This window comes from Phacochoerus africanus, chromosome 3, assembly GCF_016906955.1.
Source record: "Phacochoerus africanus isolate WHEZ1 chromosome 3, ROS_Pafr_v1, whole genome shotgun sequence".
Lineage (NCBI taxonomy): Eukaryota > Metazoa > Chordata > Mammalia > Artiodactyla > Suidae > Phacochoerus > Phacochoerus africanus.
Window position 1 is genome coordinate 166,041,461 of NC_062546.1, and position 139,122 is coordinate 166,180,582.

Genomic DNA, 139,122 nt, shown 5'->3' on the forward strand with positions numbered 1-139,122 from the left:
AATTAAAGAATCAATAGGTTTGCATTTTGGAGAGAATGCAGATATCAACTGCACAGTGAGAAGGTATTAACTCTTGGAGCAAGATGTGAAAGAGGAAAGTAGCCTTTTCTCTAAACTCAGCTCAAAACCTAGCACCCATAACTAAGGCACGTGCCTCAGAGATATTTCATCTTTGAAGAGAGAGCTGGTGGGGGGATGGAACATGGTTCTTTGAGCTTCAGTCTTGGCTCAACACATTTCTAAGATCTTTGAAGCAATGACAGAAATAGTAGAAGTCTGAGGATAGGCAAAATGTCATCTCAGAGCTGCAATCAGTCTTTCAGTATTGGAAGATGTTGAGAATTAAATGAATCTTTGATACAAGTTATTTAATTTGAAAAAGCCATTCAAAAAGAACATGTAAATATACAAAAGAAAACTGGAGCCCATATAAACCAGTGTAGAAATTGGAGTTCTATGATTTTTAATTTGTGTTTTCCCAATATTTGAAACTGAATCAGACCTTGGGTGCAGGTTGTTTATTTAGTAGGTGATCACAAGAAGCTTCAATAAAAGGATAGAGAAAATGAAACAGAGAAAGTAGAAGTACCAAAAAAGAGTGCTTCATCGATCTGTGGACAACTGGGGTTTGACTCCCCTGGGATCCCTTTGGAGAACCATGTAGAATGTCATTCAGAATCATCTCACTAAAGATCTGGAAGTGGGCTAGTTATTCTCCAACCTTTCTCCACTATCAATTGATAGTTGCTCCCAGGGCTGTTAACAGCCATCTCCCCCAACATTCCACCTGAGCCTGTTTGGTCTGAGTGGGCTTCTGTGGCTTCAGAGAAAGCCCTGAGCTATAAAGGCGGAAAGATGCCACTGCTCACATGGAGACTGGACACTGGCACTGTACTGGATGCCACTGGAATTACATGAGCTAACAGGAAATGATATGGAGCACCCAGATGTCTGCTCTGTGTTCTAAGAAGCTCAACTCCATTTGTGACTGTGAATTTGTCTCTTTGCTCTAGCCAGAACTGAATCTGTGCAGTCTGTCTTCTTTGGAGAAATGTTAACTGAGAGGATTTAAACTGCACTATGCCTATACAATTTTGCTGGGTTTTGTTGAGAGGGTTGGGTTCTCCCTTGAGTGGTTATCACAGATAAGGTCCTGTAATCCTAAGAATTGCAGGAAGCATGTACATACATTTTCAATTCATGCTGGAGAAAAGGTCATAAAAAAGAACTAGACTGGGTTTGACAAAGCTCATCCTGGACTGAATTGCTGCTGTCCAACATATAGTACTTAAAATATAACAACACAGGGTTGAGAAAAGTTTTTAAAAACCTGTCCCTTTGTTAATTGGAAGTGGAGAATTTAAGGCTGCAATCCTGCTGCTCTGGGGAGTTCATCTCCTGTACTGATATCAGATACAATGCATTGAAGCGTCATGTCAAAGAGGGTATTCAAGCTGTTTTGAAGTGTGTGATTATTTTCACTGCCAATCATCTTAAGAATTTAAAGACCTTGGAGTTCCCATCGTGGCACAGTGGTTAATGAATCCGACTAGGAACCATGAGGTTGCGGGTTGGGTCCCTGGCCTTGCTCAGTGGGTTAACGATCCGGCGTTGCCGTAAGCTATGGTGTAGGTTGCAGACGCGGCTCGGACCCCGAGTTGCTGTGGCTCTGGCGTAGGCCGGTGGCTACAGCTCCGATTCAACCCCTAGCCTGGGAACCTCCATATGCTGCTGGAGTGGCCCAAGAAATAGGAAAAAAAAAAAAAGGAATTTAAAGACCTTAAATAGGATGAGAAGGGAATTTTCTCCCCTCTCCAGGCCTGAGTTCCAAGTATGTGAAGCTACTCATAAGAGGTGAGGGAAACCAGCCTCTACCACAGAGGCAGTGTGGTAGCTATGCAGAAGAGCAGCTGTACGGATGAACCAGTGTTAGAAAAAGCCACACCAGGTAGCCAATAATCTGCTTGGAGTTTCCCTTCCATCTCTTCTGAGACGTCAGTCAATTTTTTTTTACAGCATACAGCCTGGCTTCAAGTTCAGCTTTGAAGATTTAAGTTTGTCTGTGCTTGATTTGGAGTGTTTTATTCTAAAATTCAAGTGAAGAGAATGTGTCCCTAAGGACAAGAATGATCAATGGAGTCATATGCTGCAGAGAGGTCAGGAGAAATGAAGGCAAATAAAAGCCACTGGGATTCTGCAAGATGGTCAACAGAGCCATTTGAAATGGCCATTAGAGGGAAGAATTGAAGCTCATCACTCAGTTACAAAACCTAAAGACAAGGATTGAACCTGCATCCTCATGGATACTAGTCAGGTTCTTAACCTGCTAAGCCACAACAGGAAATTCCATATACTGCAGGTACAACCCTAAAAAGATTAAAACAGAACAAACAAACCCTAACGACAGATAAGAGAAATGGAAATCTGTTTAGAACATTCTTTCTATTACAAACTAAGTGAAGTAATGGGGTTATTTTGGTTAAAAACTATTTTAGCTGTCATACCCTCAAATTTTAAACTGAATTCAGATTATGATTTCCCAAAGTTGCAAATCTAGAAAAAGTTTCTCCCTCAGATTCAATTATTATCCCCACTGGTTTTCAAGAAATAAGCCTGTAGCTTGAGAATCAGGCTCTGTGACTATATTCTAATCAACTGGATTTGTTTAATTTCCAGGGAATATCTTTAGGAAGGAGATGTTCTTTTCTTTTCTTTTCTGTCTTTTTGCCTTTTCTAGGGCCGCTCCCGCAGCATATGGAGATTCCCAGGCTAGGGGTCTTATCCGAGCTGTAGCCGCCGGCCTACACCACAGCCACAGCAATGCGGGGTCCGAGCCTTGTCTGCAACCTGCACCACAGCTCATGGCAACGCCAGATCCTTTAACCCACTGAGCAAGGCCAGGGACCGAACCCGAAACCTCATGGTTCCTAGTGGGATTCGTTAACCACTGCGCCACAATGGGAACTCCAAGAGATGTTCTTTTCTTTATTGCTTCTTTTCAGCCTTCCGAAATACAGGCATGATGGCTAGAGCCTGAGGAGCCATCTTGAGCCATAAGGTAGAAGTCCCTTGTAAGAATGGTGGGTGGCAAGAGAGGAAATGTCTAGGACTCTGGCATCAAGGAGCACCTGCTAGCACTGAAATGTCTATCTCCACATTTCATTTACATGAGAGATACAACCCCCACCCTTCCCCCAACACACACACACACACACACACACACACACCCACCCCATCTTATTTAAACCATCATCACTTAGAGCAAAATCTAACATTAACTGAGCATCAGGTAAAGCAGGGAAGTGAGTGCAGAGACACTGATCAACAAGGAGAATGGATTGCAGTCTTAGCTGCTAATCTTAATGGAAATTCAGGTTTATGTATTGACATTACCACTGCGGCTGTGCTGGGTCTAACTAGTAAAATAACTGTTGAGGACATTTGTTCATTTTGTCTGAACAGGACCTCTTCCTCCTCTCTAGAATTCGTTACTTACCCCGTGTGCTTCAGGTGAGACTGCCATCTCATTACCCTCCACATAGTTAAGGGGGGTCTGCAAGTGACTCTGGCAGTTCTGGCTCATCATTATTCCCTCTTCCACTTATTGGGATAGCTGGTTCAATAGTTGGGCCAAGCCAGTTAAAGTATTCCTCTAAGATTGTTCTATATGGCTCTAAGGGGTGAAGTCTTTGGAGAACAACAAGGCTAGAAAGAGGTGAAATTGGTAATACTTACAGCCTGTTCTTTACCATGTGGGAAAAGCCTGTGTCTGCAAGAGAAATGAGGTCAAGTAGAGATAAACAGAAGCAAGAGTGAGTGGGTGGAAGCAGAGAGTTGGCAGTGCGGGTTGGGGGAGGAGTTGGGTCCTAGTCTTAATGATATAATTTGAGTCAATAGATCCATTTTGAGCTAACTGTATTAGGTTTCTATTGCTGCTATAACATATTGCCACAAATTTAATGGCGTAAAACAATATAATTTATTGCCTTATAGTTCTGGAGGTCAGAAATCCAAAACCAGTCTCACTGGACTAAAGTCAAGGTATTGACGTGGATTATTCCTTTGGAGATTCTAGGGAAGAATCTGGTTCCTTGATTTTTCCAGATTCTAGAGGCTGCCTGAATTCTCTGGTTTATGGCCATTTCCTCCATTTTCAAAGAGTGCTCTCTCTCTTTCTCTTTGACCTCTGCTTTCCTTATATCATCTTCTATGATTCTGACATTCTTGCCTTCCTCCTTCCCTTATAAAGCCTCCTGTGATTACATCAGACCATAAAATCCAGGAGAATCTCTCCCTGACAAAATCTTCACCATCTGTAAAGTCCCTTTGTCAAGTAAGGTAACATATCCACAGGTTCTGGGAATTAGGATGTGGATATCTTTGGGGAGAACATTGGTCTTTCTATCCCACTAACTCTACCTCTGGACTTGTAAGCAATTATTTTCTTCTCTTCCTCTTGTCACTTGCAAATAAAGTCTTGACCTCACTGACTGACTATGCAACTCCTTATATTAAATATTATAGAATAAATAGTTTGAATCCACGTGGATTTGTCATAGTCTGTAAACCTCTTCACCCAGGTCAATAAGGATTCATAATAGGAATTCATTCACCCATTATAATCTAGTAAAAATTCTCAGGATTCATGAGGATTGATGGTCTTGGATAAATCAAACGTGATATTGCCTTTTGCATATTCTGAATCCCAAGAAGTTCAAAATTTTAGAGCAAAGTTATTACCAAATAGTTGTATATGGATTATTAAGGTATTGCTTAGGATGTGTTTAAGCTCTGGAAATCTCAACCCCTTAATTCCATGCAGCAGCTAAAACCGTATGAAAACCATGGACAACATATGAAAAGCAACTACCTGGGGACTTTGGGATAAAAAATAACAGATGGATCATGGAGAGGACTCCAAACTTGGAGAATGGCCTGTACAAGAGTTAATTTCCTTTTTTTTTTCTTTTCTCTTTTATCTGCTGGTGTTGATCTAAAGAAAACTCTAGTTGTGTGTAACTGTGTGGCAGCATGGGCAACCATAAAACTCTGAGAGAAATGTCATATTTCTAGCCAGAAGACTGGGAAAAGGGGCCCTCAGAGGAGAGTGCTCAAGGAGATGCTTTGATTCTGTGTACAAACCAACATAAGTCACAGGCTCACCCCCAGGCTGTGCACACATAGAATAGATGTAAAGTAACAGAGCAAAGCCTTGGGAAGCTGAAATAACATTGGAACCACCTATCACAGAAATTGAGACAGAGCTTAAAGTCTGAATCTAACTAGTTGTTTTCTGAAACAAAAAGTAATCATCATTCTCTATAGGACTTTAGCAGGTCCCAGGGTCTCACTATATAATATTCAAAATGTCCAGGATAAAATCCAAAATTACTCAACATACAAAAAATTGGGGAAAATATGACCAATTTTTAAGGGAAAAGACAATCAACAGATGCAAAGCCTGAGATAATTTTTACAAACTTTTCTTTGTCAACAATCAAATGCAAGGAATACTTTAGGTTATATAGGCCATATGGTCTCTGTCACAATGACTCAACTCTGTCACTGCAGCCACAGACAATATGTAGATAAATAAGCATGTCTGTGTTATAATAGATTTGTATTTATGGAAAGTGAAATTTTAATTTCATGTAATTTTCACATCACAAAATATTAGCCTTCTTTTGATTTTTTTTCCCAACTGTTTAAAAGTTTGGTTTTGGGAGTTCCCACCTTGGTGAAACAGGATTAACAATGTTTCTACAGCACTGGGAGCTCGGAATAGTGGGTTAAGGATCCAGTGTTGCCACGGCTGGTGCATAGGTCGTGACTGAAGCTCAGATATGATCCCTGACCTGGGAAGTCCATATGTCATGCAGCAGCCAAAAAAATAAAAATGAAGGTTTAGTTTTGGTTAAAATCTTAATGTGAAAACAGTTTTTTGCTCATGAGCCAAACAAAACTAGGCAGCAAGTTGGATTTGGTTTACAGGCTTTAACTTGCTGGCTCTTGAAATAGATGTTACAGATATTAGACAAAGATTTAAAGTAGCTATTATAACAATACTTCTTGGAGTTCCCATCGTGGCTCAGCGGTTAGCAAACCTCAACTGAGAAATAGAAACCACAATAATAATAAAAAGAACCAAATGGAAATTTTAAAATAGAAAAATTACATATCTGAAATAAACTTCAAGAAACTCAGAAAATCATCAAATATTCTTAGGAATTCTATGCTCCACAGAGAGCCCCAACAGGATTAAAATGTACCACATAATTCTAACAGTGATTGTGCACAATGAAACCAATCATTTCTAAAGCAGAATGAAGTTTTGTAGGGCCAGGATCTAAGACCTAAAACTTCTAGCTATTAGATTTATTTTATTCTCCTGTATACTGGGGAAAAGGAATGGAAAATGAGTCAATTTAAAAATACCCAGAAGATAAAAACAGTTTTGCCATTTTCTTTTAGTATTTTTTGTTTTATCTTTATAGGGTTTTTTTAAATTACAATTACATGTTTATAAAAAGGTTTTTTCAACAATAAAAGTACATAAGTTATAAAGTTAAGGAAGTTGTCACTCATCTGCCGATTCCACTCCTGAAGATAAATATTAACTATTTGTGTATCTAGTCAAGCTCTGTACTGTCCATGTAAAAATGAATAATGCATTCAATGGTTTTTCTTTCAAATAAAAAATAAGATCATATGTATATCTTACAACTTTGTCTTTTCATTAATATATTGTATATATATTCCATTTTAGTGATTATCTTTTTTTTCCTTTCCTTTTTGGCTACACCCACAGCATAAGGAAGCTCCCAAGCCAGGGATCCAATCCACACCATGCAGTGACCTGCAATGCCAGATATCTTTTCCATTTTAGAATATTCAAATATACTCATTCTTTTTGAAGGCTGCTTAGTATAAATATACTGTATTCAGTTAACTACTTTCCTCCTAATGGTAATGGTAGAATAAATTGTGGATTCCTATTCTTCACTCTCCTATAGTACATCTAATACCTTTACCATGGCTTCATGGTGGTCTTGGTGTAGTTTCCTGTGTCTTGACTTTGGGCTTGGCTATGTTACTTGCTTGGACCATTGGGATATGATTAGATAAGATGCAAGCAGAAGTTTGAAATGTGCTTCTGCAATTGGGCCTGTCCTTTTGTTTTTCTATCATTCCAAAGAAGAGCATACTCCAGGTAGTCACTGCTCCCTTTTAACTAGGTCCCAGAAGGGGACGCATGGAGCAGAGCCTTTCCAGCCAACTTGGAGACATCATGAGTATGAAAATAAATGCTTGGCTTCATGATGCTGAGTTTTGTTTGATTGTATTACTGTGGTAATAGCACACTTGTAGAATTGTCATTTAGGTTTATTCCATTTTTTTTTTTTTTTGGCTGCATCTGCAGCATGCATTAAGTTTCCACGCCAGGGATCAAACATATCACAGCAGTGACCCAACCCACAGCAGTGACAACACAGGATCCTTAACTGCCAGGTCACCAGGGAACTCCCCCAATTTTTATTATAAAAAATTGTAATTATTATCTAGTGCTTTATCCATATCTCACAACTTTCAGCCAGACAAATTCCTAGAAGTATAGTTGCTAGGTCAATCTTAGTATTTTTGAAGCTAAAGAATGCTGATGGTGATAAATATTAACATTTGTCGAACATTTTCTACATTCTAGACTTAAGGACTTTCACATGTCAAGAGATTTTACCCTACTTTCAAGCTAACAAGTTATCCTGCCACAGTTTCATGGATGCTGACAGAAACACAAGATTCCTAGGTGAGAGACAAAGGACTTTGTTACTCAGAACACAGCAAGTAGCATAAGGATCAGCATGTTTGCATTAGTTCCTCTTTCCTCAAGTACCAGAAGGGCCTCATTGCACATGAAGCAGATTGTGTTACAGGAGGGGATCCTGGGTGTAGGGAATCCAAATCTTTTATAATGGTTGGTAAGCAAGCCTGCCCTTTGTTCCAGAAAGAGACACTATCCCTATTTTCCCTATAACAATATTCTTGAAAAGATGGTCCAGAGAAAGGGCAGTCAATGCCTTTCCTTACAAGCCACAGAGAAGTGTAAGAGACCTATAAACAATTGTCTCCTTATGGTATTACTGACTTAATCCGCTCTACTTTACAAATATGGAAACAAAAGCACAGAGAGCTTATTAACTTTCCCAAGATCATACAGCTAAAGATTCTGGCATAATGGTTAATATTCCTAAGACAAAGATTTCTGTTAAAAAATTTTAATACTGTAATTGTAGAATAACAATACATGAACGCAACTTCTTCATTATTGTATTAAATAGTAGTCATTTTGACTTCATTAAGCTGTTGCATTTATGTAAGAAAAGAAGTTATATCTTCATAGCACTGTAGCTATAGAGGATGTTTTCCATGAACAGTTATTTTAAGAAAACAGGATGCTTTCCAGGAAGAGTATATACAGGGGTAGAAAATGAAACCAGCCAAGCTGTCAAAGGTTTTCAAGTGACAGAATGCACTTCAGAGCTAATGTGGAAGCTTGATTTCACTGTCAATATGTTTGACTGAATTTACTACCTTAGTGGGGCTTCTGTACTGACTGTTACGGGGAAACATAAAGAAAGCAATGTGAATATGGATTTTTCTATTTGTTGAGCACCAGAGGAAAAACAATTCTACTTTGTAACATAATCTTATTAAATAATGTTTTATGAAGATTTAGTCTTTTACCATTGGATCTTTGCTTCATCAAGATATCCAAGTGATACCTGGATCTTAATTTGAATGTTCTTAGTGGAATATATATATATATATACATACACACGTATATATAGTTCTTCTATCATTCCCAAGAAGAGCATACCCCAGGTAATCACTGACATAGGGGTAGTCACACATATGTGTGTATATATATGTGTGTGCGTGTGTGTGTGTGTGTGTGTGTGTATTCTGAAAGGGGTTACCACTAGTATAAAAAGGTACCATCTGTGTCCAAATATAATTATGAGAGCTCTATAAAGGAATAATAGAATAGATTCTGAGAAATAAGATCTATGAATTGGTTGTTTAGAATTAGATGTCTGGATTAAATATTTTGATTTCCACTTTCTTCATCTACTTGAAATTTCCTATTTTTTTGTTGTGGTTTTGGTTTTGGTGGGGGTTTTTTTAGGGCCACATCTGCGGCACATGGAAGTTCCCGGGCTAGGGGTCAAACCAAAGCTGCAGCTGCCAGCCTAAGCCACAGCCACAGCCACACCAGATCTGAGCTGTGTCCACGACGTACACTGCAGCTCACAACAGCACCAGATCCTCAACCAACTGGGTGGGGCCAGGGATCAAACCCACATCCTCATTAATACTTAGGTTTGTTACTGCTAAGCTGCAATGGGAACTCCCTCCTATGTTTTAAATGAGACACACTCCTGATGTAATATTGATCTGTAGCTTAATCCCATAGCCTTGTGTTCTGAAGGGCTGAGTTAATTTTTGATTACTAAAGGCAGGAATATTCTCTCTCTCTTTTTTTTTTGTCTTTTTGCTATTTCTTGGGCCGCTCCAGTGGCATATGGAGGTTCCCAGGCTAGGGGTCGAATCGGAGCTGGAGCCACCGGCCTATGCCACAGCCACGGCAACTCAGGATCCGAGCCGCATCTGTGACCTACACCACAGCTCACGGCAACACCGGATCGTTAACCCACTGAGCAAGGGCAGGGACCCAACCCGCAACCTCATGGTTCCTAGTAGGATTCGTTAACCACTGCGCCACAACGGGAACTCCCAGGAATATTCTTATTATTTTCAGGAACATTTATCTGAATTCATTATTTACATTTACCTTAAATCATTTCTTTAAGAATCTTTTTTCTTTCTCTAAATAAAAATTTTATTCTATTCAGCTGATTTATTTATTCATGGAATTCAAAGATGTACTGAATATACAATAATGCAGCTAAGTTTTAGAAACAACTGAACTAAGGTCCTGACTGTAGTTATAACATTTAACCCACTGAATTTTAAACAACCACTTTATAAATTTTATTTCCCATTAGTTTTCTCATTACTGTGTGTGTAATGACCAAAAACTATGTGGAAAAGACTTGGGCCATGCTGCAGACATGCATACAGAACCATGTATGACAAAGAAATCCACACAGTAATCATGGAGATGAGGCACAGGTTTTGAGGGAAAGGAACAGGGCTCAGGAGACCCTCAATGATTCTCTCAGTGATGTCCCTTTCTTTTCTCCTGATTTTCTACAGAGGGTTGCAGTTTATTCTTTCTTCACATATAAGATGCTTCAAATAAATTTTAAAAAAGAGGTAAAGAACGATATGTATAATAAAAATAATGCAACCAAGTCTGAGATGATAATATTCACGTCACTAAAACTTCAGGTTAAGAATGCAGAGCAAAGCAATCATTTAATTCTGATATATATGTTGTAGACTTTCAGAATGGGATGTATAATGATTACCACATTTTCTCCAGTGAAATTCAGGTAATCACCAATGCTAATGAATTGACTAATCCATTTGCTTATTCAGCAGCATACATTGAGCTCTTACTATGCCAGGAATTATGCCAAATATTAAAAGAAGTACATTTAGTTTCTAATAGGTTATGCATTCAAATGATTTAAAATGAAAATACTACTAAAAGGTATACACTGTAAAATTTTATTCTGACAGAGTTTCCCATCTACCATTTTTTCCATCCCACATGTCCAATAGGTAAGGTGGCCATACACCCTGGTTTTCCTGGCACATTTCCAGTTTGTGCTTTTTGTCTTAGTGTAATTATTAATAGTATCCCCTTTTACCCTTGAAAGTATTATGGTTTAAATAATAACCATGAGAGAAAAAAACTGATAAATCTGAAAACAGAAAAAGAGTGGAGAATATCAATGAAACCAAAAGCTAGTTCTTTGGGGAAAAAAGTCAATAAAATTGATAAACCTCTAGTTAGCTTGACCAAGAAAACAGAGAAGACAAAAACTGCCAATATTAGTAATGAAAGAGGAATTATAAAAATAGATTCCATAAATATTAAAAGGATAATAAGGGAAGATTACAAACAACTCTATGCCCATAAGTCAACAATTTAGATAGAACAAACATTAAGATATAAATCATTTAGATACAAAAACTACTTAAACTTACTAAAAAACACTCCAATACCAAAAAAAGTAACAGCAACAGAAATTTTAGTTAAAATCCTTTGTTGACAAAGAAAACTCCAGGCCCAGATGTTCCACTAGCAAATTCTAAAAAATATTTAAGAAAGAAATAATATCTATTGTAACAATTTCTTTCAGGAAATATAAGAGGAGGAAACAATTCTCATACATTTTATACAGTTAGGATTATCCTAATAACACCAGCAAACACGTCATAATAAAATAAAAATAAAGACCAATATCCTCCCACAAACAGACCTCAATAAACTATTAACAAATCAAATATAGAAATATATAACAAGGATAATACAGAATGACCAAATCAAGTTTATCCTAGGAATGCAAGGTTGGCTCAACTTTTGAAAAATCAATGTAATTCACCAGATTACCAGACTAAAGAAGAAAAAAATATGATTATCTCAATAGCATTTGACAAAATTCAACATCTCTTCACAATAAAAACTATCAACTAGGAATGTAAGGAAAATTCCTTAACCTTAAGGACAACTATAAATAACTTACTACTAATATCAGACTTAATGGGAACAAAGCAAAGATAATCTTTCAGTAAGCATCACAGCAAAAGTTCTAGCCAGTCATTTCCGATTGTAAGGGGAGAAAATACTCTATTTTCAGATGACAGAATTTTTTACATAAAAAATCCCAAAGAATACATCAAAAAAAGTTCCAAAAACTCATAACCGAATTTAGCAAAGTCACAGGATAAGAGACCAAAATATGAAAATCAATTCCATTTCTATAAACTAACTTGGATTAAAAATTTTTAAAACAATATTATCTGTAATAACACCAAAAGAGAAAATATAGATGTAAATGTAATAAAGTATATATATGATCTATATGCTAAAAAGTACAAAACACTAATTAATAAGTCAAAGACCTAAATAAGTGGAACGATACATCATGTTCATGGACTGATTGACTCAATAATGTTAATACTAAATTCTCCCCAATTTGATATATAGATTCAGCATATTCTCTGTCAAAATCTTAGCAGAATTTTTTTGTAGATATCAACAAGTTGATTTTTAAATTTGTAGGGAAAGACAAAGGAACTAGAATAGCCAAAATAAATCTGAAAAAAAGGAACAAAGTTGGAGGACTATACTTCCTGATTTCAAGAATTATTGTAAACAACACTAACCAAAGCCAGTGTAGGACTAAGAGAAAGAATGGATAATCTTTCCAACAATAGCGCTAGAATAATTGGATATCCATAACCAAAAAACAAACCAAACCAAACCAAAAAAAAAAAAAAGCTACCAAAAAAACTAAAATCCCCACAACCTATACATCATACTCTATTTAAAAAAGAAAAACTCTTGGAGTTCCCATTGTGGCTCAGTGGTTAATGAATCTGACTGGGAGCCATGAGGTGGCGGGTTTGATCCCTGGCCTCACTCAGTGGGTTAAGGATCCGGTGTTGCCATGAGCTGTGGTGTAGGTTGCAGACGAGGCTCGGATCTGGCGTTGCTGTAGCTGTAGTGTAGGCAGGCAGCTTCAGCTCCAATTAGACCCCTAGCCTGGGAACCTCCATATGCCACAGGTGAGGCCCTGGAAAAGACAAAAAGACAAAAAAAGAAAAAAAGAAAAACTCTAAATAGATCATAGTCCTAAAGGTAAAACATGAAACTATACAACTTCTAGAAGAAAACATAAGAAAATATCTGCATGAGCTAGGCTTAGGCAAGGAGTTTTTAGACATGACACTTAAAGCACAATCCATAAAAGAAAAAAACTAGTAAGTTAGATTCTATAAAAATTAAAAATTTTTGTCTGCAAAATATTGTTCAGAGAATGGAACAACAAGACACAGACTAAGAGAAAATGTTGTCAAACCACATTTTGATAAAGGACTTGTACCTCAAAAATTCATCAGGAAGAAAACCACCCTATTTAAAAAATGGGTAAAAGTTATGAATAGACATATTTTAAAAGATACTTTCCTGTCAAATAAGTATATTTCAATCACTAGCCATTAAGGAAATGTTGTGAATTAAGCTACAATACACTGCTACACATTTACTAGAATAGTTAAAGAGAAAAATATACTGATGGTATCAAGTGTGGACAAGGACAAGAAACATCTTGGAATGCCATTCATTGTTGTTGTGTATGCAAGATGGTAGAGCCACTTTGGAAAGCAATCTAGCAGTTTCATAAAATTTAAGTATATATCTACTATGTACTCAAGCAACCCCACTCCTAGGTATTTATCCAAGAGAAATGAAAATTTTATTTTTACACAAAACTTCTATAATTATAATAGCTTTAGTAACAATTCCCCTCAAACTGGAAACAACTAAGATATCCTTCAACCAATGAATGAATAAGCAAACTGTGATATATCCTTGCACATTTTGTTGGCTACAAAAACGAATGATTGATTCTATGCAACGATGTTGATGAATCTTAAATGCATCTGCTAAATGAGAGGTCATAGTCAAAAGGGTATATCTCTATTAATATGACATTTTGGAAAGGCAAAGTATGGGTATGGAAAACATATCAGCGAATTGGACTTAATTAAACTTAAAAGTTTCTGCACAGCAAAGGAAACCCTAAACAAAATGAAAAGACAACCCACAGAATGGGAGAAAATATTTGCAAATGAATCAACTGACAAGGGACTAATTTCCAAAATTTATAAACACCTCCTGCAGCTGCATACCAAAAAAATAAAGAACCCCATCAAAAAATGGGCAGAAGAGCTAAACAGACAATTCTCCAAAGAAGACATACGGATGGCCAAAAAAAAAAAAAAAAACAAAAAACAACAACAACAACAAAAAAAAAACCCCGCATGAAAAGATGTTCAACATCACTAATCATTAGACAAATGCAAATCAAAACTACTATGAGCTACTGCCTTACACTGCCCAAAATGGCCATCATCAAAAAGTCTACAAACAATTAAGTGCTGAAGAGGGTGTGGAGAAAAGGAACCCTATTACCCCGTTGGTGGGAATGTAAATTGGTGCAACCACTGTGGAAAACAGTATGAGATTCCTCAGAAAACTAAAAAGAGAATTACTGTTTGATCCAACAATCTCACTCCGGGGCATCTATCCAGAGAAAACCACGACTCAAAAAGACACATGTTCTCCAATGTTCATTGCAGTACTATATGCAATAGCCAAGACATAGAAACAACCTAAATGTCCATGGCCAGAGGAGTAGATAAAGAAGATGTGGTCCATATGCACACTGGAATATTACTCAGCCATTAAAAGGAAAGAAACAAAGGCATTTGTGGCAACATGGATGGACCTAGAAATTATCATGCTAATAAGTAAAGTCGGTCAGACAATGAGACACCAATATCAAATGCTATCACTTACATGTGGAATCAAAAAAAAAAGGACACAATGAACTTCTTTGCAGAACACATGCTGACTCACAGACTTTGAAAAACTTATGGTTTCCAAATTAGACAGGTTGGGGGGTAGGGGGATGCACTGAGAGTTTGGGATGGAAATGCTATAAAATTTTGTTGTGATGATTGTTGTACAACTATAAATTAATAAAAATCATTGAGTAATTAAAAAAAGAGAAAAACAAAACAAAAAACAAAAAAAAACATATCAGTGGTTGCCAGAGGCTGGGAGGAGGGGGAAGGGACTGACTATAAAGAGGCAGCATGATGAAAGTCTGAGGGTGAGGAAACTTCTGTATACAACTGTGGTGGGAGATAAAAGACTCTAATAATTTGTCGAAACTCACTGAACTGTACACCACAAATAGTGAATGTTACTGTATGTAAATTAAGTAAAATCAACTGGGATTTGGATGGAACACAAGTTGGGACCTGTGAGTCTAACTGTATTACAAATAAATCAAACAGCTACACTGAAGCACCTGAAGAAGAAAGGAATGACCAAGTAACTGGAAAATGGTGTTCAGACTGGGTGCTATAAAGCTAAAGACAAAAAGAACTGCACCCAAACAACATGCTCTAGCTTTAAATGTGTTTCTTATTTGGGAAGGATTAGCAATTTTTTAAACTGCTTTATATGCGTACTAGGGTTAAACAAACAAGTAGATATTTTGTAGATAACGAGAGCCAGGCTTCCTACACTCACAGAAAGTTAAAAGGGCAAAAGTTAGAATAACCTGTGGGGCTGGGTTTGAGTAGGAATATCAGTAAGAACTCATATTTTGTTTATTTATATATCCACACATTTATATTCATGTAAAACATATAAATACAAATAGATACAGAAATATAAATATATGTATGCATATGCAAGGGGTGGTATTTACACAAATATCTCCTATCTTTATCTTCTGAGAGGAACTAGAAGCGGTGATACTCTCACATTCAGATTTGAAATGCCTCTCTTTAATAAAACAGAAACAGGGCTCCTTGGAGAAGTGGTTGAATCTAGCCCGGAGCCAGGAAGACAGAAGATGAGCCTGGAAATCTTGCAATGACAGAAAAGTAGGGAAGTGCTTAAAGAAGAAAAAAAAAAAAAAAAGACGAGGCACAGAAGATCCTTAGTGATCTGTCAGTGGACAACGCTGGAACAATTTGAGCAATAAAAAGGATGACAGCATTGAACTACAATGCAAAGAATAAAATAAATATCCATAAGCTCATACTGATATAAATAACTGAATAAATAAATAGGAGAAAACATACAATTCTCCTCTAAAAAAGAATTCCAATTCATAAATGGGGAAAATAGAAAGTCACCATTAGCATACCTTAACAGCTACTGGCAAAACAAACCAGCTACATTTAGTGGGTGAAATTTTAAAGAAAAAATGGCTATTTGCATAGCCTCAAAGTATCTCTCCCCAAATATCTATTAGTTACAGAATGGAACACATTAGTGGATAAATGTAATAGACATCATCTTAAGCAAGTGATGAATATTAAACAGTGAAGACAGAGGCATCATGTACCTCTGAATATGAGGCACCAAGAAGCATACAATATCACTTCTGCGGTATTTTTCCCAAAGTGCATAAGCTCGATCTAGTTATGAGAAATCATGACAAACCCAAACTGAGGGACATTTTACAAAATAACTGACCAGTAGTCTTTAAACATCCCAAGGTCATGAAAGACAAAGACTGAGGAAGTAGACAGGACAAGTAAATACAGTGTAGGATCCTGGATTGTATCCTGAAAGAGAAAAAAGGCTATAGTGGGCAAAATGATGAAATTCAAGTAAAGTTTGTTGTTTAGTTAATTGTATTGTACCAGTATTGATTTTTTTTTTTCTTTTTAGGGCCGCACTTGTGGCATATGGAAGTCCCAGTCTAGGGGTTGAAACTGAGCTGCAGCTGCCAGTATACACCACAGTCACAGCAACACCAGATCCAAGCAGCTTCTGCGAACTACACCACAGCCTGCCACAACACCAGATCCTTAACCCACTGAGTGAGGCCAGGGATCAAACCCACATCCTCATGGATACTATACCAGGTTCTTAACCTGTTGAGTCACAACAGAAACTCCACAGCATCGATTTCTTAGTTTTTATCACTGTATCATGATTATATAAGATATTAACATTAATGGAAGGTGGGTAAAGGGTATACATGAACTCTACCTGCTGTTTTTGCAACTCTTCTGTGAATCTAAAATTGTATCATAATACAAAGTTTGCAAAAATTAACTTGATTAGGATGAAAAATTATACAGACAACCTTTTATTGGTTTCTTATGTATCTTCCCAGTGCTTACTTTTACAAATATAAAATTAATACCCTGTTTTCCAACAATACCTTGATTTTTTCAGTTAATATATATCCTGGAGGCTTTCCGTATAAGTACCCAGATATTTTATTCTCCATTTTTTAATTATGAAGAAAGTTTAAAACGTTCAGAAAACTGGTAAAATGGCATAAATACTCACATACCGCCACTTGCATTTCCTCATTTTCTTTTATAAACCTATGGTATTCCATTGTATGGAGTTAACGCATGTATTTCTCATCTTATAGTTAGATGCTGAAATTTCTGACTGACCTACTGTTGTCAGAATGGAGTGGAGAATGGGGAGGATGGAATCAAACTGAAAAGCATGGGCTTTGAAGCCAGCCAGCTGGACCCAAATCCAAGTAACCATTCTGTCACTTACTAGCTGTATAGCCCTAAGCAAGTCGGCCTTAATGTCTTCCAATCTCAGTTGCCACATCGGTAAAATGGGAATATAACTACTACATCTTAAAGTTACAGCCAGGATCGTGTGACACAACACACAATTGGCTCTCCATACCCATGGGTTCCACATCCACAGATTTGACCAAACTTAGATGGAAAATATTCAGAAAAAAAAATTCCAGTAATTCCCAAAAAGTAAAACTTGAATTTGCTGCAATGGGTAGCTCTTTACGATAACATTTACATTGTTTTAGGTATTGTAAGTAAGCTAGGAAAGATGTGCATAGCTTATGTGCAAATACTACACAATTTTATATAAAGGACTTGGATTTTGGTATCCTGCGGGGTGGGGAGTCCTGGGAACAATCCCCTGCCGAGGGGAAGGGATGAGTGTATATAAAACATCCAATTTAATAGATGATTCAATAGATAATACTGTTACTATTATTCAACCAAAAGATTTCACAAATATCTGGCAGCTGATCTAAGACAACTTGAAGAACACCCATGTTCCTTCCTTTTGCTGATTATGTGTTATCCTATTAAGACCAAAAGAGTAATCTTAGGAAATGCAAAACAGAGCTGCAGCAACATTGCCATAACCCTGACCTTTTTCTTAAGCTTGATCAACAGAACAATGTGAAAGTCTATTTGACCACAAAATTTAGTTGGTAAAGCTAAGTGATGAGATCTTATAAGCAGTGTTGTTACCCTAGACTGATTCAGCTTACAATTTATCTTTTTAGCTCTGGGCTGATTTTCCAGCTCTTTAAAAAGTCAGAGACTCCTCCAAATTTTAATTGCTATGCCAAGAGCCAAAACTGTCCATATAAGGTGAGGAACCAGTTAGTGAATTTGCCATTCTCATTCCATCACTGTACCAATGATATATGAAAACTCTGATATTTTGTGTGTTTGCATTTCTTTATCTGCAGAATACAATTCCAGCTCCAAGGGGAAGTGGTTGTAGGTTACTTTGCTATCATCTGTGTAATTGCAATGTCAAATCATTGTCAGTTCTGGGAGAAAGCAGATGCCTTTTCCTGGCCTACAAACAGAATATATAAATAGTCAGGAGAGTGAGACATAGCCTTTGTCTGTAGAAGCATTCAAAATTTATCCATTAATTCGCTCACTAGACAAGGATTTACCAAGACTCTACTGTCTGCTAGGCATTGTTTCCGCTGTTGAAATTTTTTTAAATCAAAAGAGAAAAAAGTCCTGTCCTCAAGTAGCTTACAGCCTAATCAAGGGGAATTAAGACAGACTGACAATCATAACGCTGTGCAATCAATACTTTAGGAGGGAACAGAATGGCTTTACAAAAGAAGTTATATTTCCCTTGAGTTCACCAGACTGAAAAGAGGGAGGACATGCCTGGCAGAGGGCTTAGAGCCTGCAAGGAAAAAGACATGCCAGTAGACTTGGTAACCCTTGGGGTACCAGGTGCAGACTAGGCTGGTAGATCAAACTGAAGCCATTAGCAGTTTGAGCCTGGTCAATGGATAAGTATGAGTTCAGTGGGGAACTATTAAATGTTTTTAGCAAGGGACTAAATGATCAGATTTACCTTCTCAAAAGATCATTTTAGTAGCTATATAAAGGATGCTTTGGGAAGGGTGACTGGAAAACCAGTTAGGAGACTATTACAGTATTGTGATGAGAGAGAATGTGGTCCTCTTGGAATCCCTTGTATTTCCATGGCTAAAAATTTCATTCAAAAAACCCTGCTGATTTTTGAATGGGGGTCAACAAGTATGAAAATTATCATTGAAATTTAAGAGGGAAATCAGAAAAAAAATCAATATGTACAGACACTTAGAATAAAAAGACTTTTAATATAATGAATTCTCAGATGTCCAGAAGCTGGTTCTCTAGCAGATGAATTAGTTTATTGATGACTTCAGATTCTTTTCTCCAACTTGGTAATTGCTTGACTTAAGTTCTTATATGGTTTGCCAGATGGTAGATGGAGGAAAATAAATTAAAAACACTAGATTTAATCAAGTTGTCTCCCTGACTGCTGCTTAATATGGAAATTCAAGGAGAAGGTGAAAACTCTCATTACACTAAAGTGCCCAGATTATCTATGGAATTCATATACATATCCCTCATCTCTACTCATAAATCAGAGGTCACTGCAAGAGAAAATGTACGAGTAATTGGTTCTTTACATTGATGCTCTAAAACACTCTCCCACTTTTCATATTAAGAGCTTTATTTGACCCCTTCACCTGAATAATGTATGCGGTGCTCATTTCTCTTTCACCGGATGGGCTAACAGTTTGATGAATATGTCTTACAGCTGTGCTTTGATGGACATTCGATCCATTTCACGTTAAGGTTTAGCTTTCAGAAGAGTAAGAATAGCCAGATCAATTCAGCCAGCCACTTGCTAAGCAAATGAGGCCTCATTTCGGATCTGACTGCACTCATTTGAGGGCTAAAGTTAATTCTCAGCTGCAATCCCAGAGATGAGAAGACTGCATTAGTTGTCCTGGTGCTGGTAAAAGGTGTTCTAACTAGCTACCTTAAGCAGAGCCGTGCTGCCTTTTCACTGGCGGACTTAAGTGCGAATTCTCACTGTTTGAATGAAACAACTCAGAAACGACTGCACTTTTATTTCCAGTGCTCTCTCTCGTTTCTTAGCCACTTACAATCAAATTTAGAAATACCTACTCACTTACCTGTAGACCAGGCCAGAAATTAATTATGCTGAAGAGACAAAAGACAAGAGAGCCGATTCCACGTGTTTTACTCTCGGTCTGGCCATCATGAACGAGGATGAAGAGGGGCTTGGTTTTTTCTTTAACGAGAACGTTAGCGCTTGGTATTTTTACCATTTTTTAATGTTCATTAACAAAATCTTATTTTTCCTATCGTTCACAGGTGACTTGATACTCTCGCCCTTCTAGAACTAAAAACATTTTCTAATCTTGGCCTCGGGCCTGCTGCACGGTATGTGTCTGTCGAAAGACCCAAAGGCCGCACCTTCACCAAGACAAGGACCAACTCTGCAAAGCGGACTCCGTAGGGCCCCCGGGAGGTCAGAGGGAGGAAACTACCTATCCCGGCATGTCCCGCGCCGGAGCACAATGGAGCCCTGTCGTCATCCGGGTCACGGGGCCGCGCGTTCCGTGCGCGCCGCCGGATTCCGGCCTGGGTCCCGCCCCGGGCGGAGGGCCCTCCAGGGCCGGGAAGACTGCGATTCCCGGCATGCCCTACCGGGCGCGCCTGCGTACGGGAGCTACCGAGCCGGGGAGCGGGTTGGTTTAAAGCGCTATCTTAGTTCCTTGGAAACCAGCCCACCTGCTGCCAGACCTAGCTACAGGCAGACACATGGACTGTGCGGTGAGTCTGCTCGGCCCTGGAAGGTGTAGGGTCAGCCGGGGAGAGTCAGCGACTCAGATGAAATCCCCGTCATCTCTGCCTGCCGCCCTCTCCCCTCGCTGGCGAGATTTAATCTCGACCCCTGGCCCTCAGAACCCTTATTTATGGTGCTTCTGCTGTGGAAACCGGTGAAAACCGTTTAGGAGCGAGTTTGCACTGGCGAGGCCGCAGCACAGGCAAGGATAGCCACCAGAGAGGGCCTTCAGATAAGCCCCAGTCTGACTTTTCTTTATTTATATTTTGGGTTGGAAGTTACAGATTCCTGGAAATGCCATTTCGACGTTAATGATTTTTTTATTTTTGCCATCAGTTTTCCTCCCTGGCCTGCCTGTTAGAACGCAGGTGTTAGGAATTTACATTCGTTCATTGCTGTTTCCCCAGCTCCTAGCAATTATACTGGAACAACGCTAAATTTTTGTTGAACTTTCCCCTTGTTTGTTTGCCACCCACAAAGTCTCATACTGTGTGAGCTCTGAAGATAGAAAATGATTAAGAATCTGACCCTACCGAGGTTCGGGTTAGTGTGGCATGAACACTCACACACTCCTCTTGTTTCCTGATTTGTTAATCTTGGAGTACCAGGACTAGGCTCTTGAAACTTCTCTGTTATCCAGTCTCCATAGCTTTAAAAAGCCATATATAGATATATAGATAACTTCAGAAATTATATCTCCAGTCCACCTTTCTCCCATGACTCCACATCTACAAGTTCAGTCATGTGTTGGGCATCTTTCCTTTTTTAAATTTAACATTTCCAAAACCACTCTTGATCTTTCCACCTGAAACTCGTTTTTCCTGACAGGCTTCCAAGTGTCTCAATTAATGGCAACACCATCCTTCCAATGCTTACTTTCTCATCTGATCTATCAGCTGTATCTTTAAAATATGCCTGGAACCTGACTACTTCTTAACTGCTCTTTGATATCACCTTGGTCCTATCCAGCATCATCTCACCTGGATTATTATAGTAGCTTTCCAGCTCGTCTGCCTATTTCTCCTGTTGTCTTTTTACCATCTTGGTCTGGCTACTCTCTAGCCAGAGTGATCCGCGTGAAAACTGAGTTAGATCACAGCATTCCTTGGCTCTCAACCCTCCAATGCCACTGAGAGTCACTGAGGGTGAAGGCAAACCTTTATAACCTGGTCCTATTACTACCCTCCGACCTCGTCTCCACTGTTCTCTCCTTCACTTTTTCCTCTAGAGTCAAGCTGACCCACCAGACATTCTTAGAACTTGCACTCTCTTTTCACACTTTCTGGACCTTCCTTTCTTTCCCCCCCAATACCCACATCTCATTTCCATACTTTCTTCACAGGTCTTTGCCTCAGTATCATCTCTCAGCAAGCCTTCCTTCCTTTCTTCCTTCCTTCCTTTTCGTTCCTTCCTTTCTTTTCCTTCCTTCCTTTCTTTTCCTTCCTTCCTCCCTCCCTCCCTTCTCTTGCCACACTTGCCACATATGGAAGTTCCTGGGCTAGGGGTTGAACCATAGCTGCAGCTGCTGGCCTATGCCACAGCCATGGCAATGCTAGATCCAAGCAGCAACACCGGATCCTCAATGCTGGATCCTTAACCCACTGAGCAAGGCCAGGGATCGAACCTGCATCCTCATGGACACTATGTCAGGTTCTTAACCCACTGAGCCACATTGGGAACTCCTCAGTGAGACTTTATTTGACCACTCAAAAATGGAAGCCTACACCACAGCCCCCGTCCCATGCTTTTTCCGACTTTTTCTTCTCCATTGCACTATCACAAATGAAGCTATTTTATTTAATGTTTATATTCCTCAACTGGAATATAAGCTCTGTGAGGGCAAGGAGTTTTGTCTCTTTTGTTTACTGCTGTATTGCCTGATGCCTGTAACAGTATCTGGCTCGTGGTAGACATTCAAGAAATGTTTGTTGGACATGTGTGTGAATTAAAACACTATTACTGACCAAATTGTTGTTGTTGTTGTTGTTATTATTATTATTATTATTTTGTCTTTTTAGGGCCATACCCACAGCATATGGAGCTTCCCAGGCTAAGGGTCTAATCAGAGCTACAGCCTCCAGCCTTCGTCACAGCCACAGCAACTCCAGATCTGAGCCATGTCTGTGACCTACACCACAGTTCATGGCAATGCTGGATCCTTAACCCACTGGGCAAGGCCAGGGATTGGACCCGCAACCTTATGGTTCCTAGTTGGATTCATTGTCTCTGTGCCAGGAACTCCCCAAATTATTTTCTAGTAATTGTGATAGGCCTGTTATTTTGGAACCACCAGCATATAGTTGTAGCTTTTGCCAGATTTAAGAATGGAACTTGTGTCTACAGAAGCAGGTGTTGCCTTTTCAAAGTCACCTGGCTTTTGTTAGTATATTATGACATTTGTCTTATACATGTCATGCTTTCAGTAATGTAACCTGAACCTTTTGGAAATACTTTCTCTAAACATAGAGACGGAACTGTATTAATTTGATAATGATATATTTATGAAAGTAGTGAATTAACTTTTTTAAAAATAAAATTTTTGTCTTAGTGTTTTTATTATTGTTGCTATCAAGCATCAGGGCTTAGGTTCAAGGCTGCATTCAGTGATATTTACTTCTTTTCAAAAACAGCAAAGCACAGATATGTTTAAGCAATAGTTTCTTTGCTTGAATATTAGCAGTTTGAGCTAGATTCCTTTTCTGTAACTCTTTTACTATGAGCTATAAAAGTTATGGCTTCTATCTCAAAGTTATAGAGTTGAAAGTCTATGAGTCCTTAATAATTTATAGACTTATAAGTCTATTGAGTATGGAAGTCATAGAGTTATGGCCACTGGCCCCCAAGTGGCCTGTGGATTGTGTGTGGGGGCATGGTGTTTCTGTTACCCCTGCTTGGACCTGCCAGATAAGAAGGACAGGCAGGGGTATGATTAACTGCAGTGAAATGAGAATCTCCTCTGACTCTAAACTACAACCCAACAGATTGACTAGATCCCAAGTCCTTATCTAGGCTCCCAGATACTCAGGGACTTCCTGGTAGAAATAAAAGATGTTCTCCTCTTGCTGCTGGGCCACCATTGCTTCCTTCTTTGTTTCTCAGGGCTCTCCTGACCTTGACATTGTCTGTCTTTTTCCCTCCATGTGGAGAGGGAATAGGAAATAAGAATTTTTAGCTAACCTTGAGACCTATTTTGTAATAAAATCCTCAAAGGATAGATTGACTTATTTAGTTTTATGGGTTTTTGTTTGTTTGTTTGTTTAGTTTTGGAATTGACTTTTTTGATGACCTAACCCTCAGTGATTAAGAGGATATTTCAAAGACAACACCATGTATTCCACTTAAAATCTTTATCCCCAGCCCACCATTAGTCCCAGCCACCTCAATCTCTTCTTCCTCAGGGTGAATTGTTTATAAACCTCATTCCCCTCAGAGGGTGCAAGCCAAGTTTATTCTTACTATTTGCAAGTATTTTTATCTCCCCAGAAGCCTGAGAAGCTCCAGGATAGATCAGGTTCAGATAGGTGTGAGTGATGATGCAAATCAATTACCTAACCATATATAGACTTTCTCTTTTTTAAGCAAAAAAAGCAATTTAATTTGAATTGTTTTTCATCTTGTTTCTATTGCCAAATGCACACACATGCCCTTTAAAGTAATGGGAGCATTTTATACATATTATAGGTACCTTAGAGAAATAGCAAAACTATGGCTTTTCAAACAATCACATGAAAAAATTTTAGGTGGTAATCAGCATCCTATTTTTAAAAATGTGGGAAACTTGTACTCCATTTTCTGTATTTTTTTTCCAAAAATGAACATTTATATTTGTGTTAGTACTATGTATCTGAATTCTGACATAAATTAATATAGACAGTCTTTTATATTATAAGCAGCTCCCTGGGCCTGACAAATTACCATGGAAATTGCCCTCCCCTCCCACCTCTGGTACTGCTTGTCATTCCTTTATCTCTTCCTTCTCCTTCCTCTACCAGCTATTACCTGGAACTAGTGTGTATCCCAGGAATGCTTTTGTTGCAGACAATAGGAGTGACTAAACAAAAATTTATGTTTTTCACATAAGCCAAGTTTAGAGGTTACTGGTTTTATTTATTTATTTATTTATTTTTCTAAAAAGTTAACCTGAGCTGCTCTGGCCTTTTCCTTGTTTCTTAGATGCTGGTGATCCCTGGCTCTTTGTTTATATTTAAAAATGAGGCACTGCATAGCTGACTTAAAGAGAACCCTCAGAACTCTGGTTATATAGGTGAAGGACAGGTGCCATTATTTCTGTTCTCTTTAGCAGAAAAAAAAAAGTCTTCCCAGAAGCTTCTTGCAAACTTCTGCCTAAAGACTCATTGGCCAGTATATGTCACATAGATGTGTCAGCTGCAAGGGAGGGTTGGGAACTTTTCAACTTAACTGTCTGTCCCAAATCCCATTAAACATGCCCCCCCCCTTTATTTTTAACTTTTTCTCCTAACCCCAGACCTAGTTTATTTCTGTGTTGGCAGTAGCTAGACAACGGGTAACAAACTGGAAGGGAGGGTAAACCCATGTGGTGTTTCTCCATTATTACCCCACCATTTTCTCCCCATCCCCCACTATTACTGATTTCCTCCACCCTTAGCCCTGGCATCATAGAACCAGCCCTAGGGTTTGTCTTAGAGGCTCTTCTTTTTATTGCCAGAAGAATGCCATCCTAGCCCATGTGGTAACCTGAGCAGGAATCTCCAACCTGGCTTTTTCCAGAAATGTGGATGAATTTTCACATCTTTGTTTATCCATAGACTCCATTAATATCTGCATGTGCCTTTGTCTTTCAAAAATAAATTGAAAACATGAAAAGGAATTAACAGATGAGAGTTCCTCTACCCCATATCCTTAAGCTGATTGTTAACAGAAAATCTGTTAATTTTAGAAGATTGTATGTGTCAAAAATGCATTCTATTTTATAGAGGAGCATGAAGGAGAGAAATCTTAGTCAGAAGCATTAAAAGAAAAAAGAAAATTTGTACCCTTTGACCTATATCATTCCAGTTTCCCCTAGTCCCAGCAACCACCATTCTATTCTTTGTTTCTATTAAATCAAATTTTTTTGTTGTTTGGTTGGTTTTTAGATTCCATATATAAGTGATAACATACGCTATATTTCTTTCTCTGCCCAAGTTATTTCATCTAGCATAATGCCTTCCAGATTCATCCTGAAAATGGTAGGATTTCCTCTTTTGTGGCTGAATAACATTATATATGTGTGTGTGTGTGTGTGTATCTCCATTCATCCACTGAATGACATTTAGATTGTTTCCATATCTTGGCTATTGTGGATATGCTGCAGTGAACATGCAGATGTCTCTTCAAGATCCTGATTTCAGTTCCTTTGGATATATACCCAGGAGTGGGATTGCTGGGATCATATGGTAGTTCAATTTTTAATTTTTTGAACCTCCATACTGTTTTCCATCATGGCTGTACCATTTTACATTCCCACCACTAGTGCATAAAGTTTCCCTTTTCTTCATATTCTTGCCAACATGTATTATTATCTCTTGTCTTTTTGATAATAACCATTCTAACAGGTATGAGCTGATATCGTGTGATTTTTATTTTCATTCCCCTAATGATTAGTGATGTTGAGCATTATTTCATGTACCTGTTGGCATATTAACCCTTTATCAGCTATATGGTTTGCAGATATTATCTCCCACTCTGTAGGTTGCCTTTTTTTTTTTTTGTCTTTTTGCCATTTCTTGGGCTGCTCCCATGGCATATGGAGGTTCCCAGGCTAGGGGTCTAATCAGAGCTGTAGCCGCCAGCCTACGCCAGAGCCACAGCAACGCGGAATCCGAGCCGAGTATGAGACCTACACCACAGCTCACGGCAATGCTGGATCGTTAACCCACTGAGCAAGGGCAGGGATCGAACCCGCAACCTCATGGTTCCTAGTCAGATTCGTTAACCACTGTACCACGACGGGAACTCCTAGGTTGCCTTTTAAAATAAGACATTCTAAGGATCTAATGTCTAATGCGGTGACTGTAGTTACTGATGTGGAATTGTATACTTAAAAGTTGTTGAGAGCAAATCTTTAAACATTCTTATCACACACGCAAAAAAGTTAGCTGTATTAACTATGTGAGCTTGTTAATGATGTGGATATGTTAATTATTTTGATCTTGGTAACCATTCTATAAAGGTATGTATATCAAATCAGTACGTCATTCACTTTAAGCTGATGAAAGTTCCCAGGCTAGAGGTTGAATCTGAGCTGCAGGTGCTGGCCTACACCACAGCCACAGCCACACTGGATCCGAGCCACATATGCAACCAAAGCTTTAGCCTGAAGCAACTCCAGATCCTTAACCCACTGAACGAGGCCGGAGATTGAACCCACATCCTCAGAGAGACAGCGTTGGGTTCTTGACCCGCAGAGCCACAATAGGAACTCCTCAACTATTTCACAATAACTTTTTTAAAAAAAGCAATGGAGAAATAGAAAGGCCATTTTCTGGGACCTGTTGGGGAAAGATAGAAGGTGACTGAAGAGCTGTTTCAGAATCAAGAGATATCCTCAGTGGCTGTAGCAGTTTTAAATTGGCAAGAAGCTCAGCCTTTCCACATCCTGCTACCATGCTTCATGGATCCCTTAAATCCTGCTACCAGTTTGAAGACTTCTTTAATTCGTTTCCCAGTTTCCTAGGTCCTGGGGACCACCTTCAGTGACTTGAACCAAATGTAGTCCCCACTTCCATTGCCTGGGAGGTAAGGGGAAGGGGAGATACCTGGTTACACAGCAAATGGGAGAGAACTGTATGTTATAATATCCCAAATCCTTTGTGAGCATTTTCTCATAGGTACACTATTGCTAGTGATGGTTAAAGTTTACAGTTTGATTAGTATAGAAATATCTGTATAGTATGGAGCTGTAGGAAAATGTCCTTAAGTTTCCACCCACGATCTTATCGATGAACTTTGGACATGTGATTCATTTAAATGTTGGGACTGCTTGTAAGCTAAATCTGCTTCTGCCACTAACACTTGAAAAAGTAGTCTTGCTACTCCCATTTATTGTCATGTGGTCTTGGGGGAGAAGTCTGGAAATTTGATGTCAGTAGCTTTAGAAGTTGCTATGAACTTAAGTTTGCAGGTTATTTTTAAAAGTAACTGTTTGAAAAGGTAGTTGGTAAATCAATTTTTTTTTTTACAACTGCTCAGAGGTCTAAGTACTATAGAATTTTGTTTTTGTTTTTGTTTTGTTTTTTTAGAAAAGTTGATGAAATATGTTAAAATGAAAGTGGCTGGTAATGAAAAAGGTCTTAACTCCCTCAGCCAAGTCAGGTCCTAGTGTATGTCTAATAGTAGCAGGCAGGATAGACTAGATTGTGATGCAGTAACAAACCACCTAACAATCTATGGCTTGTAATGATATAAGTTTCTTGCTCACTCACACTGTATGTCACGGATGGGCCATAGCCCTGCTCATGTCATCTTTAATCTGGGATGTTGCTCATCTCACGGACTGGGGAAAGAAAGAGATGATGAGTGACGAGTTGGCCTTTAAAGCTTCTACTCACATTTAATTGGCCAAAGCAGAGCATGTGGCTATTTCCAAGCTCAACTGGTCAGGGAAGTATAATTCTCCATATAAAGGGGCAGTGACTATTTTGATCAATAATAGAACTGAGTACACTAATATTGTGACTTTAATCTCAGATGCACATGGAAACTGCAGTGTCCAGACCAGTCATCTCTCCAACCCACATCAATGCTACAGCTTCTGAAACATTCACAGTACTTCAGCAAAGGATGAGAATAGTGGAGGAACAGACCAGTTCTCTGAGGGATGACCTGATAATGTTGGACTTTGGTGAAAAAAGGTAACAAGAGAAAAATGAACAAGATCTTTGGAGTTTGAAGAATTTTGGTTCACTGGTTACTAATAAGTCACAGTATGGATGGTTTGGTAGGGCAAAATGATTGAGCAATAAGAATTTCCATTAGAATAATAATTAGAAAATATTTGTGAGATAAAGTGTTGTCTTCTTGCAATAGAGCTACTACCACTGTTTTCCTAAACAGATATTTAAAGTGCGTTAATTAGGTGCATAATATCCACCTTCAATATTTGATTAAAAACAAATGTAATTTTTTACATAATTAGAAAAAAAGTCCCCCTTTTTTTTTTGGTCTTTTTGCCATTTCTTGGGCTGCTCCTGCAGCATATGGAGGTTCCCAGGCTAGGGGTTGAATTGGAGCTGTAGCCACCGGCCTACACCAGAGCCACAGCAATGTGGGATCCCTAACCCACTGAGCAAGGCCAGGCATCGAACTTGCAACCTTATGATTCCTAGTCGGATTTGTTAACACTGAGCCATGACGGGAACTCCAGAAAAAATGTCCTTTAAAAAAAAAAAATCAAAAATAGACAGATATTAGTTAAGGTGAACATCTAAACTTGATTCATGCCAATAATATGGTCTGTATTTTCTTTCTCCATATTTATTATAAATTAAAAGAGGTTGTAAGTCCTAGGAATATATATAAATATATACATATTTTTAGGGTCTCACCTGCAGCATATGGAAGTTTGTGTGCTAGGTGTCAAATTGGAGCTGCAGCTGCCAGTGTATGCCACAGCCACAGCAATACAGGAACTGAGCTGCATCTGCGACCTATGCCACAGCTTGTGACAATGCCAGATCCCAACCCAATGAGTGGGGCCAGGGATCAAACCCTCATCCTCACAGACACTATGTTGGGTTCTTAACCTGCTGGGCCACCATGGGAACTCCAAAAATTTTATGCTTTAGAATGAGGTATTAACTCAAAAAAGAACTGTTTTTCTTTTGTGCTGTTGAAGAAGTTATTGCCATTGAAATTTAGATTATCAAAGACCTAAAGAATTTACATGCTTAAGCAGCCAATACTGAATTTACTGGTGTGATTTTCTTTAAAATTACATATGTGTTTCCTGAATGTCTTTTATGAAGACCTAAAATTAGTATAGTTGGTATTATAGCACCCAAAGAATAAACAGAATAACTATTCAGCTATTAAAGATTAAATTTGTGCCAGTGTTGAGTATGTTAGAACAAAATGGAAATGTTCAATATGACCTTATTTAAAAATTTTCTTGCAAGGATGTGAATATATTGCCTCCATGCTAACTTTAATTCTTAGTTCACCATTATAGAATTAGCATTTAATATGTTTTATTTATCACTTATTTTTACATACAAAATAAGTTTAGAAAAAATTCAGATTAAAATAACCATTAAAAGTCAGTGGGAGTTCCCACTGTGGCACAGTGGATTAAGAATTTGACTGTAGTGGCTCAGGTCACAGCACAGGTGCAGGTTTGATCTCCAGCCCTGTGCAGTGAGTTAAAAGATCTGGGGTTGCTGCAGGTGCAGCATAGGTCACAGCTGCAGCTTGGCCTCAATCTCTGGCCTGGGAACTTCCATATGGTGTGGATGTGGCCATTTAAAAAAACACATGTGGAGTTCCCATCGTGGCGCAGTGGTTAACGAATCCGACTGGGAACCATGAGGTTGCGGGTTCGATCCCTGGCCTTGCTGGGTGGGTTAAGGATCTGGAATTGCCATGAGCTGTGGTGTAGGTTGCAGACTCGGCTTGGATCCTGCACTGCTGTGGCCCTGGTGCAGGCTGGTGGCTCCAGCTCCGATTAGACCCCTAGCCTGGGAATCTCCATATGCCGCAGGAGTGACCCTAGAAATGGTAAAAAGACAAATAAATTTGATATATGTATATATCACTGATCTTTACCCACCCTGCACTGGTCTCATGCTCTTTACCTATTAATGCTGGCTATATTTAAATTTGGATGGAGTTCCCATCATGGCTCAGTGGTTAGTGAACCCATCTGGCATCCATGAGGACACTTGTTTGATCCTTGGCCTCACTCAGTGGGTTAAACATCCGGCGTTGCCATGAGCTGTAGTTTAGGTTGCTGATGAGGCTTGGATCCTGTGTTGCTGTGGCTGTGGTGTAGGCTGGCAGCTACAGCTCCAATTCAACCCCTAGCCTGGGAACCTCCATATGCCACAGGTGTGGCCCCAAAAAGACCAATAAATAAATAAATAAATAAATTTGGAGGGGCTAACAGATGCCTGTTTACTAAAGAATCTAGTTTTTATTCTCAGTAGAAATGTCATATTGACTTGATGGTTTGAGATTACCATATAATATTGTCATGTTGGGATCTTTGTCCAGAGGCCAGTTGGAAACTCCAGAATGTTTAGAACAGCCTGTGAGCCAGAGCATCATTAGTCCTATCCAGAAGGAAATAATTTGTTCAGGAAAAACAGATATTTTATGGAAGAACTGTGAGTTTCTGGTAAATCGCATGTGCCGTCTAGAAAGCCTCATCCAGTCCTTGAAGATGAACATCTTTCGTCTGCAAACTGAAAAGGAACTGAATCCACAAAAAACAGGTATAGAGAGACGAGAATCATCAGAATTTCGGTCCTATGTGGATGCTCGCTGAGTTTATGATTCTTTTCATTTCCTTTTCATTCAATTGCTTGATGACCCTCCTGTGCTGTCTGGTAGCTTTTCTGAAGGATCGACTGAATACTATACAGGAGGAACATTCCAGGGACCTGAAGCTATTGCAACTGGAAGTGATGAATTTGCGCCAGCAATTACGAGATGTAAAGGAGGAAGAAGACAAGGCACAAGATGAGGTACAAAGGTTGACTGTGACTCTGGAGCGTGCCTCCGAGACAAAGATTTGAGACCAGAGTTCTGAAATACAAATTCATTGTTATGTGTTAGCTGGAGGAGGCAACCGACCCATAAAACTTTTAAAAATAAGTGATCTTGATGTGAGGATTCTTGATAATGAAATTTATTTACATCGATAGCCTGTAGCATTGTGTTCTATTACTAATAAAGTATTTATAGATCCCTTACCCTCTACATGTGCCTATGAGGGTCCAAAGTTATGAAGGAGTCTGTGTTCTCCAAGAGCTTATATGTTACAAGGCATCACAGGAAAAACAAAATAGAGAAAAAATAAGAGTATAAGAAATGTTAAAGGACAGTAGGGCAATAAGTGAATATTGCTAGCTAAGAGTTTTGTATTCAGAAGGGTTAAGAAGGTGTACATACATGTCCTGTCTAGATAGATTAGGCTAGGCTTCAAGGAAGAGACAGGACTTGAGCTGAACTTTTAGAAGGCAAAGGAGAGAGGTGAGGACATGTAAAAACACACGAAGAGGCAGCAAAAAATAAAAGACTAAGGAAAGAAACTAATGTGTTTTTTTTTTTGTCTTTTTACTTTTTCTAGGGCTGCTCCCACAGCATATGGAGGTTCCCAGGCCAGGGGTCCAATTGGAGCTGTAGCCACCGGCCCACGCCAGAGCCACAGCAACGCGGAATCCGAGCTGAGTCTGCAACCCACACCACAGCTCACGGCAACGCCGGATCGTCAACCTACTGAGCAAGGTCAGGGATTGAACCCACAACCTCATGGTTCCTAGTCGGATTTGTCAACCACTGCGCCACGACGGGAACTCCAGAAACTAATGCTTTTTTAAAAAAAAATTTATCTTATTGACATATAGTTGATTTATAATGTTCTGTTAATTTCTGCTGTACAGCAAAGTGATTCATTTATGCATATATATATATTTTTTCATATTCTTTTCTGTTATGGTTTATTATAGGATATTGAATATAGTTCCCTGTGCTATATAGTAGGACCTGTTGTTTATCCATTCTATATGTAATAGTTTGCATCTGCTAATCCCAAATTCCCAATCCATCTCTCCCTTGGCCACCACAAGTCTATTCTCTTATTTCTGTTTCTGTATTGTAGATAAATTCACTTTTGTCATATTTTAGATTCCACACATAAGTGATATTATATGGTATTTGTCTTTCTCTTTCTGAGTTACCTCATTTCATATGATAATCTCTAGGTCCATCCATGTTGCTGTAGATGTTATTATTTCATTCTTTTTTGTGGCTGAGTAATATTCCAGTGTATATATGTACCACACCTTCTTTATCCATTTATCTGTCAATGGATATTTAAGTTAAAGAAACTGATAATTTTGATTTCCCTCCATAGACCAAGCAGTATAATATACTGTTTTATAATAGTAAAACATGTTACTTTATTTAATCTATGCAAAACCTCAAGATGGTAGGTCATTACTGTCACTGTTTTAATAATAAGAGTACTAGAGCCCAAAGAGAAGTCACTAATCCAAGATGATACTTCGCTGTCTTCTTCTTGTAACTGAGATTTGAACCTAGGTCTTTCTACTGGGTGCAGTTAGGAGGAATGTATAAACTAGCCTGACAGGAATAAGGATTTGTATAAAATAAGTTGGAAATTAGCTAGGAATAGATAACATCATGGAGGAGCTCAAAATCAAGAATAATCAGTAGTTGGGCTTGATCCTATGGGGAGTGATTAAGATTTTTGATAAGAAAATGCCATAATCAAAACAGGAAAACTAATCAGCAGTAGTGCAGTATATCAATAATAGGAGAAATTAGAGACAGGAAAACGAATTAAGAATTCATTGTATTGTTTGAGGCATAGACCTTATTAGGTCAGAACTACGGTTCTGACATTTTGAAAAGAAAGAAGGGTATTCTCTAAAGAGATATGCTAGAATATGGTACTGGGGCTGAAGTTGGGAAGAAAGCAGAGACTGTTCTGAGGTTTTACATCTCGGATTGTGGTACCATTAATAATACTATAAAAGAGAATGAATAGTGAAAGCTATGCTTTTCATCCTCAGCTCCTAAACGTAGATAATATTTGAAGCTAGAAGAAATAGAGTACTTAAAAAAATACGAATATACCCTGTATGAAAGATGTCTAGCAGTTACCAGTTTTTCCTCTGATTATTGAGTTTTACTTAGGAAGTACATGTGACTAATCATTTTTTAATGATCTAAAAGGGAAAATGATAGAAGTCATGAATCAAAGGAATAAAGTAACTTTAAATATCTCACTGTAATAATTACTTCAGACTCACAATAAGAAGTGAGACTAGCCATAGTCAGAATAGCATTTATGGGTTGCCCCAAAAAAGTCTAGGTTTGAACTGATGTACCTATAAACAGTTTCCTCCTATCCATTTCAGATTATTTAGAACCTTTTTTCCTGTTTTTAGAAGAATGCAGCCATTATTGAAGAGGAACTGAAGATCACAAAACGTAAAATGAACCTTAAAATTCAGGAGGTAAGATAAAAAAGATGCTGGAGGGTGGAGGGAGCATTGGAATTGCAGAAGGGGAAGTCAAGAAAATAGAATGAAAAGAAACCACTGAGGAAGACAATATGTGACTGTTTATTAGGAAGACTTTTTAAATATGGCACATGAAGTATACTTGCCCGTACTGCCATAAAGCCAGAAATAATAAATGCTCTCTAAGCCAGGAGGGAGACATGAAACTCATGCAATTGCCCATATTCTGGAGTTAAATGGACACCTTCATACAAAGGTCTTTTACACTAAAGTTACTTAAAATAAAAGATTTTAATAAGTCTCATCTAATTTTACCTTGAAACTTTCATTTCAGCCTAAATTTAAGTAGAAAACAGATTGGAAATTATGAAGTAGGTGGCTGCTAAAAGTTGTTGGACTAAAAATTTGCATCTGTAAATAGTGGAAGAATCAGAAGAGTTACTAACTAAATATACCCTGACAATGGCCTAAAAAACCTCAATATTCCCTGGCTGTGTAATAATTGACAGTCCAAAGCGAAAAGATCAAATTGTATTTGAAATACTCTGTTATACAAAACAGAGAAATAGATACACTTTTTAGGAAAATTCTTGTGCAAAACTATTTTAAAAATTATAAATTTCAGTTTGCTTAAGGTGGTAAGCTATCTGGAACAGTCTCTTATGTAGGGTACTTATTTGCCAGTAATTACTGATAAAAGCATGATTGCTCATTGTTAGTTGAAATATGTTAAATTTAGCTCTTTAAAAAATACTTTGGACATTTTAATAGATTTTAAGTTTTTAGAAAAATTGCACAGAAACAGAGTTCCCATATACCCTCTCTCACCACCCCCAGAGTTTCCTCTATCATTAACACCTTGTATCAATTTGGAACATTTGTTACATTTGATGAACCGGGGAATACCTGTTGCAGAACCAGACATAGTATCCATGAGGATGTGAGTTCTATCCCTGGCCTTGCTCAGTGGGTTAAGGATCCAGTGTTACCCTGAGCTGTGGTGTAGGTTGCAGACACAGCTTGCAGTGCTGTGAATGTGGCCTGGGCCTGCAGTTGCAACTCCTATTCAACCCCTAGCCCAGGAACTTCCATGTGCTGCAGGTGCGGCCCTGAAAAGAAAAAAAAGATGAAAGAAAACAACATTTGATGAACCAGAATTGATACCTCATACATTATTACTAAATCCATAGTTTAGATTGTTTCACTCTTTAATCTGTATTCAGTATACAGAATAGTTTCACTACCCTGAAAATGCCCTGTGTTCTACATACTCCACCACCACTTCCCCCCAAGCCCCTGGAAACCACTGACTTTTCACTGTCTCTATGGTCTTGTTATATTTGGAATCATACAGTATGTAGCCTTTTTGGAGTGTCTTCTTTCACTTAGCATATGTCTTTTCATGGTTAGATATAGCTCATTTCTTTTTATCACTGAACCACAATCTGCTGTCTGGATGTACCAGAGTTTATCCATGCACCTACTGAAGGACGTCTTGGCTGCTTCCAAGTTTTGGCAATTATGAATAAAGTTGCTGTATACATTCGCATGCAGGTTTTTGTATGGACATAAGTTTCAACTCATTTGGATAAATACCTAGGAGCATGATTGATGGATCATATGGCAAGCTTATGTTTAACTTTTTAAGAAACTGCCAGCCTGTCTTGCAGTGGCTATACCATATTGTGTTCCCACCAGCAGTGAATGAGTTCCTGTTGTTCCACATCCTTACCAGCATTTGGTGGTGTCATTATTTTGAATTTTTGCCACTCTAATAGGTGACTATGTAGTGGTTTTAATTGAAATTCCCTAATGACATGATATTGGGCATCTTTTCATATGTTTTTTTGCCATCTTTACTTGTTGAGATATGTTAGATCATTTGCCCATTTTGTAGCTGCGTTTTTGTTCTTAATGTTGAATTTTAAGAATTCTTTTCGGAGTTCCCGTTGTGGCGCAGTGGTTAACGAATCTGACTAGGAACCATGAGGTTGCAGGTTCGATCCCTGCCCTTGCTCAGTGGGTTAACCATCTGGCGGGAGCGGCTCAAGAAATGGCAAAAAGACAAAAAAAAAAATTCTTTTCATGTTGTAGATACCAGTCCTTTATCCAGTATGTGTTTTATAAATACTTTCTCCCAAACTGTAGCTTAGCTTTTCATTTTCTTAACACTGTCTCTTACCGAGCAGATTTTAATTTTAATGAAGTCCAGCTTACTAATTTTTTTCATGGATTATTCTCTAAAATACCATTCCCAAACTCAAAATCACCTAGCTATTTCTGATATGCTATCCTTTAGAAATTTTATAGATTTACATTTTACATTTAGGTTTTGAATTTTTGTGTGTGTGTGAAAGGTATGAAGTCTCTATCTACATTCTTTTTGTATGTGTATGTCTAGTTGTTTCAACACTATTTGTTGAAAAGACTATCCTTTCTCCACTGGATTGCCACTTACCATTTTTTATCGGGAAAGTCTTAATTCTTGGTGCTGTGGTAAAATCTTGACTTTTTGTTGAACTCGTCAAGGACCTGAAGAAGAACTGTCCTAGTCAAACAGGGACATTTTAATGGTATGTGGAGCAGGAAGGGTGTCTGCTGAGGCTGCTATAACAGTACTGCAGACTGGTGACTTAAACCACAGAAATTTATGTCTCACCATTCTGGAGGTAAAAAAAGTCCGAGGTCAATATATTGACAGCTTTGGCTTTTTCCTGAGTCCTTTCTCTTTGGCTTGTAGATGGCAGCTTCATAATTTACATGACTCTTTAAAGACCCTATCTCCAAAGACAGATTTTGAGATACTGGGGATTAGGGCTTTAACATATGAATTTTGGGGGGATACAATTCAGCCCATAACAGAGGGCTATACAAAGATAAGGTAAATGCAGTATATATCTTTCTAAGAGATAAGAAATTTGGTTCTGATGAACATGAAACAGATTAATTGATTACCCTTAATGATGCTTTAGGAATGAAGCTCAATAGTGTAGTTATCAAATAAAGATTCCCTTTATAAAGCACTTAAATTGTATCTTTTTTTTTTGTCTTTTTGCCTTTTTGAGGACCGCTTCCCGCGGCATATGGAGGTTCCCAGGCTAGGAGTCTAATCAGAGCTGTAGCCACCGGCCATAGCCACAGCAATGCAGAATCCAAGTCGAGTCTGCGACCTACACCACAGCTCACGGCAACACGGAATCCTTAACCCACTGAGCAATGCCAGGGATCAAACCCGCAACCTCATGGTTCCTAGTCGGATTCGTTAACCACTGCGCCACGACGGGAACTCCTTAAATTGTATCTTGAGCAAAGTATACTCCATAATTTGATGCAGAGCTTAGATAAGTAAATTATGCTACTCAAAATTATAAAGTGATTGTAATCTGATACTTAAATAAAACCTGAAAAATAGAGCCAAAAACAAAAACTATGGCTCATTCTTAAATAAGATTATGATATTTAACTTATCATTGAATAAGAAAGGAATTTCTAAGCTTTAAAAGAGGGAACAAGATTATGAAAAGCTCAATAGGTTTGACTATATAAAAATTAAAATCTGGAGTTCCCTTTGTGCTTCAGTGATTAGTGAACCTGACTAGTATCCATGAGGATGCAGGTTTGATCCCTGGCCTTGCTCAGTGGGTTAAGGATCCAGCATTGCTGTGAGCTGTGGTGTAGGTCGCAAACTTGGCTCAACTCATCCCAAGATGCTGTGGCCATGGTGTAGGCTGGCAGCTACAGCTCCTATTCAACCCCTAGCCTGGGAACCTCCATATACTGCAGGTGCGGCCCTAAAAAGACAAAAAAGACCAAAAAAAAAGGTTGTTTTTCATTGATTAGCAAAGATTTAAGAAAGTGATAATCCATAGTGCTGATGAGATTTATTCAAGTACTCCTAAGAAGGTAAAATTGGAAGGAAAATTATAAAATATATCAAAAGTCTAAAAAATATTTATACTTTTTAACCTAGCAATTCCTTTTCTATGATTAATCCCAAGGAAATAATCAGAAATTCAATGACCTATTTATTCACAAGTATATTCAGCAGAACAGTATTTAGCATAGGAAATACTGAAAATATCCAAATGTTCAAAATTAGGTGTATGATTAAGAAAATCACAGAACATTTCCAGAATGGGCTATCTTGTAACAGTTTCATGCCAAAACATTTTTAATGTTTTTTTCACTTCTTGAAAACTTTAAAAAATTATACAATATATCATCCTTCAAGAAAACACATATAAGGAGTTCACTCATGGCTCAGCTGGTTATGGATGTGGCATTGTCACTTCTGTGTACAGATTCAGTCCCTGGCCCAAGAACTTCTGCGTGCCATGGGCACAGCCAAAAAAGAAAAAAAAAGAAAAGAAAACACATATAAGCTAAATATGTACAATGTAGAGAGGCGTTATAAAGTGTACTCTTACTGGGGTTTAAAAATTGAATTTAACATCACTTCATAAAAGGAATAGTATATTTCAATTCCCATTAAATTGGAAAAGAGTTCTTTTTTTAATAATGATTTTTATTTTTTCCATGATAGCTGATTTACAGTGTTCTGTCAATTTTCTAGTGTACAGCAAAGTGACCCAGTCACACATATATGTATACATCCTTTTTTCTCACACCATCATGCTCCATCACAAGTGACCAGACATAGTTCCCAGTGCTATACAGCAGGGGAAAGGATTTCTTTACCTCATGATACAAGACTCAACCTTCTTGGTGTATCTTTATCTGATATATCTTTTTATAGTCTTTTTTATTGATATAAAATCAGTGTACCCCAGTTCTTGAGTGTGGTTTTTGTCTGCTACATAATAGTTACTTCATTATTTGTTTTGATCTTTAAATTCTAATGCATAATTTAAATAGCTTTCAGAAGAATTTTTATGATACTATGGGATAAAAATTATATAGAGAGAAAGATGAAGAAATCAAAATATAGGAAAATAAGAGTAAAAAGTCAGAAAATATAGACATATAAAAAATACATAAACTTAGACATATTAGTGTTTTTCAAACACAAATATACACAAACATTTCATGAAGCAGTACTCACTCTTACTACTTGCTATGTAATTTGATATTTTCTTTCTATTTTTCCCCTTCTTCAAGTGCTGCTTGCAACTTACTAATGAATCTTGCTGCACAATTTGGGAAACAGACTTAAAAAGTAGGAAGATGAAAGTAACAGATTTGACTCTGCATTTCTTAGAAGGTTATCCATTAGGCAGAAAAAAAAGAAGGTTTGAGTAGTCAGTCATAAAGAAGTGAAGAATGGGGATGAGACAAGGGTCTGGCACACTTTTCATCGTGACTTTGATCTTTGTTAAACTGCTCTGAAGTTCTCTTGGTCTCCCCTAACTGCAATGTTATTCTGTAGCTAAGGAGACAGCTGTCTCAGGAGAAGCACCTAAGGGAAACCCTTGAGAAATCTGGATCAGCCATGCTGCTTAAGATACAAGAAATGGCATCAACAGTAGAGATGGAAAGGAAGCAGGTAGAGAGATTTTCTCTCCTTGTTTATCTTGGGGAAGTGAAACCAAAAAGGAAAAGCTGACCTTTTACCTATAAACCTGTAGTTTTGCTAATTTCCTCTACATTTATTAAATTCTTTACTTTTCTTCAGTAATTTTCTGTTAACATTCTTACTACAGTTTTATAATTTTTAGTGCAGGGAATTCCTGCTGTAACAAAGTGAGTTAAGAATACAACTGCAGCATCTGAAGTCACTGTGAAGGCACAGGTTTTATCCCCACCCAACACAGTGGGTTGAAGGATCTGGTGCTGGAGTCCCTGTTGTGGCTCAGTGGGTTATGAACCTAACTAGCATCCATGAGGATGCGGGTTCAATCCTGGGCATTGCTCAGTGGGTTAAGTATCCTCTGTTGCCATGAGCTGTGGTGTATGTCACAGATGTGGCTTGGATCCTGCATTGCTGTGGCTGTGGTGTAGTGTAGGCTGGCAGCTGCAGCTTCAATTCAATCCCTAGCCTGGGGACAACCATATGCTGCAGGCTAAAAAGCAAAAATAATAATAATAATAATAATAATAATAATAATAATTGGTGCAAAATAAGAGAGGACTCTGATGCCATTCAGTCCAACACTAATTTATGGTTGAGGGAGCAATAGGATTGAGAGATTATCTTTCCTCAGGTTTTGCAGAGGTAAACTCTTAGCTCCTAAGAGAGAATTAATTCTTTTCCCTACATTATATAATCTCTGTTACAAGAATTGATTTTGGAAGGCGTTGCCCTGGTCTTGTATTATATGTATGTGACATGGATAGAAAAGAAAGATTAAACTGAGCTAACATTTGAGGCAAAGGTTACCAATAAGTAGAATAATCAATATGTGTTTACATTGCTATTTTCAATGCTCAGTATTTATTTTTAAATATTTTTGCCCTCATTAAAATTGTTGCTGAAGTACCTATATGTAATTTAGAATATTTTAAATTCTGAGAATCTAAGGCAATTAGTCATTTCAAATCCTAATACTTATAATTAGATTACATAATATTTATTATTTTAACCAATGCTGTCCTTCACAGTGGAATTATAAAAAGGATTCTACTTAGCGAATTTGCAAATGATCTTTTATTGCTGTAACTTATACCACGAGTATGGTAGCCACTGGCTATTTAAATTAGTTAAAATTAAATAAAGATTCAGTTCCTCACTCTGGTCACATTTTGAGTGCTCAACAGCTGGGGATGGCTGTGTTGAGTGCATAAAAATTTCTACTGGACAGTACTGCTGTAAGACACTGGGCTCTAGTGAGATCTTTAGCTGTGACATACACACTCTGCTTCTTCCTCCAGTAATATTAAGATTGGAAAATCTGCCTTACACATGTGCTATAAGGTAGTTTATTAGAAACCTTTACCTTACAGAAAAGGAGTTTTTCTTATACAATTTCAGGTGCAAATTTTGCAGCAAAACTGCATTGCCCTACGCAATTCTATTCAGACCACCCAAGAACTCCTGGCACAGGAGCAACAGCAGAAAGGAGAGTTGGAGACTGCTACCTCACAGCTTAAGTCTAATCTAGGTATGAAAATAGATAATGGAAATTACCCTTTTGTTAATTTTTTGAGATTTCATTCAAAAACTCTTAAGATTCCAAATTATTGAAGTAACCAGTGTTGCCGGTATTTCCCACAGACCTTAGTGGGCTTTTTGTTTGTTTGTTTTGTTTTGTTTTTTAGGGCTATATCTGCGGCATTTGGAAGTTCCCAGGCTAGAGACTGAATCCGAGCTGAAACTGCCGGCCTACATCACAGCCACAGCAACACCAGATCCAAGCCACATCTGCGACCTATACCACAGCTCACAGCAACACCGGATCCTTAACCCACTGAGTAAGGGCAGGGATTGAACCTGCATCTTCATGGACACTATTTGGGTTCATAACCCACTTGAGCCACAAAAGGAACTCCCCACAGACCTTAGGGTAAAAAATTGCTGGTTTCCTATCTGTGGTACTGAGGAAAAAAGAGAATGTTTTTAATAGAATTTGACCCTCTTAATTGTAAACTAATTATTTAGATTTTTTTCAGGTTTATTTAAATGTTTATGGACTTGGGAACATTTGGGTTCTCAAAATTTAGAATAGAATGTTAGTAAAGAAATGAGGCCATCCATCCTTGCTAGCGAACCATTTATCATATCAGAGTCTCTATTCTTTAGGTTATTGATCTATTTTTATTAACCTGTATTTATAGAACTCTATTGTTGTAAGGTACCATAGAGACAGCTGGGATTAATTCCTCATTTTACAGATGAGTAAACACCTGTAAAAAAGAGTCCTTAAAAGTGACAGATCTAAGAAAGGGAGGAATCTAGACTTGATCCCAGGTTGCTCAGTGGTACTTCTAACCCAACAGCCCTTATCAGACTATTGTTAATACATAATTGTAAAAGCAATTCCAGATCTCACTATCAAGAAGGCACAGAGTTAGAGTGTAGTACCTCACCCACGAGTAACACTTGATGGTTATGCTTTCACATAAATTATCTCATGTAATGAACAAAACTACCTGTACTTCCCAAAGTTACAAAATGGATAAATGGTGAAGTGAGGCCTGAACCTAGATCAACTAATACCAAACCCAGTATTCCTGCCACTGTGGCTTCTCTGCCCTGTGGCTGTAATGGGGGCAGGGAATACCAAAAGGGAAATGAAAATTAAAAAAAAATAATAGAGCAAAGGATAATCCACTAAATGATTTAAATTACTGCTTTTAGCTTAAAGTACTCTTTTTTTCCTTATAATTGTTGAGTAGTGAATTATTTTATGAAGTTCTCACTGATAATGCTCCAAGATAATTTTTGATCTTCCTATGATTACATGCCTACAAAAATACATGTTACATTTTATGGTACTACCAGAGTATCCATTATCCCATTTGAGCCTTCCAACAAACTTGTGAGGAAAATGAGAAAATATGTCCCATTCTACAGAATAATAAAAAGATCTGTATCAAGGGACCCACATTAAGTAGGATGGCTGGGATTAAAACACAGATCTTTTTATTATGTTGTCCTTCTCATAAGTGATTTTTTTAAAGATTACTTTCTTAATGGATTAATGCTTTACTTTTGAATTTTGTAAGAATATGTGGAGGAACATTTAAAAAATTAAGATTAGAACAACAGTAATTTGAACTAACATGAGGAAGAGGAAGCCTGTGAAAACTATATGCTTCTTATTGAATAATACTCTTTACATGCATACAGTTTTATTAGTTTAAGGTAGAAATAGTTATTCTAATGAGATTAATAAAAGGAATGCCTTTAGATAGTTACCTCAGTGAATTTTAAAGTGCAATTGGGGAGTTCCCATCGTGGCGCAGTGGTTAACGAATCTGACTAGGAACCATGTTGCGGGTTTGATCCCTGCCCTTGCTCAGTGGGTTGCTGTGAGCTGTGGTGTAAGTCACAGACGTGGCTCTCATCCCGCGTTGCTTGGCTCTGGCGTAGGCCGGCGGCTACAGCTCCGATTCAACCCCTAGTCTGAGAACCTCCATATGCCGCAGGGAGCGGCCCAAGAAATAGCAAAAAGACAAAATAAATAAATAAATAAAGTGCAATTGGTTAACAATTATTTATTGTATTTACTGGCAATAAATATGTATATGTCTGTGTATGTATATTAAAGTGATTGTTCTCCTAAGTAAGGTAAACACTCCCCTTTATTTTTTTTCTTTGATTAGTAGAATTGTGGCCCCCTTTACCACGGCATGTGACCATGGACTGGCCTCTTGATAATTCCATGATTTAGTTTCCAGTCTATAAAAATACGATAGAAATATTTGTGTTTTCCTTATTTCTACAATATACGGACTAAAACTTTTTCTTTAAAAAATCAAAAGTTCCCAGGGAAAAAGTACCATATGATTTAACTGTAGTTGTTGTAAGTTATTATCATCATAGTTATGTGAACCTTTTGTTTTTAGTTTCTAGAGATGACCTCATTTCCAAGTTGGTTGAAGAAAATAAGGTAAATTTGGAGCTTTTAGAGTACAAGGCTATTCTTTCCTCTCTTCACTGAGTAATATTTCCTCACTCATGTTGATTTACAGTCATTCTCATTCTCCTACATCTTTATTTTAAAAAGTTTCAATGTAAATGAATTGTATATCTAGGACTGTGGTCATTTTGGTATTAGGGAGTAAATCATTTCATACAGATTATTATAATTTGGAAAAGGTGAATTGGCAAAAATAAAGAGACTTAATTTGCATTTATACCTATTTGGAAAGGAATTGTTTTAAACTTTGTAATGAAATGTTAGAAATATTAACTATTTTTGGTGATGATGGCACAACAACATGAATGTATGTACTTAATACCACTGAGCTTAACACTGCCTATCCGGTTAAAGATCCAGCATTGTCACCACTGTGGCTCAGGTCACTGCTATGGTATTGTTTGATCCCATGCCACAAAAAAACAAAAACGGTTAAAAGGATAAATTTGTTATGTGTATTTTACCACAATAAAAATAGAAATAAGTATTACTACTTCCATATCTTAATACGTTTCATTTTCTTTTTCTTCTTCTTTTTTTTTTTTTTTTGTCTTTTTAGGGCCACAACATATGGAGGTTCCCAGGTTAGGGGTCAAATTGGAGCTGTAGCCAGCAGCCTATGCCACAGCAACACAGTATCCAAGCCGCGTCTGCAACCTATACCACTGGATCCTTAACCCACTGAGTGAGGCTAGGGATTGAACCTGCGTCCTCGTGGATACCAGTCAGATTCGTTTCTGCTGAGCCACGATGGGAACGCCATATCTTAGTACATTTCTAAATCAGTCTCATGGAGTAGATGTAAATGATGTTTACTTTTCTTGATATGGTTCTTCTAGGGGGAAAATGGAAAATTGGTTCTCTCTGAAGGGAGAGGACTAAGATTTTGCACTTCCCCTTACAGACTAAGTAGCTGGTAGGTAAAACCCAGCCCACAACTCACAGTCCTATATCACCTTTCTCTCATTTCAAAGGGAACCCTTTTTTTTTTTTTTTTTTTCCCACAGAGCAAAGGCATTTTCTTCTGCTCACTCCTTAGGGGTTGCTTTATGAAAATATCTTCACCTGCTTATAACTTTAAAAGATCCTTGAATGTGTTTCTTTGAAATCACAGTCTTACTGCTAATTAGAAATGTGTATATAATATAAACTAGCAAATATTTCATCTTAAAGAGTAGAATTTTCTTGACATAAGGATACTAGGTAAATACCTAAGTTATGGCTTTTAGTAAAATTCTTTTTTTTTTGTCTTTTTTTTTTAGGGCTGCACCTGTGGCATATTGAAGTTGCTAGGCTAGGGGTCGAATCAGAGCTGTAGCTGCCACCCTACACCATAGCCACAGCAATACCAGATCCAGATCCGAGCCGCTTCTACGACCTACACCACAGCTTATGGCAATGCCAGATCCTTAAACCACTGAGCGAGGCCAGGGATCAAACCTGTGTCCTCATGGATACTAGTCAGATTTGTTTCCACTGAGCTACAACGAGAATTCCAGCAAATTCTTTCTAATTGGAATCCCAGTATGAGAATATTTTTAATAGTTTTGATAAATAATTTATAAATAGAAGTTTGAGAGTTGAAGAGAGAAGGTTTTTAAAAATTTCTTATAAGATACTTAGCTATGTATATCTTTAGAACTTGAACTGGTACTGGCCATGATACAGAATAAGTATTTTGATAGAGTTACATGTAATACCTCTTATTTGTAGAAAAAGAAATTTTTTCTCCTGTAGAATCTGCAGATGTCTTTCAGTAAAGAACATGAGGAAAATGCATATTTGAGGTCTGAAATAATGTCACTTCATGAAGTATCAGAAAAAGCACAGGTAAATTTTCCCACTTCTCTAGTGATTCAATGTTAACTTTGTTCAGTTAAAGAACCAGGAACCAAGGTTAACCCTGTTATATAAACTCGTACCATTGCCATCATCCAAAATTTTTATTTCCATGAGATTACTTCATTTATGAAACATTAGCAAATTAACCTCATTTCCCATTTCACCCTCTAAATTCTTGTGACACATAGGTATATAAGATATACTGCAAAATCATGCACTATTTTACACTTTGCCTTTATTTGCTTTTTAATTCATTAAATATGTACCTTTTATTTCCATGGACAGTTTATTTTTATGAACGGTTAAACGCCAAGGGCTATGTCTTAGACTTTCTTTGTGTCTTCTATGGCAAAGCACAGTAGGAACCTAATAAATACTTCCTGGATTTTGGAGTTATGTGTAATCATTTTCTGTTGGATGGTAGCTCCCAAATTCAGTTGATGTTTTATGTATATGGATGAATATGGAGAAGAGTCACCAAATATGCGGGCAAAAGAATTATTTCTCCTAGAGCCCAATGAAATTGTATTGCTCTCTTAAAAGAACTTTTCATTAGTATAAGTTGATTACTTCCATGTTAGGGTCATAGTGTTGCCATGCTCTCTTTATGATAAAGAAAATACAAAGTGTGTTCTTGCATAAAATAATGATGATAATAACCACTACTGTTGCTATAAATAATAGTTAATATTTACTGAACCCAAATTAGAGTCGTGGCATAATTCTAAGCACCTTATGTTACTAACAAATTATATCCCTCTCCATAGTACTACTGTAGAAACTTACTCCCATTTTATTTATTTATTTTTTTGTCTTTTTTGTCTTTTTAGGGGCCCCACCCATGGCATATGAATGTTTCCAGGCTAGGGGTCTAATCGGAGCTGTAGCTGCCAGCCTACGCCACAGCTCACAGCAACGCCAGATCCAAGCCATGTCTGTGACCTACACCACAGCTCACAGCAGTGTTGGATCCTAGCCACAGCAACCCACTAAGCAAGGCCAGGGATCGAACCCATAACCTCATGGTTCCTAGTCAGATTCATTTCCGCTGTGCCACAATGGGAACTCCAAACTTACTCCCATTTTAAAGATAAGAAAGTTGAGGTAAATAGAGGTTTAATAACTGCTTGTAAGCAACAAAGTTGGAATTTGAGCCCAGCAATCTAGCTCTAAAGATAATTAGCTAATTCTTTTCAAGACCGTGAGTTCTTCTCTGCCTAGGTATTCCTTGATAGTTTGTACATCTGTTTATAACTTTAAGACACCATTTAATGTACTCCTAATTACTTCACTAGACATAGCACTTATGATGCCGTCCAGATAATCTTTCATTTATCTTTCATTTCTTGTTACTATTTTTTGTATGTTCTTTCTATTAATTCTTCAGAGTTATTTGCCCCATCCTTAAATTGTACACTAAAGTGTAAGATTCTCAGCATTGTCACTGCAGCAGCTTGGGTCACTGCTGTGGTGCAGGTTTGATCCCCTGGCCCAGGAACTTCCTCATGCCACAGGCCTGGCCAAAAACAAACAAATGTGAGATCCTTACCAAGTATACTTTGTAAAAATAACTAAAATAAATATATTTTCCACAGGAATACAAATTTCAAAATACCAAAAGATAAGAGAATTATAAACTAACTACATATATGATAGTTTGGTTGCACAAAAAATTTTTATTTTGGATTTTAATTAATCTTGTGACATGGCATGGTCATCTGTATTTTGCTTTTGTGCACACTGTAATTGGTGATGAAGGAGCTTAGTTTTTTTGTGTTATCAGCTAAACAATTCTGAAAGTTCATCATCCAGTTTTGGAAGTGGAGTTCTATAATATTGGCTGTGCATCTACATTGTAAATTCCATTCTGTAGATGTCTTGCTCTGATTGGCATTCAAAATGGTGAAGAGCAGAAGATTGGTAAACTGCCACATGCTTCAGTTCCTCCATCAAATCAACAAATTTCCCCTTTTAAATCTAAAATTATTTAGGATGGTGGCTCCAAATATTTGAAAGTATTTTGTAATCTAATGAAATATCAATTAGGATTAGGTGAAATAAATTAGGTTAATATCTATGGTTAAACACTATGCAATTATTAAAAATAGTAAAGTATTTATTGAAAGATGTGATTTACTATATATGTTTTCTTAGGCTTTGAATGAGCAACTGACTAGAAACTGTTCAGAGCTGAATAGCATGCTTCAGACTGTTAGAATGGAAAATACTAGAATCATTGCTAACCATCAAGCCATTCTGCAGGTATTCTTTTTTAAAATGTTTTATTATAGTTGATCTACAATGTTGTGTTAATTTCTGCCGCACTGCAGGAATTCTTTTTTTTTTTTTTTCTTCTTTTTAGGTCTACACCTGTGGCATATGGAAGTTCCCAGGCTAGGAGTCGAATCAGAGCTGCAGCTGCCAGCCTACACCACAGCCACAGCAATGCCAGATCTGAGCTGCATCTGAAAACTACACCACAGATCATGGCAACTGGATCCCTTAACCCACTGAGTGAGGCCGTGGTTTGAACCCATATCTTCGTGGATACTAGTCAGATTCTTAACCCGCTGAGCCACCATGGAAACTCCTTCATTCACTAGTTAATTTCTGGTAGAGTCAGCAGGAAGCCTTCTTGACTAAGACATCAGGAAAAATGAATAGCCTACTGGATAAATAAAATATTTTAGCAATTTCAAGAAATTTTCTGAATTATTTTGTTTTTTGGTTAATTGTTGTCTGTATTCATCAGAGGAGTCATTTGGCCTTACACTCAGTGCTTTCTTAATGATTTCTTTTCAAATGTTAATTACTTTATGAAAAGTAATTACCATGAATACTTTATGAAAAGTATTCATGGAGAATACTTATGACTGACCCTAAAGTATTTATCTTTTTGCCATTTTGCTTATGATATTTCCTCTGCCAAGAATGGTCTTTACTTAATTTTCAACTATTTGAAATTCCATTCTTTTTTTTTTGTCTTTCTGTGTCTTCTAGCGCTGTACCCGTGGCATATGGAGGTTGCCAGGCTAGGGCTCAAATCGGAGCTGTAGCTGCCGGCCTGCACCAGAGCCACAGCAACGCAGGATCCGAGCTGCGTCTGCGACCTACACCACAGCTCACGGCAACGCTGGATCCTTAACCCACTGAGCGAGGCCCGGGATTGAACCCACAACCTCATGGTTCCTAGTCAGATTCATTAACCACTGAGCCATGACGGGAACTCCAGAAATTCCGTTCTTTTTTTAAGACTCGTTTTCATAAAGGACCTTGATTACTCCAATCAGAAAGGATCAGTTTTGTCTTTCAAGTTCTACTCCTAGGACACTAAACAGACTATAATAAAGCTCTCTCGCTCTTTTTTTTTTTTTTTTTTGTGAGCATTCATACGTTACTGTATACTAAGCATTCTGCAAAGGATTTTTCATAAACTATCTCCTTTAATCTTAGCAGCTGAAAGGGATATTTTGTCATCCTCATTTTACAGATAATCAAAATAAGGTTAAGAGAAGTTAATCAACTCGTCCAAAATCATATAGCTAGTAAGGAGTGGAGCCGGATTTAAACCTAGTTTCAACCCTAGACCTAGTGTTTTTAAGCATTTATGTTATGCTGCTTCTCTATTCTGCATTCTATAGTAGTGATTTATATGAGTGTCTTATTTCCTGAACTACATTGTGAACTTCCTAAGACATTGTCTTACATACCTTCATTATTACCCATAGTGCTAAGCATGTTTTGTACATAACAGTTATTCAATGAGCATTCTTCATTAAGTCAACAAACATGTAGTGTTTATTCCATACAGGTATGATGCTAAATCTAAAAAGAACTATGAAAGTGAAGAAGACAAATCCCTGTGTTCATGGAACTTAAAATTTAGTAGACTGAATAATGTGACTTACATATGTAACCCTTTTTCACAAACATTTTTAAAACTCTGGGGAGCTCCCACTGTGACACAACGAGGTCAGCGGTGACTTGGGAGCGCTGGGATGCAGGTTCCATCCCCCGCCCAGCACAGTGGGTTAGGGATCAGGTGTTGCCACAGCTGCAGCTTAGTGAGGCTTGGCTCAGATCTGATCCCTGGCCGTGGGGCGGCTAAAAAAAAAAAAAGAAAGACTTTGGAATGTTACACAAGTGAAATCACATTTTGCCAGGTGTGAAGGTTTGCCTTGCAGACAAATATTGTTCAAATAAAAGAGTTTTAAAATATGTTTACAAAAGTAATCATTACTATGTACTGTATTTACAAAAGCTTTATAAATTGTAGGTAGAGGGAATGTGCGTAAAAATGCTGTTTTGATAATCCCAAAATAGTAAGCCAGTGAAAATTAATTGTGTAAAACAATTATAGTACTTCTGTATAATACCTGAGTGCAATTTCTGATCCTGTCAAAAGGATCTAGATTGTTCCTAGAGAATGGAATTATTTGAAAAAGGTAGGAGGAGATATGGATGGAAGGATCTTTTCACTTTATATACATTGATATAGTTTTACTTTTTAAAATATAGTATCATATTGAAATTTTATAGAACTAAAAATATACTTGGAGTTCCTGTTGTGGCTCAGTGGTTAACAAATCTGACTAGCATCCATGAGGATACAGGTTTGATCCCTCGCCTTGCTTGGTGGGTTAAGGATCTGGTATTGCTGTGAGCTGTGGTGTAGGTTGCAGACGCAGCTCGGCTGTGTTGCTGTGGCTGTGGCATTGGACAGCAGCTACAGCTCTGATTCAACCCCTAGCCTGGGAACCTCCATACGCTGCAACTGCAGCCCTAAAAAAATAAAAATTTAAAAAAAGGTAAAAATACATTTAATATAGTTTTATATCTACAAATTTGTTCATGTTAGGAGGTTTATAAATTTTGCAGCAAGCTGGGTAAATAATGTACCTTGATTGTTTGCTGGAAGAGCTATAAAATGATAAAATTGTCATCAAGACAGGGTAAGGACAAAGAAAAAGCTGGACATTAAGAAATTCATTTAAAAAGGGGTTTAATGAAATTTGTTTTTTGTAAGCTTATTTAGTATCTTTAGTTATTTAGTATGATACCCTATCAAATGACTTTGGCATCTCAACTTTTAATATTACTTCCAACACTCAGGAAGAACAGAAAATGATGACAAAGACATTTCAAGAACAAAACTTACTGCTGGATGCAGCCCATGCCAGTATCACAAGTGAGCTACAGACTGTTCAGAATGAGAAAACACAACTCCAAGTGCATTTGTAAGCAAACCTTCTGTTTTTTCATTTGCATTTATATTTCTTTTCTTTCTTTCTTTTTTTTTTTTTTTTGTCTTTTGAGTGCCAAACTTGCAACATACAGAAGTTCCCAGGCTGGGGCTGGAGCTGCAGCTGCCAGCCCATGCCACAGCCACACAACGTGGGATCCAAGCTGAGTTTGCGACCTACACTGCAGCTAGCAGCAACACTGGATTCTTAATCCACTGAGAGGGGCCAGGGATCAAACCTGCATCCTCATGGATACTAGTTGGTTTCATTACTGCTGAGTCACGATAGGAACTCCCTGTATTTCTTATCTTTAATGAAAATGTTGAATTCTGCATTTGCTGGGTTAGCCACAAAAATAAAGACGCTATTCTCAAGGAACTAGTTCTGTTAGACCGTGTCAGTAACTGCTCTCAGGCAGGAGAGATTTTCTATGAGAATATTTGGTCTTTCTGTTAAAGAAGATCTCTCATTTAACTTTCATATCTCCTTGTTCTCTTCCTGCAGGGACCATTTAATCCTTGAACATAACCAGTGTACCCAGAAAGCACAGGATGCTGAGAAGAGGACAGCCATGCAAAAAGAGCTGCTAGAGTCAACTATTGTGAGATTGCGAGATGAACTGGAAGCATCAATGCAAGAGAAGAATTCTCTGCTAGAGGAGAAAGAAAGACTTCAAAGCAAGGTAGGTAGAGGCAGATGTATGTTATCTCCTGGTTGTGGTGGTGATCTCGTTTTAAAATTGTATTTTAAGTGCAAAAGACAAGAAAAGACATACAACTCAGATGCAGTTTATCTGAGTTGTCCATTAAAGAAATCTGGGTTGCTAATCTATATCTTTTAGTATATGAGCAGTCTGTGCCAAATAGTATACCCTCATGCAGCGTTAGTGAATGTTAACTAATCATTCGCACATCCTCATGTTAGTTAAGGGGTCTGATTTTAAAAATTGATTCCCCCTGTGGGAGTGGGACAGTATAGAGGAAACAGTGTAAGGGAAAGCAGCCCAGTCTTCCTAATTAGGAAGGAACCAGCAGAGTCTGACATGCAGACGTGTCTTTCTAATTTCAGGGCTGTTTGTGAAGTCTGCTCTGTCTCAGAGACTCCCCGAGTGGCCCCTTTTCTGAGAGGATGTGCTATCTCTGCAGTGTAGGTATTAATTGACATGCAGGGTGTGTCTGCTGTAATAGAACCTGTTGGCCATTTTTAAATTGACCCATTTCTTTTTTTTTTCCCCCTCTTGGACAGGTTAATAAAGCAGAAAAAGAAGTAGCACAAGAAAAAAGCAATTTGGAAGAGGAATTAGCTAAAAACAAGGTATTCCATATCTTATTTGTTGTTATGTCCTTGCATTTTATTTCCTTCTGTATTGCTGCCTCCTATATCAGCTTAATGAGGAGATGGGTTATTTTGTTTAATACCAAGATGTGAGAGAATAGAGAAGCTGGATGCCCTTGGAATACTCCCGTCACTCCAGAAAAAGGCTGCTTCTGAGTAACATGTGCTTATTGAGCATCTGGTGTTTGCCAGTGAGTCGTCCCTGCTCAGACCCTAGTGTTCACCTAGTAGCTTAGCCAGCAAGTCCCCTGAGAATGAACTAATGGGCCTATGGGAGGTAAAGGGATGATTGCTGATAGTGCTGTTTTAGGAGAAACAAAAGCTAATTTAGTCTCCCTAACTTATTATTAGCACTTGCCACTCTATTTGTGAGAAACCCTTTTCTGGGTTCTATAAAGACAGAATGCCCAGAGAAACAAAAACAATCCTTATTAAAATATAAATCATTTTCTATTTTATATTTTCTTATTAAAATAGAAATCATCATTGCTGATTATGTTTTAAAATTTGAACAAAGATTATATATCATTGTCATCTAGAAAATATATCTGGAGCATCAAGGACTATTAGCCTGCCCCACTCAATAAACCCAACAAGAGGTATTGGATATAGTCATCAAGCCTTGACTGTCTCTTGGCTTCTGGTTCAACTAAACAGCATTTATTTTACCATATATATGAACTTTTAGGTTAAGAATTGGAGAGAAGGAGTTCCTGTTGTGGCTTAGTGGGTGAAGAACCCAACATAGTGTCCTTGAGGATGTGGGTTCAATTCCTGGTCATGGATCCAGTGTTGCTTTAAGCTGTGATATGGGTTGCAGATATGGCTCAGATCTGGTGTTGCTATGGCTGTGGCATAGGCTGGCAGCTGCAGCTCCAATTTGACCCCTAGCCCTCAAACTTTCATATGCCAAGAGTGTGTCATAAAAAAAAAAGAAAAAGAATTGGGGAAAGGAGAAAAGCTAAATTCTGAGCCAAAGCTCAAAGAGAGTTCACCAAGCTGGCAGGTACCTTCGGCCATGGTTTAGTCATTCATGACTAATGATTTGAAAGCAGTCCACCCCAAAATCTTTAAATAAAGCTGAATTTCTGTAGCAAGGTGTCAATGTGGCCTCAAGTATGCTTTTTAAAATCTGGAAGATTGGTAGATAATATTATTAAATTCATTAATGCTCTTTGCTTTAAAATGTTAATGATATTTCATGGTAAAGGCAAATGCTATTTGTGATTAAAATGTGGCATTATTTATTTTGCTTGGCTGCTTTCATTTGTCTTAATGTAGGCTAAGTGTATGTTCATGGGCTGAAAGATACCTGTTAGTTAGAGAGGTTCTATTAGGCCAAATGATAATGCTTGTTACAGAGTCCCAGTTTTTGGTCTAACTTGATATTTTTTACATGTTGTATTCATTATAAAGCTGTTTTCTTAAAGCCAGTCTTATTAAGCTATAATTTACAAAGTGAAATTCACCCTCTTTTTAGAGTATAGTTTTTGGAGCTTTGACAAACACAGTCATGTAACCACTACCACAATCAAAATATAGAACCCCAGAAAGTTCCCTTGTGCTTTTGGTAATCAACCTCTTCCTCCATCCCCATCCCCCAGCAACCACTGATCTGTTTTTTTTTTTTTTTTTAATCACTATAGTTATGTCTTTTCTAGAATATGATATAAATGGAATCATACAATATATAGTATTTTAACTCTGGCTTCTTGTATTTAGCATAAAGCATTTGAGATTTGAGATCCATCCATGCTGTTATATGTATCAGTAGTTTATGTTCCATTATATGGGTATATAGCAGTTTCTTTACCCATTTGCCAACTGAAGAACATTCAGTTTGTTTCCAGATTTTGGCAATTATGATAAAAGTGTGTATAAATATTTGCATATGAACATATATTTTTATTTCTCCTGGATATATATCAAGAGTTGGACTTATTAATCCTATGGTAAATATACGTTCACCTGTTTTCCAGGGGTGTGTGCCATCTTGCATCCTACCAGTAATATATGAGTTCCAGTTTCTCTACTATATCACTAGTACTTGATATTGTCAGTTCTTTTAGTTTCAGCCATTCTAATTGGTGTATAGGGGTATGTCATTGTGATGTAATTTGGTTTTCTCTTATGGCTAGTAATATTGAGTATCTTTTCATCTGCTTATTTGCCATCAACAACTTAAAGTATTTCTTCAAATTTTTAACCGTTTTAATTGTTTATTATTTTTTTAAAATTATAGTTGATTTTACAATGTGCCAATTCTGCTGTACAGCAAAGTGACTCAGTTATATGTATGTTCTTTATTTTATATATATTTTCCATCTTGGTCTGTCCCAGGAGATTGGATATAGTTCCCTGTGATATGCAGTAGAACCTGGTTGTTTGTCCATTCCTAATGTAATAATTTGCATCTACCAACCTCAGATTCCCAGTCCATCTCATTCCCCCCGCCCTTGGCAACCACAAGGCTGCTCTCTATGTCTGTGAGTCCGTTTCTTTTTGTACATAGGTTTATTTGTGCCATATTTTAGATTCTACCTATAAATGATATAATGTGGTATTTGTCTTTCTCTTTCTGATTTCCTTCACTTAGTCTGATAATCTCTAGTTTTATCCATGTTGCTGCAAATGGCATTATTTCGTTCTTTTTTATGGCCGAATAGTATTCCATTGCATATATGAACCACATCTTCTTAATCCATTTGTCTGCTTAGGGACATTTAGTTTGTTTCCATGTCTTTATTGTTGTGAGTAGTACAGCTATGAACATAGGACTGCATGTATCTTTTTGAATTATAGATTTGTCCAGATGTATGTGCAGAAGTGGAATTGTTGGGTCATATGATAATTCTATTTTTAATTTTCTGAGGAAACTCCATACTGGTTTCCATAGTAGTTTTACCAATTTACATTCCTACCAACAGTGTGGGAGGATTCCCTTTTCTCCACACCCCCTCCAGTGTTTATTTGTACACTTATTGATGATAGCCATTCTGACTGGTAGGAGGTGGTACATCATTGTAGTTTTGATTTTCATTTCTCTAATAATTAGCAATGTTGAGCAGTTTTCATGTGCCTACTGGCCATGCATATGTTTTCTTTGGAGAAATTTCTGTTTAGGCCCTCTGCCCATTTTTCAGTTGGTTTTTGTTTTTATTGTTGAGTTGTATGTGTTGTTTGTATATTTTGAAGAATAAGCCCTTGTCAGTTTCATTGTTTGCAACTATTTCTTCCTATCCTAGAGGTTGTCTCTTTGTTTTATTTATGGTTTCCTTTGCTGTGCAAAAGCTTGTAAGTTTGATTAGGTCCCATTTACTTACTTTTGTTTTTGTTTCTATTGCCTTGGGAGACTGACTTAAAAATATTTGTACCATTTATGTCAGAGAATGTTTTGCCTATATTCTCTTCTAGGAGTTTTATGGTGTTATGTGTTAAGTCCTTAAGCAATTTTGAGGTGTTTTTTTGATGCATGGTGTGAGAGGGTATTCTAATTTCAGTGATTTACATGTAGCTGTCCAGTGTCCCAGCACCACTTGCTGAAGAGATTGTCTTTTTCCCACTTTATATTCTTGCCTCCTTTGTTCAAGATTAATTTTCCTAGGTATCTGGGTTTATATCTGGACTCTCTATTCTGACCCATTGATCATATGTATGTTTTTGCACCAATACCACACTATTTTGATGACTATGGCTTTGTAGTATTGTCTGAAGTCTGGGAGAGTTATGCCTCCTGCTTTGTTTTTTACCTTAGGATTGCTTTGGTGATTCTGGGTCTTTATGATTCCATATACATTTTTGGATTATTTGTTCTAGTTCTGTGAAAAATGTCAGGGTAATTTGATATGGCCCATATTACATTTGTAGATTTCTTTGGTTAGTATGTAGATTTTAACAATATTAATTCTTCTAATCCGGGAGTGTGGGATATCTTTCCATTTCTTTGAATCCTCTTTAATTCCCTTTATTAATATTTTATGGTTCTTGGTGTAAGTCTTTTACCTCCTTGGTCATAGGTATTTTATTTTTGGTGTGATTTTAAAAGGTATTTTTTTATTACTGCTTTTCTAATCTTTTATTGTTATTATACAGAAAGGCAACTGATTTGATAAATGTTAATCTTGTCTTCTGCTACTTTGCTGAATTTGTTGATCAGATAGAGTATTTTTTTTGTGTGTGGAATTCTTTAGGGTTTTCTATTTGTAGTATCAGGTCATCTGCATGTAGTGACTATTTTACCTCTTCTCTTCCAATTTGTATCCTTTTTGTTTGTTTGTTTTTGTTTTTAGGGTTTTTTTTTAAGCATTTTTGGTTTGTTTTTTTTTCTTCTTCCAGCTTTTCATCATTGAGTATTATATACACTCAGGGTTTTTATTATGTTGACGTATGTTCCCTCTATACCCACTTTGGTAGGAGTTTTTAACATGAATGGATATTGAATTTTGTCAGTTGATTTTTCTACATCTATCAAGATGATCATGTGGTTATGTGAACCATCCTTGTAAATTTGGAATGAATCCCACTTGGTCATGGTGTATGATCTTTTCGATATGTTGTTCTGCTTTTGGTTGGCTAAAAATTTGTTGAGAATTTTTACATCTATATTCATCAAAGACACTGGCCTGTAATTTTCTTTTTTGGTACTTTCTTTGTCTGGTTTTGGTATTAGAGATGGGCCTTCACTCTTTTGGAAGAGTTTGAGAAGGACTGGTATAAGTTCTTTATATGTTTGGTAGAATTCGCCTGTGAAGCCATCTGTTCCTAAATATTTGTTTGTGGGGAGTTTTTTTTGTTTTCTGTTTTTTTGTTTTAAATTACATATCGGTCTGGTCTCTTCAAACTATCTATTTCTTCTAAGTTCAGTTTTGGTGGGCTGAATGTTTCTAGAAAGTTGTCCGTTTCTTCTAGATTGTCAAATTTGTCGACATGTAATTGTTCATAGTATTGTGTTACAGTTTTTTGTATTTCTGCAGTATCCATTAAGATTTCTTCTTTTTCATTTCTTATTTTGTTTATTTAGGTTCTCTCTCTTATCTTCTTGCTGAGCCTGGCCAGAGTTTTGTTAATTATGTTTACCCTGTCAAAGAATCATCTCTTGGTTCTATTGATTTTTTTAATATTTTTTTAATCTCTGTTTTATTTATTTGCTTTCTGATCTTTATTGTTTCCGCTCTTCTGCTGACTTCAGATTTGTTTGTTGTTTTTCTTCTAATTCTTTTAGGTGGTAGGTTAAGTCATCAGTTTGACATTTTTCTTGTTTCTTGAGGACAGCCTATATCAATATGAACTTCGCTCTGGGAATTGCTTTTGTGGAATCCCACAGATTTTATATGGTTGTGTTTTCATTGTCATTTGTCTCAAGGTATTTTTTTGATTTCCTCATTGACCCATTGGTTTTTTAGTAGCATGTTGTTTACTCTCCATGTAGTCAGTTTTTTCTCACTTCTTTTCCTGTGGTTGATTTCTAGTTTCATAATGTTGTGGTCAGAGAAGATGCTTGAAATAATTTCTATACTTTTAAATTTGTTGAGGTTAGTTTTGTGCCCTAGTACTTGGTCAATCCTAGAGAATGTTCCATGTACACTTGAAAAGAATGTATATTCTGGGGTTTTTGATGTAATGTCCTGAAAATATCAATTAAGTCTAACTGTTCTCTTGCGTCATTTAAGATCTTTGTTGCCTTATTGATTTTTCAGTCTAGAAGATCTATTGTCCATTGATGTGTGTAGGGTGTTCAAGTCCCCTACTATAATTGTATTCCAATCATTTACTCCCTTTATGTCTGTTAGTATTTTATGTATTTGGGTATTCCTACATTAGGTGCATGTATGTAGACAAGTGCAATAACCCTCTTCTTGAATTGACCCTTTTATCATTAAATAGTGTCCTTTATCTTTCTTTATGGCCTTTTTTTTTTTTTGAAATCTATTTTGTCTCATATGAGTATTGCAACTCCTGCTTTCCTGTCTTTCCCATTCACATGAAATAACTTTTTCCATCCCCTCACTTTCAATTTACATGTATCCTTTGCTCTAAGGTGGGTCTCTTGTAGGCAGCATATTGTAGGCTCTTTTTTTTTGTCTTTTTTTTTTTTTTTTTTTTTGCCATTTCTTGGGCCACTCCCGCGGCACATGGAGGTTCCCAGGCTAGGGGTCGAATTGGAGCTGGAGCCACTGGCCTACGCCAGAGCCACAGCAATGCGGGATCCGAGCCGCGTCTGCAACCTACACCACAGCTCACGGCAACGCCGGATTGTTAACCCACTGAGCAAGGGCAGGGACCGAACCCACAACCTCATGGTTCCTAGTTGGATTCGTTAACCACTGCGCCACGACGGGAACTCCTGTAGGCTCTTTTTTTATCCAATCTGTGACTTGGTGTCTTTGATTGGAGCTTTCAGTCCATTGACATTTAAGTTAATTATTGATATATATGTATTTATTGCCAATTTAAACCTTGTTTTCCAGTTGATTTAATGTTTCTCCTTTGTTTCTTTTTTTTTTTCTTTTTTGTGGTTTGATGATTTCCTTTTATTTTATGTATGTATACTCTTCTTTTTGGTTTTTGTAAATCTGTTGTTGGTTTTTGCTTTGTGGTTGCCCTGTTCCTCAAGTATGCTAACCCCTTTTTATATTGGCTTGCTCTAGATTGATAGTCACATAGTCTTAAACACATGCTAAAATAAATAAGTGAATAAAAGAATCTTCTTTCTTACTCTCTTCCCCCACATATTATGATTTTGATGTCCTTTTTTACCTCTTTATGTTTTTATGCTTTTGCTGTTCCTTTTGCATATCATTACTTTCACAAATTTTTTTTTTCTTTTTGATCTGTATCCTGGCTTATATTTACATAATTACTTCCCAATTGTGATTTCCTCCATCCTGTATCTTATTTCTCCTTCTATTTTAAATGATAAACTTCTGGGTAGAATACTCTAGTTTGCAAGTTTTTCCCTTTGAGAACTTTGAGTACATCTTGCCACTCCCTTTTGGCCTGCAATGTTTCTGTAGTGAAAGCAGCCAATAGCCTTATGGGCATTCCCTTGTAATTAACTCTTTGTTTTCCTCTTGCTGCCTTTAGAATCCTCTCCTTATCTTTACCTTTTGACATATTTATTCTAATATGTCTTGATGTAGGTCTATTTGAGTTCATCTTATTGGAAACTTTGTGTTTCCTGTATCTGGATATCTGTTTCCTTCTTTAGATTTGGGAAGTTTTCAGCCATAATTTCTTCAAATACATTTTCAATCCCCATTCTCTTTCCTCTCTTTCTGGAATCCCTATTATGCGTAGATTGAGATGCTTTATATTATCCCATAGGTCTCTTATATTACTTGCATTTTTTTCCATTTTTTGTTTGCTGTCCTGATTGGGTAATTTCCATTGTTCTATCTTCCAAGTCATTTATTCACTTTTCTGCATTATTCATTCTGCTGTTCATTGCCTTTAGCTCAGCTTTTGTCTCAGCTAATGACTTTTCTAATTTTTCTTTGCTCCTTCTTATAATTTCTAGTTCCTTTTTATCATAATCTGCATTTATGTCAATGACTGTTCTTAACTACTTCCATATTTTCGTTACCTCCTTTTTTTTTTCTTTTTTTTTTTTTGCTTTTTATGGCCGTGCTTGCAGCATATGGAAGTTCCCAGACTGGGGGTCAAATTGGAGCTGTAGCCACTGGCCTACGCCATAGCTACAGCAATGCCAGATCTGAGCCATGTGTGGAATGCCACAGCTCATGGCAACACCAGATCCTTAACTCACTGAGTGAGGCCAGGGATTGAACCAGCAACCTCATGGTTACTAGTTGGATTCGTTTCTGCTGAACCACTATGGGAACTCCTTATTACCTCCTTTTGGTGCCTGTTAGACTGCAGAGGTCTGTTTCATTGCTGAGTCCTTCAGGGGAATTCTCTTGTTCTCTTAGCTGGGAATGGTTCCTGTGCTTCTTCATTTTGCTTATATTTTTCTTCCTGTGTAAGTTTAAGGGAAACAATTATCTACTGGATTGAGTCTTAGAGTGCTATTTATATGCAGTAGCTTCCCTGGGTAGCTTGTGTATGTTTACTAATTTTTTGGCATGATGGCTGCTGTTGGTTTGGATGCTTGCTATCTCTTTCTTCAGTGTCTGTAGGCCATTATCTCCTTGATAGAGAATGTGCAGCTGCACAACTCACACATGCTTCTGAGGATAGGGGGACAATGGGCAGTGTCTCCTGGCAACACCATTCCCTGGGCCCTTGGCAGCAGAAACAACCCACAGAGAGGTGGTCTGGAAAGCTACACCTGGTTTCAGGCCCTTTGCAGTGGCAGTGACCCCCCAGGGTGGTGGAAGCAAAGAACAGTGCCTGGTTGCAGGACCCTGGGAATTAGCTCTTAGCAGTGACAGTGGCAGTGTGCATTCCTAGTGAGGTGGGGGCAATGGGCGACACCTATTGCAGGGCCCTCTGCAGTGGCATTAGTCACTGGGTTGGTAGGGGCAGCAAGCAGTGGCGGGTCACACCCACCTCTCAAGACTGCGATGGTTGCAGCATCTTGCCACCCACCCCAATAGCCCATGCAGAAGGTACCCTGCCACTGAGAGCCCATGTACACAGAGAACGAAGTGCCCAGGGCAGTCCCATGCCACCCCTACCCCCCTACATTCCCCCACAATGGCACCTTACATCTCTGGCAAGCCCAAGCCTCCTCTCGAATTCCCTCTGCTGTGGTGATGCATCACTTTCTAGCATCCTCAGGGGGTTTCCATTCAGTCAACCCTAGTCCTCTCCCCAGAACTGACCTCTGAAGCCCAAGCCTCAGCTCCCAGCTCCACCTAAGTGTCTCATGCTGGGGTGCACTGGGCAATGGTACTGATGGTCTTTGTGGCCCTGTCTCTGCTTTACCCTCCTCATACAGGCTACTGTGCTTTTCTCCAAGACTTTGAGGCTTCCCTTCCATCCTGCCTGATCTCCCTGCCAGACAGGGGGCCTCCCATTGTGCAGATTCCTTTCCTCTTTCACAGCTCCCTCCCAGGAGTTCTGGTCCTGTCCTGATTCCTTTTTCTGTCTTCTCTCTCTCTCTTCTTTAGTTTTGTATTTTTCCCCCATATATGTGGAGGTTTTCTTTCCCTTTTTTTGGCAGTCTGAGGTCTCTGCCAGTGTTCAGTAGACGTTCTGTGAGAATTGTTCTACACATAGATTTTTTTTCAATGTATTTGTGAGAGAAGATAAGTTCCTACTCTTCTGCCATCTTAATTGTGCTCCCTCTGCCGTCTATTACTTTATCTTACTGTACTGCACCAGCTAAGGCCTCCTGTATGATACTGGATAGGAATGGTGACAGTAGATATCCTTGCTTTTTTTCTCAGTTTTAGGGGAAAACATTCAGTCTTTCACCAATATTGATATTGGTGGAATATTAGTTGTAGTTTAGTTGTAAATATACTTTTATCAGTTACAGATGTTCTCTTTCATTTTTAGAATACTGTGATTTTATCATATATTAATGTTGGATTTTGTGGAATGCTTTTTCTGTATCAAGATGGTCACATGATTTTTCTTCTATAGTTTATTGATGTGGTGAATTATACTAATTAATTTTCAGTGTTGAACAAACTTTGTATTACTGGGATAAACGTCAGTTAGTCCTGATTTGTTGTATTGCTGTATTCATTTTGCTAATATTTGGTAGAGGATTTTTGCATCTATATTTATGTGCTTGAGTTAATATTTATTATTTATTTATTTCTTGTCTCTTTTTGCCTTTTCTAGGGCCACTCCCACGGCATATGGAGGTTCCCAGGCTAGGGGTCCAACTGGAGCTATAGCCACCGGCCTACACCAGAGTCACAGCAACACCAGATTGAAGCTGCGTCTGTGACCTGCACCACAGCTCATGGCAATGCCGGATCCTTAACCCACTGAGCAAGGCCAGGGATCAAACCCACAACCTCATGGTTCCTAGTTGGATTCGTTAACCACTGAGCCACAATGGGAACTCCCTTGAATTAATATTTAAATAAACATTAAGTACCAGCAGGACTTCCACTTCTAGTCCATGTGCACTATGCAATTTGTAATAACCCTCTTGCTGAAGAAAACTAGAAAAGCAGAGATACGTGTTCGTAAGATACAATCTATTTTATGGTTAAAAATGCCATTTTAAAAACTAGCTAATGTTTTTGGATCGGCCATAGATTTCTTTTCTCCTTTTTGTTTTTCAAAGGTAGACATAAATGCATTAACCCACAACCTTCAGGCTCTAGAGGAGAAGAATAAGCAACTGGCAGATCAAATGGCTTCCCTAGAACTTGAGCAAGCAACTTCAGATTACCATTGGGTGGGTATAAAAAGGTCAGTCTAAAGTAGTCAGTTAATGACTAATGAGTTTAAAAAATCACAAGTCAGGAGATGGGTTTTCTTCATTTGTTTGTATTTTGATAATTATCATGAGTCCTGAATAACTCAGGCTAAATATGTCAGAGCTGTACGGTATTCAACAGAGGATTTAAGAAAACAAAAATTTAAGGCAGGGGTTCCCGTTGTGGCTCAGTGGATTAAGAATCTGACCAATACTGGCCTTGCTCAGTGGGTTAAGGAGCATGTTGTCACAAGCTGCGGTGTAGGTTTCGGATGCTGCTCAGATCCAGCAATGCTGTGGGTTAGGCTGGCAACTGCAGCTCCAATTTGACCCCTAGCCTGGGAACTTCCATACACCTCAGGTGCAGCCTGAAAAAAAAAAAAGAATTTAAGGTAGCTATTAAATATCTGCCTACACAGATGGTCAGTAATGCTGAAAAGCACAAATATTTTTAATATTTTAAAACATTTTCTTTTCCATAAATTGTGAGGAAGAAAATTTTATTTTTTTCCCTTTCTGACATACCCTTCACTAGGAAGGAAATCTGTGGTAAGTTTGATTTGTAAGAGCTATTTGGCAAGATCAGTGCATTATAAATAAATGGTAAAATTCTTAAAACATCTCTGGGTGAAAGGGATTTAAAGAGATGACTGTTCTGTTAAGTAGCTAATACATTTTCTGTGTGCTTTTGAAAACTTGAGAAAGAATTAGTTATTGCTTCTATAAAATTACTCCTTCAAAATTCCATAGAAGACTCTGATTTGAGTCTGTCTTAATCTGAGCTAAATTCTTTTAATCTTTGTCATAAACTGCTCATTACTTCAACTGTGAAAAATTAGAGAGACCAAATCTAAATCCTTTTATATTTTCATGGCTTTAGAGCTAGACTGTCTTTTGATGTTTCAATTTTGGCTGTGACATTGGGGGTGATTCTAATCCTGAGTCTCAGTTTCTTAATCTGTCAAAATGCGGATAATAATACTATTATTAGGTTGTTAAGATTAAATAAATTAATACATGTAAAGCATGTAGCAGATTACTAACATTTATTGAATTCTTAGGATCTCAACTGTCTGAGGGAAAAGCCTGTTAAGTTCTTATCAGAGCGTCAAGGTAAATTAGCCCCAATTCCTGGTGCTATCTCAAACCAGTTCTTGCTCCCTCAGGATTAAAGATTCATCCATGTCCTATGCTTGCTTGTCAGGCCTTAGCTGGACTTATCTACCTATCTGATTTTGGTCTTTCTGGAGGACTTCTCAGTTTTCCTGATTCTAGTCCCCCACTGCTAGTGAGCATTATCCCATTAGTGATTTTGACAGACCTTGCAAGTGATTTGGTCAATATTGGTTCATGCCTACTCACTAAACCTCTTGGTTAAAGTCTCCCAATGATAACCCACACCTCAGTTCCAGCTTGCACTTCTGTGTCTCTGCATAGAATATTCTCTAACCAAGCCTTCCCATAAGTGCTTCAGTTGGCAGTATGAGTCTTGAGGAAAGAGGTCGAGATTTCAGGACTTTTTAAAAACTTTGAGCACTATCATTAAACCTATTGCTATTCAATGTTGGCCATATGTTTTTGTTCTTTGAGAATTAACACTTGAAATGATCAATTTAAAAAGGATCCACTAGGAGTTCCTGCTGTGGTGCAGGGAGTTAAGAATCTGACTGCAGTGGTTCTGGTCATTGTGGAGGCGAGGGTTCAATCCCCAGTGCAGTGGGTTCAGGGATCCAGCATTGCTGCACCTGTGGTGTAGGTCACAGCTGCAGCTAGGATTCAGTCCCTAGCCTGGGAACTTCCATATGCCGCTGCTGTAGCCATTAAAAACAAAAAAACAAAAACAAAAAACAAAAAAACACCTCTAGTATAACTTGTTACTGATTTTGAGAGATACACATATGTGTTTGTGTTGTGTATGCCACACCTCAGATTTAAATTCAGACCTGGTTTCAATCCTTGGCTCTATTACTGTGTGATCCGGCCAGGTTCTTAACCTCTGTGGTCTTCAGTGTCAAGGGGATCTCCCCTAATTGTAGGGTTCCCACAGCCTACTCTGTATACGCACATAAAAATATTTACTGCATAAGTTAGAAATTGGCCTGCTTATGCATTTGCCTTCATTCACCCTCTCCTAATGCAAAAAGAGTAGTTACTCATCTTTATACCCTTTGCCTAGCATAATACCTAATACATGATATGTGTTTAAGAAACATTGATTGGGCAGAACACAAAAGAGGGTCATGTCTGTCTTGCCAGGCTATGAGAATTAAATATCATATTGTGTATAAAGTGACCGTCACAGGGCCAGCATATAGTATCCTTGTATAAATATCTTTTTTTTCTTATACTTTCAAATTTTAGGTTTATTTTTGCCATTTCAGCCCTTAATGATGGTGTAATTTAAGTCCATTACCACAGGCAGTCATGCAGGGAACCACAGTGAGAAAAGATCCAAATGTGGGAAAATTACTATTCCCGGGGTCAAGTTAAATGACTATCCTCCCCACTTTTCATTTGTATTTTAAACACACATTTTCAAATGGTAGCACCAGACAGAAATAGATTTAATTCCATACACAGGTAGGACTTTAATGACTTGAAATTAAACAATGAATTAAATGTAGTATTTCTTAAAACTAGGATGACAGTCAGTGTACACTTGTGTGGGTGTCAGAGTTGCGGAGGCCCATGTCATACTGGTTGTTAAATATTTTGAATAAAATTCCTACCTAACAATCTACTTATAAAATAGCTTAACCAAATGCTACTATCTCTTGGTTTTATGTATTCTTCTAACTTTTGCTAACTTCTACAGCCGTCCCAGATTTTTTACAATGATTTTAGAAATCATTTTGTGCCTTACCATTGATCTTTGAGAACCTACTTTTCATATCTTAAGATAATTCTGTGTTATCTTCCTGCTTTTCCAAGGATTGACATTTTTGTGTTTGAGTTAAAATATATACTCTTAGCATTAGCATTTTTCCTTGTATGCTGTTTCTCAGGTGATTTGCCAGTTTCTCTTTTGCTCTGCATATTAATAATCTATAGCTTATTGCCAAGACTATTTAAGCAAAGATTAATCTGAGTTCTGCACCCCATAACTCAGAATCTAAGCTATTCACTCATTTAAGTGGTCTCTTTCTAATTTTTGATGTTCCATCAATTTTCTTTCAGGGCCTATTTAAATACCCTGACAACAGTAACTTAAGTTACTGCCTTAACATCTTTCCCTTAGCAACTAGAGCAATTTATTTTTGTCATAAATTTAAGTAAGTGACCCTGTGTCAAATATTAGCACATTTTGATCTTGCTTAGAGAGTTTTCACTTTCAGTACATTCATCTTTGGTGGCAAAAACAGAAAATTATTTTGCAAGTGTATTTAAAAGATTAATAGAATTCTTTTCTTTGCCTAAAGGGGGAAATTTATAGAGGAAAGAAGTGCTGTTATTCTAAAAAATTTTGGACACATAAAAGACCCAGACCATCCAAATTATTTTAAAAAACAAAAAGCCTTTCCACATTCCAAGAAGGAAAGCAAAGTTATTTTTAAGTATGTTTTTATTTGTAATGGCATACTTAAATCTAGCTCTTACTTTTCTGTAAACTATACCTGCATTTTGCAGCACATTGTGCACCTCAATTTATGGGACTTAGAACATAATTTAAGTTTTAAATAATTAAGCTTTTAGTGTTATATGTAGCTTTGTTTTTGTAGCATTATTGGCCATCTTGTGATACCCTTATGATATGTTTTCTGCTGAAGACTTAATCAGAACATCCCAAACATTACATTCATGTGCCGATTTTACATCATAGTTTGCAAAATGGAAAATATTGTGGTAAAGGGGGACTGTATGTCTTCCACAGACAGAAAATTGATGACTAAGTTAATATTATTACTAGCCTCCTATTTATTGATAGAATCTTCATTTTCCTTAGGTTATTTCAAAACCAATACTCGATTGGTCTGAATGCTTTAAAAAAATGTTTTCCTTTGCCTTAGTAGAAGCAACTCCCAGTGATTGACAGTGAAACTTTAAAAAACAAATGTGTGAATATGTATAAATAGGTATGAAATAAATATCGGTCTGATAGGACAAATGCCTACATGGTCATAATAGTTAATAACACACTGATGCCTAATACTTGGTTTAAGTTTTTATATTGAGTGTGCATAATTTTAGGGTGGGACTAACCACTATTTATAGCTTTTCCATAGGTTTTTATGAAGTCTAAAATGTCTAAATGGCTTAATTCTTCTAGCCAAGGCAACTACCAAGGAGAAAACAATGCTCCAGACTGATGTGAACTCTTACAGAACATGTGCTATCATGAAAATATTTTGAACAGAAGAAAAAATGAGTTACTTTTAAATAGTAATCTGGTTTGGAATATGCTTTTTCTTTTATTTGGAAAATATTCATAATACTTTAAGTGAAATAAAGTGCACTATAAAGTGACAACTAAAGAATAGCTGTAACTGTCAGAGATAATGAGAAGTGTCTCTTGTGGAAGTTAATATCCATACCTGTGTGGTTTTATCTTTACAAACTTGCCTAAAGTCGGAGTTCCCGTTGTGGCACAGCGGAAACTAATCCAACTAGGAACCGTGAGGTTGCGGGTTCGATCCCTGGCCTTGCTTAGTAGGTTAAGGATCTGGCGTTGCCATGAGCTGTGGTGTAGGTCGCAGATGCTGCTCGGATCTGGCGTTGCTGTGGCTCTGATGTAGGCTGGCAGCTACAGCTCCCGCTAGACGCCTAGCCTGGGAACCTCCATATGCCGTGGGTGTGGCCCTAAAAACACAAAAGACCAAAAAACAAAAACAAAACATTTGCCTAAAGTTGAACGTAAAAGTCTAAATTCTTTGGCTTTAGTTGCTGAAAAGGCCCCTTGTTCTCTTCACAGATTAAGCAAATGTAAACCAGAAATAGTGATTATGTCAATATGAGATACTTAACCAACATTAAGACTTTGAACTCAAAATTTACTGCAAATGATCCATGGTGCAGCTGGTTGGCCTATGTGATAAAGAATTTGTGTTTTCAGTCATATTTGCTTGTGTGTACTATCCCTACAATGGACTTACAAAGATGATTTTGGCATATGGCAAATACTAGTGTTTCCTGTTATTAAAATATAACACTGAAATTGATTATGAAGGTGACAGTGGCCATATTCAGTCACCAATAGTGTTCCTGAAATACTGGTAAGGCCCAAAGTTTAATCAAGAGAAATTTATTTTACACTTATTTCTTCTGACAGAGTCTGAGGATAAAGGCAAAAATAACTATTATTAAAGGCTGTTTGGATGATTAAATATGTGATTTCATGAAATACAGAGATTTTAGCAATGTTTGTCCAAGATAACACTGTGTTGAGTACTTGATCAATGTTGGGGTTTCCAGCAAACATTTCATTTATTTTTTTCAGGTTTTTTTCTTTTATTTCCTTTTACTATGGTAACTGAAGTGTCTCCTGTTGTCCAAGTGGTTGTGATCTTTTGTAGCTCCCATTTTTTTTTTTTTAAAGAATGGCAGTCCTCTCTCAGTATGTTTTGGGGGTTAGTTCTAGGAAATATGTGGATGCCTAAGTCCCTTATATGAAATGGTGCAATAGTTACATTTAACCTACGTGCATCCTCCCATATACTTTAAATCATCTTTAGATTACTTATAATACCTCATACAATGTAAATGTTATGCAAATAATTTCCATTTGCCCATGGTGGCAAATTCAAGTTTTGCTTTTTGGAACTTTAATGGAAATTTTTTTTTTCTGAGTAATCTTGATCCATGGTTGGTTGAACCCATGGATGTGAAACCTGTGGATACAGAGGGCCAACTGTATGTAATCCTCAAACTGTATATCTGCAACCACTGATAAATCTGGGTTAGGTGACAACAGCAAAGGAAAAATTGATGTAACAAAAATAGAATTAGGAAATCGAGAACAACAAACTGACTCCTAAGGTACTCATTCTTCCATTTAGCAGTCTCCCTACATGTTGCATATTATATTAGCACTATGATCAGCTATCTAAAAAAAGACAAGAAGGTAGCTGTAGCAAATAAATACGAAATAAATGACATAATGCCATTTGCAGCAACATGGATGGAACTAGAGACTCTCATACTGAGTGAAATGAGTCAGAAAGACAAAGACAAATACCATATCTGGAATCTAATATCCAGCACAAATGAACATCTCCACAGAAAAGAAAATCATGGACTTAGAGAATAGACTTGTGCTTGCCCGACAGGAGAGGGAGGGAGTGGAAGGGATCGGGAGCTTGGGGTTATCAGATACAACTTAGAATAGATTTACAAGGAGATCCTGCTGAGTAGCATTGAAAGCTATGTCTAGATACTCATATTGCAACAGAACAAAGGGTGGGGGAAAAATGTATACATGTAAGAATAACTTGATCCCCATGCTGTACAGCGGGGAAAAAATAAAAATAAATAAATATGAAATAGCAGGGTACGAATACTTATTTATTTATTTATTTATTTATTTTATTACTCAAATGAATTTATCACATCTGTAGTTGTATAATGATCATAACAATCTGATTTCACAGGATTTCCATCCCACAGCCCAAGCACATCCCCCCACCCCCCAAACTGTCTCCTCCAGAGACCATAAGTTTTTCAGTGTCTGTGAGTCAGCATCTGTTCTGCAAAGAAGTTCATTCTGTCCTTTTTTCAGATTCCACATGTCAGTGAAAGCATTTGATGTTGGTGTCTTATTGTATGGCTGACTTCACTTAGCATGATAGTTTCTAGGTCCATCCATGTTGCAAAAAATGCTGGTATTTTGTTCTTTTTGATGGCTGAGTAATATTCCATTGTGTATATGTACCACATCTTCTGGATCCACTCCTCTGTTGATGGACATTTAGGGTGTTTCCATGTCTTGGCTATTGTAAATAGTGCTGCAATGAACATTGGAGTACATGTGTCTTTGCGAGTCATGGTTTTCTCTGGATAGATGCCCAGGAGTGGGATTGCTATGGAAACTGTGATTAAAAAACTTCCAACAAACAAAAGTCCAGGACCAGATGGCTTCACAGGCGAATTCTATCAAACATTTAGAGAAGAGCTAACATCTCTCCTTCTGAAACTATTTCAAAAAATTGCAGAAGAAGGGATACTCCCAAACTCATTCTATGAGGCCACTGTCACCCTGGTACCAAAACCAGACAAAGACGCCACAAAAAAAGAAAACTACAGGCCAATATCACTGATGATCATCGATGCAAAAATCCTCAACAAAATACTAGCAAACCACATCTAACAATACATTAAAAGGATTGTACATCATGATCGAGTGGGATTTATCCCAGGGATGCAAGGGTTCTTCAATATCCGCAAATCCATCAATGTGATACACCACATTAACAAACTGAAGAATAAAAACCATATGATCCTCTCAATAGACGTGGAAAAAGCCTTTGACAAAATCCAATACCCATTTCTGATAAAAACCCTTCAGAAAATGGGCATATGAATACTTATTTTAAAAGGAAAATGATTATTTATTCTGTGCCTAGAAGTACTGATACCTGTGTTTGCTTTATCAGCTTGCCCAACAACAAGTGGAAAATGTCTTGGGAAAAATTACGGACAGTAAAAATAAACTGGCCTATGAAAAGGGGAAACTCCAGGTAGGAGATTTTATTTTCTGATTTTTATTTCCCAGTTTTTTAATGCCAGTTATCAAACTAAATATTGTGGATTTTTAGAAGACCTAGCTCTGTCATTTACTAATTCTCTGACAAGTCTTTAAACCACCCTATGTTTGGTCCCTCATTCAAAGCCAGTTGACTTCTATTTACACACCTGTAATATAATGCTGAAACCTAAAATTGTGAATCCAAGGCTCATTCTGTGACAGTGTGGAACTTTATTATAATTATTTTATGCATGGTCATTTGCTGCCAATGTAAAAAGCCTATGTTCTCTTATATTGAAGTATAGTTGATTTACAATATTAGTTTCAGGAGTACAGATGAGTGATTCAATATTTTTATATCATACTCCATTTAAAGTTATTATAGAAGTTCCTGCTGTGGCCCAGCAGGTTAAGTATGCTTTGTCTCTGCAGCAGCACGGGTTCAGTCCCCGGCTTGGTGCAGTGGGTTAAGGATCTAGTATTGCCACAGCTGTGGGGTAGTCACAGCTATGGCTCAGATTTGATCTCTGGCCTGAGGATTTCCATATGCTGCAGTGTGGCCAAAAAAAAAAAAGTTATTATAAAATATTGGCTGGAGTTTCCAATTCACCAGGTTAAGAACCTGACATAGTGTCAGTGAGGATACGGGTTTGATCCCTGGCCTTGCTCAGTGGATTAAGCATCCGACATTGTCACAAGCTGCAACGTAGATCACAGATGCAACTCAGATCCAGTGTGGCCATGGTGTAGGGTGGCAGCTGCAGCTCAGATTCATCCTCTAGCCCAGAAACTTCCATATGCTGCAGGTGTGACTATAAAAAGAAAAAAAATATTGTCTATATTTCCTGTGCTGAATAGATCCTTGTAGCTTATTTTGTATATAGTATTTTTTGGGTTTCTTTTGTCTTTTTGTCTTTTTAGGGCTGCACTCATGGCATATGGAAGTTCCCAGGCTAGGGGTCGAATCGGAGCTGTAGCCACCAGCCTACGTACGGCACACCCACGCCAGATCTGAGCCGCATCTGTGACCTAACGCCACAGCTCACAGCAACGCCAGATCCTTAACCCACTGAACAATGCCAGGGATCGAACCCTCAACCCCATGGTTTCTAGTTGGATTTGTTTCTGCTGTGCTACGATGGGAACTCCAATATATAGTAGTTTAAACCTCTTAATCCCCCTAACCCTGTCTTGCCCCACTCTTCTTCCCTTCCCCCATTGATAACCACTAGTTTGTTCTCCATATCTGTGAGGCTCTCTGTTTTGTTATTTTCATTCCTTTGTTTTATTCTTTAGATTCCACATATAAATCATAAGATACAGTATTTGTCTTTCTTTGTCTGACTTATTTCACTGAATACAATATCTTTCATTTCCATCTATGTTATTGCAAGTGGCAAGATTTCTTTTCTATGGCTGAGTAATATTCCACTGTGTGTGTGTGTGTGTGTGTGTGTGTGTGTGTGTGTGTGTGTGTATACATACATACATATACATATATATATATATATATTTATGCACACTGCATCTTCTTTATTCAGTCATCTGTCCATAGACCCTTAGGTGGCTTCCATATCTTGGCTATTGTAAATAATTCTGCTGTGAACATTGGGGTCATAAATCTTTTTTAATTAGTATTTTCATTTTCTTTACATATGTACTTAGGTGGAATTGCTGTATCACATGGTAATTCTATTTTTAGTTTTTTGAGGAATTTCCACACTGTTTTCCATAGTGGCTACACCAGTTTACACTCCCACCAGCATTGTACTGCAGTTCCCTTTTCTCTACATCCTACCAACATTTGTTATTTGATGATAGCCAGTCTGACAGGTGTAAAGTGATATTTCATTGGGGTTTTGATTTGCATTTCCCAGATAATAGGCAATATTGAGTATCTTTTCATGTGCCTGTTGGCCCTCTGTATGTCTTCTTTTTGGAAAAAATATCTATTCAGGTCTTCTCATTTTTAAATCAAGTGTTTTTTTTTAATTTTTATTTTTATTATAGTTCACAGAGTTCCTATTGTGGCTCAACAGGTTAAGGACCTGATGTCTCTATGAGGAAGTGGGTTCAATCCCTGGCCTTGCTCAGTGGATTAAGGATCCAGTGCTGCTGTGGTTAGGGCATAGATTGCAGCTGCTGCTCCAGTTCCATCCCTGGCCCAGGAACATCCATATGCTGCACATACAGCTGTGAAGAAATAAATAAATAAAAATAAAAACAGTATACTTGATTTACAATGTGCCAGTTTTTACTGCACAGTAAAATGACCCAGTCATACATACATAAAATATATATTAAAAAATACATATATATATATATTCCTTTTCTTATATTATCTTCCATAATGGTTTATCCCAAGAAATTAGATATAGTTCACTGTGATTATACAGTAGGACCTCATGGCTTATCCATTCTAAATCTAATAATTTGCATCTACTTACCCCAAACTCCCAGTTCATCCAACTCTTTCCCCATTTTACCTTGGCAACCAGAAGTCTTGTTCTCTAATCTGTGAGTCTTTTTTTGTTTTTAGATAGGTTCATTTGTGCTATATTTTAGATTCTACATATAAGTGATATCATAATCTCTAGTTGCATTCATGTTGCTGCAAATGGCATTATTTTGTTTTTTTATGACTAAGTAGTATTCTGTTGTATATATGCATTATGTCTTCTTAATCCATTTATCTGTCAGTGGACATTTAGGTTGTTTCCATGTCTTGGCTATTGTGAATACTGCTGCAGTGAACATATTATATCTTTGAATTATTCTTTTGTCCAGATATATGCCCAGGAGTGGGACTGCGGGACCATATGGTAGTTCTATACTTAACTTTCTGAGGAACCTCCATTCTATTTTCCATAGTTGTTGTACTAATTTACATTCCCACCAGCAGTGTAGGAGGGTTCCCATTTCTCCACTCTCTCCAGCATTTGTTATTTGTAGATTAATGATGGCCATTCTGACTGGTGTGAGATGATACCTCATTGTTGTTTTAATCTGCACCTGTCTAATAATTAGTGATATGAAGCATCTTTTCATTTGCCTCCTGGCCATCCATATGTCTTCTTTGGAGAAATTTAGGTCTATTTAGGTCTTCTGCCCATTTTTTGTTTGGGCCATTTGTCTTTTTGCTGTGGAGTTGCATGCATTGTTTGTATATTTTGGAGATTAGCTCCTCGTTACTTGCATCATTTGCAACTATTTTCTCCTATTCTGTAGGTTGTCTCTTTTTTTTAGGAATGGTTTCCTTTGCTATGCAAAAGCTTGTAAGTTTGATTAGGTCCCATTTATTTATTTTTGTTTCTATTTCTGTTGCCTTGGGAGACTGACCTAAGTAAACATTTATATAGTTATGTCGGAAAATGTTTTGTCTGTGTTCTCTTTTAGGAGTTTTATGGTGTCTTATATTTAAGTCTTTAATTTTGTGTTTATTTTTGTGCGTGGTATGAGCGTGTGTTCTCGTTTTGTTGATTTACATGCAGCTGTCCTGTTTTCCCACTTGCTGAAGAGACTCTTTTTCCCATTTTATATTGTTGCCACTCTGGTTCCAAGATTAATTGGCCATAGGTGTCTGGGTTTATTTCTAGGCTCTCTATTCTGTTCCATTGATCTGTATGTCTGGTTTTGTACCATTACCACACTGCCTTGATTACTGTACTTTCATGATATTGTCTGAAGTCTAGGAGAGTTATGCTTCCTACCTTATATTTTTCCTCAGGATAGCTTTGGCACTTCTGGGTCTTTATGGTTCTGTGTACATTTTTGGATTATTTGTTCTAGCACTATGAAAAATGCCATGGGTAATTTGATAGGAATCACATTAAATCTGTAGATTGCTTCAGGTAGTATGTTCATTTTAACATTATTAATTCTTCTGATCCAGAAGCATAGATATCTTTGCATTTCTTTGAATGCTCTTTAATTTCCTTTATTAATGTTTTATAGTTCTCAGCATAATAGTCTTTCATCTCCTTTGTCAGGTTTATTCCTAGGTATTTTATATTTGGTGTAATTTTAAAAGGTATTTTTTATATTGCTTCTCTGATATTTCATTGTTAGTATACAGAAATGCAACCGATTTCTGAATGTTAATCTTGTATCCTGCTACTTTGCTGAATTTGTTAATCAGATTACATAACTTTTGTATGGAGTCCTTAGGGTTTTCTATATATAGTATCATGTCATCTGCATACAGTGACAATTTTACCTCTCTTCCAATTTAGATACCTCTTATTTCTTTTTTCTTTTGTCTAATTGCTGTGGCTAGGACTTCCAATACTGAATAAAAGTGGTGAGAGTGGGCATCCTGATCTTGTTCCGGATTTTAGTGGGAAGGTTTTCACCTTTTCTCCATTGACAATGATGTCGGCTGTGGGTTTGTCATAAATGGCTTTCATGTTCCCTATAACCTACTTCAGTAAGAGTTTTTATCATGAATGGATGTTGGATTTTGTCAAATGCTTTTTCTGCATCTATGGAGATGATTATGTCTAACTATTCTATTGCAGCATTTAGGATCCATTTTCCCTTGTTATATTGATTTGCATATGTTGAACCATCCTTGTGAACTTGGGATGAATCCCACTTGGTGTATGATCTTGTCTGTGTTGTTGGATTCAGTTGAGAATTTTTGCATCTATAGTCCTCAAAGATATTGGCCTATAATTTTATTTTTTGGTAGTGTCTTTGCATTTGGTATTAGGGTTATGGTGGCTTCATAGAATGTCTTTGGGAATGTCTTTCTTCTCCAGTCTTTTGGAAGAGTTTAAGAAGGATGGGTGTAGGGTTCCTCCTTGTATGTTTGGTAGAATCTGCTTCTGGAGCCATCTAGTCCTGGACTTTTTTTTTTAATTGCATATTCTATTTCACCTCTAATGATCAGTCTGTTCGAATTACCTATTTGTTCTGGATTCAGTTTTGGTGAAAACTGTCCATTTCTTCTAGGTTGTCAAATTTGTTAGTGTATAATTTTTCATAGTATTCTCATTTTTTTTTAAATTTCGGTAATATCAGTTGAGGTTTCTCCTTCTTAATTTCTTATTTTTTTTATTTGTTTCTCTCTCTTATCTTCTTGGTGAGTTTGGCCAGAGGTTGTCAGTTTTGTGTACCCTATCAAAGAACCAGTTCTTGGTTTTATTGATTTTTTTTTCTATTGTTTTTTAAATATCTATTTTATTGATTTCCTCTCTGTTCTTTATGGTTTCCTTCCTTCTGCTGCCTTTAGGTTTTTTGTTGTTCTTTCTCTAATTCCTTTAGGTGATAGGTTGAGTTGTTTATTTGAAAATTTTCTTGTTTTTTGAATAAGGCCTGTATCACTATGAACTTCTCTCTAAGTACTCCTTTTATTGCATCGCATAGATTTTTGTATGGTTGTGTTTTCATTGTCATTTGTCTCAAGGTATTTTTTAATTTCCTTTTTTTTTTTTTAAGCCACCTTGTGGCGTGTGGAGTTCCCACGAAGGGTATCAGATCCAAGCAGTAGTTGCAACCTAAGCCATAGCTGTGGCAATGTCAAATCTTGAACCCACTGTGCCAGTGGATCAAACCTGCATCTCACTTCTCCCAAGGTGCTGCCAATCCTGTTGTGCCACCCCAGGAATACCTTTGTTTCTGTTTTAATTTCCTCATTGACCCATTGGTTTTTTAGTAGCATGTGTGGCAAGTTTTTTCTTATTTATTTTTCTGTGATCGATTTCTAGTTTCATGACATTGTGGTCAGAGAAGATTCTTTAAATAACTTACATACTCTTAAATTTGTTGAGCTTAGTTTTGTGTCCCAGTATGTGGGCAGCCCTAGAGAATGTCACATGGGCACTTGAAAAGAATGTATATTCTGGGTTTTTTTTGGATATAATGTCCTGAAAATATCAATTATGTCTGACTATTCTATTGCAGCATTTAGGATCCATTTTCCCTTGTTGATTTTTTGTCTAGAAGTTCTGTCCATTGATGTGAGGTGTTAAAGTCTCCAACTGCTATTGCATTCCCATCAATTTCTCCTTTTATGGCTATTAGTATTTGTTTCATGCATTTGGTTATTCCTACATTAGGTACATATATGTAGACAAGTGTGATTTCCTCTTCTTGAATTAATCCTTTTATCATTAAATAGTGTCCTTTTCTTTCTCTGTGGCCTTTGTTTTGAAGTCTGTCTTATCTGAGTATTGTGACTCCTGCTTTCTTGTCATTTCCCTTTGCATGAAACATCTTTTTCCATCCCCTCACTTTCAGTTTATATATGTCCTTTGCCCTAAGGAGTTTTCTCATAGGCTGCATATTGTAGGTTCTTGTTTTTTAATCCAGTCTGCCACTCTATATCTTTTGATTGAATTATTCAGTCCATTGATATTTAAGGTAATTACTTTGATAAATATATTTATTGCCATTTTAAACCTTGTTTTCCAGTTGATTCTATGTTTCTCTTTGTTCTGTTCTTCTTTTACTGATCATATGATTTCCTTTTATTTTGTGCCTGTGTCCTCTTCTTTTTGGTTTTTGTGAATCTATTTTTTGTTTTTGATTTGTGGTTGCTCTGTTTTTCAAGTATGTTGACCCCTTCCTTTATCTGATTTTTAGACTGGTAGTTATATAGGCTCAAACACATTCTAAAAGAGTCTAAACTTTCTTATTCTTTCCCCACAGTTTATGACTTCGATGTCCTTTTTTACATCTTGATGTTTATCCTTTTGCCCTTATGTGTATCATTGCTTTCACAAGTAGATTTTTTCTTTTTCCTGGATCCCTAACCACCTGGGCCTCAAGGGAACTCCTATGTCCTAGTTTATTTCTAATTTACCAAATGTACAGAAGGAGAAAAAAAAACTAGGAAATTTATTAATTAAGTTTGAATACTTGCATTATAAAACACATAAAAATAAGTGTTCCTTTTCACCCATTTCTTAGGTGTCTCATAGTCTCTATAGTATTAGGTTTTTATAGTTTTACATTAAAAACATATGTAAGAGGGAAGATAGAGGTAGAGGATTAAAAGGTATAAACAACTATGTATAAAATAAGCTACAAGGATATATTGTACAGCACAAACTATAGCCGGTGTTTTATAATAACTATAAATAGGATATAATCCCATAAAAACTGTGAATCACTGTGTTGTAACCTGAAATTTACGTAAGTCAACTATTCCTCAATTAAAAAATATATCTATAGATAGATCATTTTAAACAATATGAGGATATGACCTTGCCCTAAATACTGCTTTTCCTGAGTCTGCCTGGTAAGCTAACTATGAAAGCTGCTTAGATTTTTATGACACAGAAACATTACATCTCTGAGGAACAGCAGGATTTATTTGTTTCTGTGTTCTTTCCTACTTCAATGTCCTGAATTAGAAATCCTTCTAAAAAAGAAACTTAATGTAAAAATTAGGTATTTTATAGGTTAGAACATGCCATCTGACAAGCATTAAGACATTTTATTGAATACCGAGACTGAAAGTAGGTAAATTATCTGAGAAAAATTGTAGAACAAGGATATTCTGCGTTTTGCTTGAGGGGCAAATCTAAAAGTCTTTGAGTGTTCATCAGTATTTTCCACGGGGTTCTAAGGTTAACAGTAGTTTGCTTGCATTTAAAATGAGAATAATTGTTGCATCAATACCTCCGTTTGGAGGCAGCCGTTCTAATTCTGAACCCTAAGTGAAAATCACAGCACATGTTTTATACTGTACACTGAGGGAAAGAGCGATAGAAACAAGCAAAGTTGAGAGAAAGAATTCTGCTTGTGGAACAAGAGAGATTGCATGAGACAAAATGTGTTTTCATGTAACCTTTCCCAAAAAAGCAATATTGGCACTCAAATTTTAACAGTTCCTACAGTGTCCAGTAGCTACAACCAGTTTGTCCTCCAAAAGTGGGAAACAAGAAAAGATATCAAGAGAGGAAAAAGATTTAAATTAAAAATTTTGAATGAAATTTTTCCTTATTTAGGGATAGGCTCAGTAATGTTAATTGTTGACTTGTATGAGAGGATTTGGGATAAGAAGAAAATGTACAAGAAAGGGCAATTGGAGATCTGAGTCGATGTTCATGATTCTCTTCCCCCAAGTGATCATTTTTCTTTAAAGATGTGAGTAGTCATCTTTATGAGTTTGCAAAGTTTTCTTCTGTTTTTCCTCTAGATAAAAGTTAAACAGCTAGAAGAACAACTACATTCTTTTACTGAAACCAGTTCACAGAATGACCATCTACGCAAGTTGAATAAGGCACTGGAGGGAAAATATGCTCAGGTGTGATTAATAGCTACAGAACAGATTGTTGTTATATTGTTTTAATATAGCTTTTAAAAAAGTTGATGCCTTTCTCCCCACCTCACCACACAACCCCAGAAAGATGAATATTCGCTTCTTGATTCAATTTAACAAACATTTTTTAGTATATGTGCTGCTAAAGTGAGCTTAAACATTTTTTTTAAACAGACAGTGTGTACAAGTTTCCACTCAGCTATATAGGAATTCATAAAGATGTACTGGGACATACAATTTTCTTATGTTCTAATTGGAGGATTGGGAATGTATTTAGGAAACTTTATTTTAGAACAAGAGATTATGCCTTTCAGAAACAAAGTAGCATCCATCATTATGATGAAAGCATTGAGAATCACTTTCATAGAGGAAGTGGTTTTTTGAGCCTTAAAACTTTTGGCAGGAGTTCCTGTTTTGGCTCTGTGATGATGTGGGTTCAATCCCTGACCTCACTCAGTGTGTTAAGGATCCAGTGTTGCTGCAATCTGCAGTGGAGGTATTGCCATGGTGGTGGTATAGATGGCAGCTAGAGCTCCAATTTGACCCCTGGCCTGGGGAACTTCCATATGCTGCATGTGTGGCTGTGCAAAGGGGAAAAAAAAAAAAAAACACAAAAAAACTTTGGGCAGAGAGGAATGAGTTTGGTTTTATCTTTGGTTTTTGAGTTATAAGCAAATACAGAACTCAATACCAAGATAAACCTGCCACAGCATACTTGAAAGAGGTATTAATAGTGCAAGTGCTTACTTGTCAACATGGTGGCTATTGAGACTAAAAACCTTTCGTAGGTCACATAACATTTTAACAGATGAATAGAGAAAATTAGACAAACAAGATATATAATGCATTTAGTAAAGAAAATAATCCAGGAATATGTTAAAGAAAGTGATTCATTTCAATGATTTATAAATTTACCACATTATTTTTCATTTTTAAGAGTCAGTGTAACTACCATATCTATAGCATTTGTGTATGTATACCCCTGGCAACCAAGGAACTAGAATGTGTCTTCAAACAGAATACTGCTAGAGTTCTAACCATCTGACTATACCAGTAAAGGAGGCCTCATTAGATACACTTTGTTTCTTCACTAGGACATACTTTATGCTTGTATTTTCTTCATTCTGAAAGCAGAGGAACACATTTTTAAGTAAATTTTCTATTGCGACTTCATTGAGAACATAGTGTTGTTTCCCACAGTAAAAGCAGCACTTGTTGAAAAATAACTCTAGGTTTAAGTTGATTTTGTTTTTTTAATTGGTGATGCCTCCAAGAAAAAAGAAATCTCCAGAGAGGCCTGCCTCTTCAAAATTCCTTGAAAGCTACAGGCCCCATGTAAACTATGTGAAGGAACGAACTTCATCACTTGGTTTGCCCAGTGTTATTCCAAACCCTGTGCGCCGTGTGACCTTTGCACCTACTCTGACGTCTGTGAGAGCTTCTCAGGAGACTGGAGACTCTAGGATCTCTCTAAAGACTCTTTTGAATGCCATTAAAACCATGGAGGGAAGACTGGAAGGTAAAATAGACATTCTTGCCTCAAGACCATTACTAGATGATGAGTCATCAAATTTTCTTAACCGGGATTCGGTAAGTGAGGAACAGATTAAATCATAAGGAAATTTCAGATTTGTTCAACAATGAAGAAAAATAGTAACATCTAGTAAGATAACGTTTTGAGGTGTGAGTGACGAGGAAATTACTTCATAAATATGAATAACTGATAGTATAGCTCAGAATCATCGTTCTGGCCGTCACCTACTTAATTTTTGTTTTTGACATAGAAATGTCAGATTTGGCTTAACAGTAACCATTGAGGGTTTTTTTGTTGTTTTTTGTTTTTGTTTTTGTTTCATTTTTGGCCTCCCCATGGCATATGAAGTTCCCAGGCCAAGGATCAGATCTGAGCCACAGTTGCAACCTAGGCTGCAGTGGCGGCAACACTGGATCCTTTAACCCACTGTGCCAGGCCGGAGATCTAACCTGCATCCTGGCACTGCAGAGACACCACTGATCCCGTTGCACTACAGCAGGCACTCCAAGAATTTTTTTTTTTTTTGTCTTTTTGCCATTTCTAGGGCTGCTCCCACAGCATGTGGAGGTTCCCAGGCTAGGGGTCTAATCGGAGCAGCGCCACAGCAACGCAGGATCCGAGCCACGTCTGCAACCTACACCACAGTTCATGGCTATGCCGGATCCTTAACCCACTGAGCAAGGCCAGGAATCAAACCCGCAACCTCATGGTTCCTAGTTGGATTCGTTAACCACTGAGCCACAATGGGAACTTTAGGAACTCCAAGAATTTTTTTAATCTAATTTTCATTTCTAAAAATTTGTTATTATGTTAATAATGTTAACATTTATATTAAAGTATTTGGGTAAAGCTAGATTTTAAAATAGAAATACATGTGAGCTCCCTGGTTAAACATCTGGCATTATTGCTGCTAGTAGCGGTATGGATTTGGAACTTCTGCAGGCTCCAGGTATGGCCAATTAAGTAAATAATTAAAAAAATAATAAAATAGAAATACAGTAGATGCATAGTATTACACTTAGAATGGATAAGCAATGAGGTCCTCCTGCTATTAGCACAGGGAACTATATCCAGTCTCTTGGAATAGACCATGATGGAAGATAATATAAGAAAGGGAATATATATATATATATATATATATGTATGTATGTATGTATACATATGACCGGGTCACTTTGCTGTACAATAGAAATTGGCACAAAATTGCAAATAAATTATAATAATAATTTTAAAAAGAAGGGAGTTCCCGTCGTGGTGCAGTGGTTAACGAATCTGACTAGGAACCATGAGGTTGCGGGCTCAATCCCTGGCCTCAGTGGGTTAAGGATCCAGCATTGCCATGAGCTGTGGTGTAGGTCGCAGACGTGGCTCGGATCTGGCGTTGCTGTGGCTCTGGTGTAGGCCAGTGGCTACAGCTTTGATTAGACCCCTGGTCTGGCAACCTCCATATGCCACGGGAGCAGCCCTAGAAATGGCAATGCCAGATCCGAGCTGTGTCTCCCACCTACACCACAGCTCACAGGAATGCTGGATCCTTAACCCACTGAGCAAAGTCAGAGAATGAACTTGCAACCTCATGGTTCCTAGTCAGATTCGTTAACCACTGTGCCACAACAGGAACTCCAGTATTGTTTGTTAATAGCAAAAGACTAGGAACAACCAAAATTCCATCAATAAGAGACTGGCTAAATAAATCACTGTGTATCCATGGTTTGAAATAGTGTTTGAAGATATTTTATATATATATATGATAATAGTATATATATAATATATACTATATATTATAAAAGATATAGTATATATACTATATGTTATAGAAGATATATACACACTATGATCTATACCTTAATAACATATATATTAGGTTAAAACAGTATCAGAAGAGTATACATAGAACTGTACTATTTGTGTGCAAAAGAGTGGAAGAATGAATAATATATGCATACTATTCACTTTTGCATAGATTCTCTAAAATGAATCATAATAAATTGGCAACATTATTTTTGAGGACGGAAACTGGGTGGCTAGGGGATTTTTACTTTATCCTCTTGTACCTTAAGAATAAAGTTAATGAGCTACCTATCCAGAATAAACTTATGATCATTTTATTTTCAACAAATCTATAGAGAGAGGACGGTCTTTTCTACAAATGGTTATCATAGTAAAAACAAGAAAAAATATCTTTGATCCATACCTTTTCCCATATATAAAAATTAACTCAAAATGGATGAGAACCCAAATGTAAAACCTAAAACCATAAAACTTCTAGAAGAAAGTATAGGAAGAAATCTTTCTGATCCTGAATTACACAAAGATTTTTTAGATTTGACATCAAAAGCGAGATCCATAAAGAAAAAAGAAATTGACAGCTTATGCTCTTCAAAGACCTTTTTAAGAAAATGAAGACGCTGGGGAAGAAAACTTGCAAATCATGTTATCAACAAAGGTTTTGCCTCCAGGATGTATTAAAAACTCTCAAAACTCACTAAGAAGGAAACAACCCAATAAAGAGAATGGGCAAAGTATTTGAACATGTATTTCACCAAGAAGAGGATAAATAAGCACTTGAAAAAGTGTTACACATCAGTCATTACGGAAATGCAAGTTAAAACCACAGTGAGATACTACCATGCACTGCTGGAATGAGATACTACCGTACCCTGATTATACCAAGTGGTAGTGAAGATGTGAAAGAACTCTTAACATTGCTAAAGTGAATGTAAAATCTTTCAACCACTTTGGACAGTAGTTTGACAGTTTCTTTACAAGTAAAACATTTTTACTATCCTATGACCCAGCCAGTCCATTCCTGAATATTTACCAAAGATAAATGAAAGCATATATCTACATAAAGATTTGTACACCACTGTCCAGAACAGTTCTATTTGTAACAGCTTAAAACTGGAACAATTCGGGTGTCTAGCAGGTGATCAGATAATAGAATACGGTTCAGCAACAGAAAGGAATGAGCTATTGATACCTGCAGAAGATTGACTGAATCTCAAAATAGCTGCTGAGTGAAAGAAATCATTCAAAAATGAGTGCATAAAATATGATTTCATTTATATAAAATTTTAGAAAATAAAAACAAATATATTGTGACAGAAAACAGGTCAGTGGTGGCCTTGGGCGGACATGTAGGAACATGGAGAGGTAGAAGGAGGAGATTACAAAAAGGCATGAGAGAACTTTTCGGATAACGGAAATGTTCATCATTGTGATGATGGTTTCAAGAGTTGATACATATGTCAAAATTGAACATTTTAAATATTCACAGCTTATTGTAGGTCAAGTATATCTCAGTGAAGCTGTTTAAAAAATAATGTGAATGTATTACTTATACAAAAAATATTTTTAAATGTTTAACGTTTTTTCATTTTCTAAAGTTTCATTATAGTTGATTTACAATGTTGTGATGATTTCCACTGTGCAACAAAGTGAGGCAGTTATACATGTACACATATCCATTCTCTTTCAGATTCCTTTTTTTTTTTTTTTTTTTTTTTAGGGCCACACCCGCGGCATATGGAGGTCCCCAGGCTAAAGGTTGAATCAGAGCTGTTGCTGCTGGCCTACACCACAGCCACAGCAATGCAGGATCCGCGCCAATTCTGCAGCCTACGCCACAGCTCATGGCAATGCCTACCCACTGAGTGAGACCAGGGACGAACCCACAATCTCATGGTCACTAGTCGGATTCTTTTCCACTGTGCCACCACGGGAACTCCTCTTTCAGATTCTTTTCCCACATAGATCATCACAGAATATTGGGTAGAGTTCTCTGTACTATACTGCAGGTCCCCACTGGCCAATCATTCCACATACTTTAGAATGCATATGCCAATCCAAACCTCCTGTCCATCCCTCCCCGCTCCACCTGTCCTCTTTGGGAACCCTAAATTTGTTTTCAAAGACTGAGTCTGTTTCTGTTGTGCAAATAGGTTCATTTGTATCTTTTTAAATGTTCCATATATAAGTGATATCATATGATGTCTGTCTTTCACTGTCTAGTTTCACATAGTATGATAATCTCTAGGTCCATCCACATTGTTGCAAATGGCAATTATTTCATTCTTTTTTTATAGCTGAGTAATATTCCATTGTATATATGTACCACATCTTCTTTATCCATTTCTCTGTAAACAGACATTTAGGTTGTTTTCATATCTTAGCTGTGGCAAATAGTACTGTAATGAATATTGGGATGCATGTATCTTTTCAAATTACGGTTTTCTCCAGATGGATGCCCAGGAGGGGATTTCTGACCATATGGTAGTTCTATTTTTAGTTTTTTAAGGAACCTCTATACCGTTTTTCATAGTGGTTGTACAAATTTACATTCCTACCAACACTATAGGAGGGTTCCCTTTTCTCTGCACCCTCTCCAGCATTTATTGTTTGTAGACTTTTTGATGACGGCCATTCTGGCTGGTATAAGGTAGTACCTCATAGTAGTTTTGATTTGCATTTCTCTAATAATTAGCTATGTTGAGCATCTTTTTATGTTTTTTGACCACCTGTATGTCTTTGGAGAAATGCTCATTTAGGTCTTACATCCATTTTTTGATTGGGTTGTTGTTGTTTTGGTATTGAGCTATATGAGTTGTTTGTATATTTTGTAGATTAATCCCTTGTCAGTCACATAATTTGCAATTATTTACTCCCATTCTGTGGATTATTTTTTCATTTTGTTTATGGTTTCCTTTGCTGCATAAACTTTTGAGTTTAATTAGGCCCGATTGGTTTATTTTTGTTTCAGATGATCAAGTGTTAACTCTTCTTGAAATGTTTGATAGAATTAATCTGTGAAGCCATTTAGTCCTGAATTTTTGTTTGTTGGGAGTCTTTAAATCATAGTTTCAATTTCAGTACTTGTTATTGATTCATTAATATTTTCTATTCTTCCTGGTTCAATCTTTACCTTTATAAGAATTTGAATATTTTTTTTCTAGGTTGCCCATTTTATTGGCCTATAGTTGCTTGTAGTAGTCCCTTGTGATCCTTTGCATTTCTTTGATGACCATTGTAGCTTCTCCTTTTTCATTTCTAATTTTATTGATACCTGTCTCTTTTTTTTTAATGAGTCTGCCCAGGGTTTTATCAATTTTGTTGATCTTTTCAAGAACTAGATTTTAGTTTCACTGACCTTCTCTATTGTTTTCTTCATCTCTATCTTATTTAGAATGCTCTGATCTTTTTTATTTCTTCTACTCACTTTATGTTTTGTTTATTCTTCTTTCTTTAGCTGTCTTTGGTGTAAGGTTAGGATGTTTATTTGAGAATTTTTTTGTTTCCTGAGGTAGGCCTATATTGTTATAAGCTTCCCTCTTAGAACTGCTTTTGCTACATCTCATAGGCTTTGGATCATTATGTCTTCATTGTCATTTGTCTCTGTCTCCGTCTCTGTCTCTGTCTCTCTGTCTCTCTGTCTCTCTGTCTGTCTCTCTGTCTCTCTGTCTCTCTCTCTCTCTCTCTCTCTCTCTCTCTATATATATATATATATATATATATATATATATATAATTTTTTTTTGGTCTTTTTAGGGCCACACCCATGGCATGTGGAGGTTCCCAGGCTAGGGGTCTAATCAGAGCTGTAGCTGCCAATCTACACCACAGCCACAGCAATGCCAGATCCGAGCCATGTCTGCTGCTGATACCACAGCTCACAGCAATGCCGGATCCTTAACCCACTGAGCGAGGTCACTGAGTGAGTGGTTCCTAATTGGATTCATTTCCACTATGCCATGACAGTAACTCCCTCTAGGTATATTTTTTAAATTTCCTCTTTGATTTCTTCAGTGATCCATTGGTTATTTAGTACCATATTGTTTGTGTCCATGTGTTTGTGGGGTTTTTTGCAGTTTTTTTTCTTGTTGATTTCTAGTTTTACAGCAATGTGATCAGAAATGATGCTTGATATGATTTCAATTTTCTTAAATTACTGAGCTTGTTTTGTGGTCCAGAATGTGATCTAACCTAGAGAATGTATTGTGTGCACTTGAGAAGAATGTGTATTCTGCTGCTTTTGGATGCAATATTGTATAAATAAAAACAAAGTCCATTTGGTCTAATACATCATTTAAGGCTGTGTTTTATTGATTTTTTTGTCTGGATGATATGTCCATTGCTATTAGTGGGGTGTTAAAGTCACCCACTATTATTGTGTTGTTGTCTATTTCTTCTTTTATGGCTATTAGCAGTTGTCTTATACGTTGAGGTGCTCCTATGTTGGATGCATATATAATTGTCATATCTTCTTCTTGGTTTGATCCTTTGATTTATTATGTAATGATCTTCTTTTGTCTCTTGTAACTGTCTTAAAGTCTATTTTGTCTCATATAACTATTGGTACTCCAGCTTTTGATTTCCATTTGCATGGAATATCTTCTTCTATCCTCTCACTTTCAGTTTGTATATGTCCCAAGAACTAAAGTGGTCCTCTTGTAAACAGCATATATATAGGTCTTGTTTTGTATCCACTCAGCCAGTGTATGTCTTTTGGTTGGAGCATTTGGTCCATTTACATTTAAGGTAATTATTAATATGTATGTTTTTATTGCCATTTTAATCATTGTTTTGGATTTGTTTTTGTTGGTCTTTCTTCTTCCCTTCTTTTATTCTCTTGTGGTTTGATGATTGTCTTTAGTGTTGTGTTTGGATTGCTTTTTCTTATTTTTGTGTGTATCTATTGTAGATTTTTGGTTTGCAGGTACCATGAAGTTTTGGTATAGGAGTGAAATACACACACAAACACGATCGTTTTAAGTTGCTGGTCTCTTAATTGCAAATGCATCTCCAATATCCTGTCCTCACAATTGCTGGGTTTGATATCATATTTGTGGATGACTTCCTACATTTACTATGTGTTTGCCTTTACTGGTAAGCCTTCCCATTTGCAGTTTTCGTGTTTCTAATTGTGACCTTTTCTACCTAGAGAAATTCCCTAAGTACTTGTTGTAAAGCTGGTTTGTTGGTGCTGAATTCTCTTGAGTTTTTGCTTGTCTGTAAAGCTTTTGATTTCTCCTTTAAATTGGAGTGAGAGCCTTGCTGGGTAGAATACTCTTAGTTGTAGGTTTTTTCCTTTCACCATTTTAAGTATATTGTGCCACTCCCTTCTGGCCTGCAGAGTTTCTGCTGAAAAATCAGCTGATAATCTTATCAGGGTTCCCCTTGTATGTTATTTGTTGCTTTTCTCTAGCTGCTTTCAATCTTTTCTCTTTGTCTTTAAATTTGGTCAGTTTGATTAATATTTGTCTTATGGTGTTCCTCCTTGGGTGTATTCTATACAGTATTTGTTTTGCTTCCTGGATTTAAGGGAATGATTCCTTTCCCATGTTAGTGAAAAGTTTTCAGCTATTATTTCTTCAAATATTTTCTTCTCCTTCTAGCACCTCTATGATGTGAATGTTGGTGCATTTAAAGCTGTAGCCAGAGTTCTCTTAGACTGTTCTCATTTCTTTTCATTCTTTTTTTCTTCTATTCTGTTCCATATCAGTGATTTCCACCAGTCTTCTTCCACCTTACTTATTCGTTCCTCTGCCTCCCATATTCTGCTACTGGTTCCTTTTAGTGAATTTTTGACTTCAGTTATTTTATTTTGCATCTCTGCTTGTTTAATCTTTAAATCTTCTATTTCTTTGTTAAACATTTCTTGTAGTATATTGATTTTTGCCTTTAGTTTTTTCCGAGATCTTGGGTTATCTGTACTGTGATTACTCTACAAAGTCTTTTTCATGGAGATGGCTTATCTCCGGTTTATTTAGCTGGTTTTCTAGGGTTTTGTCTTATTCCTTCATCTGGCTCATATTTCTCTGCTGTTTCATTTTGTATAGTTTTCTGTTTGGTCTCCTTTTTATAGGCTACAGGGTTATAGCCTCTCCTGCTTCAGGTATCTGCTCCCTTGTGGGTGAACTTGATACAGGGGCTCATGGTAGGTTTACTGATGGGAGGGACTGGTGCCTGCCCACTGGTAGGTGGAGCTGAGTCTTGTCCTTCTAGCAGGTGGGGCGTTGTCTCTGGGTATGATTCAAGGTCGCTGTGTGCCTGGAAGGACTTTAGGCAGCTGATAGGTGGGGCTGTGTTCCCACTCTGTTTGTTGTTTGGCCTGGGGTTTCTCAGCCCTAATGGGTGGGGCCATATTCTTCCAAAATGGCAGCCTGCACAGGAGCTTATACCAATAATTATTTCCTGGGATCTCAGCTTCCAATGTCCTGCCCCCACAGCAAGCCACAGCCACACCCTGCTTTCCCAGGAGACCCTCCAACATCTGCAGGTAGGTCTGACCCAGATTCCTATGGAATACTTGCTTTTCCCTGGGACCCAGTGCACATAAAACCCTGTGCACACTCTCCAAGAGTAGATTCTCTGTTTTCCCCACTTCCCTGCTGGCCTTTCAACATCAAATGCTCTGGAGGCTCCTCCTCCCAGCGCTAGACCCCTAAGCTGGGGAACCCGATGCGGGGTTCAGAACTCAACTCCAGAGCCTCTGCAATATAGTTATTTTCCAATTTGTGGGTTTCCTACCCAGCAGTTATTGGATTGCTTATGTCATGAAAGTGCCCTTACTAACATCTTGATGTGGCTTCTTTTTTGTCTTTGAGTATAGGATATCTTTTTAGTAGCTTCCAGTCTATTTTCTTGATGATTGTTCAGCAGTTAGTTGTAATTTTAGTGTTTTCATTGAGGAGGTGAGCTTGAGTCCTACTACTCTGCCATCTTGTCTCTGCACTCTCAGTTCTATATCTTGATTTTGGTGGTCCCAGGAATACAAGCATGAGATCAAATACATAGTTTTGTTTTGTTTTTTGTCTTTTGTCCTTTTAGGGCCACACCTGTGGCATATGGAGGTTCCCAGGCTAGGGGCCTAATCAGAGCTGTAGACACTGGCCTACACCAGAGCCACAGCAACGTGGGATCCAAGCCATGTCTGCGATCTACTCCACAGCTCATGGCAACGCCGGATCCTTAACCCACTGAGAAAGGCCAGGGACTGAACCCGAAACCTCAAGGTTCCTATTCGGATTCGTTAACCACTGAGCCACTATGGGAACTCCATAGCTTTGTGCACAGGTACATACATAGATGAATGTATGTTTAAAAAATGGTGAAAACTAAATTCTGTAGTCCACTTAATCTAGATTAATAGTCATCTACCAAAGTCAATTTCCTGCTTTTAATGTTGAACTACAACAATATAGGATGTCACCTTTAGAAGCAGGGTGAAGAGTGCATGGGGACTCTGCACTAATTGTGTAACATCCTGTGAAGCCATAATTATTACTAAATAACATGTCTTTTAAGAGAGCAGTATTTAAAACACTACTGATTATCTGAAATGATTGTATATTCTAAAAGTGTTTCAGGGATATGAAATTCTGATACTTCTAGTTAGGATTAGTTCATCTGTAACACTGTTTTCTTAACACTATTTAGTACTGTAGTAAACATCTCTGCTTTTATTATGTTAATTTACATTGTGTTTTCAAGTTATATGATAATCAATTTCTCCCCCTTGTCATCTTACTGTCATAGTCTTATCTCCTTTATCCCTCATTCAGTGCTTTCATAGAGATTAACATATGTTAGAGATTTGCCCAGTTAATTAACAATTTTTTTTTTTGCTTTATAGTTTTTAGGGGAAAAAACAGCTACTAATGCTGGTTTTTATTTATAATAGTGGATAAGCATATTTAATTAAACATTTTCTGTTTGGTTTCTAAACTTCTGTGTCTTATTGTAATTGTGGATTAATTGTGCTTTGAGAAAATCATTTATCATTTCATTTTTCTACCAAGGTGAAATCCATTCTTGAAAAGAATGAAGAGGAGCTCTCACGAGTGGTGAAGGGTCGTGATGCAGCCCTGAAAGAGAGTCAGAAGTTGAAAGGGGACCTTGAGGCCTTGGAGGACAGGGAGAACAAGAAGGCAAGGCATCAGTCCTTACTAAAGTCTGTTACTGAGATGGAGTGCTTCTGAAGTCTTTCATGAGCCCTAGTCTTTCATTTTTTATTACATTTAGTAAAAAAGATAGAGAATTGATCAGAAGGGATTTTTTTTCCTAGAGAAAAGATAACGTTAGAAGAATTTTAAAGTATTTCCCATAGGAGTTCCCATCATGGCTTAGTGGTTAATGAATCCGAGTAGGAACCATGAGGTTTCGGGTTCAATCCCTGGCCTTGCTCAGTGGGTTAAGGATCTGCCATTGCCATGTGCTGTGGTGTAGGTTGCAGATGTGGCTCAGATCCTGCACTGCTATGGCTCTGGTGTAGGCCGGCGGCTACAGCTCCAATTAGACCCCTAGCCTAGGAACCTCCATGTACCATGGGTGCAGCCCTAGAAAAGACAAAAGACAAAAAAAAAAAGTATTTCCCATAAAAATGCATGATCTAACTCCCAAAGGTTTTTTTTTTTCCTTTCTGAACACATCTTCCTAACACATCTGACCTTCGTAATAATAACCACCTATTTATGTTTTATTAACGTGATATAATACTATTATGATTTTATGTTGAATTAAATCATCAAATGCTTTTACTTAACACAGTGTTTGTGCTCATTGGAAAGAGATGTCACATCCCAGACTTCTTGACAGCAGTTGCTAGATTTTGCCCCTCTGAAGAGGGCTGTTGAGTTACATCATTCTTCAGCAGTTTCCACTTTCTTAGGGTCTTTTTACCTCAGATAATTCTGGTGGAATTCAGACATGTTATCTTCTTCTGCCCCCGTGGAAAGATTAGCTGAGCAGGGCCAGCGAGGGCCAGCCTGAGACCACCTCTAGACCCAAGAATTTGTTGATCCTGATGCTTCTAGTTAATATATGTGCTGTGACATGACAGTAGTTAGCAAGCACTACAGAGTGCTTTCATAGGGTTTAGGGTCTAGTTTTCTTTTTCTCAAAGTCACAATAACTTGAACAAGGTAAAATTGTTCCTCTTAGCATTCTACAGACCTGGTTTCCATACTCTTTTCTAGAAGTCATGGGAGTCAGCAGCAGAAGCATAACCAGAAAGGATCCAGATATCCTTATCTTGTTCTACTTTCTATTAGGTGGGGAACTTTCAGCGACAACTGGCAGAGGCTAAAGAAGACAACTGCAAAGTTACAATCATGTTGGAGAATGTGTTGGCTTCTCACAGTAAGATGCAAGGTGCTCTGGAAAAGGTGCAAATAGAGCTTGGGCGGAGGGATTCAGAGATTGCAGGCCTCAAGAAAGAAAGGTACCAGAGATGATTTTTCTGTCTTTGTACTTGTATTTTTCTGCTGAATCGTAGTAAGGAACAGTGTGCAATTAAGAAACAGTCACCTTAGGAGTTCCCGTCGTGGCCCAGTGGTTAACGAATCCGACGAGGAACCATGAGGTTGCGGGTTCGATCCCTGGCCTTGCTCAGTGGGTTAAGGATCCGGCATTGCTGTGAGCTGTGGTGTAGGTCGCAGACTCGGCTCAGATCCCATGTTGCTGTAGTTCTGGTGTAGGCCGGTGGCTACAGCTCCAATTCAACCCCTAGCCTGGGAACCTCCATATGCTGCGGGAGCAGCCCAAGAAATGGCAAAAAGACAAAAACAAACAAACAAACAAAAACAGTCACTTTATATTGCTTGCTTTGTGGAAAAATTAGCCAAATGATATTTAAAGAACTAGCAAATTCAGGAAAATCTAGAATTAGAATAAATATGATTTCCAAAAATTCAAAACTCCCATATTTTGTAGTGAAGTAAATGGGTATCTTGCTGTTTTCTTTTGTTGGTTTTTTTTTTGTTTTTTGTTTTGTTTTTGCTTTTTTGGGGCTGCACTTGCAGCATATGGAGGTTCACAGGCTAGGGATTGAATCAGAGCTGCAGCTGCCAGTCTACACCACAGCCACAGCAACGTGGGATCCAAGTCCAAGCTGCATCTGTGACCTACACCACAGCTGGATCCTTAACTCACTGAGTGAGGCTGGGGATCAAACCTTCATCCTCATGGATACTAACTAGTTGTGTTCACTACCACTGAGCCACAGTGGGAACTCTTATCCTTGCTGTTTTCTATACCATATAAATCTGCCCTTGGGTCTACAGAATAGTAATTGTCAAGGTAATTGAAGCTAAGTACCTACCTTTGTTTGTATTAATTATCCATTTGTTAATGTCCTTTTTAAGATTAATCATTATTTTAGTGAATCATTCTAAGAACTACTTCTAGCCATGCTTTATAAATGAACTCCTTTGTTTCAAAAATTATATAAACCTTTCCCCTTTAAGTTAATGAGCAAATGGTTTGAGTTTAATAAGGCCTTTATGATATAATGTGTGTATTAATGCTGCACATTGCCTCTCTATTACGGGAGAACAAATGACTTTTATATTTTTCTTTTTTCTTTCTTTCTTTCTTTTTTTTTTTTGTCTTTTTGCCTTTTCTAGGGCTGCTCCCGCAGCATATGAAGGTTCTCAGGCTAGGGGTCCAATCGGAGCTGTAGCCGCCGGCTACACCAGAGCCACTGCAACATGGGATCCGAGCCATGTCTGTGACCTTCACCACAGCTCAGGGCAACGCCGGATCCTTAACCCACTGAGCAAGGCCAGGGATCGAACCTGCAGCCTCATGGTTCCTAGTCAGATTCGTTAACCACTGTGCCACAATGGGAACTCCAACTTTTATATTTTTCATTGTGTTTTTTTACATGTTATGAATCTATATTACTTTTGAATTAAAAAAAAAAAGTCAAGGGGATGGTATTAAAAATAGTTTATTCACGAAATTCTAGGTAAAAAGAAAAAAATCCCAAGAGCAAGCCAGTCCAGCTAGAGGTATACTAATGATATATATAATATAAAATTACCAGCCCATAAGTTAGTAATTAACATTGATAGTTTAATGTATCATGCTAAATTGATTCATAGATGGGACAAATATTTAATGCTTAGGAGAATTAGTTTCTTAACCTAACTACTGCAGACTACATCTGAGGCTACAAATTGTCACCTGACAACTCTCAGATAATCTGAGTGTCTATATTGCCCACAGCATATGTCATTTGAACTTCCTGGAAGAGTGCCATGTAACTCCCAATTGTATAACTTCTAGATAGTTCTTTTTAATAGCTCTGTGCTCTCCATTTTAGGGCTCTAAATCAACAGCGGGTGCAAAAGCTGGAAGCAGAAGTGGATCAGTGGCAGGCCAGAATGCTTGTGGTGGATGCCCAGCACAACAGTGAGGTAGAGGCCAGGTTTATATAGATGGTAATGTTGATATTTTTTATTTTATTGGGATATTGCTATTTGGAAAAAATGGAGTAAAACAATCAAGTAAATTTCCTTTCCAAAGTCTGAGTTTTGGACAGTGACATATTTACATATTAGAAATGGGTCTATAATCTTACAGTGAGTTATTTATTGGCAAGCCAGAACCACAATTATGTCTAATTCCTCGTCTTATACAGTCTATATTCTTTTCATGTATTAATGCACAAGTGATTGTAGAAGTTAAATGGCTTAGAAAATATAACTTCAGTCATAAGTAGCTAGAGTGATCCTACTAGGTAAGGAGACACATACTCACATGTGTGTTCACAGGTGTATACACACCTGAATATGTATCTGTACATATGCACATATGTAAAATACACAGAGATAAATTCATATAAATAAGGTTTTTCTAGGAGGATACACAAGGAACAGTTGCCAGTTCTTATCTATGTAGGCAGTGAGACCAGAGAGTCATAGGATCAGGAATTTACTACTAGTTTAAAATTTTAGAAATTAAGATAAATAAGTTGGCTCTATTTTCCAAATCTCTCTAGTGACTAATGGAGCATACCCTTCCCATCGCCTTCTAAGCATCTCCTAAGTACTGTCTGTAATAAATTCTCACATATATATTCCAGGCATCTGGAGTCTTCACTTCTAATTCCAAGTAATACTTTTTTTTAAGTATAAAGAGTGAATATATAATGTTATGGACTTCCTGTATCTGTTACGGTGCAATTAAAAACAATCTTCTATCTTTCAGATGGAGCCTCTGCAGAAAGCTCTAGACATTGCTAGAGAAGACAACAGGAAAATGGCTATGAGCCTGGAGCAAGCTCTCCAGACAAATAATCATCTGCAAACAAAGCTTGATCATGTTCAAGAGAAATTGGAAAACAAAGAACTAGAGCTACAGAATTTGGAAACCTTCAAGTAAGGGCAGCACAGTCACTGTGAAATTAGGGAAGCTCCTCTGGGAGAGTACGTTTGGCTCATTCACATAAACCAGTTAAACCCTTCTCCCTACTTTGAGCTTGTACTCCTAGCAGAGCTTTGAAGGAGACAGGTGTAGCTGAGCTGCAATGGACACTGGTTGGCTGGGTACGCTCCCTTTAACTCTTCCTCCCTCTGGTGTCCATCTTCCTCGGTACATGAAGCTTACACCAAGTTGGAAGGGACACTTGGTTTTGTTTTGTTGGTTTTTTTTTGCCAAACCTTTTCTATCAAAAACTTATGTGTCTTTTAAAAGCATGAATTGGAAAAGGAATAGCAGCAGCCCGGATGGGAATAACCCCTCTGGGAATGGGATAACTCCATCTAACAGATGCTAGACCATTCATTGTTTTCATTTTTGGCCTGAATTAGTTAGGTCAAACCCATCAAGTTCAGGTCAAGCTACTAAAGCTTTTTCTTAGACTGTATCTAGATAAAATTTTTTTTTCTTTTTAGGGCAGTACCCTCGACATATGGAAATTCCCAGGCTAGGGGTTGAATTGGAGCTGCAGCCTCCAGCCTACATCACAGCAACAGCCATAGCAACACGAGATCCAAGCCACATCTGCGACCCACGCCACAGCTCACAGCAACGCCAGATCCTTAACCCACTGAGCAAGGCCAGTGATCAAACTCACATCCTCATGGATCCTAGTGGGTTCATTACCACTGAGCCATGACAGGAACTCCTAGAGAAATATGATTGAAACATGATTAACATCCCATGAACATTGATACCCAAGGAAAGTACATACAAATCTTTATTTCTTTCAGGTAGTAAACATACTGATACAGCAGACAGGTATAAACTAAAGCAGAGATAGTATCTTCTACATTTGTGATCTGTGCAAATTTTATGTTCTGGTGAAATGTTGCTAGCTCAGGACACTTAGTATTGGTTAAAACAAGAGTATGTGTTTCTCTTTCGGGTGGATCTCTCTTTCTGGAGTGACTTTTTGTTTTTTAATGCTTATTTTTTTTTTTCTGTTAATGAGCTCCAGATCAGCGAGCTGGCTCATCACCTGGTGGCTGATCTGCTTCCCATTTGTAAATCACAACCTATTTGGACAGTTACCAACTCATTCTTACCTCCTAAGTTATTTTCTAAAGGTGATTTATCATCTGTCTTTTCAAAACAGAGAACGGATGAATGAAGAATCCAAAATGGAAGCAGAATTGCATGCTGAACGCATAGAAGCTCTAAGAAAGCAATTTCAAACTGAGAGAGAAACAGCAAAGAAAGCTGCACAACGAGAAATGACAGAGGTATGGAGGCAAATAATAAAAATATCCCTCTAGGTGAATGCCTTTGACAAGGAGGACCAGTTATGGGATTTGGGAGAATGGTTGTGGTTGTTCTTTGGCTCTTCTAATCCTCCTTTCACCAGAAAGCCAGAGGCATCTCTGTGCTCTTTGTAAAGTAATACACAAAAAAATTTCTCATATAGTTACCTTCCCAGAGAAGGAATGCCTTGATGAGAGCCTTCCTCTTGGAGAGTAGTAACTGTGTGGGAAAGAGGAAGAAGGAGATGCCATCTGATAGGCAGACAGCAAATCACCTGTCTCCTCAGTTCACTTGACTGGCATCTGTCACACATCTACCTTCTCCTGAGAGGCACAGGTAAAAGCAGAAGAAGATACAGTTTGTGCTAAATGACCCCTTAGTTAATTGTAATCTTTATTCTTTACATGAGACAAGTTAGGAAGACTTCAAAGGACCTCTCCTGGTTAGCTAGAGGCTGTGTACAGTTTTGAAGAACTTCAGAGTAAGGGAAGGTTTGTTTTCGGCTGGTTGGCTGATGGAAGGGAAGCTTGATGAAGGTAAAGGATTGAGATGGGGGGAGCTGACAGGGCTGGAACACCCTATGGAAGAGGATGAGCAAGCTTAGTTCCAAAAATGAACAAACACATGAGCAAAGGAAAAAGTTTGCCTCTCTTGCTTAGAGGAGAGACTCTGGGATTTCTGAGCAAGAGGGCTTAGCTTAGATGAGGCCAGCTGGCACATGGCCCTGACTGCCAGAATGGTGGATGTGAACTGTTAGGTAATGGAACACTACAGCTCTCTGAGAGGGATGTAAGCACAATTTTTGTAGGAAGGTTAGTCTGTTAGCAGTGAAGAATAGACAAGAATGAAGAGAAACTGGAAATATGGAGGCTTAAGGGAACTAGAACAGTTACTTTGGGCTTTAGATGATTAGGGCTAAGCAAAGTAGTTCTGTTGAAAGTAGAGACAGTTAAATCAAAAAGCCATTGTAATAGAAAAATCAAACAGATACTAAATGTATCATAAGCAAAGGGGAGGGAGGAATTAAAATAATCCCAAGACTTGGTGGGGGTGGCTGGCCAGTATTTTGCCAAATTTAGTGCATTTAGCAATTACAATTTATAGGGAATATTCACGAAATTAAATTCAACTATTTATAGAGTGCTTTGTAAACTGCGAAAGCTCACTGTATAATATTTAAAATATTATTTTAAAAATTCTGTGGGAGGGGAGTTCCCTTCGTGGCTCAGTGGTTAACGAATCCAACTAGGAACCATGAGGTTGCAGGTTCGATCCCTGGCCTTGCTCAGTGGGTTAAGGATCTGGCGTTGTTGTGAGCTGTGGTGTAGGTTGCAGATGCAGCTTGGACCCCATGTTGCTGTGCCTCTGGTGTCGGCTGGCAGCTACAGCTCCAATTCGACCCCTAGCCTGGGAACCCCCATATGTTGCAGGAGTGGCCCTAGAAAAGGCAAAAAGACACACACACAAAAAAAATTCTGTGGGAAACAAAAGGGAGGACTGAAATTAAAGGTACCTTTAATCAGAGATAGTTGTTCAGAATACTTAAAGTTTAAATCCTTTTAACAGGGAAGATTGTGAACTTTTGCAGATTACCAAGAAGCAATTAAGTGTGATGTCTTGAGCAGTAAGCAGCAGGGGTGGCCTCAATGTGCTGTTTATGAGTCTCGGCTCTGCCTCTTATTAGCAGTGTGTTAATTTACTATCTGTGCAGATGGCCTAGCTTCTGAGTCTCACTTTCCTCGATCCTAAAATGGAAATCATCACAGCTACTTTCCGGGGTTGTTTTGAGGGTTAAATTGGAAAATATATGTAATTATCACAGTGCCCGAACATAAGTACAAGGTTAAGTGATAGTTTTTTTAGGGCTCACATAATTTTGACAAAGCTGTAATTGAGGCAACTGTGGAATATCTAATAGAAAGTTAGTTGGGTGGTAATGAAAGACTAACCCTAGTGTGACATTAGGATCTGAAGGAATGAACTAGTATAGAGAGAAAAGGTACAAATAATTTTTCTTTGACATGTTAAACACCAGCCATAGAGAATACTACCTTCCCTCAGCTGCCTCTTCCTAAAAGTCAAGTGACACTGATTTAAGGGTACGGGGAGGAGGGGAACTCTAAAATGTTAAAAGTAATGTTAAAAGACAAATTGAGGAATAATAAAATTTTAAGAGCTTATTGAACAAAAATCAGTTTTAATCAGGTAGTGTGCAATTGATTGCAATAGAAAGGAACTCTGAGGAGCTATACAAACAATATTCGTAGACAGAAGGGATAGGAACAAGGGAGCTATACTAGGCCAAAAACTAAACTCTACCTAGGTAGAATCAAATATTGTAGTTCATGCTGATAATTGTAAAGACACGCCTATTTTAATTAAATCAACTTATACTAGCTTTCATTTACTAAAGATTATCCTAGATCATGTGACCCCGAAAAACATTTGTAGTTTCTGTATTTTTGAGATTATACTTAATATTGTCTTTAAGCCAATTAAATAGTTTTTATAAGTTAATTTCGGTGATATTACCCAGAGGTAGAAAAACACATCTATAACATTGCATACATAGACATGTAGACAGACAAAAATGGAGTTGTTGTAGGTTTTGCTTAAAAAATGCTAGCCAAGGGACAGGTACAATAATGTCAGACTCACTAGTTTATAAAAGAACAGTTGGATCCAAATTGTCTTTCTGGCAGATGGAATAAGTTAAGGCTACCTGCTTAGACTGCTAGAGCTTTTTACTAATATTTGTGAAAGTGACTCTTAAGATTCTTCATAGGCCTGGTTTTCAGAATAGCCCTTCTTTCCTGATAAGAGTTGGAGAAGATGAGATAGAATATTTACATTTCAAGAGGAATAGAGGAAAAATGCAATTGTTACCAAGAAGGACTTTTGTTCCCTAAATCCCGACCATTTATAATAACCGCAAGCATTTTGAGATGAATAGGGAAGGTTTGAGATTGGTAAAAAAGAGTAAGTGGGCTTTCAATTGCTTCTAAGGTTGCATTTCTGTTCTTGTAATGATTTAATTTGTAAGACAAGTAGAGTTTCTTGATTGGGTTGCAACCTGAATGATAGGGAGGCTACCCCCCAACTGTACATTACCTTCAATTTGTTTTAACATCAGGGAGAAGATCCTCAACTAAGATAGAAATCAAAAAATTCCTATTTTGGGAGTTCCCTGGTCATCTAGTGGTTAGGACTCAGCACTTTCACTGCTGGGGCCCAGGTTCAGTCCCTAGTCTAGGAACTGATATCCCCCATAAAGACCCTGCATACCGCTGCCCAAAAAAAAAAAAAAAAAAAAAAAGATTCCTATGTTTACATTGAGAGCAGTGTGTTTTTGGACTGTTTTCTTTCCCCCTTGGGTATATAGTATCATTTTAGATTAAGGGAAAAAGCCTAAAATACAGTTCCTATCAGGCACTGAATATCACTTTCCAATTCGGCCAACCTCAATTTGACCATAGCACTATTTAAAAAAAAAAAAAAAAAAAGTTCTTTAGAATATCTTGTGAGGTTTCAACCAGGACACACAGTAAATATCCCCGGAAGTACTGAATAGCTCCACAGATGCAAGAGGTATCCCCAAAGAGGGTATAAAAGATAGTACCCTCCCAAGATCCAGAGCCACTCCCAAAGATAACTGAAAAAAAACTTAACAGTTCTCCTGAAAGCTGGTGACAGTTGGAGCCTGGCTGCAGTGCAACCCACAGTTTCTGCCAGCCATGTCTAACCACAAATGGGGTAGAACCCATATTTCTAGGGCCCCCATGCTGGCAGTTGCCAAGTCAGGTTGTCAGGGGGCAAGATGAGACAAATAAGGGGGCAGTAGCTGTCCCTGGGAGAGACAGTCCACATTTGAGAAAGGACAGTGTAAAGTTTTACCTTTCCCAACCACTTTGGGAAAGCTGCCTTTGGTAAGAATTCTCAGCCTTTACCGGCTTCTGCCAGTTTTCCCAGGATCCCATGTTCAGGCTTTAGAGAAAGTGTAGTGTCCCAGCAGGTCGTACTCTGGTCTCCAGAAATCATGGAAGGGAAAAATCATTTTTCCTCTGCCTTTATGGCAACTGTGTAGCCGAGACTCCTTCTCCACGGCCTCAATGGGCTCAATGGGTACCTCTGCCCAGTTGCTTTTTGCTCCTGGGGGCCATCAGGGTCTCCTTAGGTTCCCTCCTTTGACACCAGAACTGTTAAACTGCAGCTAATTAAAATTTTCATCTTTTAAGAGTTTATTTGAGCAAAGTCAATTTGAATCAGGCAGTATGGGAGTGATTGCAGATATTAAGGTGCTCCAAGGAGCTGTACAAAATGAAAGATTTTTATAGGCAGAGGGAAGCAGGAACAAGGAAGTTATACTAGGCAAAAAAGTAGATTGGTTATTGCAGAGTTACTTCCTTTAGGGAATGGCAAGTGTCTATCAGGCAGGTAACCCAACTAATGCTGATGAGGCAATTTCTGACTGACTGGTCCATTTTAGGAGGCCAAAACTGTAATTATGTCTCAGTTTGCTGACATAGAGCTTAGCATAAGTGACTTCATTTTGGGCCTGTTGTCTTGTTTTTAACAGTAATCACTATATTATTTTTCTGCTAGACAAGTTTATTAAAATTTCTAAAAACAAACATCATTAGCAATGAGATCCTGCTGTGTAGCACTGGGAACTATGTCTAGTTACTTGTGATGGAGCATGATACTGTGAGAAAATAGAATGTGTACATGTATGTGTAACTGGGTCACCATGCTGTACAGTAGGAAAAAAAATTGTATTGGAGAAATAACAATTAAAAAAAATTGATAAGTAGTACAAACTACTTTGTAAAGCTACAGGGATCTATTGTACAGCCCAGGAAATAGAGCCAATATTTTATAATAACTATAAATGAAGTATAATTTATAAAAATTTTGAATCAGTATATTATACACCTGAAACTAATATATTTTAAATCAATTATACCTCAATAGAAAAAAAGCAACATTATAAAAATGCATGCAGCCAAGGTCAGTAACTGACAGGTATTTACATAAACTACCGTGATCACTTATTTTCACTTCTCCAGATGTGAAGTCGCAATTGATAGCAAGAGAAAAGCCTAAGCTTTAAAAAAAAAAAAAAAAAAAAAAAGCTTTAAAATATAGTAATGAACACTGAGCAGTTAGTATGTGCCAGGCTCTACATTCTTTCTCTGCCTTATCTTGTTTAATTTTTAAAAATCTTATGAGGTAGGCTATTCACACACTTCCCCAATGATGAACCAGAAGCTTAGGAAAGTTAATTATCCAAAATTATTTGACTAGTAAAGCAGTAAAGCTGGGATTTGAACTTAATGTCTGTCTGACTGCAAAGCTATGGTCTTAAAAAGCAAATGATGAACATACATATTTACATTGTTTATCTGTTCTAAGAAAGATTGTGCTTTTTAGTGTTAACCTATGAAAATCACTGAGTGTTTCTCCACAAATCTACTTATTATTACAGCTTCACTTACTCTCCTTTTTAAAAGAAAGGTCCAAAGAGAACAACATATAGACACAGCCTAACATAAGCATCTTCCCTTACTGCTTAAAGGTAACCAAGAATGGAAGGTAAAAATGTTCTTATCTTCCTTTTGTGACCCACAGCTGAAGAAAGCCCTTGATGAAGCCAACTTCAGATCCGTGGAAGTATCCCGAACCAACCGAGAGCTGCGGCAGAAACTCACAGAGCTAGAAAAGATGCTGAACAGCAGCAAGGAGAAAATAAAGAATCAAAAGGCCCAAATTAAGCTCCACTTGTCAGCTAAGGCGAATAATGTTCAAAATATGGAGAGGATGAAGGTTGTATGAAGATCTCTAAGTCTCCCCTCACCTCCTTAATATCTGATGAGGATCCAAGCAGGCATGGTGTCCAGGGAAGATGGTTTCAGAGTACCACCATGTGTTCTCTAGGAATTACAGCTACATCTGGGAAGTGGGCAGATTGCCTTGGGGTGGAGGGAAGCTCTCATTTTGCCAGCAGAGATACTGCTGTGTCAGTGTTTGGTTTCTCATTAGCTGCCAGCATCACATTCTGGCTTTCCAACTCTCTCTTCCACAGTGATAGTAGAAGACTTTGCTCTTTCAGGGTCAGTGGGCTGGATGGGAAGGAGAGCCCAGCAGGGAATGATAACTGTGGGTCTCATGTGGCATTCTTTCTGTCATCCTATAAGCAAAAAGAGAAAGCCAGTTTTCCTACTGATCATCTTTTATATTATTTCCACATTTACTTTCAGCAAATAGAAACAGAATTGAGGCAAATGGAGCTAATTAAGGATCAATATCAGAAAAAAAACTATGAACAGGTAGATGATTTCCCCACAATTTTATTAGCACTCCCATAAAATCCCAAACTTAGACAGGCTCACCAACTGTCTCCCTCTTTGTGCCTTACCAGTCACTGAGTATCCAGAAATTTGTATCTGAAATGACTAACCTACAGAAGGAGATGCAGTTGTTGGCCAAGAGCCAATATGATACCTCAGCACGGAATAAACAGCAAGAGCTACGACTTGAATTAGAGCGGAAAGTAAGGCAAGAGCTGGAGCATCGGTGCCAGGTAAAAGGTTTTCTAAGATTCATCTCCAAAGTTATCGACATGCCATGTGCAAAACCCAGCATAAGGGCACCTGGATTTTCAAGGTTCTGTAGAAGAAAACAAATTTACAAGTTGTACATCTTAGCTAAGTCCTTAGAATCATATCTAAGAAGTCTGTAGCTATGAACATGGCATTCCATCTTCACTCTCAACTTAATAAAAAAAAAGATACTAATTTTTAAAGAATAGCTAAAGCTCACAAATGCAAGTACTAGTTACTAAGTAAGACTTCTGAATAGTCTTTCGGGAACTTTATACCCCTTGGTTGGTCCAAGCTCAGATATATCTGCTGCTGTTATAGGACTTTTAGTTATTCCCAACCAAATGAAAAGCACATTTTATTTCTGAAAAGGGACTTCAAGAGATCATCAAGCTCTTGGAGTTCCCGTGGTGGCTCAGTGGTTAACGAACCCGATTAGTATCCATGAGGATGCGGGTGTGATCCCTGGCCTCGCTCAGTGGGTTAAGGATCCAGTATTACTCTGAGCTGTGGCGTAGGTTGCAGACTCAGCTCGGATGCCACATTGCTGTGGCTGTGGTGTAGGCTGGCAGCTACAGCTCCGATGTGACCTCTAGTCTGGGAACCTCCATATGCTGTAGGTACAGCTATAAAAAGACAAAAAAAAAAGAGAGAGATCATCAAGCTCTTACCTTCCAACAGATTGTATGCTACAAAAAATATTCTCCCAACAGCAGCAAGGACTTGTACAGTAGAAAATCAACAGAACACTATAAACCAACTATAATGAGAAAAAATAAAAACATTATTAAAAAAAAAGAAAAAAATATTCTCCCAATTCTAAAAGAGATGTTAAATCGCTTTTTCTCAGGCAAATCCATACATGGAAATCAAAATTCGTAATCATATATACATATGTATACTATAGGTTAAACTGAAAATAACCATTTTTATCTTGTATTCTGGTAGCACCTGGAGTTAGAAAGTATCCCATCATATTCATAATTTAGCTGCTCATCTATTACAAATTTGAAGGTTCTGTTCCACATATGGTACACTGGGAGTTTGTAAAAATTTTTTGTGTCACATGTTCAGGAATTGGAAGAAACTATCAGACACCTGAAGAAATGTAAAGAGGCAACAGAGAATAAACTGAAAGAAGCCAGTGTGGAATCAGAACAGGTAAGCCCAACCCATAGACATGAAGACTTAGACAAGCTTCATTAGACACAACATCCTTGAAATACAAGTCAGTGTAAAATCCTTCATCAACATGGTTGTCAGGAGTGCAAAGGGCAAGAACCAGTAACTTACTCAGTATAGCCTCTGTTATAAAGAACAGATAGTTTTAGATTAAGATTCTGTGTCTTGAAGAGAGATCAGAGTATGCTGAGATACTGATTAAGCCTGACATCCAAGTCCCACCACTAAATACAGAAAGGGAAAACCAGCATGTGTGTGGATTTTAGTACATTGTTGTTTGACAGTAACTAAAAAAGGTGGAAATTCTTTATTCATCAGTAACTACAAATGTAGGTCTTATTCGTGAATTTGATTTCTCAGTTCAAATATCTTACTTAAGTTGGCCTTTTTTGAAGGTATTTAAAATCATACATTTTTAGAGCTGGAAGAGATCTTTGACATTATTAGTCTACCATAACCACCCCTCATTATCCAGATAAGAAAACAGAGATTCTCCCTGCCTCTTATAGCGATAACCACAGAGCAAACGCGAGGCCCCACTCAAAATCCAGCACAGGCTTGGGTCACCACAACATCAGTCACACCTCCTGACAAGGGGATAAAGGTCAGGATATGCTGAGGAAAGAGTGACAAACTGAAAAAAGTCATACTGAGTCAATAACCATCTCTAAACACACCCCTTCATGCAGCTCAGACCATCAGAGGGACAAAAGCTAGCTCCACCTACCCCAGTGGGAATCTCTCCTCTCCAAACAGGAAGCCTGTGCAAGCCCCTGGGCCAATCCTAACCACCAGATGGTAGACACCAGAAACTAGAGGAACTAAAACACTGTAGGCTGAGGAGAAGAGACCGCAAACATAGAAAGTTAGAAAAAATGAGATGACAGAGAAATAAGTTCAGACAGAGGAACAAGATAACCCACAAAAACAACGAAATAAAGAGGATATAGGCAATCTACCTGGAAAAGACTTTTAGAGTAAAGACAGTAAGGATAATTAGAGATCTCAGAAAAAAAAAATGAATGCACAGATCAAGAAGTTACAAGAAATGTTTAAAGAGCAAACAAAGATGAATAAGATAATACCTGAAATGAAAACTACACTAGAAGGAATCAACAGAATAACTGAGCCAGAAGAACGAATTAATGAGGTGGAAGACAAAGTGATGAAAATCACTACTGGAGAAGAAAAAAGAATGAAAAGAAAATGAGGACAGTCTAAAAGACTTATGGGACAACATTAAACATAGCAACATTTACATCATAGAGATCCCAAAAGAAGTGGGGGGAGGGGAGCTGAGAAAATATTTGAAGAGATTATAGGCAAAAATTTACCTAATATGGGAAAGGAAATACTCAAGTTGAGGAAGCATGGAGAGTTACCATACAGGATAAACTCAAGGAGGAACATGCCAGAATACATACTAATCAAACTGACAAATACAAATAAAAAATATTTAGGAGTTCCCATTGTGGCGTAGCAGAAATGAATCCAACTAGTAACCATGAGGTTGTGGGTTCAATCCATGGCCTTGCTCAGTGGGTTAAGGATCCAGCATTGCTGTGAACTGTGGTGTAGGTCGCAGACACAGCTTAGATCCCGCTTTGCTGTGGCTGTGGTGTAGGCCAGCAGCTGTAGCTTCAATTCAACCTGTAGCCAGGGAAGCTCCATATGCGGCCCTCAAAAGCAAAAAAAAAAAAACAAAAAAAAATTAAAGCAACAAGAGAAAAGCAACAAATAACACATACAGGAACCCCCCATAAGGTTATCAGCTCTTTTTCAGAAGAAACTCTGCTGAGGGAGTGGCACAATATATTTGAAGTGATGAAAAGGAAAAAACCTCCAACCCACAATACTCTAACCCAGCAAGGCTTTCATTGAGATTCAACAGAGAAATCAAAAGCTTTACAAACAAGCAAAAGCTAAAAGAATTCAACATCACCAAACCAGCTTTACAGCAAATGCTAAAGGAACTCTTCTAGGTTGAAACATAAAAGTAGGAAATCATCCACAGACAAATAGCAAAACCAGAAATTGTGACAAGAGAAGAAGATGAATGAAGAATATTAAAAATGCATTCAAAATTAAGAGACTAGCAACTTAAAACAATTTTGTATATGTATATAGAATGCTATATCAAAACCTCGTGGGAACAACAAAAAACTACAATAGACAAAAGTAGAGTTCTCATTGTGGCTCAGTGGGTTAAGAAGCTGACTAGTATCCATTAGGATGCAGGTTCGATCCCTGGACTCACTCAGTAGCTTAAAGAATCAGCATTGCCATGAGCTGCAGCGTTGGTTGCAGACGTGGTTTGGTTGTGGCATTGCTGTGGTGTAGACCAGCAGCTGCAGCTTCAATTCAACCCCTAGGCTGAGAACCCCTAGAATATGCTACAGGTGAAGCTCTAAATTAAAAACAAAAAAAGAAAGAAAAAGTGACTCACATATAACACTTAAGATAGTCAACAAATTACAAGTGAACAAAAGAAGATAGGAAGAGATAGGACCAATAATAACAAATCCAAAACAATTAAGAAAACAGCAATAAATACAGACATATTGATAATTACCTTGAATGTAAATGATTAAATGCTCAAAAGACATAAACTGGCTGAATAGATTCAAAAACAAGACCTGTATATATGTTGTCTACAGGAGACCCACTTCAGACCTAGGGACAGATACAGACTGAAATTGAGGGGATAGAAGAAGATATTCCATGCAAATGGAAATCACAAGAAAGCTGGAGTAGCAATATTCATATCAGACTTTGAAATGGAGTTACCAGAGACATGGGCACTACATTAGGACCAATCCAAGAAGAAGATAACAATTATATATGCTCCCAGCATAGGTACACCTCAATATGTAAGGCAACGGCTTATAGCCACAAAAGAAGAAATTGACAATAACATGATATGAGTGGGGAACTTTAACACATACTTTCAGCAATGGACAGATCACCTGGACAGAAAATTGGTAAACAGAGGCCTTAAACAACTAGATAGATTTAATTGATATTTATAGAACATTTCATTTGAAAGCACAGACTACACTTTCTTCTCAAGTGCACATAGAACATTCTCTATGGTAGATCACATCTTAGGCCACAAATCAACCTCAGTAAATTTAAGAAAGCTGAAATCAGATCAAGCATTTTTTTCCAACCACAATGCTATGACTAGAAGTCAACCACCAGGAAAAAAAAAAAACTGCACAAAACAAACGTGGAGGCAAAACAGTATATTATTATACAACTAATGGATCCCTGAAGAAATCAAAGAGGAAATCAGAATACCTAGAGACAAATGACATTGAAGACATGATAATCCAATACCTATGGGATGCAGCAAAAGCATTTCTCAAAGGGAAGATTACAGCAATACAGTCTCACCTCAGGAAATAAGAAAAATCCTAAATAAACACCTAAAGCAACTAGAGAAGAACAAACAAAACCCAAAGTGAGTAGAAGGAAAGAAATCAAAACACAGCAGAAATAAATGAGCTAGAGATTATGAAAACAATGGAAAAGATAAAAGCTGGTACTTTGAAAAGATAAACAAAATTGGTAAACCTTTTCAGACTTATCAAGAAAAAAAGAGGAGGCTGAAATCAAAATTAGAAATGAAAAAGGAGAAATTACAACTGATAACACACATACAAAGGATTGTTAGAGACTACTGCAAGCAACTATATGCCAATAAAATGGACAACCTAGAGGAAATATATAAATTCTTAAAAAGGTACAACCTTCCAAGACTGAACCAGGAAAAAATAGAAAATATGAATAGATCACAAGTTCTGAAATTGAAACTGTGATTTTAAGTCCTCCACAAAAAAACAATTCCAGGACCAGAAAGCTTCACAGATAATTCTATCATTTTTTTTTTTGGTCTTTTTGCCATTTCTTGGGCCACTCCTGTGGCATATGGAGGTTCCCAGGCTAGGGATCTAATCGGAGCTATAGACCCCAGCCTACCCCAGAGCCACGGCAACAGCGGGATCTGAGCCGCATCTACGACCTACACCATAGCTCACGGCAATGTCGGATCCTTAACCCACTGAGGAAGGCCAGGGATCGAACCCACAACCTTAAGGTTCCAGGTCGGATTCGTTAACCACTGCACCATGATGGGAACTCCTATCAAACTTTTTGAGAAGAGTTAACACCTGTCCATTCAAAACTCTTCCAAAACCTTGCAGAGGAAGGAACACTCCCAAGCTCACTCTATGAGACCACCATAAACCTAATACCAAAACCAAAGAACCACAAAAAAAAGAAAATTACAGGCCAGTAAGCACTGATGAATATAGATGCAAAAATCATCAACAAAATGGTAGCAAACTGAATCCAACAATACATTAAAAGGGTCATACACCATGATCAGGAGGGATTTATCCCAGGGATGCAGGGATTCTTCAGTATATGCAAATCAATCATGTAATACACCACATTCACAAACTGAAAAACTATATGATCATCTCAATAGATGCAGAAACATCTTTTGACAAAATTCAACAGCCATTTTTGATTTAAAAAAAAAAAAACTCCAGAAAGTACATAGAAGGAACCTACCTCAAAATAATAAACACCATATATGACACACCCACAGCTAATATCATTTCTTATGGTGAAAAGCTGAAAGCATTTCTGCTAAAATCAGAAGACAATGCCCACTTTCACCACTTTTTTTTTTCCGTTTTTGCTCGCCCCATGGCACATGGAGCTCCCAAGCCAGGGATCAGATCCGAGCCACAGTCTTGACCTAAGCCAAAGCTGCAGCAACCCCGGATCCTTAACCCACTGTACTGGGCTGGGGATCAAACTCATGTCCCCATGCTCCCAAGATGCTGCCAGCCCCATCACATCATAATGGGAGCTCGACTCTCACCACTTTTCTTCAACATAATTTTAGAAGTCCTAGCCACAGGAATCAAAAGAAAAAGAAACGGAATTCCAATTGGAAAAGAAGTAAAACTGTCTCTGTTTGAAAATGACATGATACTATACATAGAAAATCCTAAAGATGCTACCAGAAAACAATTAGAGCTCATCAGTAAATTCTATAAAGTTGCAGGATACAAAATTAATATACAGAAATGTCTTGCACTCCTATACACTAACGACAAGTGAGTACTTTGAAAACTATAAGACACTGATGAAGGAATTTAAAGATGACACAAACAGATGGAAAGAAGTACCATGACTCTACCACCCAAGGTAATCTACAGATTCGGTGATCTCCATCAAACTACCAGTGGCATTTTTCACAGAACTAGAGCAAAAAAATTTTAAATTTGTATTGAATCACAAAAGACCCCAAATAGCCAAAGCAATCCTGAGAAAGAGAAACAGCTGGAGAAATCAGGCTCCCTGACTTCAGACTTTACTATAAAGCTATAGTCATCAAAACAGTATGGTGCTGGCACAAAAACATAGAGATCAGTGGAACAGGATAAAAAGCCCAGAAATAAACCCACACACTTATGGTCAATTAATCTACAGCAAAGGAGACAAGAATATATACCGTGAAGAAAAGACAACCTCTTCAGTCAATGGTGCTGGGAAAACTGGACAGCTCCATGTAAAAGAAAATTAGAACATTCATTTACACCATGCACAAAAATAAACTGAAAATTGATTAAAGACCTAAGTGTAATCCAGATCCTATAAAACTCTTAGAGGAATGTAGGCAGAATCTTCTTTGACATAAATGTCAGCAATATCTTTTTAGAGGCACCTCCCAGAGTAATGAAAATAAAAACAAAAATAAACAAATGGGACCTAATTAAAAGCTTTTACACAGCAAAAGAAACCATTAAGATAATGAAAAGACAACCCACAGAATGTAAAAAATTTTTCCAGATGAAGTGATGGACAAGGGGTTAATCTCCAAAATATACAAACATCTGTTACAACTTTATATCAAAAAACCAAACAACCCAATCAAAAATGATCAGAATATCTAAATAGACATTTCTCCAAAGATGTACAGATGGCAAAAAAAGCACATGAAAAGATGCTCAAAATCACTAATTATTAGATGCAAATCAAAACAACAGTAATATCACCCCACACTAGTCAGAGTAACTGTCAACAAAAACTCTACAAACAAATGCTGGAGAAGGTGCAGAGAACCCTCCCCTCCTACACTACTGGTGGGAATATAAGTTGGTGCAACCACTGTGGAGAACAGTTTGGAAATTGCTAAAAATAGAAGTACCATACGATCCAGCAATCCCACTCCTAGACATATACCTGGAGGAAACCATACTCTAAAGGATACATGCACCGCAGTATTCACTGCTGTATTATTTACAATAGCTTAGATATGAAAGCATCCTAAATATCCATTAACAGAAGAATGGGTAAAGAAGATATGGTACATATATATAATGGAATATTACTCAGCCATTAAAAAGAATGAAATAATGCCATTTGCAGCAACATGGATGGACCTACCGATTATCACAGTAAGTGAAGTAAGTCAGAAAAAGATAAATATCAGATGAGATCACTAATATGTGGAATCTAATAAGAAGGATACAAATGGAACTTATTTACAAATAGAAACAGACTCAGATTTTGAAACCAAACTTATGGTTACCAAAAGGGAGACTTTGGGGAGAGGGATGAATTGGGAGGTTGGGATTGACATATGCACACTACTCTATACAAATCCATCAGTAACAGGGACCTGCTGTTAACTCGGGGAATTCTATTCAGTACTCTGTGATGACGTGTATGGGGAAGGAATCTGAAAAAGAATGGATATATATGTATGGCTGATTCACTTTGCTAAACACCTGAACCTAGCATAGCATTGCGAATTGCCTATATTCCAATACAACTTATTGGGATGGAGGGATAGAGGGAGAGATTCTTAGGCTAATATCATCATGACATTGCTGCCAATTTGGCCCTTTTATAGCCATTAAATTACATGACACTGTGAATGTCAGAATGGCATATTAGAAGGAGTTTGGACTCTGACAGACGTGAGTTTGCCAACTGCGACACTTACTGTGCCCTTAAAAAAGTTACATTTACCTTCTTTGACGTATCAGTTACCACACCCATAATAGTCGGGAAGTCACTGCCTACTGCTGTTAATCTGATAGGCAGCTAGGTAGCTCAGAGTAAGTTTGAGTAAATGTCAGCTCCCGTCTTACTGGTCATATAGGAGGGACGTGGTGCGCAATGCCGTTTCAAGCATCCTTTCCCTCCACTTCTGATCAAGCGTGCTGGAGAAAAGTGGGGTTTGGTTTTGCGGAGAGGAGTGAGAGTGTCTCTGTCATCAGGCTACACAAACACACCTGGAAAACATTTTAGTTGTGTAGCTTTCAAAAAGTTAAATGACAAGGGGGGCTCTATTTTCTTATCTCACTATTTTGTACCCACACTGTACCCTGGTTAATATGGGACAAGTACATTGTAGCACAGATTTATTGAGGACCTATTATATGGTAGGTGCCATGCTAGGTGATGGAGACAGAGGGCGAAGAATCCAGATGAAGCCCCTGCGCTCATCAAACTTGCCTGGCAAGAGGGAAATACACCATTCTTCCAGGCCTTGGATTCAAAACATAGGACGCAAATAATCAAAGGAGGGGAAACAGTCCTTTACTTTTTATTCTAGAGGATGTGTTCTAGAGCTATTTTGAAGCAACCTTTATATAAAAGAAAAACCTGTCAGCTCTACCTTCAAGCTATCAGAGTATCTCAAATACTTAGAAAAATGCCAGGCACATGTAGGCATTCAATAAACATTTGTCAAGTAAGTGAATACTGATTCCAGATCATCTTCAAAGGCAGACTTACAAACAGTCCCTCTAATAGCCTAACAAAGATAATTTGGAAGTTTGTGCATAGGAGTTAAAGAATAAAATACATTGATAAAGGAAATAAGAATACAATTTACACTAAATTGGTCCAGTGTTTTTACTAATTCATTCTATTATAAAGCACAGCAGAAAAATCTAGGCTTTACAGTTTTGGGACTTTGGGAGAAGTATTTAGTCTTAGAGAACAGAACTCAGATTCAAAATATGGTTTGGGGATTTCCCTCCATGGCCAATGGGTTAAGAATCTTGACTGCAGCAGCTTGGATCGATCCCCAGTCCGGTGCAGTAGTTTAGGAACCAGTATTGCCATAGCTTTGGTATAGGTCACAGCTGTGGCTCGGATTTGATCCCTGGCCTGGGAACTTCCATATGCCACAGGTATGGCCATAAAATAAACACACACACACACACACACACACGGTTTGAACTACTGCGTTGATTTACAGTGCCATCTTGTGCTTTTATTCCTATCTTGACTTTCTCCTGAGTCCTCTCTCACCTCAGTTCAAATCCAGGAAGTATTAACGAATGCATGAAGAACCACACGCTTGCATGCATTCTTTAACTCCACATTCAGAAATTATCCTCTCATCTGTAAGATGTGTATTATGCAAATAAGTTGCAAAAACCATGCAGTCTGGATTTGAGTCATTTAATATCTAGGTTAAAAAGTCTCTCAAACTGGCAACTATAGGAAGAAAATTTCCAGTTGAACTCATATGAAACCCATTTGCTAATTGTGGGGAGAATAAAGCTTTTAAATTACACAGTGTAAAAATAAAGTCTTGAACTAATACACAAAAACTTGTAATTCTTTATTTGTTCTACTTTTTTAATGATAACCTTTGTATGTTTAGATAACAGCTAACCTGGAGGAAGCTCACCGCTGGTTTAAGTGCAGGTTCGATGGGCTACAACTTGAGCTGACCAAAAACCGGTTGCAGAGGCTTCCCCGGGAAGACAGGTGGCTGGAAGAGGTAGCATATTTTGCTGTCTTAGGCAATTTTGGATTTTTCCCTTCTCAGATTTCTAATTACCTAAGTTCTCTCTTCATCCAGCTACTCTCTCCACTCATCTGTAGATTTCTTTAAACTACTTCTTGGAAAACCAGTGAACTGGATTTCTTTCTTAAAAGTTCTACTTCTCCCAAGCTGTCTAGATTTGAACCACCTATCTTGATGAAAAAAAAATGATATTCATAAAGACAAAACAGCTCCAAGATCTGCAGTTAGTTTTGAAAGTTTGGGGTGTTTTCTTTCCCTCAGGACCAAGATAAAAGCCACGATAGCATGTCCAGCCAGTCTGCTCTACATCGATGGGAGAATAAACAGAATCTTAGGCTTGTGCCCAAGAAGTGTCACTCTGAATTAGAGAAAAAGTGATATCCTTGACAGAGGAGCTGCTTCTTCACCATGGTTCCCTGGCCCCAGCAACTAGGGCTGGCCTGTTTCCACAGTCATCAGAACATGAAGTCTTTGATGTGGACTGAAGATTTTGGACCTGAGTTTATGCTTTTATGAACTCTTTGATATCAGTACAGAACTACCCCATCTTTTTTGTCTCTTTCCCCATTTTTCACCCAATAAATTTATATTGTGTTATAGGAGATACTGTTGCATGATACTTGGCTGTTTTTCTAAGTAAATGTTAGCAGAAAGCATTTAGTGAGGTACTGGATGATATAGCAACTAAATGTTATTTTAGTGAACTGTCTAGTCTAACATAATACTTGGAAATACAGTCACCTGGAAAATGGTAAAAACTCTCCCATTGTCTAATAACATATACTGTTCTCTGATAGGTACCAGCACACCTGGAAAAAGATTGTATTTCTATTCTCATATAAGAGCTCAGCTTGTATTTGCAGCTTCCTTGGACATTTAAAAGAAGTTTGTTGAACTCTGCTCCAGAGATTATGCCTGACTAGTGGAGCTCTCCCTTACTAAATAGTAAGCAATAAATTCAGCTTTATCTTTTCAGATAAAGCAGTGGATTAGGTAATCCAAATTTAATGTTTGTAAACAGCTGGCATAATGCCTGGCTTAATTGATGCTCAAGCAATGGTAGCTGCTGACAATAGCATAGGACCTAAATCAAATGAGCAATTATTGGAAAGAATATCAAATGTAAGACTCTCAGAGATTGATAAGCCACCCCACTTAATATCTGATATAAACACAGCCGAACTTGTTGCTTACTCTAGCAGGGTACAGCTAAGTTGGTCAGAGAAAACTGCTGATTTTATCAAGAGTTTGGAGCAAGCATGGAGTTCAAGGATAAGAAGATGTTCAGAAGATTGAGTTGACATCATGAGCAGAAGTGTAGTTACTTGAGTGAGACTATTGTTGATTAACATTCAGAGGCAAGTTTACTTGAATATGTCTTTTTCTGTGTGTCTGGACTTTTAAGAGTAAGGGACTTAGTGATTGGCAGGCTAGTAAAAGTTGTCTAACTGCTCTGTTTTTATCCCTTTGGACTCTTTATAAGAAGGTACAGTCAATTTGAGGATACTGGAGAGTCAGAATCTTGAAACAGTCCAACCAAGAGCCCCACAGAACAATTAACCTTGGTCCTGGGATGGTATCAAAAACCTCGATATTCAATTCTGCATAGAAGGAGTTCCCGTTGTGGTGTGGTGTAACGAATCCGACTCAGAACCATGAGGTTGCAGGTTCAATCCCTGGCCTCACTCAGTGGGTTCAGGATCCGGTGTTGCCGTGAGCTGTGGTGTAGGTCTCAGACACGGCTCGGATCTGGCGTTGCTGTGGCTGTGGTGTAGGCCTGCAGCTATAGCTCTGATTAGACCCCTAGCCTGGGAACCTCCAGTGCTGCGGGAGCAGCCCTAGAAAAGGCAAAAAGAAAAAAAATTCTGCATTGGAAAAAGATCCCATTCACTGCCCAAGAGAGATGAACCTTAATGGGTTATAAATATATTGTCCCTGAGTGTTGTCAAGACAGTCACATGCCAAGAATATTTATATTCTCATCCAGAATAAGAAAATTTTTCTTATATATTATCCTCAAAGGGTATCATTATTGATAAAGTTAGTATAACATACTTTATAGCATTTTTAGATTGGCTATACTAGACATTAGCTTAGGAGAGGTGAATTATAGAGTTAGATTGATGACCATTTCTACTAAAGCTTATAGTTAAAGCATCCTATTTAGTGTGATATCTGCACAGTATTTCAGTGATATTTTTAAGTGTTTCTATAGTACTTTTAGAGTGTCTACCATATATATTCGTTTATATTGTGGTTCTGTATTTCATTTGAGAGCACCGAATCCTGACTACTAGACCACCAGGGATCTACTTGCATTTGAAATAACCAAAAACAGAAAATATGAAACAATGGGTTTTAAGAGACTGGATATCATGCAACAAAGCTCTGTGATCCCTGAGAGGGAACAAAAGAGGTGAGCCCCACCATAGCCCAAGCTTACAGCCATGATGCAAAGAGTGGATATCAGGATGGGTTCCCTGAGTTAAGGAATGAGAATAGAGAGGCCAGGGATACATAGGCTGCTAGGGTTCCAGGAAAGAGTATGGGGAAGGAGAGAATTTCAGAGATGTCCAAGAAGATTCCTCTGAGTATTTAGCTGTGTACTGGGCAGCAGTGCATGTGAGGAAACTACCTGAAACTGGAGGAAGAACCATCCAAAAGGGTTAGAAGTGACAGTGCCCATGACACACACATACACACACACTACCAGTTCCCACCAGCCAGAATTGGAAACCTTGTGATTTACAGGGAATTGGGTAGAGTGTATAACAGGGTCTTGTCTCAGAGAATAATTAACATAGAATCAACACTGCACTGGTCCTAACAAATCTTAAAAGAATGACCCCAAATGATACAGTCCAAAGTAACTATGTTCCAAAACAGAGCTTAAGAATATTTTATGGAAACAACCCAAATGTTCATCAACAGATGATTGGATTAGGAAGGTGTGGTATACATACACAATGGAATACTACTCAGACATAAAAAAGAATGACATAATGCCATCTACAGCAACACGGATGGAACTAGAGACTCTCATACCGAGGGAAATGAGTCAGAAAGACAAAGACAAATACCATATGATATCACTTATAACTGGAATCTAATATCCAGCACAAATGAACCTGTCCACAGAAAAGAAAATCATGACTTGGAAAATAGACTTGTGGGTGCCTGATGGGAGAGGGAGGGAGCGGGAGGGATTGGGAGCTTGGGGTTATCAGATACAACTTAGAATAAATTTACAAGGAGATCCTGCTGAGTAGCATTGAGAACTATGTCTAGATACTCATATTGCAACAGAACAAAGGGTGGGGGAAAAATGTATACATGTAAGAATAACTTGATCCCCTTGCTGTACAGTGGGAAAAAAATTAAAAATAAATTATAAAAAAGAATACTTAGAAGAATACAAAAATATATGGAACCCATCAGGGTAAAATCAATTTCTGGCATGCAAAATTATCAGGCATGCAAAGAAACAGAAAATATGATCCATAATGAGAAATTAATCAAAATTGACCCAATGCTACCGCCACATGTAAATCAATGAAGTTAGAACACTTCCTCACACCATAAACAAAAATAAACTCAAAATGGCTTAAAGACCTAAATGAGACGTGATACCATACAACTAGAAGAGAACACAGGCAAAACATTCTCTGACATAAATCATAACCAATGTTTTCTTAGGTCAGTCTCCCAAAGCAATAGAAATAAAAGCAAAAGTAAACAAATGGAACCTTTCCAATCTTACAAGCTTTTGCACAGCAAATGAAACAAATACGCAAAATGACAGCCTATAGAATGGGAGAAAATATTTGCAAGTGATGTGACCAATAAGAGCATAATTTCCAGAATATACTAACATCTCATACAATTCAACAACCACAAAAATCAACCCAGTAGAAAAATGGGCAGAAGACCTAAACAGACATTTCTCCAAAGAAGACATATAGATTGCCAACAGGCACATGAAAACAGATGCTCGACATTGCTAATTATTAGAGAAATGCAAATTAAAACTACAATGAGTTACCACTTCGCACTGGTCATATGCGCATCATTAAAAAGTCTAAATAACAAATGCTAGAGAGGGTATGGAGAAACAGGAACCTTCCTACACTGTTGGTGCAAATATAAGTTGGTACAACCACTATGGAAAACAGTATGGAGGTTCCTCAGAAATATAATACAGAACTACCATATGATCCAGCAATTCCACTCCTGGGCATATCCAGACAAAACTATAATTTGAAAAGATGCGTACATCCCAATGTTCACTGCAGCACTATTTACAATTTCCAAGACATGGAAACAACATAAATGTCCATCAACAGATGAACGGATGAAGATGTGGCATATATTTACAATGGAATATTAGCCCTAAAAAGAATGAATGTCATTTGCAGCAACATGGATGGACCTAGAGATTAGCATACTAAGTAAGCCAAAGACAAATACCATATGATATCTATTATATGTGGAATCTAAAATATAGCACAAATGAACCTATCCACAAAACAGGCTCACAAACATAGAGAACAGACTTGTAGTTGCCAAGGGGGAAGGGGTTGGGAGAGGGATAGAGTGAGAGGTTGGGGTTGGCAGATGAAAGCAGTTATACACAGAAGGGGTAAACAACAAGGTCCTATTGTGTAACACAGAAAACTGCATTCAATGTCCTCTGAGAAACCTTAACAGAAAAGGATATCAAAAAGAATGTGGGGAGGGGTGTGGGGGGGTGTATAACTGAATCACTTTGCTATACAGCAGAAATTCACACTGTAAACCAACTATACCTCAATTTAAAAAACTGACCCAGAACTAGCACAAACATTAGAACTGACAGACAGGACATTAGAACAGTTATTGTAACTATATGTTCAACAATTATTGTACCAGCAGATGGTAATGTGAGAAAACAAAAGTGACAATAATTTATAATTAACTCATAGAAAAATGATGGGTGGTTTCCTTTATCAACAGAGATTTACCACATACAGTGAGTTAGATTTAAAGGGGAGCCTAACACAAGATCTGAAGATATTTTGACTAATTTTTGAGGAATGTAATTGCTCTGAAGCAAGGAGATTAAGCCATGGCTAGTGATTTAAGGGACAGGCAATGTCACGTTAACACCCCTAGAGCATAGCCTAACCTTTTCATCTTAGTGCAAAAAGATTTATGAATATCTATGACTTTGCTCCAGTTAACCTGTCTGTGAAGTCTTTTACCTTTGCGGATTCTGAGACTATAACTATTTCTTTGCTAATTTTTTGGTCAGCTTTATTGCAGTATAACCGACAAACAAAATTGTAAAATATTTTAAATGTACATTGTAATGATTTGGTAGACACTAGTGAAAGATTCTTCTCATCTAATTAGCACATCCATCACCTCACATCTTTTAAAAAAAAAAAAAAAACAAATTTGGAGAGTACATTTCTACTCTCTTAGTAAAATTTAATTATATAATACAGTGTTATCAACCATAATCATCATGTTATACATTACTCATCTTATAACTGAAAGTCTTTATCCTTTTCCCAACCTCTTCCTATTTCCCTACCTCCCAACCCCTGGAGAAACTCCATTTCTGTGGGTTTAACCTCTTTTTGGGGATTCCACAATACATATTTTGGTAATTTCTTAAGTCATTTCTTGAGACTAGTGTAGGTATTCTAATGTCACAGCAGCTAGAATCTGCTCATATGTAAGAGCTACAGTATATTTCCTCTGGAAGTAGATCCTGTCTACTAAATCTGTAGGTGTCACAAAGGATAAGAAAATATTTCTCCAACACTGATGCAAAGTATCAGATGTACATTGAGACTTAGAATTATTGTAACTTCTCATTTTTCAGAGTGATTCTAGACCAAATCAAAGTTTATTTCCTCTCAAACTTCTACGATTACTATACATTTTCAAATTCAGCTTTTATTATCAGCTTTTATGTCAGTCATTTTTACATTAAGATAAAACCCCTCCCTCTCCTTCTCTTCTCACCATAAGTCATTTTGCTTTTCTTTTTATTTTTTAGACAACTTCAAAATTTTGGTCTGGATGATCTGATGTTCCAGAGTAGCAGATTAACTGTAGATAACACTAATATCAGCAATAATAATATACAATTCCATTTAGAGGAAGGACAAGGAACTTTTGTGGACTCATCTTCCTTAGAGAGGCCATCATTAGACAGATTTTGGATATTTGTCCTTGAGTTTCTTAGCCAGTATTGGACAATTGCTATTTCAGTGCCACTTTTACTTACACTATCCCCTGGTTTCTTTACCTACAAGCTTCCATTTCTTAGAAGACTTTTTAGTCTAATTTTTAATCTCAGGGGTCAGTTTTATCTAGAGATACATAGCTTGTTTACTTTCTAAGGCTCTCTAGAAACATCTTGCCAGGAGTTCCCTGGTGTCCTAGGGGTTAAGGACTTGGGGTTGTCACTGCTGTGGCTCAAGTTTGATCCCTGGCCAAAAAAAACCTAGCCACATATTAGATGTACTCTGAAAACAGTTTCACATTTCAATATTTTTTTTTTGTCTTAATAAAGTCCCTAGTTTATATTTGAGCCCATTAACAAAAAACAAAGACAAATCTTCCCTTACTTCAGCTATGGGTCTACCCCAGAATACTATTTTAAAAACATCAGATTTTCTAAGAAATTTGACTATTTGATAATATTTGGCAGCTCTCAAGAGTGTTTATTTTGGGCTCTTAATTCTAGTAATTGCTCACCTCATTGAGCAAGATGGCTTTAGGTTGGCAATGCACTATATTATAATATATTCTCTACCTTGGATTTCTTTGGGCAATAGGAACTCTGTAAAGCATTTGCTAATATAATCCCTTTTCTAAATGGTCAGAAATAATGTACAATAAACAGAAGACTAAAACAGTATGGAGTATTTTCTGCTTACCAACTCAAGAAGAAAGAGTTCTTTTCTCTGAGTTATGATAAAAGATCTAGGACTGAGTCTCCTTTGAAGAATTGGTCCCATGCCTACTCTCAACCAATCACTGTGACTTGAAAGATGGATTGTATACTGACTGGTTAGGTCTTTATGTGATATATGTCCCATCTCTGAAACTGAGGGTGGTTCCCCAAAGGAAATCAAAGTGAGATTCCCAGAAGAAAGGGGAAATGGAGGTGGGCCAGATCAAAACCACAGATGCTCATAGCAGTCAAAAGTTTGTAAGCAGAGAAAATACACCAAGGCCACTAGTAAACTTCATTAACCCTACAGCCAGAGAGCTCTGAGCAGGTGCTAGTTTCATCTCATACTGATACTCCTTTTCCTTCAGCCTATTTATGTAAGACAGCCCCAAGCTGCCAAGTTCTTCCTGAAGCTTTTAAAACTGATTTGATAATAACTTGTGCATAGGGGCTTTCAGATACCTAAAGACAAGGGCAGCTGCTTAGCTACATAACTCCTAATATTTCCTTCACAAGCAATATGAAACTAGAAAGGAAAAGTGAATTCTACATAAAACCACTCTCTCTGCATAATGTGAGGGCAGATGATGTCAAATCTTCAAAATAACTAGTAAAATGCTGGGGGTGGGGTGGGAATCACAAAATCCCAATGCAAACCTCACACTTCTGCCCCATCTTCCTCACTAAAAGGCTTTGTGGAAACAGGCAGACCAAGGTAACTACAGTGAAGACAGAAAAAGGAAGCTCTTAGAGAAGGAGGCTAAGGCTGATGTCTCAAACTGCCACTACAAACACCAGCTCCAGAAATACTGAAAAGTGTCCGGGCAGATCAGAGCTGCAGGAAAGGAACTTTAAAGTATACATGATTTAAAAGATACAGGCATGATGTAAGGGTGCACTCATCAAAATGCCTAGCTTCTCAGACTCACAGATACAGAGAGCAAACTAGAGGTTACCAGTGGGTGGGGAGGGGCAATGTAGGGGTAGGGAGTGGGAGATACAAACTATTGGATGTGAGATAGGCTCAAAGATGTATTGTACAACATGGGGTATAGACAGTATTTTATAATAACTTTAAATGGAAAGTAACCTTTAAAATTGTATAAAAATTAAAAATTTTTAAAATCTATAGCTTCTGGAGGAGGAAATGAAAAGGCAAAATGAAATGAGAAGACCCCTTTCAAAACAGATAAGGGGAAAGAGGAGAAAAAGGAAAATCTTAAGGCCAATAAGAAAAAAGAGAAACTTAAAATTGAAGGACTCAAAACCCATGAAACACAAAAACATCCTGTAAAAGTACCTAAACTTTGCTATACTGACAGAAGGTGGCATGATAAATTAGAAATACTGCAAAACATCCCAACACCATAAATATGAACAAGAAGAAAGCTAAGCTCTACAGAGCTACTATAGAAGGTCAGTACATGAAATTCCCTACATCTTAACTGAGGAAAATTTTCCTAATAACCATTCATGAAGGAGAAGACACAAAAAATGAACATTCCAAACAAATACATTTCAGACAAATTTTTGAGGTATGAGAAACCACCATGAAACAAAATAAAAAACTAAGGCCAGAATTGGACAAAAATAAGAAATAAAAGGAGAGTTGTTTAAGCTCAGAATAAATAGAAGAAAAAGACAAAATTATCTCAGAAATGAGGAATAAATACTAAGAAGCCAAAGCGAGAACACATTCAGACGAAAATAATAGTCATTGGGAGTTCCCGTCATGGCTTAGTGGTTAACGAATCTGACTAGCATCCATGAGGACCCAGGTTCAATCCCTGGCCTCACTCAGTGGGTTAAGGATCCAGCATTGCCGTGAGCTGTGGTGTAGGTCACACATGCGGCTGGATCTCACGCTGCTGTGGCATAGGCCAGCAGCTACAGCTCCAATTCAACCCCTAGCCTGGAAACCTCCATGTACCACAGGTACAGCCTTAAAAAAAAATAATAAAAAATAAAAAACCAACAAAAAAAAAGAATTATCATTGAAGAAAGGTGAGAAAACAACTAAGAAAATGAAAATGCATAAAAAGGTTAAAAGAGGTCAGAATAAAGGTAATGGAATGGAAGGTAGGCAAAAAAGGAATTAACATTAATGTTGTTGAGCCCCTGAGGAAGAAAAAGCAGTAGAATAGAAGTAATATTTAAAACTACAGCCCAAGAACACTTTCCAAAAATAGAAAAAAAAAATGTATCTCTGAATCTACATATTATAAGGACTCTGTGGGTACCTGGGGAAAACTGAACTAGTTTGAGACATATTCTAATAAAACTTAGATTTCAAAGATATAATATGTTATCAAAGTCTACAGGCAGGAGTTCCTGTTGTGGTGCAGTGGTTGGCGAATCCGACTAGGAACCATGAGGTTGCAGGTTCAGTCCCTGCCCTTGCTCAGTGGGTTAACGATCCGGCGTTGCCATGAGCTATGGTGTAGGTTGCAGACGCGGCTTGGATCCCGCGTTGCTGTGGCTCTGGCGTAGGCCGGGGGCTGCAGCTCCGATTGGACCCCTAGCCTGGGAACCTCCATATGCCGCGGGAGCGGCCCAAGAAATAGCAAAAAGACAAAAAAAAAAAGTCTACAGGCAGAAAAGATCAAATAACTTAAATGGCAAAACAAACAAAAAAAAAACGGACCTTTAAAAAACAAATGCACTAAGCAAGCCAACAGTGGAGCAGTGTCATAGGACCCAAGATTTCCTGCCCTCTGGTATGGATGCCTACACCACCCCTGGGATTACGAAAAGGATGACTTTACTCATGACTAGATTGTATGTCACAGCTGACTTCAAGAAAGGAAGATTAGGAGTTCCTGTTGTGGCTCAGCATTTAACAAATTTGTCTAGAATCCATGAGGACACAGGTATAATCCCTGGCCTTGCTCAGTGGGTTAGGGATCCAGCAGTGCCATGAGCTGTGGTGTAGGTCGAAGATGTGGTTTGGCTCCCGCATTGCTGTGGCAGTGGTGTAGGCCAGCAGCTACAGCTCTGATTCGACCCTTAGCCTGGGATCCTCCATATGCCACAGATGCAGTGCTAAAAAGACAAAAAAAAAAAGCAAAAAAGCAAAGAAAGATTATCTTGACCTAGCCAAGAGAGTCTTTTAAAAACTGTTTTCCTCACCTTACAGAAGGGGAAGTCAGAGATTTGAAGCAAAAGATTTTGCATGCCCTTATTGGCTTGAAGATGGAGAAGGCCACATGACAAAGAATACAGATGGCCTCTGGGAGCTGAGAGTAGTCTCTGGCTGAAAGCCAGCAAGGAATTGGAGACCTCAATCCTAAAACTGCACAACAACTGAATTCTGCCAGCAACCAGGATGATCTTCAAAGCAAATTCTTCCCCAGACCTCCAGAAAGGAGCAGAGCCCTGCTGAAACCTTGATTCCAGCTTTTATTCACATCTGGTGCCTGGTTTTTTTGCTGCTGCCCAGGGGATGCCCCTTGATCCCTAGGCTCTGGAGGCCTGGGGCTTGCATGACCTATAGCACAGTGGCAGCAACACCAGATCCTTAACCCACTGTACTGGACCAAGGATCAAACCCATGCTGCCTAACCTGCTGCATCACAGTAGGACTCTGAAAACGTAGAACTTTAAAATGTTTTCAAACTTGTTATCAACTTATTGACTATTATATAAGTGGTTATTTGTAAGCCTCATGGTAACTGCAAAGTAGAACTTATGGTAGATACACAAAAGATAATGAAAAAGGAATCTAAACATTCCACTAAACAAATTCATCAAACCACAAAGGAAGAGATCAAGAGAAGAAGAAAGGAACAGAGAAGAACTAGAAAATAGCCAGAAAACTATTAACAAAATGGCAATAAGTACTTATCAATCAATAATTACTTTAAATGTAAGTGGAATAAATTCTCCAATCAAAACACAAAGAGTGGCAAAATGGATTAAAAAAAAAAAAAGACTCACCTATATGCTGCCTACAAGACACTCACTTCACCTGTAAGAATATAGGCTGAAAGTAAAGGGATGAAAAAAAAAAAGATATTCCATGCAATAGAAACCAAAAGAAAGCCATGTTAGCTATACTTACATTAGACAAAATAGACTTTAAGACAAAGACTGTAATAAGAGTAAAAAGAAAAAAAAAGCATTACACAATGATAAAGAAGTCAGTTCAGCAAAAGGATATACCATATTTAAATATTTATGTTCCCAACATAGGAGCCACCTAAATATATATAGCAAATATTAACAGACCAAAAAGGAGAAATAGACAGCAATGCAATAATAGGGGACAACTATACTCCACTTACACCAATGGATAGAACATCCAGACAGAAAATCAATAAGGAAATATAAGCCTTAAACGACACATGAGATAAAATAGACTTAACAGATATATACATAGCATTCCATCCAAAGGCAGCAGCAACACATTATTATTGTTGGAAAAGATGCTTGATATAATTTCAGTTCTAAATTTATTGTCTTGTTTTGTGGCATAACATAAGATCTACCCTAGAGAGTATTCCAAGTATACTTGAGAAGAATGTGTTGCTGGAATTTTTCACAGAAATAGAATAAATATTCCAAAAATTTGTATGGAACCACAAAAAGACCCTAGTTAGTCAAAGCAATATTGATAAAGAAGAACAAAGTTGGAGGCATCTCAAACATTCCCTGAATTCAAACTTTATTACAAAGCTATAGTAAGCAAAAAACACTTAGATCAATGAAAGAGAATAGAGAGTCCAGAAATAAACCAAGTGTATACATTATTCAATTAATAAATAACAAAGGAGCCAAGAATATACAATGGGGAAAAAGACAGTCTCTTCAATTACAGTGTTGGGGAAACTAGACAGCCACATGCCAATGAAGCTGAACCACTACTTTACACTATACACAAACATTAAATCAAATGGATTAAAGACTTGAATATAAGACCATGAAATCCTAGAAGAAAACATAAGGGACAATTGTTGTTTAATCTCCACATATATCTGAGTTTTCTAGTTTTCTTTTTATAATTATTTTCTAGTTTTTATACCATTATTGAATGGTATAAGGGATAAGCTCCTTGACATGAGTCTTAGTGATGACTTTTTAAAGATCTGACTCCAAAAGCAAAAATAAACAAGTTGGACTGTATCAAATTACAAAGCTTCTGTACTGCAAAGGAAATCATCGACAAAGAGAAAAGGCAGTCACTGAATGGGAGAAAATATTCATAAATCCTATCTGATAAGGGGTTAGTATCCAAAAAATATAAACTTTTACAACTCAATATCAAAAAAGAAATGATATGATTTAAAAATTGGCAAAAGACCTGAACAGACATTTTCCCAAAGACATACAGATGGCCCACATGTACATGGAAAGATGCTCAACATCACTAATCAGCAGGGAAATGCAAATCAAAATCACAATATCACCTTAAACCTGTTAAATTGGTTATAATCAAAAAGACAACAAAAAAAATAAAATAAAAAATAAAGGAGTTCCCGTCCTGGCGCAGTGGTTAATGAATCCAACTAGGAACCATGAGGTTAAGGGTTCAATCCCTGCCCTTGCTCAGTGGGTTAAGGATCTGGCATTGCTGTGAGCTGTGGTGTAGGTCGCAGATGCGGCTCGGATCCCGCATTGCTATGGCTCTGGCGTAGGCTGGCAGCTACAGCTCCAATTAGACCCCTAGACTGGGAAACTCCATATGTCACGGGAGTGGCCCAGAATTGGCAAAAAGACCAAAAAAAAAAAAAAAAAAGAGAGAGAGAGAGAGACAACAAATAACAACTGTTGGAATTCCCGTGGTGGCTCAACAGTTAATGAACCTGACTAGTATCCATGAAGACACAGGTTTGATCCCTGGCCTTGCTCAGTGGGTTAAGGATCCAGCATTGTCGTGAGCTGTGGTGTAGGATGCAGACATGGCTTGGATCCCACGTTGCTGTGGCTGTGGCGTAGGCTGGCGGCTACAGTTCTGATTAGACCCCTAGCCTGGGAACCTCCATATGCCACTGGTGCGGCCCTAAAAAGACGAACAAAAAATAAAAACACAAATAACAAATATTGAGGAGGATACAGAGAAAAAGGGACATATGTGCCCTGTTGTACAGCCACTACAGAAACAGTTTGGAAGTTTTCCAAAAAATTGAAAAAATAGAACTACCATATGATCTAGCAATTCACCCTTTGGATATTTATCTGTAGAAAACAAAGACACTAACTCAAAAGATATATGTACTCCCATGATCACTGCAGCATTATTCACAATAACCAAAATATGGGGGAAAAAAGTTGTGTCCCTCAATGGTTGAATGGATAAAGATGTTAACACACACAGACACACACCCTGGAATATGATTCAGCCATTGAAGCTTACCATATGTGATAACATGGATAGACCTAAAGAGCTTTATCCTAAGTGAAATGTCAGACAAAGAAAAATACTGTATAATCTCACTTGTAAGTGGAATCTAAACAAAACCAAAAGCCAAGCTCAGTGATACAGAGAAGAGATTGTCAGTTACCAGAGGCGATGGTGGAAGGTGAGTGAAATGAGTTAAGAGGATCAAAAGGCACACACTTTCAGTTATAAAATAAGTCAAGGACATAAAACATACAGCATGGTGGTGGCTATAGCTAATAATACTGTATTGTATATTCGAAAGTTGCTAAGGGAATAAATCTTAAAAGTCCTCAGTACAAGAAAAAAAATTGTATCTATAGGAGGTCCTGTCATGGTGCAGTGGTTAACGAATCTGACTAGGAATCATGAGATTGCGGGTTCGATCCCTGGCCTTGCTCAGTGGGTTAAGGATCCAGCGTTGCCGTGAGCTGTGCTGTGGGTTGCAGATGCGGCTCGTATCCCGCATTGCTGTGGTTCTGGTGTAGGCCGGAGGCTACAGCTCCGATTGGACCCCTGGCCTGGGAACCTCCATATGTCGTGGGAGCGGCCCTAGAAAAGGCAAAAAGACAAAAAAAAATTGTATCTATAAATTGTGATAGACATTAACTAAGATTACTGTGGTGATCATTTCACAATGTATACAAATACTGAACCATTACTTTATGCCTGAAACTATTATAGTGGTATGTCAATTATGCCTTTTAAAAAGTAAAAAAGTTACCTTCTAGAACAAAAATACAAATCTTCCTAAATATACTCACTAACACATGCAAAATTACAAAGATATATATCTATTAGATAAAAATATAAAATGATAAAAATACATAATTATAAAACATAATGACCCATTGAAACCAAAGATATAAATCATTTAATAAATATGAATGGGCTTAACTCATCATTTGTAAGATTTTCATTTCAGCTCACAAAGCAATACCCAACTGTTTGACTTACCCAAGAGACATAAAACAGTGATTCAGAATTGAAATCATATCAAGCATCTTTTCCGACCACAACGCTATACGACTGGAAATCAACAAGAAAAAAAACTGAAAAAAATACAAACATGTGGAGACTAAACAACATGCTACCAAACAACCAATGGATCACTGAAGGAATCAAAGAAGAAATTAAAAAATACCTAGAAGCAAATGACAACAAAGATATGACACTCCAAAACCTATGGGATGCAGCAAAAGCCATTCTAAGAGGAAAGTTTATAGCAATACAAGCCCATCTCAGGAAACAAGAAAAAGCTCAAATAAACAACCTAACTTTACATTTAAAGCAGCTCGAGAGAGAACAGACAAGACCTAAAGTTAGTAGAAGGAAAAAAATCATAAAGATCAGAGCAGAAATCAATGAAATAGAAATGAAGAAAACCATACAAAAGATCAATGAAACAAAAAGCTGGTTCTTTGAAAAGATCAACAAAATTGATAAATCTTTAGCCAGACATATCAAGAAAAAAAGAGAGAAGACTCAAATCAATAAAATTAGAAATGAAAAAGGAGAAGTAACAATGGACATCACAGAAATACAAAGGATCATAAGAGACCACCAAATGCAACTATACGCTAATAAAATGGAAAACCTAGAAGAAATGGGTAAATTCTTACAAAGGTACAATCTTCCCAGACTAAACCAAGATGAAATAGAAAAGATGAACAGACCAATCACAAGAACTTAAATTGAAACTGTGATTTTAAAACTTCCAACAAACAAAAGTCCAGGACCAGATGGCTTCACAGGCGAATTCCATCAAACATTTAAAGAAGAGCTAATTCCTATCCTTCTGAAACTATTCCAAAAAATTGCAGAGGAAGGAATACACCCAAACTCATTCTTTGAGGCCACCATCACCCTGATACCCAACCAGACAAAGATACCACAAAAAAAGAAAACTACAGGCCAATTTCACTGATGAACATCAATGCAAAAATCCTCAACAAAATACTCGCAAACTGAATCCAACAATGTATTAAAAGGATTGTACATCATGATCGAGTGGGATTTATCCCAGGGATGCAAGGGTTCTTCAATATCCGCAAATCAATGAGTATGATACACCACATTAACAAACTGAAGAATAAAACCATATGATCCTCTCAATAGACGCAGAAAAAGCCTTTGACAAAATCCAACACCCATTTCTGATAAAAACTCTTCAGAAAGTGGGCAGAGAGGGAACCTACCTCAACATAATAAAGGCCATATATGACAAACCCACAGGGTACATCATTCACAATCGTGAAAAACCGAAAGAATTCCTGCTGAGATCGGGAACAAGACAAGGATGTCCGCTCTCGCCACTACTATTCAACATAGTTTGGGAAGTCCTAGCCACGGCTTCAGAGAAGTAAAAGAGATAAAAGGAATCCAAATTGGAAAGGAAGAAGTAAAACTATCACTATCTGCAGATGACATTATACTATACCTAGAGAATCTTAAAGATTCTACCAGAAAAATGTTAGAGCTCATCAATGAATTTGGCAAAGTCACGGGATACAAAATTAATACACAGAAGTTGATGGCATTTCTATATACTAACAATGAAAGATAAGAAAGAGAAATCAGGGAGGCAATCCTGTTTACCATTGCATCCAAAAGAATAAAATACCTAGGAGTAAACCTACCTAAAGAGACAAGAGACCTGTACTCTGAAAACTACAAGACACTGATGAAAGAAATCAAAGATGACACAAACAGATGGAAAGACATCCCATGATCTTGGATTGGAAGAGTCAATAATATCAAAATGACTATACTACCCAAAGCAATCTACAGATTCAATGCAATCCCTATCAAATCACCAAGGACATTTTTCACAGAACTCGAACAAAATATTTTAAAGTTTGTTTGGAAGCACAAGAGACCCAGAATAGCCAAAGACATCCTGAAAAAGAAAAATGGAGCTGGAGGAATCAGGCTCCCTGACTTCAAACTATACTACAAAGCTACAGTCATCAAAACTGTACAGTACTGGCACAAAGACAGAAGTACAGATCATTGGAACAGGATAGAAAGCCTAGAATTAAACCCTCGCATCTATAACCAACTAATCTATGACAAAGGACGCAAAAATATACAATGGAGAAAGGACAGCTTGTTCAATAAGTGCTGCTGGGAAAACTGGACAGCCACATGGAAAAGAATGAAATTAGAACACTCCCTAATACCATACACAAAAATAAACTCCAAATGGATTAAAGACCTAGATATAAGACCAGACACTATAAAACTCTTAGAGGAAAAAATAGGCCGAACACTCTCCATAAACAACAGCAACATCTTCTCAAATCCACCTCTGAGAGGAATGACAGTAAAAACAAAAATAAACAAATGGGACCTAATCAAACTGAAAAGTTTCTGCACAGCAAAGGAAACCCTAAACAAAACGAAAAGACAACACACAGAGTGGGAGAAAATCTTTGCAAATGAATCAACTGACAAGGGATTAATCCCCAAAATTTATAAACACCTTCTACCACTCAATACCAAATAAACCCAAACAACCCCATCAAAAAATGGGCAGAAGATCTAAACAGACAATTCTCCAAAGAAAACATACACATGGCCAAAAAACACATGAAAAGATGTTCAACATCACTCATTATTAGAGAAATGCAAATCAAAACCACTCTGAGGTACTACCTTACACTGGCCAGAATGGCCATCACCAAAAAGTCTACAAACAATAAGTGCTGGAGAGCATGTGGAGAGAAAGGAACCTTATTACACTGTTGGTAGGATTGTAAACTGGTGCAACCACTGTGGAAAACAGTATGAAGATTCCTCAGAAAACTAAAAAGAGAACTCCCATTTGATCCAGCAATCCCACTCCTGGGCATCTATCCAGAGAAAACCACAACTTGCAAAGCCACATGTACTCCAATGTTCATTGCAGCACTATTTGCAATAGCCAAGACATGGAAACACCCTAAATGTCCATCAACAGAGGAGTGGATCAAGAAGAGGTGGTACATATACACAAAGGAATATTACTCAGCCATTAAAAGGAACAAAATACTGGCATTTTTAGCAACATGGATGGACCTAGAAATTATCATGCTAAGTGAAGTCAGTCAGACAATGAGACACCAACATCAAATGCTTTCACTGGCATGTGGAATCTGAAAAAAAGGACAGAATGAACTTCTTTGCAGAACAGATACTGACTCGCAGACTTTGGAAAACTTATGGTTTCGAAAGGAGACAGTTCAGGGGTGAGAGGATGTACTGGGGTTGTGGGATGGAAATCCTATAAAATTGGATTGTGATGATCATTGTACAACTACAAATGTAATAAATTCATTGAGTAATAAAAAAAAAAGTGATTCAGAAAGCCCAAATACAAAGGAATGGGCAAGCGTATTCAAGGCAAATGGAAACAAAAAAAGATAAGGGACAGTGATCCTTACATTGTACAAAAAGAAGTTCGAGCTCAAAAGAATTAAACATAACAAAGTAAGACATTTTTTAATGCTAAAGCTTATAATCCACAATGAAGAAATAATTATACAATAACAAAGCACAAGGCTGAGCGAGGCTGACAAATTTCAGCAGATTCTGGCAGTTTACTGTTTAAATAGACAGTGAAGAGTAGCCAGAGGTGCCAGCTCCCCATTTTCCTTATTCAAGAGGGCACTGAAAGGAAAGGGGCCAGAGAGCTGCAACAGATGATAGAATACTCTGTTTCTGAGGAGCCAGTGCCATGGTGCAGATGAATAGTTTTATAATTTGCTGCTCTACCAAACTTTATACTTGATCAGAACCTAGGATGTGATATAAAACTATCTCATGACAGTTTCCTTGGTAAATGGGGAAGCAAGTGATACATGGCCTTGTAGCCACTTCTCACAAGCACCCCCAACACCCTACTTCATATTCTGGAGTGATCATAAGGAATTTTGCCAGGACTCAGATCAACTGTATTCAAGTCTTGCCTACATGGCTTAAGTGGCAAGGTTACATGGCTTAAGTGTCTTAAGTACAAGGTTGTTGGTGCCATCACAGAGTTGTTACCCTGTGAAGAAAAAACTATAGAAGATCCAAAAATACACAATATATGGAATGCATACAAAGCAGTGATCAGAAAAAAATTCACAACATGAAACATTTTTATCAATAAAAATGAAAAACTCAAGACAAGTGAATCAAGTTCCCAGCTCAAAAAAAAGTGAAAAACAAAGTAAACCAAAAGAAAATACAAATAAGAGAATAATGAAGACAAAAGCAGCTCAAGTCCCCTTGTGGCACAGTGGATTGAGGATCCAGCAATGCCACTTCAGCAGCCCAGGTCGCTGCTGTGGCATGGGTTTGATTCCTAGCCTAGAAACTTCCACATGCCATGGGCATGGGAAAAAATAAAATAAAAGCAGAAAATGATATAGAAAATTTTAAAAAAACAATAGATCTAGCAAATAAATTAAAATCCTATTTTAAAAAAAATTAACAAAATAGACACACCACTAATTAATTTGATCATTAAAAGGGAGAAGGAATGCATATTAACAAATGACAAGGCAGAAACAACCATTGCAACAGAAGAAATTTTTAACGTGAGACTATTCTGCACATGTTTCTGCGAATAAATATGAAAACTTAGATGAAAGGGATAATTTCCTAGGGAAATACAGGTGATAAAAATTGATACCCTTAGTTATAGAAAGCTTAGACATACTAATTTCTGTAGAAGAAATAGAAAGTTATTAAGAAACTACCTAACTTAAACACAATAGGCCAATATGGCTTCACATGGGAATACTACCAAACCTTGTTCCAAGATTAGTACCCATTATTCCAGAGCATTGAAAGGAAAGAAAACTTCCTAATACCTTTTATAAGGCAAGTATAACACTGATACTTAAACCTGATAAAAATAATACAAAGAAAACTACAGGGCAGTATTACTCATGAACATGCATGCAAAAATACTAAAATATCAGCAAACACAATTCAATACCATATCAAGAAAATAATATAACCAAGGGGATGTATTCCAGGAATGCAGTTGTTCAACATTTAGGGTATCTGTTGCTATAGTATAATTAAGGAGTTCCTGTCATGGCTCAGTGGGAACATATCTGACTAGCATCCATGAAGATGCAGGTTTGATCCCTGGCCTCGCTCAGAGGGTTAAGGATCCAATGTTGCCCTGAGCTGTGATGTAGGTCACAGATGCAGCTCGGATTGGTGTTGCTGTGGCTGTGGTGTAGGCTAGCACCTACAGCTCCAATTTGACCCCTAGCCTGGGAACCTCCATATGCCATGGGAGCAGCCCTAAAAAGGCAAAAAAAAAAAGTGTGTGTGTATATATATATATAATATAATTAAAAATCTAAGAGAAATAAATCAATTATTTCCATAAAAAGCCTACAATGCTGAAAAAGCCCACAATAAAAGTCAACATTTACCAAATATAAAAATACTCAAGAAAGCAGGAATTGAGAGCTTTTAACAAGAGCAAATATATATAAAAATATAGGTTTCATTTTATTTATATATAAATAAAATATTTTATATATATAAAAAACATGGTACTATATTTATTGAAAAATTTGCATATAAATGAACCTGGGCAGTTCAAAACCATATTGTTCATAGGTCACCTGCATAATAGAATTTTATTATATATAAAATTATAATTTTATTTTATAATTTATTCCTGGAGCCAAGGCAAAGATGCCAAAAATCCAACAATCTCCATTACCCTCACGGTTGTACTAATAGAAGTATTAAACAGTGGAATTAGAAAAATCAGAGGTATAAGAAAGGCTAGAGAAAGTAAAATTATCTCTTGTTCCAAATGATATGATAGATAGTGTACCTGGAAAAGCCCACGTGATACAACAAACTCAAACCACGAAAGAATTAAGTAAAGTAGCAGGATATAAAAAGAATGTAGAGAAATCAAAATCCTCTATATAGGTTTAATTAGGAAAGGAGAATCACTGAGTTTTATTAAATCAGGACTAAGACCTCAGACAATGTAGGAGAATGGAGGAAAGTAAAAGTCCAGAGGGAGCTGGAGGATCAGAGCAGGGACCACCCCCCTGCCTTCCTGGAGCCCTGATGCAGTTTGCAGGGGAACCTGGAAAGTCGTGCTTGTTCAGCTGCCAGTGGGGGAGCTCGGAGGGGAGCTGGGGCAATCTGTGGAGAGCGGTGGGTGGGTGGGTTTGGTTCGCTTTTGGCCAGTAGAGCCAGCAGTAAGGAAGAGGAGCTGGATGCTCAGCAGAGAACAAAGATAAAATGGAACCCACCACCACTTCTGTGTTTGTCACTACATCTAACCACAAGGATCTCACAGCGTAACGACTGCTACTTGCTTTTGTCTTCCAACTCTCAAGCAAACTCCCTAGGCCAACTCTAAAGGAAACACTCAGAGAAAGGGATTCTGGGAAATGTAGTTCCAGCTTAATCAGATCGACAGGTTCAAACTGCATGGACATTCTGACCAGCAATGAGTATCGGTGGCCTGTAGGAGAGCTGGTCACATTCTGTTTCTTGATGTGGGTGGTAATTTCATGGTTGTGTTCATTCTGACATAATTCACTGGCCCCTACACTTACAATTTGAGCCCTTTTCGCCAAGTACATTATACTTCCACAAAACAGCCACTTAAAAAACGAAAATAAATGTGTTTTAAAGTTATAATTATGAAAATAATTTGGTACTGGCTGAGAAATAGACAATCAGTTCAGGGGAACAAAACAGACAGTCCAAAAATAGTCACCACTTAAGTTTGGTATGTAATAAAGATGGTGCGAATAAAGTGTTTACAAAACTCTGTCTACTTTTCCATAAGGAAGAGACCTAGAATTCACCCCCTAGCATTATTTGCCTGGAAGCCTGATAGGGTAGCATGTCACCTGTGTTACCAGGCAGCATTGCTTGCAGTAAAAACAATTCCTAATGAGTAACGTGCACCTAGGCTGGGAGACCTACAGTGCCTGGTGGGAAGCAGGGCCCTGGGGCTTCCCTGTGCAGTTGAACTCTGCATCTTTCCTTGCAAAGCCCTAGAAGTGATGTTTATGGGCTTATAGAAACAATATTGGTTCCAACAGTGCTCTTAGTTCCTGTGTGGCCTTTTTCTTTTATTCCTGTGCTATTCTTTGGGGGCCAAAAGTCTAGCTCCTGGACTTGGCAAGGACCCTTGGTGATGACACATCTGATACTGTTCTGCTGATACACTGCAACTGCGGTCCTTTATCCTTCCATAGGTCTAAGTGAGGCTGATGCCAGGTGAGGCCTGTTGGTTTTGTATGAGTGTCCCACTGAACCGAGATCACTGTGCTGGCTGAGCAGAGTAGACACTGTAGGTGGCTTTTCAAAACAGTGGTAAAAGATTATTCAGTAGAGTCATTTGAGACAATAGTCTGGCCAGCTGGTCTCTTAGTAAAACAAACATGGGTTTCCATCCCATCCTACTTTAAGACAAGCCTTTATATTTAGATGGATTACATATTTAAAGGGGAAAAATACCACTTCTGGGTAAATCCTGAAAAGAAGTGAAAGCAGGCACTTGAACAGAAATTTGTACACCAATGTTCACTGCCTTATTCACAACAGCAAAAGGTGGAAACAGTTCAAATGCCCATCAATGGATGGATGCATCAATAAAATTTGGTATGTAATCGAATGGAATGTAATTCAGCCTTTAAAGGGAAGGAAATCCTGACACCTGCCACAATGTTGATGAACCTTGAAGACAATATGCTAAGTGAAATATGCCAGTTGCAATGGGCAAAACCTGTATGATTCCACTTATGTGGGTAGTCAAATTCAGGTTCATGGAGACAGAGTAGAATGGTAGCTTCCAGGGACTAGGGGAGAGGGAATAGTGAGCTACTGTTTAATGGGTACAGTGTTTCAGTTGAGAAAGAGGTAAAAGTTCTGGAGATAATGGTGGTGATGGTTGCACAAAAATGTAAATGTACTTAATGCACAGAACTGCATGCTTAAAATCGGCTAAAATGGTATACTTTATATTATGTATATTTAGCCACATTTTTTAAAAGTTGGGGACAAAACCATAAAAGCACTAGATGATACAAATGGAAAAGTTTTCTCATCTCATTCTAAAAATTACACCCAAACCAGAAAATCTAAAGGGGGGAAAAAAAAAAAGACTAGAAAAAAAGAAAGTTCTGTTTTATAAATAAAATTAACAAGCCAACAACATACCCATGACATTTTCTCCTCCTCATCTACCTTCATGGGTCTTGTACCTGTGGCCACCTGGTATGGAGACCAGCACCGCCTCTGGGCGGCCAGTCAGCACCCACACAGCTCCTGGTTCACAGCGGGGAGGGAGCACTTCAGTCTGAACCTCACAGAAGATACATAATGCTCCTCGCTGGCAGATGAGCAACCACGGCAAACACCACAGGTTCCTTTCTGCCAAATCCTCAAGTAAAATAGTGTGGGATAAGCAAGACTCAGGGTGGGGTGGGTGCAGAGCCTCTATAGCACTGGGATTGTACCTCATCCACAGCACAGGTGCTCTGTCCTCTCTCTAGTCCCAGGAGAGGTCCACCTGCTGCCCAGTTACTCAAGTCAAATTGGTGAAAGGCTGGTGATTTCAGCACTGTCTCTAACCACTTCTTATACCCATTTAACTCAGAGCACAGCCTTAGTTCTCAGAAGCTGATGGACCAGGGAAGAAATCGATTTGAATTCAATGCTTATTAGAAACAATGTGTTGGGAGTTCCAATCATGGCTCAGCAGTAACGAAATAGAAATGATGCTTGACAAGTGACAGGTTTCTTCAGTCCTGTTTCCTGTAGAAGAGCCACCACTTCTAGGACTTGTGTCTCATGCTCTTCCAAAGTCCTTTCAACATCACCCAATCTATAACCCACAGTTGCACAACTAGTGCATATCCCAACCATTCAGCAGTCCAAGAGCCAGCTGGGTCTCAATGATGCCACCTACTGGCAAATGTAAGCTCTCTTTTCTTTCTTCACCATGAGCATCTGGCAACCCCTACTCTTAACATGCTAGTTCCCGTTTGGCAGTCAAGAGCATCCTGAACTCAGGGCACAGTGAAATGATCAATCTAAGTTTGTTCAGTGACTTGTTAATTCATACACAGTCTGACCTCTGGGAAACTATTTAAAATGCCTAAAAATTTTCAAATTGAGATATAATGGCATTAACTAATGACTTAATATGGTTCCTCAAATCTGTACAGTCCAATATAGCAGCCAACAAGGCTATTTCAATTTCAATTTCAATTAATTAAAATAAGCATAATTTAAAATTCACACTAGCCGCATTTCAAGGGCTCAATAGCCCCATGGGGCTAGTGGCCAACAAACTAGGCAGCACAACAATGAACATTTACATCCCAGAAAGTTCTACTGGAGAACACTACCTTAAATCATGGATCTCTGGCCAAACTCTTTCCAACATTCACCAATTGTCTGCGATTCTATAACTCGCAGGAACTGAGACAACATACCTTGTTCCCAGGCTTCAACTTCCATATTAACCTTCTTTCCATTTCTAGGTTGGGGGCTTGGAGAGCACAAAGCACTATCCTGTTTTAAATACCCTGACCTCACCCCGCCCAGGAATTCTGGGGAACACTGATTGGCTGAAACATACAAAGGGTACATAAGTATGTGTGAGATACCTTTCTCAGCCTAGTGCCAGCAACAGTGAGTTCTAGGAGCTGCTTATAACCAGCTCACCTTTTGTTGTGAGCCTAAGGATACCTTTTAAGTATTAACTCATAGAATGACTAATAAAACATAATTACTTGGGGCCAGCAGCTCTTGGCATGGCTCCCCTTGTGATACAGCTTTTCACCACCCCCTCCAGCCTAGAAAAAGGCCAGGAACTGTTTTATGGCCTGGAGACAAGTAGAAATTGAGATGAATGTTGGGTCAGCCTGGACCCCCAGTCCATTCCTGGCAGCCCCTCAGCACTTCTGCACCTTTTCCAGTTACCAAGCAAGGGAGCCTCTGGGTAGGTAGGCTCGGCCACCAGTAATAAAGGACTCCCACCAAAGACAACTTCATGATCTCCAACAGGACTCTTCTGCACAGGTGAGGCTTAAAAGTTTCTTTTTCCTACTGCTTTTAATATAGGTAACATTTCTTCTCACACCTGCAAGGCCAGTTCTGCCTCACCTGCTCCAAGGTGCTGTATTAACTGATGAGAGTTGTCCTGATTCCCTCCAGCATCATCCCAGCTTTCCCTCCTTTCTTCAGAATTAACAAGAAGAATCGCATGAGTTTCTTTTGCTTCCTGAGATGCCTGAAGTTGGCTGGCACTCCTCCCCATGTCCACTGCCTTTAAAAGTAAGTTCTTGACTCATCCTAGAGAAGACTTCTGGGTTCGAGTTGAGACTAGAGTCATTAGTGTAAGGCAAAGCCAAAGCTCGCTATAAAGCCTTTTAGCAGTCAGGACCCGGACCATGTACTCTCTGTATTTTTAATTCTTACAACATCCCCAGGAAGCCCTAGTAAATCCTTCAAAAGCCTCCTAGTCTCTAAGAAATCTAGCCACGCTTCTTTAGATGCCTATTCCTCCCCAACACCCATTTTCTGCTTCCAGAACCTGTTAGTTCTCCACCCAGACTGTCTCAATGGTCCTACTGTTTTTTCCCCCTTCCTATCAGTTTAGAAGGAGGTGGGGTTGATCTTTCTTCCTCTTACTTTCTTACTTTTTTTTTTTTTGTCTTTTCTGGGGCCACTCCCACGGCATATGGAGGTTCCCAGGCTAGGGGTCTAATCAGAGCTGTAGCTGCCGGCCTACACCAGAGCCACAGCAATGTGGGATCCGAGCCACATCTGCAACCTACACACAGCTCACGGCAATGCCGGATCCTTAACCCACTGAGCAAGGGCAGGGACCGAACCCGCAACCTCATGGTTCCTAGTCAGATTCATTAACCACTGTGCCACGACGGGAACTCCTTACTTTCTTACTTTCCTAATCACAGTCCAACTTTCTTTTTAAAGTTTCACATTGGCCATAAAAGGAAAAAAAAATGATACATTTGATTTACCAAAACTTAAAACCTGTTTTACAAAAAGACACTGTAAATAAAGTGAAAAGACAAGAGAAAGACAAAGATTTAATTCCAGACTAAAGAAAGAATACCTACAGTTTACTAAGAAAAATAGAATTCAATTTTTTTTAAGTGGACAAAGGATATGACAAAACTCAGAAGAAAAAATTCCAAAAGGTTCATAAACAGAAGGTAGATTTCAACCTTGTTGGTAAGCAAATGCAACTACTACTTTTCTCCTAGCAATTGGAGGGAAAAATCAAGTGTGAGATGGCCCCGGGGAGACAGGTAACCTCACACAACTGGCACGACCACCTGGGAGGGCAACTTGGTAGTGTTCAGCCTATGATCTGGTAAGTTCTAATTCTGACTGTACATAGAAAGGCAAGCACAGTTCTTTTCTCCCTGGAAGGGTTAAGTCAGTTCCTACAGGTTCTCTGCATCCTTGCAGGAAAACTTAGCTCTTTCCACAAGAATCGCCTACAAGATAAAGAGACGTTTACGTTGTGAATACTGAAGGCAGCAGGACTTCAACGAGTTAACACGCTAATTTTTCGGGTTTCCCAGAGACCCTCTAGAAAAGAGTGGAGATGGGAAGAGAAGAGATGAAGGAGAGAGGAAAAAACCTGCTTCTGTCATTTAACACTGCTCAAACTGTCAGGATGTTTTTAGATTTTGATACCCTGGCACTAAACAGTCAAAATGAATTCTGCTTCACTCACCCCGAGCTGGTTTTAAATTGCGCCTGGAGAATGACTCGGAGGTAACGCTTTCCAACCTCTTTCACGTCGTGGCACAAGGGAGTCTCCAGGATTCGCGGGCCTCCCCGGGGCGGGGGGAGGTGATGCTTGGCAAGGAGGGTGAATACCATGCTCCCTCTAGTGGCCAGAGCCATGGCCTCGCTCTTCCTTCCGTGGTCGCGAAAGAGGTGCAGCTGAAATGCGAAGACGCGGCAGCGTGCCTCGCCCACACACCAATTTACCAAGCATCTCTGTCTAGACAAGACAATTAATTCTGCGAAGCGAGTTGTTAGAAAAATGTCTCTTACCTGTTTGTAGGTATGCAGGTTTGCTTAAATAAGAAACTCTTGTGTTGCATTCAAACCCCTCTGAAACTAGAATCTGAAATTAATCCCCACCACTCCCTAGCTCAGCAAAGAGGATACAACTGAGATCCCTAGGACTGGCTACCCCCGAATAACTTCCTCCTTTTTTCCTCCTTGGCACACCTGCAAACCCCTAAGTCAGAGGTGTTTTTATCTGCTTTCTCTTTCCCCTCCTCGCTTGCTTACCCTCCCTTTTCTAAATACAAACACCAGACTGTCTTTACTGAAATGCCAAGTGACCTTGCTAATACTCTGATCCTAGTTTGCATATCTTGAGTCCAAAAACCGGTGTAAATTTCAGGTATGAAATTTCAAATTCAAGTTATTAGGGGGTGTAACTTTTCATGCATGATGTGGGTACCTTGATAACTCCTAGACATTTTTTTTTTTTTTTTTTTTTTGCTCAAGGCCAAAAAATGGGCAGCAAGAAACACACTTTAGGGCTCCAGATGTCCTTTCCATGCTGATGGAGAGCAGGGCCCAGGACAGAGTTTGGGGATGTATGACTGCCCAAATGTGGACAGGGATACTGAAATTTTTTCTCTTCAAATATAAATTGGTTAAGCATATTGGGGGGGAAATGTTAAAACTGGCATAACTGTATGAAGACAATAAAATGATGAAATTCAATTCTAAATGCATCGAATGTACTGCCATCTACTGCATGTACAAAAATCATTGCAGGAGTTTGTTTCTCCCTCTGGACTTATTCATAATCAAGCAATCATACACCTTGATTTATAAATGAATTTATAGGATAACTGCCACAAAAAACTTGTACTGTGGACTGTTCTGCAACCCGTAATTTTTATCATCTAAAGTTTTCTC

At 37.9% G+C, this 139,122-nt stretch overlaps 1 protein-coding gene across 11 annotated transcripts; it reads left to right on the top strand.

Annotated features, from left to right (window-relative positions):
- Positions 1-20,474: 20,474 nt before the first annotated feature.
- Positions 20,475-112,442, top strand: CCDC150 (coiled-coil domain containing 150). Of its 11 annotated transcripts, XM_047773117.1 has the most exons (27): positions 20,475-20,679; positions 28,403-28,566; positions 30,923-31,143; positions 31,262-31,395; positions 33,847-33,915; positions 39,308-39,424; positions 40,850-40,979; positions 43,387-43,430; positions 45,198-45,290; positions 47,457-47,564; positions 50,415-50,539; positions 51,050-51,227; positions 51,791-51,859; positions 62,088-62,201; positions 69,809-69,892; positions 78,047-78,154; positions 89,500-89,628; positions 90,751-90,920; positions 92,805-92,898; positions 93,692-93,861; positions 95,061-95,187; positions 100,835-101,029; positions 101,464-101,532; positions 101,625-101,786; positions 102,880-102,966; positions 111,692-111,811; positions 112,100-112,442. In XM_047773117.1, exons 1-27 carry the CDS (start codon positions 20,668-20,670, stop codon positions 112,214-112,216), a joined length of 3,210 nt encoding a protein of 1,069 aa, XP_047629073.1. In that variant the 5' UTR covers positions 20,475-20,667; the 3' UTR covers positions 112,217-112,442. The 11 variants fall into 11 exon arrangements, with proteins under 11 accessions (XP_047629073.1, XP_047629075.1, XP_047629076.1 ...); XM_047773119.1 differs by lacking the exon at positions 78,047-78,154; XM_047773120.1 differs by lacking the exon at positions 62,088-62,201.
- Positions 112,443-139,122: the final 26,680 nt, after the last annotated feature.

Coding starts and splice junctions, on each gene's coding strand:
- CCDC150 (XM_047773117.1), top strand. Junction 40,980..43,386: donor ACAGCTTAAGTCTAATCTAG/GTATGAAAATAG, acceptor TTTTGTTTTTAG/TTTCTAGAGATGACCTCATT. Junction 51,228..51,790: donor AAGAAAGACTTCAAAGCAAG/GTAGGTAGAGGC, acceptor CCTCTTGGACAG/GTTAATAAAGCAGAAAAAGA.